The 132,973-nt window shown below is 39.8% G+C and overlaps 2 protein-coding genes across 5 annotated transcripts; both read right to left on the bottom strand.

Moving 5' to 3' along the window:
* Positions 1 to 1,593: 1,593 nt before the first annotated feature.
* Positions 1,594 to 9,752, bottom strand: tmem115 (transmembrane protein 115). Its single transcript, XM_067591645.1, has 4 exons — positions 8,171 to 9,752; positions 6,866 to 7,230; positions 4,571 to 4,919; positions 1,594 to 4,122 (listed from the first exon to the last, which is right to left on the bottom strand). Exons 1-3 carry the CDS (start codon positions 8,660 to 8,662, stop codon positions 4,613 to 4,615), a joined length of 1,164 nt encoding a protein of 387 aa, XP_067447746.1. The 5' UTR covers positions 8,663 to 9,752; the 3' UTR covers positions 1,594 to 4,122; positions 4,571 to 4,612.
* Positions 9,753 to 14,899: 5,147 nt separating this feature from the next.
* LOC137184195 (helicase ARIP4-like) lies at positions 14,900 to 91,975 on the bottom strand. Of its 4 annotated transcripts, XM_067591640.1 has the most exons (23): positions 91,820 to 91,975; positions 68,171 to 68,342; positions 34,103 to 34,346; positions 32,011 to 32,144; positions 31,530 to 31,703; positions 27,452 to 27,672; positions 26,940 to 27,122; positions 26,132 to 26,265; positions 25,222 to 25,418; positions 24,800 to 25,003; positions 24,511 to 24,649; positions 24,115 to 24,292; positions 23,634 to 23,852; positions 23,047 to 23,165; positions 22,599 to 22,723; positions 21,761 to 21,860; positions 21,449 to 21,654; positions 20,596 to 20,771; positions 19,899 to 20,095; positions 19,487 to 19,686; positions 19,234 to 19,323; positions 18,897 to 18,992; positions 14,900 to 18,690 (listed from the first exon to the last, which is right to left on the bottom strand). In XM_067591640.1, the coding sequence occupies exons 2-23, from the start codon at positions 68,292 to 68,294 to the stop codon at positions 17,594 to 17,596; spliced, it is 4,557 nt and encodes a 1,518-aa protein (XP_067447741.1). In that variant the 5' UTR covers positions 68,295 to 68,342; positions 91,820 to 91,975; the 3' UTR covers positions 14,900 to 17,593. The 4 variants fall into 4 exon arrangements, with proteins under 4 accessions (XP_067447741.1, XP_067447743.1, XP_067447745.1 ...); XM_067591642.1 differs by lacking the exons at positions 68,171 to 68,342; positions 91,820 to 91,975 and adding an exon at positions 58,762 to 58,816; XM_067591644.1 differs by lacking the exons at positions 68,171 to 68,342; positions 91,820 to 91,975 and adding an exon at positions 53,021 to 53,174.
* Positions 91,976 to 132,973: the final 40,998 nt, after the last annotated feature.

Genomic DNA, 132,973 nt, shown 5'->3' with positions numbered 1-132,973 from the left:
TCTGCCAATGTGGCTGAAAGAACTTTATCCACATCAAAAGCTCCCAAAGCTCCTGAATATATATATACCATATCGAGTGATTATTGATTATACGTCATGCTGATGTAGTCATGTTGCTAAATTCTTGACTTGGGCACCAGCATCTGTATAAAATACTCCTGTTTAAAGATAGAAAACGAGGCTTCTTAATGGAGGCACTGGTTCTGAAAACCAGTACAGAGATGTTTCCCGAATAAAAGTCCAGAGGCACTGGACGCTGCCACAAGGTAGCAAAATATGAAGCACTCCAATAATCATTAGTAAATCAATTTTGTACAGCATCTTTTTAGCAATTTTCTCATTTGTCACAAATACAAATGAAAACTGGCAAATGAACGATGTGAACATTTGTATTTTAAATTGTCACAGAGACTTTTTTTTTTATTGTCTAGTTACATTAAAAGCCTGTTAACTCCATTTCCAGATAAATTTGGGTATTTTGTCCTCTCTATCTGCCACTTTGGCAAGACACCAACCAAGGAAAAACAGAGAAAGCGCTTCCTAAAGTTTAAAGAAGAGTCTACCTGTCTGTGGTGTGTCTGTAATAATGACATGATACTGGTGTGCAGGAGAGAACACTTACAAACTGTGTATGCAGTCAAATTACAGTGATAGCGTTTATGTGCTTGCTCGTTGACTGACAGAGGCCGGCCACTGTAGACTGAAGCCGCTGCAATGTAGTAACAGCACTGACATCATTAATTATCCTTCGCCTGCAGCTTTTATGGTTTGTATACACCAACCGTACATTGCCATTATTCATAAAGACACTATGTAATTGCATTCCTTTCTTCTCTTAGAGGACGTTCAGAGCCAGAAAATAGAGAGATAAATCAGAGGGGAACAGGAGAACAGGGATGGCGAGTGGAAGTCAGACCGACCGAGCACAACCTGAAACCTCAGACCGGTAACGACGATGTTCCCGTGTCTTTTCACTGGTCAAATGACACAATTCCAGTTATATACCAGTGTCCTTGCTAGCTTTTCTTTTGCTGCTTGGCTGATTTTTATCGTGTGATGCAAGATGAGTTGGGTCAGCAGCTAAAGCTCAATGATGAATATTATTAAACTGGTTAAAAAAAAATATGAGAATAACACCATACAACTGTAACTGTACTATATGTAGTTATGTACTGGTTTACATCCTTTGCTACTGTGGATACATTTGGTGGTAAAATGCAGATGGAGATTTCAGATGTTCACTTTCAAGCTGGGTGTGACTCAGCTTGTGGACAAGGGATAGCGTCAAGCCCTTCCTCTCGTTCCTGCGTCCATTCATTCATGTAAATACTATCATTCATTCATATTTAATTAAATAATGGCCCCACACATCCGACGTAAACGACTACAGGCTAAATAAAGAGCACAGTGAAAAGAGCAGAATGAACAAGAGGAAACACAGGATAGAACACACAGAATTTCATCACTCCAGTCTAATATGGCTTATCGCTTCCCATCATACACGTTTCCATCAGGTAAAAAACAAAACATTAAAAAAAAAAAACTTAAATGTTTGGACTTCAGAGGCCAAACTCGAGCTCTACACACTTCATCTGAATTTGCAGTGCTTGATGATGCTTTAATTTGGAACATGCTCGAAGATTCAAGCATGAAGGAGAACAGTATAGAAATCAGGATCAGATGAGAACCATCATGTTTGAATATCAGGCTTTTTTTTTTTTTTTAATCTCAACATTTCAGGTACGATCAACGTTCTCTCAGGATCATGTTACTAAACCGGAGACGTTATAGAAGCTTGGACATCATTTCAGGTCCCTGTATATCTTTTGCTTATTCCATATTTGCACATCACATCATGTAGCACATTTTCTGCTTTTTATTTGTCAATGAAAAGCAAAAAGGCTCGATCCTGCAATGTTCTTCCTCAAAACAACACTATAAAATGTATCTGCCAAGTTCAACTCCGGACCCTCAGACTGAGTCTGTGGGCTGAATGTTCACACTATAACCTTTTTTCCAACTTTTTTTTCTCCTATTTGACAAATTCCACAAATTCCCCACACTTATGAATAAAAATGTTTTTACTTGGCATTTCTAGAGATTAAATAAGGACACTAATGAACTTCTTTGGGTGCTCAGATTTGGAATCCCCAAAATTAAATTAAAAGCTCTACTTTCACAGTCTTTTGGATGCAGGATATTTCTGTTGGCTGTCTACTATATGAACTCTGACTTTGTTTTTGCAAATCACACACTGCAGTCGCTAGGAGGAGGAGGAGGAGGAGGTTCGTTGATGAAGTCCTACTGTTTAATTATGGAGGGCGATAAAGGTCATAAATGACTCACTGTGTCTTTAGTTACATGTGATTGGATGATTTTGGTCTCTTTTCAATATGATGTTTGCTTAGTCAGTGGCTAATAAAATGATCATTAAGGCCACTGCAAGATTATTTCTCACAAAACAAACATGAGAATATTAAATAGGAACAAAAAAAGAACTCATATATTTGAATTAAATATGTAACAACATATTTCTATACTGGGATCATTTTGTTTAGTTCCCCAATTTCATTTTCTTCGTCTGCAATTCTCCTCTAAACTTTTCATATTCAATACCAAACAGCAGAGACCATCAATCACATTTTTTTTTTTTTTTTGTGTCTCCGAGATGTTTTGTGAAATTAAGGCATTGGCTACCATGACGACACGACAGCTGTCAGACCAGGAACAATGTGCAACTAATCTTACTGGGCTGGTGTTCCCGGATGACAGACTGAAGTGACTCCTACAGGGTGAGAGATCATGTGAACTTCACACGCTTCATCCTCCTTGTTAAATATGTGAAAATTCTCATTTTTATTTGGAAACATTTTCTACCTTGTGATCACAAGTTTAAAAATAAATTAGCGGTTTGTCGTCACTGTGATCGCGACGTCTGAAATAATTTATCAGCCGCGGCGGACTTGAATCATCGAGGACAGGTGGGAAATTGGACATTCAATAATGTGATTGTTATCCTAATAGACTGCGACATCTGCAGTGATGACTGTCTACAAAATGAATGACTCGCTGACCTTTTTGGGCTGCCGTGAATTCATGGAACTTTCTAGATGAAACAATTTATTTGCTAATCAACTTCACTAGCAAATTATTCACCAGTGGCCCCTGCTTGACACTGTGATTTTAGAAATGAGAGATGCTACACGTGCATGTGATGAAACCTCGGCCAGGATGACTACTGATCAGTGCGTCCTCCGCCTATGTCGTCATTCATGCTCACGGGTCAGTCTCTGAGATACAACTAATCAGAGCAGAGTTTGACACAGCACAGATACGACCTCTGAATCTACAACTCATGACTCATTGTGATTTTAACAAGGCCGTTCTCTACTTTTTCTGCATTTGATCACTTCTCCAGATTTGTGATTGTGCCAAATGACGAACGTAACCGTGACGGACGCTGACCACTTCTCTCTGTATAAGCACTCAGATGATTAAATAGCTATTGCTGATTCTCATATCGCTGCAGATCCTAGAAGGTGGAAGTGAAAAAGGGTACAAGATGATACTCCATGAATTAACGCAAAAATATCATCTTAACTCATAGAAGAAGAAGAAAGAATCATCATCATAATCCACAGATCTGTGTACGAGTGCAACACCATTAAAATTTCCTAATGTTAGTTGTTTTTGTTTACTGATGAACAGACCTAGAAGGAAAAAAACATTATCCATTGAACAACAACCCAGGGATTTAAAAAAAAAAGAAGAAAAAAAAAGGGTAGAAAGTCCATTTTTCTGCCTGCTGTTCCAAGAGAGACAACAGGCGGCAAATGAACCTGGTCCAGAATATTCTTTTTACCTGGCACTTCTTCAAATCTTGAAGTTTTATATCATAGTTCATCAGCAGGACTGACCTGCAGCAGCTTCTTTCCTCCGCTCCAGCAGTTGGTGCTGAATGCATGCTTTCACACTTCCTCTGTTACACACCAGTTTACATATGCAGAACACGTGAACCTAAAGCTAATCTCGCTTACAGTCACTTCTGGGAGATTATCGAACCGGTGCGCGTAGAGTCGGCCTTTCATCGGGAAACGAGAATTCGGAGCGAGTCTCTGTCATCTGCTCCGAAAAAAAAAAAAACAAACATTTACAAAAAAAAAAAAAAAAATATTGTACACCCATTTTTGTTATTTATTCAGAAAGCAAGAGAAAGAGACACATGAAGCAGTGGACAGAGCTCAGCAAGTTGGGATTGAGTCTGGATAAGACAGGATTTCTGGTTGACTTTCGGTCGTATGCAAGAAGGAAGAGAAGAATTAAGTGTCAAGTTTGCCCGACTACACTGAGCATTTACAACCAACATGTCTGAACTGAAAGCACTGTACAGTTACCGCCCGTTTGGGCTTCACAATGACATTGACAGAGTGTTTGTGAGCGCACGGTCGTGTGTATGAACTGGTCAAAGATGTCGTATGTGTTTGTGTGTGCGCGATATCGAGTGTATGCCTAATCGCCCTCACTGAATAAAGTCGTACACTAGTCAGAGACTCTGAATGCGCTAGTATACCTGCCAGTGACGCCGAACAGAGCGTGCGTATCTGTCTATTGGTTACGATCTGGAAGGTGCATCCTCGAAGCTGATAATGCTCGACTCTGGGTGTTGCGTTCCGCCCGTGGGTTGCGCTCCGCCGCTCTGTGACATGGAGGATGAGGAGGTGGAGGAGAGGGAGATGCCGATGGGTGCCCCCGCCGGTCTCGACGTGGAGGAGGAAGGGTCGCGCCCGCTCGGGAGGAGCGGCTGCGTGTCGGTTCTGACCTCGTCCTCGTCCTCGTCTTCCTCGTCGTCCATGCTGGGCCAGGCGGACTGGTCCTCCACACGCTTTAGACGCTCGTTCAGAGCCTTGAGGGCCAGTTGTCTGGGAGGAGGAGGAGGGAAAGAGAGATGTTCTTCATTAATATCAGAGGGAAGTACAGCTGTGCAACAGGACTAGCCTGCTTTTGATTGTTTCAGTGCAATTTGCAAAATTGCAAAACTCGTATTCCTTTAAGTAACTTAGTCAAATGTGAACTAACAGACATGATACATACTTTTAGAGTCGGTGTGACTTACACTTCCCAAGGATATGCCTATAGCTCTGAGAATCATCACATTTTGAAGTTTTCTTCAGTATCAAGGTTATCCAGTGATAGTTGTCTGTAGATTTATGCGTACACTGCAAACAGGAACTAATAACAGCTAATTCTGATGGCGGCAATTTGCCAAAATACAAACAAAGCAAAAACAAAACAAAGCTAAAGTTAACTAATTGAATTCACTGAAACATACTTCCTGTTTACATCCCCCACAGCACTATGGCAACTATAATTCCAAAAGTGAGGGGATGATTATCACCCAAATCAAACCAAGACAAGGAACAAAGATTAATAATAGAACAATTTATTAATATGAACCCTTTTCAACTTGCACTATCAATGTTTTTATTACATTACTAATTCTTAGAATCTTAAATTACTGGAGCACTGAGTCTCTTTGCAGCACTTTGAAAATCCCGGACATAGATTCATCCTCAAAGAGATAAACAATAGACTTATGTAGGACACTTACTTCTGATTAAGTGTCCTACTTAATTGGAATGGTCTAGTAAATGTATGAATTCACAATGTAGGTATCTATAACTAGTTATGTGATTGTAAAAAAATCCACTTTTATCCAACACTGTCCTTTTATACTAGCAATCACTTTGAATGAACAGATCATTTCTCAAATGGCTGATGTCATTTTTGGAATGAAACTCATCTTTTCTTAATTAAATCTCCCCACTTATCCAGTGGGGAAGTACCAGAGACTTTCAATCACGCTTCAGCAGAGGGCAAACCTCTCAATCACCAGCTCAACAAAATCAAGCATTTAACAGAGGCCTAAACTTCATTCACATGGCAGCTTTAGCTGATGTGTGTCATACTGGAAGAACCGACAAGACGAGTAGTGATGCAGACTGAAACATGAAGAAGCTCAACCAGCTGCTGGTAAAAATACAAGAACAACCAGTTATACTTATAAAAGCATTTTTACAAACTGAACATTTAGATATTAAAAATGGATTTCTATGTGTGTTGTCAAAATATGAAATGATCCTTGATAATTACAGGATACAGTTTGTATGTGTGTGTGTGTGTGTGTGTGTGTGTGTGTGTGTGTGTGTGTGTGTGCAAGTGTGCAATAACACCCATCTGTAACAGAAACCGTATGACAGCTTGGAAGTGTGTCTGCAAGACAATGGGACAATGAGGAAAAATAACCGCTGACAGCTTGGAAGCAGGTACTGTTTGTGAGTGTGTGTACGGGTTCGTGTGTTGTAGAGTTCACACATAGAACACGTGTGAACTGTTTGAAGAGCAGGACTGAAAAAGAGCACAGAGGCTCAGCAAACCTTCCCTGAGTAAATAAAACTAAACAGTTCCTGTGTCTCTTCTCTGACTGGCGTCTTTCATTAACTATGCAGCTGTGTGTGCATATTTTAGTTCTCTCTTCTGATACTTGGATGCGTTCTGGACTAACCAAGACAGGTTTCTGACGATGGTGGTTTCATATTATTACATATGAGGCTCACTCTGGCCTGATGGCAACTCTGACTCTTTCAATTGAATCACAATAATGACAAAATCAAATGTTACCAAATGCTTTTATGCAACAGGTCAGGGAGGAACCTCCATCCAACTAGACACTAATTGCCCAAGATCAGACGCTTAACGACGAGGTACACCAATATGAGACTAACTTCAGCATCACATCAGTGTATAAGCACATAATGCATGTCCGCAGATGTAAATGTATAACTCCTTCTTCTTTGCTCTGACTCACCTCCTCCTCTCTGCATCTTGTGGGTCCGTCCCTGGCAGGCTGATTGTGATGGAGGAGGGCGCCCCCACGTCGTATCTCTTCACCATCTTCCTGCACACCTTCAACTTGACCAGCACTGCGTGGACCAGCCCCGCCAGCAGCCCCACGGCAGGCTGCAGAGCCTCCGGGAAGAAACTTGCAAAAGCAAAGTGGTCCGACATGTCCCCGCGGCCCCGGCTGTGCCTCTGGTAGAAGCGTAGGTAAACCCAGCCAGACAGGGCACCGTAGCTGTATGCAGCCAGGGGGGCAGAGCTCTCAAGCAGCCCAGATAGGCGAAGTAAAGCCAGGAGGAGAAGGACTAAAGCTGGTGCTGCTTTGAGTCTTACCTAAGACGGGAGGGGGAGACAGGTTTTAGCTCTTGCGAACAAAAATGAGCAGGCAAAGTGGCAGCTATCATTTCGTCTACAGACCACCATGGCTTCCAGTTCCCACAATTCACTCAAATCAGCTAGATTCAGAAAATGAAACACATATTCAAGATTTACCAGCGTTTTGATGGGAGTACATAACCGAGTTTTATAATAACTCATAACAAGCAAAAATAATGGCAGCTTAAGTTGAGTGGCTTGGTAGTTTAAGAGACAAATTAGGAATGTGTAGCTAACATGTGCTTCAGAAAAAAAAAAACCAAAATAACAAACTAAACCTTTATCTGGAAACTGGAAATGCTGCTCTGCAAAAGAGCATCAGATTAAATCTGAAAATGTAAATTAACAGATCACACTGTAGACCAAATTTGGAAGAGAATCACATGCCTAAACCAGGCAACGCAGGCCAAGTAGAGCAAACATTCAACAGCTCAAACAAGGCGAGCCTGTAAACCCCTGGCTTATATGGCAGAGTATGATTGCATGATCACAGTGACTGAAAAGGGACTGTACAAACAAAATAACTGACAATCTTCTATACAATAGCCTTGCAGTAGATACCAGTTTGAGGCTAGTATGTTATTGAATTCTGACTGTTAGAGGTGTTGATTTAATTCAGTTGTCTATTTTACGGCTACATGTTAGGTAGCAGCAATGTCGGTGAGGAATGAAACACACATAACAGGATTTTCCACAGCAACACTACAAATTAGCCTCAAAGGTGACTATCAACTGGAAGAAATACCTCTGAAATCTCAATGTATTTGCTAGTGTACTTAATTATGATATCCCGTTCCTCACTGGTCTGGTATTTTTTACAAGCTCAATAGTGGAGCATACCCCTGCCAATATGCACCAATGCGGATCAGATATGACTTTTGTTGTGTGTTAGCCTCACCTGTGGCACTCTGAGCACTGTAGTATCCCCCATGGTCTGCTTCAGCGCCACCAAGACGCCCCCCAGGAACCCGGCTGCCCCGTGGACTCGCACAGCAAACAGGAAATCCAGGTCAAAGGTGGCCACATAGGTGAGGAGGTAGGAGAGACCTGCCAGGAGGCCTGCAGATACATTAACAACTGCGAAAAAGATCAGGAGCTCCAGAGCGCCCCACAAAGGCTCCAGCAGGCGTCCACAGGCCATAACTGTCCCCACATTGGCCGCCACGCCCCAGACATGCTGCTCCACCACCCCATGGGTCACCAGCGTCCACACCCAGAAGTTCGGAGGAAAGAGGTAGCCTGGGGTCACCCCCAGGGCGTACGGAGTGTCAACAGCCCATGCCAGCAGGTACAGGAGAACCACCACAGCACTTATTGATTTTACTACCACACTGGTGCTGGCTAGGGCAGCCAGGAAGTGCTGTCGTGCCACAGGCAGGTAGCGATTCATGGTGATCTGTTTTGGAGAGGATCCTTTTTGAGCAAATAAGCCCAAAAAACTGCAAACCAGTTGCTTCTGTTGCAGCAGAGATTAAATGTTGGTGTGAGATTAATAATGCCAAGCAGAACAGGCAACACCTGTGAGTCCTGACAGCATCACAATCCACACTTCTCTGTGAGTCTTCATCCGGGATACTGTCAGCTGGTTTAAGACAGCTTTAGTAAATAACTCAGTAAAGGTTTGCAGCCTCTGTTTAAATCAACGAGTGACTTCAACTCTTTACAAGATTTTCACCTATGTGTAGCATTGAAAGAGTTAAGGACAAGGAAAAAACAAACAACTGGGCTGATTCTTACAGTCCAACAAGGTAACAAACTTTGGGCTGCAGTAGATAAGACTGAAGAAGTGATAACCTTAGCTAGGACACCTTTTGATTTAACGTTAGCCTAGCTGGCGACCTTCAGTCGGTGTAAACAGAAGCTGAATAAGTTTACAAGTCACCACTAGCTAGCAGGCAGGTGGTAAAAGCCAAATATGTCAAATCGTAGCTGAAACAAATACACCCAAGAGCCAACTTCTTCAGAGGGTATCGGCTGAGCTTAGCTTGTAAACACAGGAGAGCTAACGTTAGCTAGCTGTCAAGCTGAAAGTGTCTTTGAGTTGACGCTGATTTATGTGCGCCACGGAGGAGCAGGAGAGGTTACGTCCTCGTTTGATTACAAGATAGGTACATTAAAACCAGATCGACCAACCAGCCCACGGAGATCCAGTCCTGGTCCTCTGCGCTCTCTCGGCCCGGTGTCTCCCGGGCTAGCCCGAGGATTTCCCGTAACTAGCAACAGGCCTTCAAAACAGTGTCAGAGGCGCTTCTGAACCAGCGTTAATTCGCGTATAGTTCAGAGGTTTGTCGCACTACCTCAGCTTCATTCGTCTATGTTATAGTTCTTCCGTCTTTGGACAGCAGGTTGCCGGAGAAAATGATATTATCCTGGCAGGCACTCCTCCTCCCGTGAACACCACTCAGCTACTGACTTGCGCTGTCTGCCACCGTCATCAACAATCGGTGAAAAAACGTCAAGTCACGTAATGTTTTCACACCAGTGCACGCTGGGAAACCGAGTTCTTCTTAGCGACTTCTAAATCACAGGCCTTTGCACAACTCCAGCCATCTCATAATTAGGGGTCTTATTATTATTATTATCATTATTATTATTATTATTATTATTATTATTATTATTATTATTATTACGAAAAAGCTGTTGTACGTCCTAATCCGTAAACGTTGCAATTGTAAAATTTCATGGGTAGGTAGTAGACTGTGCGAATCAGGTTCTGAAAAAAATACTTATGGCAACCATAGGGGTGTGCTATAATAAAGTCAAACACGCTTAGTCTCACAATGTGCACATTTTTACAAATTTAAAGACAAATGAAAGAGCTTTAGATCCATGTGGTCGGTATACTGAGATGCATGATGTGAAATGGGTCATGACTATTATAGCTCGAAATTTTGTTGCATACTTGCGAAAAATTGCGAAATCCACTTTTTCATATTAGCCCTTTTTACATGGTGTCAAAAGATTATCTGGAATGTAAACGTAAATAAGTATCACAAACATTTGTAATTTTGTACTTTGCGAGCCACGTGGCTTTGTTTTTTCTCCATATAGTGTCATTTTAAGGCATACAGATACAATCCTTGTATCTCATGAAAACAAGCTCGAATTTGCACAAAATTTGGTAGGCAAATGCAACATGAGTTGTTGTTTGATCATGCAGTATGTTGTGTAAATCCATAGACTGTAAAAAAAAAAAAAAAAAAAAGTCACCCATTGGTTTGTGGATTCTTGTTTTGAACATGGATGTATAAAGAGAACTGGATACAGGAAGAGTGCCAGGCTTTGAAGCCAATTTGACATAGCGGCTAAACCGTGTAATTACAATGTCACGTGACACTATTGGGCCCAAAAAGACTTTTTCCCATAGACTTACATTGTGAAAGAGACCGTCTGTAAATTAGTGGATACATTTGTTTGGGTGTCACAACTCCCATGAAATGACTCGTCTCACTATCAGAATTTGATCCGTTCGGTCCGATCACATTTCGAAAGTCTAGAAGAACTGTACGATTGAATTGTTTTATCCCCATTCAAATTAGCTAGAGGGCTAAACTGGAAGTAGCCAGCTTGGCTAGCGAAAGTCACTAGTGTGCTTGCTCATTGGCCCCCTCAGACGCAGAAGCAATGTGGAAGAAGTTGAATTTTTTGGCTTCATGCGCCATTGAACAACTTTCATAGGAATAAACGGGGCCCCACCTCCAACGCTGTATCTAGTTCTCTTTATACATCCATGGTTTTGAAGCCTTGAGTTTGCATATGAACATTTTGATCGTTGCCATCTTAGATTTTTGGAGCCAGAAGTGACCATATTTGGACAAAAGGTTGGAGCTAATGCTGCAATCCATTGAAAGTCAGAAGTTGATAGTTCCGAGTTGGTATTCCCGACTTCCAATCTAAATGCATCCCAGTGCATCAGCTCAGGAAAACATGGATGCCTGCAGTAAACCGATGTTTGGAGGGCCATGTACATGCAGGGTTTGATTCCAACCTAACACTACAGCAGCTAATTGAACAGATTAGCACACTTTAAAAGAGATGCATGACTTCTATCAACCACAAATCTGAACTGAATGGAGATGGAAATGCAAACCACAAAGTATAGCACGTTTCACAACAAAAACACCACATGAAGTAAAAATTGATGAAAAGGTAATTTTGTGTCAGGGTTGTTTTTTTCCTGAGTTACGATTACACTGGATCGCAGCAAAACCCCAATGCTAGCAGCTAGCTGCTAGTTGCTAGTTGCTAGCTTGGTTAGTGTGGTGCATTTACAGTCTATGATTAATTGTGATAATGCTAACGGTACTATTTGTTAGCAAAAAACAGGCTTAAACCTGCAGTGTGAAACTTTTGTCTCCCCCTTCTGGCAGTGAGAGTAATTACACAAACACTGTCAACACATGCTTTATGATGTATGCCGACCAGCTGGTCTCACACAGCCAGCGGCTCCTCCGAAAACTTAGAGCAAATTTCCAAATAGGCATTATTTGGGTAAACTGACCACATACTGGGAAGCTAAATGCCTACTTTCTCCAATGAAAAAAAAAAAAAAATCTTAATAAAGTGACATATTAAGAGTCCTACAAGCTGTTGTCCTACTTACAACAGCTTAATTTCTGCCATTGCTGGGTCGGTGCAAAATGCACTCTGGGATACTTAGCTTTGGCGGCCATTGGCACTACCGGTGCACCAGCGGATTTTCGAAAGATCCATACATTTGCTCTTGGTAGAGGACAGGTTTACAATTTTGGTCTGTCTTAAAACTACAGTCAGGTGTCCATGTGAACAGTGAAAGAGGTTTTCCTCACTGTAATCATTCCTCCTGTTCGTACTGGCTGTTAAAAGATCCCCTTCAAATGTGCTTTCAATGTAAGTGATGGGGCCAAAATCCAGTGTGTCCACACAGTCATTTTGCGCAAACGTTCATTTTAAAGTTGATGTGAAGCTTATATGAGGCTTCAACAGTCTGAGTTAGTCATATCAGGTGGATATCTGCCACATTTACTTTTACTTTTACATTTACTAGTCTTTTTTAGCATCAAATTCCCTCTTTGTGTTTCCCTGTTGAGCTGCAGTGGAAGTATAGTAACAAAGAGGGACTTTGGCGCTAAAAAGACTGTAACGATGAAAGATATCTACTTGATTTGACTCATTTGTTTCTTTCTGAAGCTTCATATTAGCTTCAGATAAACTTTTAAATAAATTTTTGCACAGAAGGAGGACTGTGGATTTTGGTCTCCATCACTTACATTGTAAGTGCATTATGAAATCAGTATGAACAGGAGGAATGATTACAGCAAGAAAATCCTATTTCAATGTTACTTTGGGCTCCTGACTATTGTTTTAGGACAGACTTGAAAATTTGCTGCACGCTGATGTCGTGAGAATGGAACCACCAATTAGATTTCACTTCTTAGAGCTAGTGCACCAGCGACTTCTGCTGGCCGAGTCAGATAACTTCCGGTTTAGCCCTCCGCTAACTTGAATGGGATAAAATAATTCAATCAATTTAGTGAAGAAGACACAAAAATAACAGACCTGTACATTTTATTCAGAAGTCACATCACATTTACAGAAAAAGACAAACTACATACAAATAGGCTGAAGCAAGGAAACATAGAACAGGGACATAGACTTAACACCAACCTTCACCCAAATTTTACAGGAAAAGAATTATAAAGAAGACCACACAGGCGTTATTGAACATATATATAAAACTATAGATGTATGTAATGATAGTCATTGTGCTTCATGATACATGCTGTGCAGATTCCAGAAATTAAGCAGTTACATATACAACACCTTTATACATAGCTTGGGAACCCATGCACTCTAAAAGTGAAGTCACATAGCGAGCTCTGCTGTCATGTTCAGGCTGGGAAACTGCCACCAGCGAAAAACTGATTTATTTCTGGCTGTGGCTGATAAATTTAAGTACTCTGGACAATAAATTTGATTAGTAGGCACCATTTAGTTCTAAAATCCTAGTTCTATGGGGAAAGGGTAAATTTTGCATTAAATGTATGTATCAAATGAGATATACTGAAAGTGCAGGTGTTAATATATAACATAAATAGGCAGTCAAGTTCTGCAATCAAATAATTGTCCACAGCTAGTGTGCAGGGTTAATTTAAATCATGGTTCTTTATGTACAGGACATTTATTGAATGAAACAACATTATTATCATTCAGACACCTTTCAGTGGGCATGAAAGTCGATACAATTGTTTCTTTAGCTCATTGTCCTCTTCTTGTGGGTGGAATTTATTATACAGGACGCCACCGACAAACAGAGACTTAACCCTGCATTAAGGTGGGAAATTTATCAGTAAGATATGATAAAGGAGCACCTTCCTGTGTTGATTATAATTATTGAATTACCTTCTTTGCTTGGCTGTTTAACAGCCAAGAATATAATATAAATAGTGTCCATCTAAAAAAAAAAGGATGTTGCTTTTGTTCATGTAGTATCCATATTCATCTTGTTGTCAAGGGAGCTTAATTAAAAGATCATTAAAATGACACTATAAGATTTTAGTAGAGGTGTTGTTTTAAATATCTGCAGTACATTCTTAAAAATGAATTGACAAAATTAAGTAATTAAGTTTAATTTCTGTCTGGGGCTGATTACAGAATCTGCATTGCAGTGATGACACCAAAATCTTTAGTTCATCATGATTTGATGATTATGTATCTGAAGGGAAAAAGAAAAAAAAGGACCCAGAACCCTAATTCAAATCAAACATACAGCAGTGGCTTTTTATTAATGTTTTGGGGCTTTTGGGTAATTTTTCTATTTTAAACTGAGCCCAAAGTGACTCTACCGCAAGTCTTAGATCTTATATTTGATTCCACCTGTGCTAACTGACAAAAGGCATGCAATGTTCAACAATTCAAATACAATATAGATTACTGTGTTGAAATTCTATATGTTATTTGTACTTGTTTATAATACATGTAGTGACTGTGGTTGGAAGCTAATTATTTTCTTGTGATGTGACTGTAAAAGTGTAACTTATCTTCTAGGAACAGTTAATCTCAACTTTATATATGTGCTTGGCTGCCTGCATGTGTGTGTGTGTGTGTGTGTGTGTGTGTGTGTGTGTGTGTGTTGGGGGGGTGGGGGGATACTACATCTGCTACTAATGTAAAGAAATTGTGAAAAGTACAATTTGGAACATGTTTCTTTTTATTTACAAACTTCAAAAAAAAAAAAAAAAAAAAAGTAATGCAAGGTCATACACATTGTCCATCGATAAACTACACAACAGGCTTTGACCAGAGCCAATCCTCAAAGACAGCAGCGTTCAATCTTCTCCTCAGCTAAAAATGGAATTCAGACGGTTGGCTCGGCTTGTCCGACCGAATCGATTTGTATAAATAAATATGTAAATTCAAGTAGAAAGCTGTGAAATAAAAGAGAAGTCAGTCGACGCAGCAAACGCCAAGCTGACAATTGAACAGTTCAACACTGAGCAAACTGAGCAAACTCGCTTGTTTGCCATCATAGGGACGACACACAGATGGACATTTCTGATGATATGGAAATGGGCAACACACAAAAAAAAAGGATAGCAAAGCACTTGATATTATTGTTTTCTTTCTTTTCAGCTGACGAGTGGTTGGACTGCCTCAGTTTCTGACCCATTACTTGTTATTTGAGCTTCATTTCAATGGACACAAATGGCTCAATTATTCAGATCAAGTATTTACGATTTGTATCCCAATTGTGAACAAATCGGCAGGATATTCTGATGAAGGACTCTGAGCTCAGTATCACCATTAATATCAACATATCCCTGGTGTCTTTTTCTGGGATTCTCATGATCAAAAGCTGATCAGAGCGATCGTAGACAGGATATGATATTTACTCAAGCCTTCTTAAAAATGCTATCCTGATTATTAACGTGCACCGCGATGCACTGATTGGTTGGTCCACATGCAAGTTCTGCACGGTGCACACATGCTGGGTCAGACCAGCAGATTATCACTTCTTTAAAGAAAAAAAAAAAAAATCTCCAAACACAAGAAATCAAAGCATTTTTTTCCAACTGTAGTAACAACAATAGTAATGTGACCATATTAATATTACAAACAAGAAAAGCGACAAAAGGAAGCCAAAAAAAAAAAAAAAAAAAAAACATTGTACAAAAATAAAAATACAAATGAATAAATATGCACCGTCATAAATAAATTAATTTGGTAAATTCAAACATTGTAAAAAGAGAAGAACAAAAATGAAACATAAGTAAACTAACAATTTCAGTATGAAGAACAGATACATGGAAGAGGAAGATGCTTAGTCTTTGCTTGGGTTTCGTTTTTCGACAAAAGAGCTGGTGGGTTTTAAAGCTCTTGCCGCAGCCATTTTGGAGGAGAAGATTTTCCGCATCAGTGCTGACCATCCCCGTTTATAAGTTTGGGTGAGGCAGTAGATCAGATTGTGTGATCAGAGGGCATCAATTGGAACAGCAGAATGATGGTTTACGGTCGATCTAAAGGGAACTTGGTCACGTACTGGAGCTTTCCACAGCTTTCAACCAGTCTACAGACGTATACAGATTTGTGTCTCTTTTACAGTGCAGTACAGTGTACAGTGTTATCTGAAAGGTCGTACAGAGAGATGGATATGTACTTCTTGACTGTGGCTGTGAGGAGGCTGTAGAGAGAGCGTATTGTGTTGCTGTGGTGGATTTTTCAATTCTACATTGTTGACGACATTATTTGGTCTCTAAAGACGCAATCCTCTTTGATGGAGGTCGTTTGATGTGCTTGTGCATTTCTCATTTTTTTTTGGCAAAGCGACACCATCTCTCCACAATCGGTTTGGTTTCACAATGACCTCTATTCACAAAAATGAGATGAGACAGGAAAAACAGCAGAGAAGAAGTGGAATCTGGGTTGTCGGTAAGAACGAATTACCAAACCGAGTTAGTTTTTTTGTCCAAGTTTTTTGTCCTTTTGTAACCCCCGAGAACACAACACACAGATACGAACACAGTAACGACACGAGCGTAACCAAAACTCAGGGTTTGCGAGCTTAATTCCTCTGGGGTTGTACGAATACATATAGGCTTGAGTGAGTGTTTTGCATCGTTTTTCGCTAGGCTACAGTAAGACTGTGGGTGAGATTCAGAGAGCCGCGGTGACCGTCTGTCTCTCTTTAACTCTCCTCTCTCACAGTTCACATTCAGAAAGATGGAGGCAAAAAGGCATTTTCTGTTTGTTGTTTCTCCGCTACAAGGAGGACACCTCGCTAGAACACAGTTTTTTTTCTCATTTTCACCTGGCTGTTTTTAGGCAATGATTTTCTTTTTTAAGTAAAAGAGATTACATAAATATAAAATACACAAAAAAGGAAAAATCAGATCTTCCCACGTCTGATGCCTAAATAGAAGGAGTCTTTTCAAAAAGGCCTGGTTTAAAGGCATTTGATTAAGCATACATTCTTTCATTAGCGTTTTAAGGTTTCAGTAATTGTCTTTAACCTCACCCTCAAGCCTAAACCGCTTCTTCAATAATTCAAGATGATCCTGTGTCTTTTTTTTTTTTCTAAAAACATACAATACTCCTGTCCTGGCAGTGAATTATTAAGTTCAATCAAAATGCTTTCTAAAGGTTCTGTTTGATCTTTTTTCCTTTTCTTTTACCATTTTAACAAATATTCAGTAGCAATATTTGACAAGTGACAAACAATACCATTTAAGTTACTGATGTTTAACAAACGTTACTACCAGCTAACTTACTTATCAAACCTTTTTTATAAGCAATTCCACCCTACCATCATTTTTTTTTAAAATTAGCTGAAAAAAAGCAAAAGAGTCTTGACAATTAACAAAGCTGCAGAACTAGAATCTCTAAAGTCAACAGTACAACTAGTGGCCATCTGTGGTCACTGCAGGCCCACACTCAGCAGTACTAAGTCCAGTGATTAGTATTTCAATGCCAGTATTGGACAAAAACCTGGAAGCTCAAAGTCCTCTTCAATTTTCATTTTCCTCTTCCCTCTGGATCTTCTTTCTCAGGTTTCATCTTCTTTCTCAGATATTCAGCATAAAGATTTGTCGCTCTGTGTCCAGTCTGTGTTCAATCTCCATTCAGACTGTTTCTCCAAGGCAGTGGAGACAAACAGAGGAAACACTTAAAGTATAGCAGGGGCTCAGTTGTCATCGCTTTATCTGTCTTTCAATTTTTGTCTATTTCCCTCACGGCCTCAGCCACAGGCCCTTTAAAGCCTGCATCCTGGCAAATAGGACGTCATCCTATTATGTTGATTATGAAATTGAATCAAGCTTGCTCAAACAACCACATCTTTCATCTGTCACTGTCCCCTCACCTCAATTACATCATCATTATCGTCGTCATCAGAGCTGCTGGCTCTGCTAACATTCCCACCGTTCACCAGCACTGGGGCTCGGTGGCCGTCAGACCGTGCTGAGGAGGAGAAGGAGGAAGGGGAAGATGAGGATGAGCTGGAGGCAGCAGTTGGAGGGTACTGTGAGAGAAAGCTGGCTCCAGCTGGACCAGGAGTGGCAGCTGGACCTGGCAGCCCACCAGGGAGCATCGACCCTGTGTAGAGGCTGGCCAGAGACTGACTGTAAGAGAGAGGGAAGCCTGGAGGAAGCATCCCAGCCATGCCCGCCATGCCCGCCATGCTGGGGCTCAGCATGAACGGTGGCAGGGCACCTGGAACTGAACTGGCAGCTTTATTTGATGTAGAGGATGACAGTGATGAGGAAGATGAGACGGCAGTAGCGGTTGATGACGTTGATGTGGAGGAGGAAGATGAGGGGGGGACTGCGCCGGCTCCGCCCAGGCCGAACAGATCGGGGTACATGAAGCCAGGGTCCCCCAGTTGAGTATGGAAATAAGGCGAGCCTGCACCCATGAAGAGTGGGTGACCCAGTGACCCAGCCAACATGGCGGGGTTGAGGCCCAGAGGAGGGAGGCCGTAGCCCCCGGTGAAGGGGAAGCCTTGTGAGCCCAGAGAGGCTGAGGAGTGTTTGCCAGCAGAGGGCTGCTTGCTGGGCCGCTCATCCAGGGACGGGGTAGAGGCTTGACGCTTGGAGCCTGTTCTAAGATCTTGGGCAGCAGTGGCATCCATGTTGGGCTGGATGACATTAGTCACAGAGGCATCGTGCTGACTCATATTCCCATTGCTGCCATTGGTCTGAACCAGTTTAGCAGATGGCAGGTTGTTCACGTTGCTCTCGGCCTCCCTCATTGGTTGATCTCCGGGGCCTGCGGTGGCGCTGGCTCCTGTGCCACCTGTGTAGCGCTGCAACTCGCTGATGATCTCTGGGCTGTCAGGTGAAAGAGGGCGGGGCAGAGTCTTGGAGGGTTCCTGCTGCTTCCTGTCAGGTGAGAGGCAACCGTTACTGCCATTGGTTGACACCTCCTCTGCTGGGGCCTGGGAGTCTTGAGAAGAAGAACAAATGGTTTGATATTAGCTTTTGGAAAAGAATTAAACCCTTTAAATGGGTTGGATTTACTTAAACAACAGCATAATGGCAATAATATTTTCTGTGTAGCAGTAGTAGTCGTATACTTTTACATTTCTGCTTGTCTAACCGAGGCTCATGTGTTTAAATTGGAGTTCAGTTTTGGTAAATGCATCATCCTACCTTTGGGTGGTGCTGTAGTACTCTCCTCTGTTGTCTTGATCTTGTTAGCTGCTCTGATGGCATAAATCCGTCCATCAGATGTCCTGATGTAAGTCCCTAAAACAGAGAAAGGTGAAATAAATGATAAGTCCACACAAAAAGCTAAATGAGACTGATAGTTTTGTCTAAACAACAGCCCCAAAACCCAAATATATTTATATTGTCAGAAAAAAGCCAAATCTCACATTTGAGAAGCCAGAGCAACCAAATGTTTTAACGATTGATTATTGTGGTCACCCACAAATGTTTTCTAGAGTATAATAAAGGGGTTTTGTAATAGCGTGCAGTGACTGGTTACCTTTGGTGCCCCTGATGACATGGATACTCTCCCCGGCGGTGATCCTGGCCTGGACATCTGTTGAGCTGTTGGTGCCTGGGATCACTATGTCTAAAAGAGACCAAGAAACACAATTTTACCAAGAGTAGTAAGAAACATCAATTACTCTTCATCTAATGTCAAGGAAAGAGGAAGATTTTGGTGGAAATATTTAAGAAATGTGAGGAGGAAATAAGAATAAACAAACAGGTTAAAGTATTGGAAGTTTGCCTACCAGTAGTGGTGACGATCTTCTGTACAAACACCCCGGCCTTCTGCAAGCAGTTGACAGGAAAGCCTCCGATGCTGGATCCTGATGAATCATTGCCTGGGGCAGAGCCTGCAGATGCCTGGCGGGGCATCATGGGAACTGGAGTAGACTGGACTGGCCGGACACTGGCCACAAGCTTCTCCTCAGTGCGAGGAGGTGGTCGCCTGAGTAGAAAGGTTATTTCTCTATTAGACCATGTCTTAAGTTCATTTTTTAAACCAGGTTTTACTACTAGATACACTTCCTAATCAGTTCGTTGTAAGGCCTTTACGTCTATTTGTACCCATAACTCAAGAGTCCTTTGAAAGGCAAAATGATATATGAACTAAAATAGACTTAGCAGCCATTGCAGCTGTGACCAAGTTGAGTCACTGACCAGTTTCTCTGGCTGAAGGCTGGGATGTTGGTGAGGCTCTGGTCACTGGCGGGGTAGTAGTGAGCGTAGGAAGGGCGGGTGTACGGCACAGACGCCCTTTTCTCCTCTTCATAACCCTTCCTCGCTGCTTTCTTCTCAACGTTGCTCAGCTTCAGCTCCCTGCGGTCCATCAGCAGGGATTCATGGGGGAACGGTTGCTGAAAGGAGGCGGGACAGAGAGGCGGTGAGTGTTTTGCTCTTGCCAGTAAATTTGCAGCAACAACATACATTAAACCCAAGAGGGAGATTCTTTGCCTCAAACAGCCAGATAACAATCTCGTGAGCCTAGTTTTTACTGTCGAAGTTTAACTTGGAAACTCTCCACCGAGAATCCAGCAGATTTAATTAGGTGACTCAATGAAACTGAAACTTATGAGCTGATAAAAACTGTTGAATGAATGTGAAACAAAACATAATAGCAACTGAATGGCCTAGTTCTTTCCTCAAATTTATTCAGAAAATGAATTCTGACACTTTTACATGTTCATTCAAAAAGCCACCATGACGGCAAGTGACTTATTAAATTAGAAGAGAACTGTCAATCAAGATGAGCGATGCAAAAATTGCACACTAGGGGACAGTGAAGCGGCCAAAAACATCCCCACATGTCCTACTTTTAAACACCTATAGAGGGCACAGGCCTCCACTGTTCAAATACCTTAGTAATCAGGCGAGGATAGAGGTACAGCGCCTTCCTGAGGATGCTCTCCAAGCTGTCGTGAGGCTGCAGCTGGACTTGGGAGGGGTCTGGCTCCTCCTCCACAAAATGAAGAAGAGAATCCACCTCCCTCCTGGTGAAGGTCAGCACAGGGTTCAGGTCATCCACCACCCGGTCTGATGGACAGAGGGAGAAAGGAAGAAAGAAAAGACGAAGGGTTGAGAGGAGCAGAGAGAAATGGAGGGAAAAGAAGAGCAAATTGTTAAAAAAAAATAGGTTAAAAGGCTGATTTCAAGCTCTCCAATGCAACAGCGACCTCAATGTGTCTGTCTCGCCAGTCAAAGCTTACAGCAAACACTTGAGACAGTTTACTCTGTCAGACAAGAGCCTCTTGGCAGAAGAGCTTGGGTTTCAACACAAAGCCGATTATTGAGTTTTGGGGGGTCTGTCTGTTGGAGAACAGCCTTGATTGGGGTTTTCAGAAAGTCTGTGTTTGACAAAGATATCAGCTAGAGGTAGTGATATTATACTGTACTGTATGTATATATGTAATAGCAAAGATTCATAAGAGAAATGTCAGAACATACAATATTTGTATATTTAGAAAGACATTTACACAGTTTGAGTGTGGTGTGTTTAATACATTTTATAGTCTTTTTCATATTTTTCTGTTTTATATGTGGTTCAATTTCTCTTCCTTCTTTTTTCTCACTTCATTCCTTCTTTAGTGTCTATATTGGTTCTTCTTCCACATCTTTCGTCTGAAAGACAGGAAATAAAAAACACCTGCACATTAGAACTCTCTCCTAAAGGTGATATCCAAACATAACAAGTCAATGTATTTTCAACTCACCTGACATGCCCTGTTTGGAGATCTGGCGGTCATAGATCTTCTTCTCCAGCGTGAAGTCGCACACCAGTCGGTAGATGTGACACAGCTTCTTCTGGCCGTAGCGGTAGACCCGGCACACGGCCTGGGCGTCGTGGCACGGGTTCCAGGAGGCATCAAACACCACCACGCGGTTCGCCCCGATCAGGTTCACACCCAGACATCCAGCCCTGAGGTGCACAATTGGATTATGTTTGTTATTGTTATATTACATCCTGATGTTAATAATTCACATCCATTTTCTGCCATTTATATTACTGCATGTGTGTGTGTTACCTGGTTGACAGCAAGAAGACCCATGCTGAGGTGTTGGTGGGATCATTGAACTGGTTTATGAGTCTCTCTCTCTCTGAGGCTGTTGTGCTTCCATCCAGTCCTTCAAAACATCACCAATGCAGAGTTAAAACAGGGTGGTTCAGTAGCTTAGCATGCTTTGATGCTTTGAGATATTCAGTTAATATACAATTAAAAGTTCTTATTCTGTGTTTTTCCATCTTCCTTTCCTCATTGTAATTCTTCTTTATTTATTTACTTGCTCTTTTTTTAGTACAGAATCAAGGACAGTGTTATGTAATACTGCCCAACTTGTCATCCCCCGTCTCTCTCCCCCCTTGTTTCCTGTCTAGTCTTTCTGCTGTCACTATAACAAAGGCTTAAAATGCCTAAAAATGTACAAGATAAAATAAACATGGATATAAAAACTTAAATGAAACTAAATTAACTTACTGTCTTGATAAAGCAACTTGTCTTTTAGTCACTTATACTCAAGAAATAATGGGTGACTGTTGTTATGAGCACCACCAGATGGCAGCACTTATTCTAAGTCAATGAGGGGAGTAACACCACTGCAAAACTAAATCACTGTAGTCAAAAAGAAAATTTACAGATTTATGAGTATGTAATTTAAGTGTGCTAAAAGCTATGTTCCTCTCGAACTGAAAAGCTTTTCAAACCATCTTCCTTTCTTCCAGCTTTTTGCACCATATGTGTCACCCGGTTATGTGCTTAAAATAACTTTAACCTGTCTACTCCTCTTGAAGTGAATCTCCTTGCCATGACAACAGTGAGTTCATGGTACAAATGACTGAAAACATCATAATATACGACCACTTACTGTAGTAGTTGAGGTTGCGGACCCAGTTCTGGTTGGGTCTGTCTCTGCTGGATGTGTTGGGCGAGGGAGGCACAGGTCTCTTAGCCAGGAAATCCTCGATCACAGTCAGCGTGGACAAACTCTGGCTGCAGGAGGCAGACGGAGGTAAATTTAGAGATTGGATCACATGCCGGAAAGCTTAAGAATGTGAATGTAATCCAAAGTTGAATTAAACCAAAACAAAGGATAAAAGCTGAGAAAAGCTGTGATGGGGGCAATTTTAGGTGAAACGCTTCAGTAATCACTTTATATTCCAACTTCTTCCCACAAATCTTTTTCTTTTCAGTCAGTTTTTGATTTGTTCAATATCATACAGGAAGTATGAAAATAACTTCAATAAAGAAAATAACAGAAATCTCAAAATGTTGTATTATCCAGATATGTGCATCCATGTTGTCTGGTCTTTTACCTGAAGACCAGGAGTTTGTCTCCCTTCCTGACGCTCTCCTCTATCAGGTGGAACAGCAGCACCATCTTAGCCGAGTTCTCCAGGACGCCGGGCTTGTAGTCATACATGATGTCCTTCGCCTGGTGATGTAGCAGAGACAGAATGATGAGACTCATTAGATGATGAAGTGAAGGTACAGTGACGTTCAACTTCTGTTCAACTAAAAAACACGTGAGCTTATTATCTCACGATGTCTTAAGCAAGCCCACCACATAGTACTGAGCATGCCCAGAGGCAACAATATTTTTGGAGTTATATCACTGAAAAGTTCCAGTGCTTTCTAGCAGAAAGTTTAATAAGTTGCAAAGACTTTACTTGTAATAAGTAAATCATGTAGTGTAAATTGATCATTCTAGCCGTCTTTGAACTGGGCCATTATGGATTAATGTAAAGTTAATCTGTTTGGATTCCTCTTCATCTCATCTCAATAAGGGAGAACACAATGTTCTGACTTTGTGGTCTAGGTCAAGAGGTTTGGTGTTACAGGGAGCAAAAACAAAAATACTTGAGTATTACATGTGCTCCAAAACTCGTTTCTTTCAACGTACCCATTCGTAAGTGATGACCTGATTGGCTTTCTCCTGCAACTGGTTGAGGCTCAGACCACCAATGGGGTTTGGATTTTCCAGGGGCTTGGACTTTTGATTGGGTGCGGTCGGACATCGGGCGGGTCCTGTGGAAGTGATGTCATCAAGGTCTAAGTCCTGGTCGCTGGCCAGGTTTTCCTTCTGTAAGGCCTCATACAGCACGTCTGGATGGTTCCAAATCTGAAGAATAAACAGGAGATCAAGGTGTGAAAACACTTGTCTCAAGGTGAGAATCACTGGCTTTGCCAACTATAATATACAGGAATTTACTGTGGTGACATTCGTGTTGAAACATGCTGACTTAGATAGTAACTTGGGTGCTACAAAGACAGCAGAAACTCCTACAGAAACCAGAGGACATTTATGGCAGTAATTTTAACGTTTATCCTCTAATTGTAGGTAAAATAACTGATTAATTGTACACACATGCCCTCCTTCTCACCTTGCAGCAGACGCAGAAAGCCTTCAGCGGGTTGAGGCTGAGCCAGCCGGTGTTTCCCGCCTCTCTGAAGCGGTTCATGAACTCTGTGTAGAGCGCCCTCTGCAGGGGGGACAGACGCACCAGGATCACATGCTCCTCCTTAGAGGGCAGCTGGTCCTTCAGGACATCGTGGCCTCGTCTGGATTAAAGACAAGTAACAGTAAATATTTGTCAGATGTTACTAAAAAAAAAAAAAATTCAACTTTACTCAAAAAAGAAATAAAATAAAATGGACTAGTACTACAATTTTTCAGCTGCTGTGATCTACTGTCAGATCTGACAGAGCCAAATATTAAATAGAGGTCAGGTTTTGTTTTCTGGGCAGTGATGGTGTGTTTCTAACAGCAGCTGTCTCACCTCTGTACGAAGCCCTCCAGCAGGCTGTGCAGGACATGGCTCCGGTACCTCATCAGCTGGATGTCCTGAGGAGTGCTGTCCACACACTGCCCGTTCAGAATGGGACGCTCAAACATGTTACTGAACTCCTGCCGCGTACCTGGAATGATGTAAAAACAGTTGTCAGAAAAAGAATTAGGTGTTTGATCTTTACAACAACCAACATGTTAATGCTAATCTCACTGTGTCATTTTGAAAAAGCATCCCTGACAATAAACAAATACTGTAAGACAAATATCTTGCCCCGTACCTAGGAAGTCAGGTCGGACAAAGTCGACCATGCACCAGTACTCAATCAGGTTGTTCTGGAGCGGATAGCCGGTCAGGACCACGCGGCGTCGGGTCCGGATGTTCTTCAGAGCCTGAGATGTGCTGGCGTGGCAGTTCTTGATGCGATGGCCCTCGTCGCAGATCACTACATCTGGACCAGGCCGGGCCAATGCTCGCTCGATACCTGGAGGAAGAGGACAGTTGATGATATGATATTTTACATTTGACATATTTCTAATGATATTTTACAATGGTGCTCCTAATTTTTTTTAAACATTTTCTAGATTTGTATCTGTTTCTCTCTTTTCTACGTCCTCCTCTTTATCCTTTGTTCCTCTCTCCGTATCCTCCCTGTTCCCTCCTTCCTTCCCTTTCTCTTCTCCTCCTCCTCATCTCTCTCACCTTTGAGCAGTTCCTGTTGTCTGTCCTCTTCGTCCAGGTCGATGACGACAGGTCCCGCTGTTTTCTTGCTCTTCTTCTTCCTCCCGGCCACGAAGCTCTTCTTCAGCGACAGGAGGCGGTACATCTCGTAGCCCATGAGCAGCACCCCTCCTTCCTGAGCCCAGTCCTCCACCACCTTGGCCCTGGTCGCTGTGTTCCTGGGTAACATAAGAAAGGATAAATTGAGTTACTGCTCATGTTCCACAAAACTGATTTCCTGTCATTCTCCAAGTAAATGTGTTAATGATTTATAAATGCTATAATTCAATTTGTGGCACCTTCAAGTGCACAAGAATTAAAAGAGATAATTTACTGCATTGTAGTCAATAATTAAAACGGTAATACATCAATTCTTTACAAAATGATTAACAATCATTTGTGAGTAGTGTCTGAACAATAGAAACAAATGCTTGGTAAAGTTAATTTTGAGCAGAGATGCCAGCGCGAGACAGAATGAGGTTACTGTGTCACTTTCAGACATGGCTGTTTCATGGAAATGCCCGCTCATCTTTTATCATTCCTTCCTTCCTTCCTCCCTCTCTCCCTCCCTAATCCCACTCACGCACACACAGGAATCGGAAAATCTTTCCAACAAAAGCAGCTGTCGATAAAGAGGATGATGGAGAGAAGGAAGAGAGGATGAGCCAGATGGGGATAAAGTGCAAAGAACATTTCCTCCTTCCCCTGATGAGATAGCTTTAAAATCAGGTTGTTTGTGTTTACTATTGGATTGATAACGTTGCTCTTTATCTACTCTGAAGGAAGATATCATAATATATGTTTCTCTTTAAGTGACTGTGTTCAAAGCAGGTGTTTGTGTGAAAGACTTCACACAGGAAGAGCTAAAAGCGCTCTTTTTCCTGTTACTCACTTGTGTTCGTCGTTGAGGATGTGAACCTTAAAGTTGCGAGGCTTCACCAGTCCGGGGTCGGCATCCGGGGGTAACGACTCTGTGGGCGGGACCCACATGTTGAACTCAGCCAGCCAGTTCTGCAGCGTGTTGACCTGGGATGAAATAAACAGATAAATAATCTGATTTAATCTACAGTCCTCGTTGCCTTCTAGTCTCCATGTTGATGCTGTTCTCGTCTAATCTTATTCTGAAATGATCAACTAAGCATTTCATTTACAGGAAATATTTGCAGTCATAACTTCATCACTCAATTTTGACATTTAAGTAAAAATACCAAACATGTTCATAACAGCTTCATAAATGCTTAAAAAATACATGATTTTCTTAGTTTTGTATCATTTTGAATTGAATACTTGGGATTTTTCACCACTAATAAGACTAAATAAGTGACGCTAATTGTGTGCTGAGGTAGTTTGTGATATTTCCATATCCTTCATCCAAAAATAATTGATAAATAAATCTATGATCAATGATAATCAATTGTGAATGGAGCCCATTTCAACACTTCTTTCCTTAATTCTTTTATTCACATGTTCATATTCACATTCATGGAATATTGTGTGTTTCCGTCAGAGCACTTGTTCTTTAATTCAGCCATTGATTCAATCAGTCGTTTCATTCATTTCTTCTTTTCCACATAAATCACAACGTGTGTCCAAATCACTCATCTGTTCATTCACCCGATTACACGATTAATTCACTTCCATCCAATCCTTCACACTTTTTATAATCTTTGTATTCCAACATTGAATCCGCAGGTGCTTACAGGTACGATGGCGAGCACGGTGTGCGCCTGGGTGTGTTTGAACAGGACGTCGATGAAGGAGATGACCTGCAGTGTTTTACCCAGGCCCATGCTGTGAGCGAGGATACAGCCGAATCCGCTGCTGCTGCCGAAACGCTCCACTGACTCCACCAGGTTGTCGTACAGGAAGCGGATTCCGCCGATCTGAGGAGGAGAAGATGGTGACGTAAGGAAAAATTAAATGAGAACGTAGGAGAGAGGGAGAGACAGCGAGAAAGGCAGAGTTGATATCTCATTAAAACTGAATAAAAAGATCACACTCGGCGAGCTGTCCCTGACTGATTTCTCACAGTATGACACAGTAGAAACCCAAATTAAAGGCACATTTGGACACAGCATTTGGGATTTTGCTGATATTAAGAAACTTGAGATATAACAATCTCAATTTCCTTTATATATACAAATCTGAAAATGGTGCACGACGACTAGACGAAAGGACCTGACGTTTGCTTTGAGTGCAGCAGTAATAATACCTGGTGAGGTTTGACTACTCGCGCCAGCTGTGGCGACAGGAAAATGTCCTTCTCTGTATCTGGATGGTTCAAGTTGACCAGCACCCTGCCCTGGGCATCCGGTCGGTTGAGGGCGTCGTTGGCGTGCGCCCCGCTCGGCTCGCTCTCTTCTTCCTCATTGGTGGACTCGCTGCTGACGTGAGCGACGGCGTCGTCCTCGCCCGAGCTCAGGTCGATCACGTCTGCACAGAGAGGGCGAAGGAGGAGGAGATGAGGAACAGGAGGGTAAAGGGGAAGTATTAGAGATATGCACGCACTTTGAACATTTTTTTTAAGATTAGTTTTTTGGCAACGTCGCCTTTATTTCAAAGTTGAAAGTGCAGAAAAGCAGGAAACCTGTGCTGCAGCTTTTCTTTTGTCAGTTATTACTGTATTATTATTTGGCCTTGACCCTCATCTCAAGTGACAAGGTGGCTCCGTCATGAGTGCAGCTTACATGAAACATGGACGTCACAGATTGTGTGTGTGTGTGTGTGTGTGTGTGTGTGTGTGTGTCTATGTGGTGAGCAAAATCCATATCTGATAAAAAAGGACGTCAACGGTATCAAGTGGTGAAAGTTACACAAGCTGGCAGCCTGCGAGGGCACAACGAGGAGAGATGTGTGTGTGTGTGTCAGTATGTTAGTGTGTGTGTGAGAGAGAGAGAGAGAGAGAGAGAGAGAGAGAGAGAGAGAGAGAGAGAGAGAGGAGAGAGAGAGAGAGAGAGAGAGAGAGAGAGAAGAGAGAAAGAGAGAAGAAGAAGAGAGAGAAGAGAGAGACGAGAGAAGAGAGAGAGAGAGAAGAGAGAGAGAGGAGAGAGAGAGAGAGAGAGAGAGAGAGAGAGAGAGAGAGAGAGAGAGAGAGAGAGTGCGCTTATATAACTGCAGTGAATGGCTGGGTTATACAAGTAGGATTAGAGCGGAGGGGGAGACTGGTTATGCAACCCCAACTAGAAATGTCACTGTGCCACTGTGGTGTGAGTGTGTGTGTGTGTGTGTGTGTGTGTGTGTGTTCCAGCGTGTGTGTGTGTGTGTGTGTGTGTGATTATACGTGTGTGTTCTGGCTCATAACCAGGATTAGCCAGCTTTATTGCTCCACAGACCCGCTCTGATCCGGCCCACAGACACTCTCTCCTTTCATCCGCTCCTCCCTTCATTAGCTTTCTTCTCTCCTTCGCTTTTTGTCTTTCTCATCTCCTAAATCTACATATTATCTGTCTTTGTTTAGTCACTCATCCCGTCTCTCTCTCTCTCTCTCTCTCTTCTCATTTGTGTCGCATGTGTATGTGTTGTCCTCCGTCTCTTCTTTCGGTGCAGACGTGTGTTTATCCCTAACTGAGTGTGTGTTGAAGTCTGTGTTTATCCTTGACTGTTTCAGTTGCTTTGTGCGTGAGTGTGTGTGTGTGTGTGTGTCTCTGCGTTTGTGTGTGTCTGTGCGCTCGGGCAATAAGAGAACGGTACATGATGTACCCTGTGGAGGTTTTAAATATTCTGATGCACATGGAAGCTAATCTACTAAAACTCCCTCCACTTTTAAAAACAGCCCAACACACAAACACACACACGCACGCACTTAACGGGAACTGAGGAGATTTTTGACCTCGGTTGTTTAAATTTGTGCAGGGAGAGTTACTGTAATTGGGTTTAAATTTTTCCAATAAGACTGAAGAGTCTGTTCACCCTTGAAAGAATTTCTGTTTTATAAACTTGAAAGAAATCTGCTGCTACTTGAACATCAAGTGTTTGCAAAGTTTCCGTGTGAAACAACTTCCTTTATATTGTCTTTAGAGACAACAGGGAGGCTGAAATACGTGTAAAGTCATTAAAGAGAAGCAGTTTTTTTTAACACTCAACTATTAACCTTGTATGAAATATTCTCTGCTGTGTTTCTGAGTAAAAACATAATTCAAATTGGAGTTGTTTTTCAATACAGTTTTTTTTTTTTACCCTGCAAATTCAAGCTGATGCGGCCGTTTAATGCGCCGACTTTCCAGACCCCTGGGCTCAGAAAGCAATTTGCAACAGCGTGTGTAATTTAATAAACCCATGGCTGTCATGAGGCTATCAAGACTGCTTTACTTAAACTCAGAGAGACTGATGTTTTAGAGATGTGAGGTTTTCACTAGAAAACTGGCAAATTACTGAAACTGTTGAAGCGATATTTGCCTTTGATGGATCATTTCCTCAGTGACTGCCAGGTGGGCAAAGTGTTGGACCTCAAATGGCGCCAGTGGATTAGCTTTACGGCCTGTGGTTGAACTGGGCAGCTGAAAGGTCTGAATGTGTGCAGCTGCAATAAATGTTCATCAGGATAAAAAAAATGCAAATATCAAGATTTATTTTGGTGTCAGTTGGGATTTAAGGTCAGGAGTTGCACACTGGAGCTTCACTGTTTCTAAACTCAGACTTTAATAAAACAGTGTTTCATCATTTCATAATTATGCATTGTAAAACCTCAATGATAGCTTCAGTTCTGAGAAACTTGGCAGCAGCAGCTTTAAACACAGTCCAAAGGGACAATCAATAACACTTACAAAACCAAAATGCTTTCAAAACACACTCTTCACTCCATAAGTGTTCAATTCAAAATTATCAAGGAGATTCTTCTCACATCAAGTGATGTTTGAAAGGTTTAATTGCCATTCTTTTCCCCCTCGCTGTGCAGATCCCCCTTCCTAAATTTTCAACTTTTTTACTGTTAACTAAACAGATTAAGAGCAAAATACCGAAGATACAGCAACACCTCTCATTTGTCAAATATCATGCGTCATCATTGCAGCTCTATCCATGATAATTCTGTAACAGAAACCTATGAACGAAAAGTAGAAACAGATCGATGAAGCAAGCTTCTTCTTATCAGTACAACATATAAATATTTATGTAATTATGCTGGGAACTTTGTGTTTTTGAGGAAACAATCAAGTTGTGTTTTGCACAACTTCCTCTTTCTGGCTTGGTCAGAAGTCAGTCAAACCTGATAAAAAAAAAACATAGTTTGTGATGCAATTTTTATTAGTGGAATATATATATAGTTTCTGTTTCTTTTTAACTGTTACTTATGGTTTTTGAAGCTCTTAACATTTCCCTATTGGACCGTTTAAGCTGCCAAAGAACTAAGAAAACTGAAGCTACCAACAAAACTGTCTGAGGCACAATGATAAATGATGGGAAACAATGTTTCAGCGAACTTATCCTTTAATTACTAAACCTTTGGCTAGAAGTAGGTGTAACTTTTTCCAAACATCTGTAACAAAACTCCTCACACATTGTACTGAACCTCACACTGTGCTCTTTAGGCATTTTAAGAATTAGCATGTGGTTTATTTATGGCTTTGCCCAGCTATGCGAACAGCTCAGAATATACAACTGCATGATGGGTAATAAATAAACCTCACAGCTCCGTGTCTGTAGCTGCTGTCATGACCTTCCACAGGAATCTGACCCACTAGCCCACTTACACAATCACTGGCCCAGATTACGTCATAACCTGCGACGTGTGGTGCACCATTGAGGCTACTGAACGTCTCTGTCATTATTCACTGGTATAAATTCTGCCTGTTAATATGAAAAAAGGGGCTGGACTTCATTGGATATCATATATCTCCAAGAGGGTGAGTTTTTTTGGTCTCTTTTTCTAATCTGTAAAGTTTTGTTTTCTATTTGTTTTGCTATTTTTTAATATTTCTTTTGTAATTACACTAAACCTGAGCCACGGCCTCCTCTGCCTGATGGCTGAATGATAACATTTTAACACCTGTCTTCCAAATTGTCATGAAGTCACACAGGATAGGATTTAGTTGTTTTCACTTTTGAAGAATTCTTATAAACGGTGGTGAAAAAATACGGCACTTGCTGACAGTAATGTGATCAAAGATTCACTTAAAATATTAAACATCAATGTAAAATACTGTAACCTATCTATTGTAACTCTAACCCTAAGCACATTCATTTCAAGGTAATGACGCTATACAGAAAACAGGGCCAACATCTTTCACTCTGATTGCTGTTTTGTACTTGTTTTAACATCTTTGAAAACGATTTCAAGCGTTAGCGTTGCTCACCTGTTTTGTGTGTGTGCTCTATAGTAGCGGAGGTGTGTAAGTCGGTCTTGCTGTCGTCCTCGCTGATGCCAGTACTGCTGGAGTCCAGGCAGATCACTTCCTGTCTGGCTGACTTCACCTCTTGCTGTGATACCGTTGATGCCGCCGATGACGACACATGCTTTGTCATGTCATCTGGACAGAGGGAGAGGTAAGAAGCAGCAGATCAAAGGAGTGAAGAATGGAAGAGGACAGATGGACGACAGGGACAGAAGATTGGGAGGAAATGAGGGGCAGAAAGGGAAGAATAGAAAGACAGGTAAGGAAATCATGTTGGCTTCGTGGGACATTGTTGCTGGCAGCTGAAAGCCTCAAAATATCTGCAGCAACGTAGCTCGTACAAACCTAGTTGTACCAAACATGTATAACTAGTTATTCAGAGATCTGGATAAAACATACTTAGTATGGAGGCATTTTTGTATATTTGGATACACGCTCTCACCAGTTTCATATTCAGGCAGCAGCGGTACAGGGAAATCCTGCTTTCTCCCTTGCTCCAGACGTCGCCTCCTTTCCAGCTCTTCCTGCTGGGCGGCTTTGGTCACTGCCTCCAACTGGTGCTCCCTCAGTAACTTCCTACGCAGACACAAAGAAGAATAACATTGATATAAGCAAATCAAGCAAAATCAGTCAATGACAGGAATAACAAACATTGCTTTCTTTAAAGCTGCATTAATCAGTATTTTGTGAATATTAAAGGAATGGTTTGGATTTTTTGAAATGGGGTTGTATGAGATAGTTATCCTTAGTCAGTGTATTACTTGTAGTACATTTGGGTCGGCACACCCTCACTTTGGAGATGCAGATGAAGCACAGCACAGAAGTTAAGCAATGTACTGCTTTGGATGGAGCCAGCAGCAAAATGTATATTAGCTACCAAAAAAAAGCCCACCTAAAAAATTAAATATCAGTTTAAGTGCAGGCTATATTTAGAATATTTCACTGCTTTACCTTGCCGTCAGACAACCCTTTCCTTTAGCACTACATTCTGTGGAACCTCTGTATTCCTACGCATGCCACGCACTGTATTACGCCGTAGATCAGCTGTTTGGGTTCAGAAAGTGCTGTTGCGGCATAAAACAGTGCGCGGCATGTGTAGGAATACGAAGCAAATCTACTGCAGGTAATAAATACACTGACTATGGATAACTTCTTCATACAACCCCACTTCAAAAAAATACAAACTATCCCTTTAACATGGAATCAAATGACTGTATATTGTAGCTCCTTGTTTTAGTTTTTATCTGTATAGTTCAGCTCTCTCATTAACCTGTTTCCAGCAGAAGTGCGTCGCTTCAGTTCACAAGCTCTAATAAAACCTACTGTATGCTACCTGCCCGGCACAAAGTTAGGAAGTATGTAGTGAAAACAGCTAAACGTCTAGCAGCTGAGGTCGGATATTTTTCTCAGGAATTGGTGGAAACCAAACCACAGCTAAAAGGAGAGGTGAATATTTGACTTATATTTACTGATAGGTAGAAAATATTAATGCTAATGTTGGTAAATAACGTGTTCGCTAACACACCGTGTTAGCTTGTTTTTGAGTTCTTCTGCCCTCTAGTGGTCAAAAATCGATGAATGTAGGTATAACCTACATTATCAGATGTCATTAAAACTTCCATGAATTTCATTTGGCAACAGGAATAACTGACCCATAATTCGCTATATTGATCATTAATGTTGTTTTTGTTATTACCATGACTTTCATTCCGCCACTACCTCTGACTGGCGCTCATTTCCTAGCTAATTTTCAGCTGGAAAATTTCATTACTTTAGGGAGACAGAGATATTAGAGAGATGACAAATAGTTGAAATTATGGGGAAATGTATTTTGTTCTACTCATTCTGATTAGAAAAACGGTCGTTAGTCAGTCATGCCATGTAATTAGACAAGCACCAAACTCGAAAGGAAATTACTCCACTGCTTAATTACTCTACATACACAAATACTGACTTAACAACAAGGAACTAAAGGCTGAGATCTGAGCCATGAATTTGCATCTCAGACATATGTTTGATATTATTGTAAAGATGCTGTTATGTAAAAGAAACTGCATACTTGAGGCTGAGCTGTATCCTGATTACTGGCAAGAGGAGGAAACCTGCAGACTGAGCATGTTTAACTATATAATCATGGACAGATTTCATCAGTATTTGACCCACGCTTCAGTTATTTAAAATGAGAGTGAAATCATGGATGAGGGAAGAGAAGAAGGAAAAAAAAGACATGGTGGGAATAAGGAATCCCATTATTCAGTAAATGTTATACTGTAAGTGTTAAATAAGTGAGTGTTAGTTTACTCTGCATCTCAGCAGCAACATACTCTGGGAATCGTCCAGTAATCCCTTTCATATCGAGGTTGACTGGTTTCAAAGCAATGAGTCAGACTCATTTTTGAACATGAAGCTCAAAAATGACTGAAAGAAACTCAGTCAGATCTTGTGATGTTTGAGAAATGATGGCAGGTTAACGTTACAGTTTCTTAAGGATTTCATGATCTTCGGAGTTACAGTTAGAGTGTCGAGTTCAGTACCTGATGTTGCGTCTCATGTGTGCCGGTTTGGAGCTCCTCTTCTTGGTTCCTGTCAGAGCAGAGGGAGGGGAGGGGCTTTGGCTGGCCGGTCTGGAGCGGGGTCTGGACGCCCGCTGGGAGGGGGGAGGGTGGGCCGGCGTCTCCCCTGATGGTGAGGTAGATGGGGGAGTGGTGCACTGCCACGCAGCGGGGTCGCCTCCCTGAGCCTCATTCTCGGAGCTGAAGGGGGCACTGTGGGACTGGTCTGTGAGAGGAGACAAGATGAGGACGGGTGATGGTTATTGATAATGTCATAAAAAAAGGAAATATTGTTCATGTGGTCTGTTGCTACTTAAGATTCTTATCCTCTACTATTCTGAATCATTTTACAAACTCGTTTCAGTTTCGGCACAAAATCGACCTAATTGGGGTTAAGAAAGAGTTGAAAAACTACTTTTTTTAATGGTAGGGGACCTTTGTTGCTATGGTTGCAATAACAATCAGTTTTTGTGACTTTTTGTTGATTGTTATAGCTTCATGATTCAAAAAACTAAAATCACCAAAAATATTAGGATGCGCAATGTCAAGGACCTCCCTCCCTCTTCAGGGCTCAGCTGGAGAGACCGGTTGTGTCATTAGATTAAGTAAGTGGGCTCCTCTGGCCGTCAAACGCCAGCTCAACTTGTAACTAATTACACCTGCAGTCACACATCTACTAATCATAACTGCCAATTAAAAAAAAAGAGTGAAATAAATCATATAAATGAATCATGGGGTGATGTGAACGATCCCAAGTCGACTCTGCAGATCCTTTCAGCCGAGCATGTGGCTCGTTTTATTGGATAGGCACTATACAATTTTCCCATTATGGTTTGTTCCTTGTTCAGTTCTGTGCTTGTAAACAATGTTTGGAGGCGTAGATGCAACACTCCATCCACATGTAACCACATACAACCAAATATTTAGGCTTATATTCTGTTTTGGTGAATGTAAAGTAAAGTTTGCTTTGCAGTTTCAGAATCTTGATGAAAAACCCAAATCCTTTCTAAAAAGAGCTTGAGAGACATCATAGAGCAACCTCTGGCCACCTTTATTTAAGAAAATATTTGATTTTGGCACAATATTAAGGGATAAACTCAATTTTGTGATCACGCTCCTTTCCCACTTTAACAAGTCCAGTATTATACTCGTTTATATAAGATCAAATATTGAATGTATTCACAAATCTTTGTAGTGTTTCTTATATTTACTAGGAACTGAGTTGTTGACGTCTCTCCAGTCAGGCCTGTTTACTGTGTGATGTGAAATGGAAATTTCCATCAAAGTGGTTTGACTCATTTGAATCACAGGAGCTGCTGTTGTCAGCCAGAGCCTCCGACAACTTAAGCTTTCAAATGAATTTAAATTAACTTTTAACAAAACTGCATTTGCAAATCACCATGAAGAAGGTTCCTCTCATCCTGAGCCAAAACATAAGTCAATATAAAAGTATGAAAACTGCACAGTATGGCACCTTTAACTCTCATCCGACTGTATTATTTCTCTCTAAATAATTTCTGGTTCTCTCTCTGTTTCTCCTGCCCTCAATCTGCCTCTTTCACTTTTAACCTTTCTTCTTCCTCTTTGTCCTTTTCTCCCACTCTTCTTTCTCTCTCTCTCACTCTTTCTGTCTCAGTTGTTCTGTCAGAGACACACTGAACTAGATCTGAGGCTTATGTAAGAGCTGGATCATAAATATGGACGGCTTACGAAACACAAGACAGGACACAAACACGGACACACACACACAAACCCACACGTTAACACACATAAACACACACACACACAGGACAAATGTTCATAAAAGAATATAAACCAACACACACACACACACACACACACACACACACACACACAAATGAGTAGGACAGTTCTGCCAAGAAATCTGCCTGGGATGACTGGACAAACAAGAACACACTGCCACAAGATTTTTCTGTATCAACACACACACACACCAAGAAATACAAGACATGTTCACTGAATGACACTTGATAAACTGAGTTTCAGTTTCCCACATTGTAAGAATGAGAGAAATGTTCACAGAAATGTGCACTGAAACACAAGTCGGAGGAAAACACACACACACACACACGCAACACAAACACAAACGGGGGAGAGACGGGATGCAAGATTGGATAAAGACAGATAATGTGCAGATTTGGGAGATGAGAAAGACAAAAGCGAAGGAAAGAAACAAAGCTAATGGAGGGAGGAGAAGATGAAAGGAGAGAGTGTCTGTGGGGCACATCAGAGCAGGTCTGTGGAGCAATAAAGCTAGCTAATCCTGGTTATGAGCCAGAACACACATATACACACACACACAGAGCATGGAGGCTGGTGATGAGCTCACTGCCAGTTGAAAAACAACTTACATAAAACGCCCCTTCAGTCCATCTACGTGATAACAAACTTCTTGATCTGGCTGCTAATGACACCAGCCTGTCTCGGTGGTGATCGTGTGTATGTGTGTGTGTGTGGCGTACTTATGTATCTAAGTGCATGTGGACACTAGCATTTCAGAGTGAATTAAGATCAGTTACATCACAAACATACTAAAAACATACAGTCATACAACATTTAGTGTCAGAGGCTGCACAATTCTCTAATTTTGACACGCTGATGATAAAAATACTTATAAATGTTCAATCTGCAAATAGATCGGCATCAAAACACATTCATACATACTCGTCATCAGCTGGTCATGTGACGCGTCATATCCATCACGGGAGAAATATGTGTTTTTTGAGGTGAGACGAAGGATGTGAACTTTGAAGTGGAGGAAAAAAATGATATTTTAAAGTGCTCTCTCTGACGGCGACTGCTCATTTACTGGTGTAGGATCAAGCTGCTGCCAGTGTTGGTGTTCTCTCTGGGTCTGATTGGGTCAACCCCAATTTCGATCAGGTCTAAGGAGCATTAAGCTCAAAAGCACCGCTGTGCCAAAGTACATAACAGCCTAACAGAGCTGCTGGCATGGATGTAGACTCTTAGTCTTGCTTTATCATTGAAGTGAGTGCAATCATTCAGGAGAATGTAGCTCAAAGCTAAAAAAAAACGCTCTGCACCAAAATCTATCACTTAACCACCAGGTTTAAAGATCCATTGTGTGGAGGTTTTACTATAAAAACAATGAGACAGAACTGATGAGGTTTGCTTTCAGCCACTTCATCAGTGTCCATGAGTTGGATTTACACATATGATCCTGCTGACAAACAAACAAGGACAAAACAATGTCATTAATGGAGTTAGACAGAAAGACATTCTTCTGGCTACAGGTGCCTGGAAGGACACAAATGATCTTTAATGTGTATAAAGTTGCTGTTTTATTAGCTTTACATGTGAAATGAGTTTCAAATGATAAACAATCAAAATCAAAAATAGGCCGGACGTTCTTGTAAATCAAAAAGTGACATCTTCCTCTTGTTTAGCCTTCAATGCTAATGCTAACTGCTCTGTTCTTCCATTTATTTCAACCAAAAACAAATAGGAAACAAAAAAAACACATCATCTTTTCCAGGAATTAGCCACCATACATTGCATGTTTTGAACAGCAATCGGAAAAGCTTTCATGAAACTGCAGTTTTGATGATAACTGTATCCGTTAGAGATAAGAGTGGAAAAATAAATGTGTGTGTTTACATGACGATGACATGGATTTGAATTAAACATTCACTCAAAGACCCCATCTTCCATTTTCTTTTCCCTTTCTCCAACTCTACCTTACAGAGCAGTTATATAACGATTCCCGAAATGCACAGAGCCTCAACATCACCGCACACACACACACACACACACACACACACACACACACACACAAGCACTCAAAGAGACATTGAGGGGGCAGACAGGAAGGGAAAGAGGAGAGAGGAGAGAGATGAAAGCGAGGTCATCATTCAAAGAGAAAAAGAGAGATGTACTTCAGAGTGAGAGAGGGGGCGGACACACACACACACACACACACACACACACAAACATTAAAAAAACATAGTAGTGACACTCACAAACAAGCACACACAGATGTAGATTCTAGGAAGCAGGTCTGTTTCCTCTGCTCAGGTCAAGAGGACAAAAAGTCCAGGAATTATTCACCACCGAGGGAGACAGACGGGGGAGGGAAGACAGATACTAGGAGCAGATTTATGAAATATTTTACGAACTATGATTTTATTAGCTGTTGGACACACACTGTCTCCACATATGGTGTCCCCACACAGGTGCAACACTTGATCTCAAGATGATTTAGTGTATATTTGAGTGTCTTGATCATTTTATTATTTTATTTATAACTAATAAGCCGACAAGTGCTGCGGCCAGTTTAGTTTTCTATTTAAAAAATGCATTATGCAATATGAAATATACTAACTAAAATAAATAAGATGATAATTTAGTGCATCAGAGGCGCAGCTGTTTCCTCTTATGAACTGATAATTCTGTGAAGGATTTCTGTGGGATGCGGTGGAACAGTCCGTTAGCATATTGGCAATAGTTTCTGACAGAGGCAAAACATTTTAACAACCACTTTAATGTGTTTTTTACCAGAGAAATGTATCTGTTTTAGAACAGATAAGAGTCTCCAGTTGGCTGTTAGAGCAGCTGGAAGAGGAGAGAAAACCCATCACTATCACACTGGCAGTGATTTTATGTCGTTGGCTTGTGCTGATGTATCTTTCTATGAACGGGATCATTCACATATGGTGTACATTATTCCTAAAATGACGGGTTGAGTTATAGATATTGTATTAAATAGGGATTTCTCTGCTGTATTCAGGTGTTTATGCTTAAAGTAACGTCAATCCAAAAACAAGATATTATTAATGATATATTTGTGTAAATTATCATGGTATCACGGAGGAAGTATCACTTTTTAATAATTTAATAAGAAAAAATAATACTAAAAATTGTGATTGGATTTGGGTATTTTTCCACTATTTCCTCTTGTTACAAGACTAGCCAATTAATCGAAAAATAATCAATAGACTAACTGATAATGGAAACAATCCTTATATACTGTATGTGTACAATTACAGCAGACTGCTAAACTGATCAGGATGGAACTTCTTTACATTTGAGTTTGGATTTTTATATAACAGTGTCACTCTGGCATCAGTCTTCTGCAGCTTACGTAACATTTGTCACTTTGAATCCAAACTGGCATTCAGCCAAACACTTGGTGCTATAAATACTGTTCCACTGTATTTAAAACTAATTTTAAAAAGGAACTACAGAGAGGTCACGCAGAAGAGCATGCAGGAAAAAAATCAAGTTTCATAACCTCTGAATTACATACGTACTGAATATTTATCCATCCAGCCATCGATTTTCTATAAAATCCTGTCACTGTTATATTAATGTTTTGTACTTCCAGGTGCTCAGAGGATTAAACTCAACTTTGAAAAAATTACAAGAGATGTCAACATGAAGATGGAGCAGGGATTTGAGCTTGAACAGAAACTGTTGGATTCAAAATGGAGCAGCTGTGGCTTTGTGTTTCATGGAGCAGTTTAGAAGCTGTCAAGGTGAAGTAACACACACACACACACACACACACACACACACACACCAAACAACAATACAAATTCACAACATGTTATATAACTAATGAAATGTTCCATCCTCCCCACTGACTGAGTTTTTTTTTGGCTCTAACTTGCGCCCACAATTGAGTATGAGCTAATGAAAGCTTTGCAACTCCAATTTCTGTCAAACCTTTGTTTTCACAAACGGGTCAGTAGAAGAATCCTTGGCCTGATCAGAATTTCCAAAACTCAATTATGAGTTCACAATGACTTGTTGCTGAACAGTCAAGACGCAGCTATTCACACTTCCAACTGAAATAACCACATGTTGTTTTGAATTCTGGTCTAAATTCAGCCTCTGATGCCTGCCCACCTCATTAAGAAACACTCTCCTGTGCGTGAGTCCAATGGAGGTGTTATCTTAAGGTGACAATTGGAGTTTGGAGCGCCGATTGTTGCTAGGCGACTGAGCCAAATATTCTGCTGCGATGCGTGATGAGGAGAGGACGCAGGCACGAAGAAGAGAGAACAAAACAATCGTGACAACACGTAGGCAAAGTGAGTTAGGGTAGTGTATTAGTGCAGGTGAAACCTCGACCTCTGGCAGCACAGACACTGAGCAAAGGAAGCGAGCAACCAAGGATGTCGTGGTGAAATGCTGAATCATCAGCAGTCAGAAAGTGTCAGAGAGTAAACAACACCTGCAGCACTTTTTCCTAAGCCATTAATTTGTTCTGCTGGACACTCCCGGCGGGTTAAAGACGTGCTGCTCCTCAGGAAAACAACACAACGGTTCTTTACTTGAGAGATATGTGGCTCTAAAGAATGCGCGGCCATCGGCAACAAAATCATGATTAGTGGGTATTTTGTGTGTGTGTGTGTGTGTGTATCAGAAGGGGGGGGTTGCAGTGGGGGAATGTCTTCTGCAACCACAAGGTTATATAACCACATTGACGTTTATGTTAAGTGTTTATATAACTCCTCTGTACTGCGCTGACGAACATAACACCGCAACCATGCGACGACGCTGTGTGTGTGTGTGTCTGTGTCTGTGTGTCTGTGTGTGTGTGTGTGTGTGTGTGTTTCGAATAAGTGGAATTCCCTCAAGTGTGTCACTTTTATACAGAGAGGAAGGAGAAGAGGGAGAAAGAGAGACAACAGGAAAGATTAAAAACACAAAAATATACAGGATGAAAAAGAGAAACCAAACATTCTTCCCCTCTTTAATGAGCTTTATCTTTATATAATATAAAAACATAACATATAAAAACCTCACAATATGTTTTCCCATCAACTCAAGGACTGCTGTATCCTTTGTGGTCTGACTAATTTCTGGTACTTTTAGGTGTGAAAACCCTTTCAATACGTCCCTGGATAAGTTCTAAACTGCACATCCTGTTTCTCTTGGCTCTGGGAAAACTGATAAGTTTGTGAGTTTTCACCCGGACGGCAATGAAAACTGCGTCACACTGCACTGAACAAGGGTTTCTTGAAAACAATCAGTGGTTGAAAAAAAAAAAAAACAGATTGGTGTGTTTGAAAAAACGTCTGCCCTCGAGCTTGAAACTCGAGTGAAGATTGTAATCTGTAAAGTCGTCCAATAACAATTTCCTTATCTGCTCCATTAATAATAAATACAGACTGTGACTGTGACAGAGCAGACTCCCCCCTGCAGTCTGGTTTCATACAAAACTTATGAGCCAAAATGCAGCAATTTTATCCCAATTTGTGGAGTGATTGAATGTTTTAAGACATGATTTGAAGTTTTGAAGACATTTTACTTTAATGTTTAAATATTACAACAAACATTTCCAACTTTTTCAGAGTTTTTATTCATTTAATTTTGGGGCACTTGTCTTGCTAAAGTGATAATTCACCTAATAACTACCTTTTGAGTGTCAAGCACCCAGTATGTAAAGGTTTGATACAAGCTGACATCACACACAAAGAAAAGAAGTGGGATGTTTGACACTCAAAAGATTTGGTAAACATTAAAAACATTACTTTAAGGGTTGTCGAGCTTTTTGAAACCACTGATACAAACTCAAATGGATGTTTTTTTTTTCTCCTGAAACACAAAATAGTAGTTATCATGTAAAATCCCATCAAGAAAACATCAGAAATCTGTTTTTGGGTCATGACTTGCAGCTTGACAAGCGCTGGTTTTAAATGATCAGACGCTGATGGAAACTTTGGAGAGATATTCGATGCCTTTATGAGATTTATTTGCATCCGTATCATGAAGTCAGACAGCTGAGGGCACGCAGGGACAGACGCACATAAACACAAATACAGGAAATACGAGGTCCTCAGCACTTGACCTACACATCAGGTTCCGTTTTCTTACTTACCCATACTGCAACACAAACACACAGAGGTGACCTGTGTGCTTACCTTCAAAAATAAACCCATCTTATAAATGTCTGAACTTTTCTGCCCTTCCTGCCTCAACCTGCTTCCCTGTGAGTCACTGACCTACACGCTGAAAAAAAATCAAATTAATAAATAAAATGACATGGACCGTCTGTCTGCATCTCGCCCTCCGACCCACCACCTGCTGTCTACGTAAGCAGATTACAGATGACGGCAGATATTTACTACGAAGTGGCGGAGAATCCTCTACGTCACACAAACACACACACACACAGAGGACAAAATCTCCTTATCCAACATACAGGGGATTCCAGGAAATAGACAGGAAACAGAGGGACACAGGATTCACTGTAACAGAGAATCAAAAGGATTCATCTAATCATTTCATCCGAAAAACCGTCCTGAGACTTTCAGCCGGAAATTTATCAATTTTGATCCCTGGCTACTGGGAACCATAAATGTTGTTGTGGTCTAGTTATCCAACATGTTTTGGAAAACCTAAATGGGAACTGTGTAGCCTCTGACCTTTGAGATGCTGGTGAGAGAACAGGTTGATTTATTTTTTCTAAAACATCTGGGTATATTGGGGTGAAATTGGTGTAAATGGGACAGCCAAAACATACCATATGTGCTACTATAGAGCTAATATAGAGCTATTCATGTGCATGTCCAGTTCTATCACTGTGCTCCAAATGACACTAAAATCCGTGGTTGATGGTCACATCTGATCCTCTCTCTATCACATCCTTCGTGCTTTCTTCTCATCTTGCCATCTATTCCTTCTTCCACTTCACCTCATCTCTCAGCTGTTTTCTTCCCTCTTCAACTTCCTGTCTTCCCTCATCATCCGACTCTCCAACCTTCTCCTCTCTCCTCTTCAATTACCTGGCTCTATTTTTCCTCCCACCTCTCCATCTACCACCTCTCCACAAACCTTGATAAACCTTCTCGCTCACCCACCTTTCTTCTCCTCTACTTGTATTTCTCCTTCACACCTCTCCTCTTGATTTATCTGCTTCATCCTCTCCTAACTTCTACCTCCCTTCCTGCCATGTTACGTGTTAATTCTCCTCATCTTTCTTCCTTTGTTATCTCCCACCTTACCTATTTATACTCTTTCCTGTCGTCCAGGTACATGTCTGAACGTGCTCACTGGGCCGTTCTATCCTCCTTGTTACATAATCCGCTGATGTACGGTTATAAAACACAGAGTAATGCCTCTCAGGGCAGGAAGACATCCTTGAGACATTCAGCATACTGCTGTCATTAAGGTGTAAAAGTGTAATTACACCTGTGTGACTGACTGACAAAGCTGGCGTTTTGACAGGCTGACGTCACATCTGTTCTGTTACAGAGGCTGACTGATTATGAGGTTTTGCAATTGGAAATCATATCGGAATCATAAGGGAAAATAGAGAGCGCTCAAAGCGCACAATCCCATTTTTAATGGTAGAAATGTGTGTTTGTATATTGATGAGGATCAAAACACTTAAGATAAGATGATTCAGGTAAGTAGTTAAGGAGGAAACAGAGAGAATGTTCAAAGTTTTTTTTAATCTTGAAACAAGGCAAGTAAGTGATAAATGATTCATCAAGCCGCACAAATAAAATAATCACTGATTTTCTGGTCCATCGCCTCATTTTCTACCAAACTTCATTGAAATTCAGTAAGATTATCCTGCTGTGATACAAACAAACAGGATGGAAAACAAATAGGAGGTAATGAGTGGTAATATACATACAAATGGAACTGCTGCAGATGATGGTGCATCATACTGACAATAAAATGCAAGTCTCTCTTCCCATTTCCAATGAGAGAAAAATGGAGAATGGAGACGGGTCACAGACGAATGTCAAAGTGTTAATGAGGTCAGTAGCTTGTGTTAAAAGTCGAGGTCAACATGCAACACAACTTTAATTCTCTCTTTTATTTCTGCCTCCAGGCGCCTCAAGAGGCTGCTGCACACAATGAGATGACCCGTTTTATTAAGAGTCCCATTAGTCTGCTTGTTGGCACACACACACACGCACGCACGCACACACACACACACACACACACACACACATATGAGCGCGCAGTCTCAGTCTTACTCAGAAAGTTGCTCTCTAACAGACAGACAGGCCACCGACGCTGAGGCTGGTCAGACGAGAGGGGACGCTTATGTAACTGCTGCCTCTGGCTGTTACACAACCAGCATGTTCACAAGAACCTCACGTCCTGTACGCACGCACGCACACACACACACACACAGATGTACCACGTCACAGACACGCAGAACACGCTTGCAAAAGCTGGCAGACCCAAACGAATTCACTCAAAAGTAGAGAAAAACAGAACATCTACACACACGAGTATCGTGCACACAGTCACACACACACACACACAGCTGCACATACGTGGAGTGTGTCTGCCCTGTGTGTGTACAAGCATGTGTATCCGTGAGTGTGTGACAGTGTGTGGTCTATCGGTGTCGGGATTTTCCGCCTCATTCCTGCTGTTAAGCAGAGTTCATACAGTTCTGTTACTTTTATGACTGTTTTCCAAATTGTGACGACAATAAAACTGACAGAGATGATTTAAGGTGGACGGATCAGACAGACGGGTGGAAGGAGACACAGGCAGACACAGTGATGCAGGTAGACAGACTGTCAGACTGATGAACAGATAAATAAGAAGACACGGTTTGAATGAATTCCTTTAAATTAACACATTGCTGTCCTTGGTGGGTGTAACACTAAGTACTCCCTGAATGTTTCCTCAGGTTGTGAGAACGGTTGTGAGGGGCTACAATGTCTCTGTGGGTTATGATGCAAAGTTTAAGATGTGATAAAAATCAAAAACACACAAAACACAACTGCCAAAATTGTCTTAACTGAAGCAAAAATGAAAAAAAAAAACAGGTAGGATTAAAAGCAAAATTACAAAACATTTGGTGTTTTATCTGCAGACCGCTAATTGACACTTCCGCATCTTTTTTGTTTGAACTTTCAGTCAGTCGATCACAACGTCTGCAGGAGTGAACTGAGGAAAAATATTATAAAGATCTAACAGAAAGACAAACTGCTGGAAAAGCAGTTGTGGTTTTCTTTCTGAAGACAGACCAAGATTTAACTGGGTTATATAACTTGCCTTGAGAAAGATAAAAAAAAATGTATCTAAAGCTCTCAGCATGACAACACACACACACACAAACTGACACACACACACACACACGTTATGTAACAGACTGCCCTGAATGAGTTATTAAGGCTGCTTTATTAGAGCGAGGCAGGTGAGTTATGAAACCCTCCTGCTGGCTGCACACATGTGTGTGTGTCAGAGAAACGATAAGGCGGTGAAAGAAAAAAAACACGACAAAAGGACGAAGAGAGAAACAGAAAGACAGCAGAGAGACAACCAACGTGTGATGGAGAGAGAGAGAGAGCAGCAGAGGGGTGAGGCGAGGTAGAATGGCTGTTTGTAGGCCAGTGTGTCACTGCTGCTGAAGAGGAGGAAGAGGAGGGAGGAGGAGGAGGAGGAGTGAGAGGAGAGGACCTAATACACAGATTGGGAAGCTGCCACGCATTATCACTGTGCTGGTCATAATATAGCCGGTTACATATACCCCTTTTTTTTGGCAGCGTTCAGGATCATGTGGGTACTTTCAGCCTCTGAACAAATGCCACAAAAACCAAACCACCAAAACCTTTATGCCTTCATCATTCTCCAAACTGCCATTTCTGTCTGGGTCTATCGGTTCAGACTCTCAGTTTGTCAAACTGCATTCTGACTTCAAATAACAACAATGTAAAGCTAAAATACAAAACTTTTTTTACTTTCTACAGTGGTCAAGTGTCATGGCAGCTTGCTACTACAGGAGTACAAACGGTACATGTATGAACAAAACTTCAACAATGCATCTTCAGACTGAACTGAATCAGTAGCTTTTTGCTCTTCAGCTCTCCACAATAGTGACTGAAAGAGCAACTGTCAGCTCAGTTGTGATATATAGTGTGTTATTTCACAGCTGAATGCTTATTGAAAGACTGTGAAGGCCACAGTGATGATACCGATGTGTTAACTGTCGCAGGTAGATGGCTGCCGAGCTGTCAAACTTATTCACAGTGTTTATATAGGTCAGGTTTTGTACTGGATTGAACCAGTAACCGACTGAACTAAATGTCAGGAGCAGCACCGCAACGTCACGGCGTTATGGACAGTGATGTGATCGCTCACTAATGCACATATAATGCACATATAATGCGCATACACACTGATGTGATCAGATAACTTAGAAAAAAAACACATCATCATCAGTGACTACATGCATTTACACCAGTGAAACGATTCAAATCGGCAAAGTGGTTTGTAACTTCCATCTTGTGTGTTGTTGCTTCAAACCAACTGTCAATCACCAAGGCTCAAGGCTGAAGTACCTTAAAATCAGCCATTAGATGCTGGCTCCAAAAAGTCCCAGTCTCCACTTGACTCCCATTCAAAAAGTGTCAACTTCTGTCAAGAAATACTCAATCATTTCTTTAAACGAATCCTTATGGTCACAATTGCTATATTCAGGCTGGAGGTCATTTTGGAATTTATTGTTAATAAGATTTGAAGACTTTTAGTAAGCTTTTTCTGCGGTGTGGGCGTTGACTGATTGACAGTTTGCTCACCTGCTGCTCTCCCCGGCTCTGGGACTCGCACTAAGTCGGACTATTGTTGCTATATTTCTGTATAATGTTACTTGACAATTTCTATACACATTAAAAGTGTAAATCATTCTATTCCCTCATTCACAATATCTCTTACTAAAAGGCAGGAAAAGGGAATATTCTATAAAGGCTCTATATACCTACTTACCAACACAATTTAGCTAAAGTAGCTAACATTAGCCAAAGTGTGCACCGCGCGGTGTTCCAAATAAGCTAGCTTTCCCTTTGTTCTGGGGTCGCGGGCCGTGTTTCCAGAGTGTGAAAGGCAACAACCCAGCACACCTTACTTAGAAGGTCCCTGGCTCCAAACGGAGAAGATGGCTCCGACCATGAGAGACAACTCTGGGCTTCAAACCAGCTTCAATGCTAACCAACGAGTGACGTCACACCTCGCTACATCCATCCTTATATACAGTCTAGTACAAATATTGACAGTGCAACATGAGCAGTAGATACAACATGCTGGTAGCATTTCAGCTGTCATGATGGCTGATTCAAATCTTCTGCATCACATGAAGAAGCATTTCTCTGAAGCAGCAAGACAATCTGCCACTGATTATTCAGCTTTTACACAAAAAAGGCTCTTCAGGATTTAATAAGACAGTATTTGGATGCGGAGTGAAATAATGTGACTGATTCTGGCTTAGCACGGGCACTGCCCTCATGATGTTCACTCTCTGATCACAAGACTGCAGTAATGTAACACTATACAGTACTGCAGACATTAACTGAGAGGGAGAGACTGATGGTGAAAGACAGAGAGAGAGAGAGAGAGAGGCTTTTATAAGGTAAGACAGAGACAACAGGTTTTTATTCAAGTGGAGGAGCAAGAGTGCAGCATGAAGGGTGAAAGCTGCACTTATGGGGAATATATTTTTAAAACAAAATAGCACATGGAAAGAGAGAGAACACAGTGAGAGCACTGTGCAGCGGTGAAATAAAAAAGAGAACTTCAAAAAAGGAGAAAAATTTACCTTGAAGGAGAACAAAGAAAGCAGCTTTATGATCTGACAGGGATTGACGACATTAAGGAAGTGGCAATAAAAGCCATGTGGCTAGCCCGGCGAAGCCTACATCCTCAGCGCTGTGGTGTTATGAAAGCAGCCAGACTACACGTGCTCCCGGCGTTTGGCTTGGACCCTGGCGCTGGTCTGAACAGGACAGGTTGTTCCTGCCCGGCATGCTGAGGCCAATTACAACTGAACAGAGCGTGCCGCGCAGCATGGATAAAAAAAGATTCAGCACAACAGTCTCCTTCCTGTTACATTGTACCACTGAGGTGTCACTGCTCTTCAAATGTCTCACTTTTTTTTTTTCCTTTTCACAATAAGCGGTTTGTCCCTGATCGACAGATAATACCCACAGGAAGATGTGCAAAAAAAAAAACCACACACACACAACCTCCACAATGGATTTGAGGGAGAACAGTGTGTTCTTTTAGCCTTTATCATTATTCAACATGCATTGTTCACAGCGATGATAAGGCATATAGTGTCTCCTTTCACAGTGAGCCAAACACCCAGAGCAATCCCAAGAATTACGAGCATGTAGACATTAGTTAATTCTCAATAATGGATCCCAGTGAATGCCTTTCTAAACAAATGCCAACACAGTGAAAACACAGACAGAGCGGGACACTGTAAACCACCAGCGACATTGAAACAAACAATTTTTTACAGGATAAAAAGTGTAAATCCTTGACTGATCCATTCAGAAATCCTGAATACCTGATGACCTTTTCAGACAAATGTTTTTTTGAATTCTTCAATAGCAGCTTTTATCTTGTTACATCTATAGCCCGGGGAAAAATGAACTCCAACAGCTTTTGCAACCTTTAGGTCAACGTTCACACTAACACAGTATCTCCTTGTCTGATGTCCAATACAGGCAGATACAGTGCAGACTGTCTACAGTCAAAACAGTGATATGTTTTTCACTGTTGTGTCTCTGTAGTACAGAACACCGAAGCTGAAATAAAATAATGATTATGAGTTTTAAGTGTTGACTTGCAGCTTTTATTTCTGAGTGTTCACATCTATACTGGGTGAACGATACAGGAAACTTCGAACAATGCACCAGGACAACGATCATAAACATTCAGATATGGTAACCAAGGAGATTTCTGGAACATTCTCTGCTGGCAAAGTCAACCATGTCCTCAGTCCACTTGACCTTTTACCCTACTTTCAGTATTTATGTACAAAAGGTAGGGTAAATTAAAGCTACAAGCCTGCACTTTACCTCACACTAATGGTTTCATTTCAAATCCAATGTGCAGACACACACTTCCAAATGAGATGAGATCAGGAGACAAAACTTGCAGAGTCACAAATAGATACACAACTCATGGTACCATTTGAACGCAGCTTTCTGAATACATGCCTGTGAATGTGGTCTATTAACTACACATAAGACACATTGTTTTAGACCGTTAAAAAGCGTACAGGTCTTTAGAAGTTGGAAAATAATTAATTTGAGTCTTATTATTGATTTGAGCTTTTTTAAGATAAATTAGTTCCTGAGTGCCTTTGAGTGAATACATGAGGAAATGAAGCATGTTGTTTAAAACAAAACAAAATAAAACAAAAAAACCTTCCTCACAGATTATACTTTCATTCATCCAGACACACTGCAGAGGCGCTCTGTCCCTGCCTGCCTCCTCACGCGTTTAACCCCCTAACCCACTGGTCTGATGAACCATATGTTTTCCTGCCTCCACATGCTCACATTTCCAGCATGGCCCAATCCTACCCACATCCACCAATCATGCACCGGCATTGGTTTAGGTAACCGTAGAAACAGCCAATGGGCAGCGGGCCTGGGATGACAACACGAGAGAACACGAGAGAGAGGCGGCCGGGCACGCGTGGGAGAGACCGGCTGAAAGATGGTGGGAGGGCGACCGAAAAGATTTAAAATGGAAGGAATCGAGTTGAGGGAGCGGGGACGGATGAGTGTGAGTGACAGGAGAGAAAATAAGGAGAGAGAGAAGTGTAGAGAGAGAAAACAGAGAGAAGAAGAACAGAGATAGACACTGCATGCTTAAGTAGGTATGGATCCAGTGTTACACAACAAGGTTAAGTAACTTAACGAGCATCAGTCAACTACTGCTGCACATTCTGGACACTTCTATGACGGTTTCTAATGTTTACGATCCCTTCTTCTAGCCATCTTGTCTTTTTCAGTCCTATTTTTTCTCCCCATTCACCTCATTTCTGGCTTTCATTCATGCTGTCTTTCTTTGAACAGGATGCAGCTGGGAAGCACCTCTGCAGCTGAGGAGCAGTTTCTTCCTGTTCTCAAAGCATCAACCAAATTTCAAAGCGTTATAGTCTTCCTCTCTTCTCTGCCACTTAAAAAAAACCACAACTCTCAATCACTTTTGCACCATTTCCCCACATTTTTCTTGGAAACTTTCTATCCCTTTCCTCGAGCTCAGGGATGCATCCCTTCGCCAACCCTCCCTCAAAAAGGTCAGAGTGATGATGTCACTTACCTGCAAATGACTCGGACTCGTCCAGGAGCAGCATGGTTATTGAGTAAAGAGAAGAACTGGTCTCCTCTGCTTTTCCTTTTTTCCTCTCCTCTCGGATCTCTTGCTCTCTAACTCCCTGTCAAACTCTCTGAACCAACTGCCTCCTCTTTTCAGGGGAAAAACTCTTTAAAAAAAAAAGCAAACAGGAGGTGTATTTCTCCTCCTCTCAACCTTGTTTTACACTCGGCTGCTCTTTAATCTACTGCCTCAGTGACTGACTGACTCACTGACTACTGGCTGGATGCTCTGTGCGCTCCTCTCTAGTCAATAACAATGTGAATGTGAGGCAGAGGCAGGCAGGAGGGCTGGCAGCTGAAAAACTTACATAACCCTTCATGCTGGAGCTGGGGCCCCACTGAGGGGGGACTCATACGGCCGACTATCCCTCATTCCCCTTCACCCCCACCCTTCCCAAACAAAAAAAAACAAAAAAACAATTAAAAAAAAAAGAAACACTCCTCCATAACACACCCAGGAATACAGAGCATGTACGGAAGCAGCCACCCACACAGTCATGCTGTCAGTTTTTGTGTTTATTAGTCAGTAAAAAAAAAAAAAAACAGAAAAGTGATTGGATAGTCAGCTGAAAAAAAGAAACTGAAAATGATTGTCATTTGTAGGTGTAAAGGCCACTTATACTGACAACTGCTTTGAGAAACAGCGCACACACACACACACACAACCACACTCTAAAGTACTGACATGTGTTTGTATAGGCTGGACGTCATGTATAGATGGTAGTTTACACGCAAACATACTATTGATTCATGTGTAACTTCTAGCTGAATAGAATCTGACACGGTTTAAAGTGCTTCATCAAGATATTTGACTTCATACACACGAACTCTCTTATGACAGAACCGGATCTGTGTTGATTGTAGGTCTGATCAGAAAAAGAACCATAAACAACTTTCTTCATTTATTAGAAAGATTTTTCTTTCCATGATCTGTTATTTCCCCCATTAACTTTTATCATGGATAAATTTAAAGAGAGTCTGTCTGTCAGCAAGAAATACATTTTAAACACATTTATATTTCATTTATCGTTATTTCCATCCAGTCACATTTGAGGCTGAAAATTCCTGAGTGTCGGGTTCGATATGACTTACATAATTTACATTTTCCCTGAAACATTTAGCCTAATAAATAAATTCTGGTGCCCTAATCGTATTCTGGGTTATTAAAAAAATTATTCACAATCACAATATTAATACAGATGCAAATAATTAATTAATAATCTAAATGCATTCTGCCAGTAGAAATGGTTCCTGTGCCTCTGAGCAGGACACAGTACACAGTATAAATACAGAATGCAGGTGTTTGTTAAACAGGTAACAGACTGCACAGAGGAAACAGCTGCTTCGGCAGTAATAACTGTGCACCTTTGTGCAGGCACACACTCCGTCAAAAGTCCCTACAGCTGTTAAAGCCAACTTACAGCTGATCCAGCTGTGATGAGCTGCTGCCGTCATCAGAAATTCAGAAACGTCATTGCTTCATGTTACGCTTCAGAGGAAAGAACATCTCATTTCTCTAAAAACATATTTCCTTGTTTCCTCTCTGCTCGCATGGCTTCCTTGTGTCTCTCCGTGCATCCTCAGTGGGAGCAACTAAGACACAAGTGAAGGAAACATGGATGCACCTGAAGTCTCTGAGACACCTGCACACCAACTTCTAAAAAAACCCCTCAAGTCTCAAAAGTCACATGATCAATGATCCACATATAATCCTTCTGTCTTGAACACAGTAATTCATATGTTATGTATACACACAATTACAAGACAAATGGTGCATTTTAAAGGTCATTTACACTAAAGTTTGTATTGAAACCAGGAAATGTGTCAAACAATAGTTGTTAAAAACTACAAAAAAACCAAAAGAGAAGAAAAAGACTCAAATCTTACTTACAAAACCAGATCAACCCCCACTTACATATACTACCAACATGTACAACTAGCATATCAAACCTCTCATACTACTGTTACAGCAGGAGGCAGTTAAGCAACAAACTACACTCACAAAATGTTTAAAATGACGTCAGTAAAATCAGGTTTTTCGACACAACCTCGCCTGTGGAAAGGCACATTTGTCCAACAGCTCAGTTGTGTTTTATGTGTGGTTGTTAACATAAACGCTGTGTAAAACACACTGGCAACAAAACAGCCATTAGTGAGCGTCATGTGTCCAGAAGCAAATTCATCTGATTTCTATAACAATTTGTTACAGTTTGTCACAGACCTGAGGAAACACTTACAGGGAACACTTTAGACCTTGGGTTAAATGGCTCATTATACCATGACTGGAAGCTACTTTTATATCCAAAAAACTGATTTAGAATGAAAACTATATTAAGGCATCATCTTGTAACGGCAACTGAAGCTTTTCTGCTTGACTGGAGGGAAATTTACCCTCAGAAATGAAAGTTTAATCCACATAATATGATATGAAACTCCTTGTGAATAGAGACAAGGATACACTTTTTTTGGGAACAAGGACAACTCCTGCATCTATTTCATAACATGCCTTATGAAACCTCTGAGCTCTGCTCTGTTCTGCCTGAGTGGCCCGGCCACAGACTTGGCACTGCACTACATATAGGTCAGTATGATAGAAAACCCCCTTTGGCAGCATACATACATACACTGATAAGACATACAACAGCAGAGATATCACGACTAACAGAGAGATGAGAAGAAACAGACACACAGCTGGGTGGGGAAAAAAAAAACAAAAACGGTCAACCAACCAGAAAAGCAGTTACACAGTCAAATTTCAACTACTCACCCATGTCATGTGGTCGAAAGTTTTTTGGGTTTTTTTTGTCTCCTACTCTGCTGAGAGATCCATGCCTCCTTCTTCCACTCTTAGAAACTTACTCCATCTGGTGTGTGTCCTCCCTTCATGCTGCTAACACACTTCCTCACTGTCCAGTCTGAACCGAGCGTGTCAAAGCGTGTGTGTGTGTGTGTGTGAGGCTCTCAACCTCTAGCTCTAGCCTCGTCTGGCAGCTTTACCGGCACTCCAGTGAGGACAGAAGGCCATTGGGACAATTACAAAACAATGAGTCGCTGAAAGCTGCCTTGGCCTACCGTGTGTAGGAAACCCCCCCTTCTGTCCTGCTTTCCTGCCTTCCTCCTCCCTCTCTTTCTCCCCTCCCCCAGGCCAACTGACACAGGAGTGCGTGTGATGTCAATAAGCCACGCCCACTCCGGAGAGGCTGCCTTAGGTAACAGGGGTAATGGGGTTCAACCAGGAAAAGACGGGCAGAGGAGGAGACAGAAAAAAGAAAATAGGGTGAGAGAATGGAGAGGAGAAAGAGGACGAGTGCAAGGATTTACAATTATAATTGTGTTTGTTTACTGCTATGAAAGGTCTTGCTGATTTGCGATTATTTAACTGAAATCTTGTTAAGTCATGACATCTTTGAACAATAACTGGCATTCAAAATGAAATTAAATCCCTCAAAGTGATGACAAGATTGAAAAATGTAAGTATGAAGATAAACTGTAAGGGAAGACGAAGATTTTGACCAGCCAAAATCACAATTATTTTACACAATTATATCATTTATCTGTGTAATGAATCCCAATATTAAACACCATCAGAGTGAGGCATGAAATTACTTACTTAGTGATGTCTAATTGCTAATATGCAACAGTTACTTTGCAACTACAGATCTGAGAAACTAAAATGTTAACATGTGATTATGAACCATGCAGGCCTTTCTGTGATCCTGTTAATCAGAACAAGGCAATAAATTGGACAAAGAGGGAGGTGATGGAGGAGAAATGTGGAAAAAAAAAAAGGCAGAGGAAATCAAGAAAATGAAATGAAGAAAGTGTAGGAGGATGATAAAAAAGAGGGGGGGAAAAAAAAGAGCGGAGATGAATTAAGTCATGTGCTACTTTCTGGTCAGCGCACACATCGGAAAATTCTAGTTTGGCTTTACAGGACAGTATCGCACATCGTTAACACCAATAAGTGCACCATAAACACTACAACTACTACCGGCAGTAAACTTAAGCAACACATGAACGTGAAAAACCATCAATGTTGAGGAGATTTACAGACAATTATGGAGTAAATACAAAAGAAAAGAGAAAAATATTGAGAGGAAAGTGAAGAGAGAAGAGGAGTGACATTATGAAAACAAGAAAGGAATAAAGGATGGATTAAAAAAAGTGGGAAAAAGAAAGAGTGAGCTAAGGATAGAAAGAAGTGGAACAGATGAAAAGATGAAATCAATGAAAGTAAAAAGCAGGAGAAAGAAAATGATTGACAACGAGGGGAGGGGGCTGTTTCAAAACACTCCTGTGAACTTCAGGACCCTTTTAAACCCACGGTGGTGGTCTGGGATTATCCTTCACAGATCACCCCCCCCACACACACACACACACACACAAGGCGGAAGGCGAGAGCCCAATCTCACATGGCCAGACACACTAACCCACATTGCGACTGTGCTTGGGGGAGGGACAGAAGAGTGAGAAATAGTGAGGCGGGGGAGGAGAGAGGAGGAGGAGGAGGCGGTGACAGCAGCAATGTGAAGCAGAGGACTGCCTGGCAACGTATGAAAATGCTCACATTCACACACACATACATACACTCACACAAACACACACACATACATACACACACACACACATATTCACCTTTGCCACACTACCACAGTTATGGTTTCCAGCCACGCCTCCTGTGAGGAAGGAAAGCTCACATTTCACTGTTTATATAACCTTGATTGACCAATGGACAGAGAGAGAGAGAAAGAGAGAGAGACAGAAAGAAAGAGATAAAGAGATAGAGAGAGAGAGAGAGAGAGAGAGAGAGATAGAGAAAATTCTCGAAGTCAAGTAACGAAAAAAAAAACCCACAGTATAAAAATAATGAAAGTATCAAATGCACAACGGCCCCTACAGAGTGTTACATGATTGGATTATTATTACTGAAGCATCGACATGAAAGCAGCATTTTAATGATGTAGCTGGTTAACATGGAGCGATTTTAATTTCTTTATATCCTGTTGGGTATTTCAAATCAATAAAAAGAATCAGATTGTATAAGATGATCATGTGTTTTGCATGTTAACTCTAAATCTACAAAGTAACTGGTAACAATAGTGGTCAGTAAATACAGCTGGGCAGCAAAAAAAAAAGTGCTCAATGTGCTTAAAACTAAAGAGCACGTCCACACTAAGCCACTGGATGTGTAATCTTTCTCTCTCCTTCCAGGCCTCCGTCCAGACTAAAAATCCATATCTTAAAGTGCTGAGGTTTTGTAAAACAATGACTTAAACCTGCACAAGTTTAGAGCAACTTTATGTCGCCTCAAACCTTCTGTGATCACTTATTTAAATCAATATGGCCGAATACACAGCAGAGCTGCTGTCAGACTGCAGTGAAGCATCTTGGGAATGATTGTTGGTTAACAAGTACTATTTATGAGATGCAACTATTTCCAACGTCTTGACAACAGAAACAGAAACAACTACTTCTGACACTTTTTATGTGTGTAACCGAATGCGAGTGAAAAGTCTTATATGTCTGTTTAAACATGATCCCCATTTGTACTGAGCCTCCTGCGCTGGCAGCCGCGCTGAGCTGGCAGACTGTCATCATTCAAATCAGACTTAGACGTGGTCAGACGATTCGTCATACGACAGACAGAAGTTTGTTTTTACTGAAGCTTTAGTGCAGTAATTACAGGTGTACTCCAGGACCCTGTGACATTCCTGTTGGGCTTAAAACTTTGAACCAGAGCAGGCAGCAAAACACTGCTTCACAGCCTGGTGTTAAGTTACTGTTTGTAGGTTAGAGGAGGGGTCTTATGACCTGAGGGGAAAGAGATAGAGCGGTGCATGCCCCTCCCTCATTACCACTGCTGAGGTATCTTTGAGCAAAGACCTGAACCCCCATTCACACCCCAGGATGCTGTTTACTGTGAGCTCAAGCTTAATACACATGCTAATGATGATCACCGAAACAAAAGGTGCCCAGCAGCTCAAAAATGGGATCAGATAGTGGTTGTACTGGTCAGCTGTTGCGTGTGAATGTGTGTACAGGTGTTCCTGAATAAAACTTCACAACTGTATTTAAACACACTACTTGTCGAGTCACAACGAAGTAACTGAGTGAAAAGCGATTATGTAGCGTATTGTTGACGTTAATGGTTTGAGTTGTGATCCCAGGAATCCACTCACAGAACAAATTTGTGTTTATAGTTACAGAAAGTATAATCCAGGCTTGTAACAAGAGGCGGGGCTCACATGACCGAGGTGGACAGCGCTGGCGGAGGCTGACGGTGTGAGGTTTAGTCTTCAGAGTGAAGAGGGACAAGAGGGTGGATGACAGGAAGTTTTCATTTTTAGCTTAAGTTGTTAAACCAGTTTAACTATGACTAAAATCCCTGACCTGACCTCAGTGGCTGCTATTTCTGTTGACTTAACAAAACCAACATAGTTTTAGAGCAGTGAGAAGACACACAGGAGCTCTGCTTCTCCTTTATCAATGATGTCTTAATGAGCGAGACAACAGAAATCCTACAAGGTTAATTCATTTAGAGTTATATGTTTAGTTGCTGTTCTGGAGCTATTAAAAGGACTTATACAAGTGAGTGGACAAGACAGACAACGCATGGAGAAACCTTATCAACAACCTGAGCAGCAAACGCTACAGAGCAGACGGCTGTTTATGTGCAACGAACTGACGTTAGGTAGAAAAAAAAATTTGCAAGTGAAGCGTTCATATGTTAATTTCTACATATGTTGACCTTAAGTTTTGGAACTAGGTTTAACATAGATATCCAACATCATAACAGTATATGAATAACATATAATATAATATGTCCCCTTTAAGAATTTCACCTGGATTTCATGATAATTAGCAGAAAATATCAAAAAATTTACATAATTTCTCAAAAGAAGACCTTGAATGTAACTAGAAAGAGTCGCCTTAAATTAGTAAAGACTGGAGAACAAAGATGACTTCATCATATAAAAAGTTAGTAGTAGTTCAATAACATTCACTGTGCTCCCAGATGCTAATTCTTATGTGACTGTTATTTTGTTTCATTCATATAATCTCAGGGTAAACTATTATTCTATTCTATTTATTTATTTTGGGCAAATTAAATAATCTCATGTCTGTTCATCCTATTGACTGTATATTAATATGGACGACGCGTCTCCACTTCCTGCTGCTATGCAAAGGTGAAGCCAAAATATCTCCTTTCCAGGAGCTGCCATCTTGCTTGTGTGACGTCATTTTGAACCAGAGTCTGTGCAGTAGAGTCAGACGGCAAGATGACGGCCCACAGACACGCCCCCTCAGCTGCCCCGCCGCCTGACGGAGGTTTGAGAGTGGCTGTCACAGCTGTCAATCACACCCCCTTTTTATATAATCAAATAACTAATTAAAAACAAACTTATCAGAAAAATTAGCACTTGGACAAACGTTAGCGTGATTAGAACAACCTAACTTTTTAGTTTGGCTCATGTCACATCCGCTAACATGGAGGAGGTGGGACTTATTACCTACACTCAGCCAGCCACCAGGGGGCCATCAAGATGTTCTGGCTTCACTTTTGGGAGGCTGTCATGACGTCCATCTTTGTTTACACTGGGGATGTGCAGAGAGCCCAGTATTTGTATTTCTATCTGTACTTGTTGAGGCAGCAAAATTATTTGTATTTATATTTGAATAAAAGTGGAAAAAGGCTTAAAAATCCTGTTTTTGTATTTATTACACTTTTAATTTTAGAAAATTAAAGTGTTACAATAAGTGTTGATGAATAAACTACCTTACGAAGGAGGTCCTCACACCGGGTCTCGAACTGGAGTCTCCCAGATCATAGACGACTGCGCTGACTACTGAACTAAAACTTTATTCATCGCCTCATTGCAGACAGACCTCTACCTATTAATACACCCATAACACAGAGACAGCACAGCGTGTAATATGTAGAAGAACTTCAAAGGTGATTCTTGCTTTGCACTTTTCATTTACTGCCTTTTTTTTACAACCCAGCTTTGTGGAAAGGAGAAGAGGAACAACAGGTTATGGAGAGTCCCTTGGGACTTACCCCTGATAGATGTAACAGTGGAGCAGAGGAGACAGACTGAGATAACGATGTAACCGACCTGCGAACTGGTATTTGCCATGTTTTTTTTTTCTTTCCAAAAACAAATATTTTTAAAAATATTTGTCTGAAACAAATATTTGTATAAAACCCACTATTTGTGCTTTGCCGAATAATATATTTGTATTCGGGCACACCCCTAGTATACAGTCTATGGTTCATCCCGCTCCCAGAGGAAAAACTATCCAATAAAAATTTGGTCCAAAAATAAACAAAACAAAAAAAACTCCCTTTAAACTCACTCAAGTCATTTACTATTGGTGATCTCCAGTCTTGGATTGAAGCTGTTCAGTAGAAGAAATATAAAATATGTTCATGATCAGATCAGTTGTTGGCTTGATGAGTGCAGCTCAGACTGAATCTGTTAACTTTTCACACCAAAAGAGACTCACAGATTCTCTCCAGACGATGCTCCAAGGGGCCGATCACCATCTGAGTATAAATGAGTATAAATAAACCAATGTCAGTGAGATTAGTCTGACTCTACAGTACGATGAAAAACGTGAAAATGATGAATTCAGAGAGGAGCTCCGAGCCCACAGCTCACATATGACTGAAACAATGATGGCAGATGGTTTTGCTGATGACTTATTATTACTCATAACCAGTTTGAGCCAGAGTGTCACCTGATCCTTAGTCTGCTTCCACACAAAACTGCATCTCATTGTCACACACACACACAGACACACACACAAACACACACACACAAAAACACGGCGTGATCTGCAGTCTGGTGTGCCAGTATGTAGACCAGCTGGTGTTACTGTTTCACCTCCTACACTTCACTCTGTGCAGCTCTTGATCAGTTCACACACACATGCACATGCACACACGCACACACACACAAAACAAAACATGATGTTATGAAATGTGAAGTGGTGTTTTGATCAGTTTTTATCAATCTATCAATATCAGCACCGTCAGATATTACTATCACAATCAAAAGGTCTATAGGATCATTTACTGTATGCAGAATAAAATGTACTTTCATTTATTGTGGTTCATACAGAAGTTCATGTAACCAGCAGTGAATTTACAGTATTGTAATCTCAATTTGCAGCATAAGAAAAGAAATATGTAACATCTTTACATATAATAAAGTAAAAGGTTTGTTGTTTCCTCTAAATTAACTGATCCACAGTTCCTTTCAATCAATCACAGCTTGGCAACAATGTGGACAATGTTGAACAACTTTCTTGCAGCATTAACTAGGACTGCAACTAACAATTATTTTCATTATCGATTAATCTGCCAATTATTTTCTCGATTAATCAATTAATCACTTAGTCTATAAAATATCAGATAATAGTGAAAAATGCCTGTTGTAATTTTCTGCAGCTCAAGACGACGTCTTCTTGTTTTGACCAACAGTCCAAAACTCAAAGATATTCAGTTTACAATGATTTAAAACAGAAAAATGCAACAAATCTTTGCATTTGAGAGGCTAGAACAAGCAAACGTTTAGCATTTTTGCTGAAAAAATGACTAAAGGGATAAGTCGATTATTAAAATAGTTTAATTTTTGATCGACTAATCGACTGAGCGTTGCAGCTCTAGCATGAACAAGCCTATCATTCGTTTGCAACACCTTGAATAGAGTCAACAGATGTACACAAATTGAAGATTTATTAACATCATGCTGTATCCCAATCATGTAGATGGCCTGTTAAGTTCATTTCAACAATATAAAGAGTATTTCACCCCATTCATTCGTTCCTTGTAAGAGTTACGGCTTATGTGATAGCAAAAAGTTGCCTATTCACACATCCAGTTGACACAGAGTGACATTATTATTCATTTGGAGTCGTGTTTCCTTTTTCTTGATGAATAATAATAAAATATCATGTTCTGAGAGGCCAATGATGCTCCTCCATATTGTTTTTACACAATTTGTTTCCAACTTCATGTTCTTTATTCATTTGGATGTTGGAAAGAAAGTGAAAAATGCAATTTGAGCAATGACCCTAAAAGGGACTACCTGGTGTTCTTCTGGTCCAATTTTGTTAGAAGTTGGAGAGTTGATGGATTTTGTCACTGATTAAAGCACCAGGTGTCTGTAACATTCGTGGGAGGAAACATGTTTACTTGTTTTTCTTCAGTTTGAAGTCGAGAGAGAGAGAGAGAGAGCACTCTGCTTACCTACGCCTACACACAGGCAGGGGAGCAACAGGCTAATTAACAGACTATTACTCCCCTGCTCTCTGGAGTCAGTGTGTTGGTGTGTGTGTGTGTGTTGGTGTGTGTGTGTGTGTGTGTGTGTGTGTGTCTTATGAAAGATGTGACTAAACCTCATGACAGCTTCATCTGAGCTGCGAAGAGCCAATAACACGAAGCGCACACCCTTCAATCTGTTCACACACGGAGTCACACACACCTACCCCCTTAGATGCACAGTGAGAAGGTGGACACACACACACATATACACACACACACACACACACACACACACACACACACACACACACACACACACCTGACCCAGAACAGGCATCCCAGCAGCGTTGTGTTGCTGAACAGGAGGATTCTATTTTGGGGGACTGGTCTCACCTCCCAGAGTCATTTCTCAATGTCACTTTTTGACAAATGGCCTCTCTACTTCTTGCATGCGCGTGCACACACACACACACACACAAACTTCCTGTTTTTTCTGGGATGAGTGTGTGCGCGCGTGTTCTCAGTATTTTTCTGGGTCTGTTTGTGTTTTCCGTTGAAGGTGCTTCCCAAAAGCTTGAAGTTCATCATTTTTATCACTTTTTTAATCACATGTCTACGTATGATGTGATAAATCCCTGTGAAGCCCAATAACTCTGATCTGTCCTGTCTTGTTAGATTAGAGATTGGTGCAGAAATCTTGCACACATCAAACCATAACTTGGTTCTGTCAAAATGAACATTTTGCTGCTGATTAATTTTTTGTTCTTTATGATCCCTGTGGCGCCACCACCTAAATTTATCACAGAAATGAATTACAGATCTGGGGTGGAAAGGATGCACGAATCAAACTTACAACCTTATTAGGAAGCAAACTCACTGGAGGCCGAATTTTAGTTCTTATTATTATGCTTTTCAAATTAGACCACTGCATGTTTGAATGAATCAGAGGTCATTTTGAGGGCTATAGAGGCAACATGAAGCCACACCGACTAGAAGACTTCCTATATACAGGCAGGGAGCACAGAAACATCAATCTAAGATATGGGAGCATCGTAACCAGTTCTATAGCTGTATGGAAAAAAGTAGAACTGATGATGGGCAAAATAGGTTTATTTCATCAAACGTCTCCGTTATGGAATAATTATCACCTCCTATCAGCTGGGCAGCCTTTTACATTTCAACCCCATGGCTAAATAAAGCCGTTTCTATTCTCAGCGATATTTTTAACAATGCTGGACCCCTGTCCTACAATCCTCCACACACAGTAATATTAGACCCGGAGCGGGCCGGCTTTAGAAGTCAGTAGAAACGGATGGTTGTGTTTTACTGTTTATTTTTCTTTTCGTTTCAGTCTACTGTTATTTGCTTTTTGCTTGAGAATGTCTGTCTCTTATTCTGGATTATTACTGTCATGGTTTCTTACTCTGCAAAATTGTTGATCACTAAAAAGTGGTACATTTTTTCATTGCATCATCTAATTTGTGTGAATTATACAACAATAATGCAATTTTTCACTTTCAAATGACGGGAGAAAAATGAGCGTAGACGGGAACACGACTGTAATTAAAAACCAGCATTTTACACTGTTGGAAATACTTTTTTTAAAAAAATCTTCAAATACCTCATTCATGTGCTCTTTCATGTATGTGTGTGTGTGTGTGTGTTTTGCATGTAAGGGTATTGAATGTGGTGCCAGTGATCACCATGACAACCCCAAACCTCTGCAGAGAGAAAACTGTGATGCTGACGAACATACTAGTTATTCAGCTTTTTAGACATTTACCTGACCTTCTGCAAAAAAACAAACCAAACAAACAACAGACTGGAAAAAACAGAAATATAAAAAGCATCACTTCCTGTGCGTCAGAGAGGAGAGCTGCTACATGACAACGAGTGGTTAAAAGATTCAGGAAACAGATGTTGAATTAAGCACTTTTGTAAACAATCAACAACAATATGACAGAATATCATGATGCTGGTACTATCAATCCTGTTAAAAACTCGTATTTTTCACAAAAATCTATAATGATGTTTATAGAATTTGTTTTTTCATAATCAACAAAACAGTCATTTTCTTTTCCATTCCTATATTTTCTGTTTGGGCTAATGCTGTCACATGAATATTAAACTCTCTCTCACTTTATCATTACTTTCTTTGTTCCTATATTCTACTTTTTCCCCCTAAACTCTCTCAAGTTTTTATCGATTGGTCAAACTAAAAGTTGTCATTTAAAAAGCAGTGAAGAACGTAAATGAGAAAGAACATGTAGATGTTTTAAAAGACTGAAACTGAGGGAAAGAAGAGCAAGAAGAAGCAGTAATCACTGGAAACCATTAAAATACAGACAACTGACATACGTAAGGACATAAAAATGAAGACAAAGGACTTCGAAGAAGAATAAATTAGAATGAAAGAGTGCATGACATGGAGAGGGATGAAAGTAAATGAACGAAGATGAGGGGAGAAAATAAAGAAGAAGGATGAAAAGAAGAAGAAGAAGAAGAAGAAGGGGAAAATGGAGAATGAAAGACGGAGGACTAAAGTAAAGGGGATGCTGAACCAAGAGGAGGAAACGGTCACAACTCTGAGGGGACCAGCGTCCTAGTGACGGTTGTTACGGCAACCGTGGGACAGACGCAGGAGACAGCGGGGGTGATGATGTCACAAGAGAAAAATGGATTTGCAAAGTGAAGAAGATAAACACGTAAATGTAATTTTTCCCCCCCATCACACTTTTCACTCCTTCCGCCACCTGCCAAGACGACAAACTGTGAGAGCTTCAGCTCTTTGTGCTCCTCTTGATCTGTGCCGTAAATCAATACAGCAAACCAGCTTTCCCTTAACATAACAAAGTGGCTCGAAAAGGAAAATAACCAAAGTCCAAAGTAGAATTTGAACCGACCTCTGCTTACAAATATAAAACGAAACTGTAAGTAGTAGCTGGACAATTCTGTTTAATGTCACAGATACAAGCAACGCAATTACAACGACTACAGTTAAAATGACTAAATAAAGAAGATTTATGGTAACATGTTACTTTCTGTTTTATGGAAAGAAGAAATATCAAAAAGGGAAGAAATGTACTTAAATAAATGTTTCTGTTATGCATCTGCTGGGTTCACTCACCTCAGGACTGATAAACTTTACATAACTAACACGCCACCAATACTAAAAGGCAGATCAGAGGTCTTGAGATTTATTTCCTACTTCAGTACTGCATGAAAATAAAGATGTGAAGTCAGTGAAGGTGGGCGCATCAGGAGCTGAATTTAGACCAGACTTTAAAACAACATGTAGTTACTGCAGTTGAAGTGTGAATAGCTGCCTCTTGGCTACAAAAGGTCACTGTGAACTCATAAGTGGAGCTTTGAAATTCTACCAAACTCTTAGTTTCAGTATTTAGTGTGCAACGATTAGTCTATTAATCGATTAGTTGATCAACAGAAAATAAATCGGCAACTATTTTGACAATTGAATAATGTTTCAGTCACTTTTTTAAGCAAAAATGCCAAAAAATATCTGGTTTCAGCTTCATATAAGACAATAAACTGAATATTTCTGTGTTTTGGACTGTTAGACGAAACAAGACGTTTGAAGATGTCATCTTTGACTCTGGAGAACTATAATGGTAATTTTTCATTATTTATGGACATTTTATAGACCAAACGGTTGATCGATTGATTGATCAAATAATCGGCAGATTAACTGGTAATGAAAATAACTGTTAGTTGCAGCCCTAGTTCCAAACAAAAGGGGCCTGTTTGATGTATTTGTTGGGAAACTCCAGTGTTTGACACCAGATCTTAGATGTTAAAACTTCCTGAACACACCAACAAGGAAGAGTTTTCACAACATTACCTGCAGAACTGCAATACAACAACACCATAACATAATTCAATATAATTATCACTGTATTCATTTCTTAGTGCTCATTTATTAATGTCAAAATAAGACACAGGGATTTTTCCGGCCTTCTGAGGGATGACGTCAAAACCCCAAACCCCCTCGTGTAGCCTTTAGGCTTCTGCCACCTCCGCTGCTCCACTGGGTCAGTTATACAAAGTGTTGCACAACTGTGAAAATGTTTTATAAGCCCGAGCACGGAAGCAGAAACAACATGAACCCCTTTTTGTTGATGATTAATGGTTCATCATCATCTCTCCGGTTCTCTCTCTCTCTGTCTCGCTCTCACACAAACACACACACACAAGCACGCACCCTGTGAAGGGCTACATAACTGCACAGACAGCATTACAAATATGGCATCAAACAAGGTACTACTGCTGTAATTAGGACAACATGTACAATCTGTGTGTGAGAGAGAGAGGAGAACGAGAAGAAAGAGGTGTGCATGGTTGACAAGTGGAAACAGAAAGCAAGTGTGTGTGTTAAGAGTTCTTCACAGGTTCACAGGTCTCTGCTGTCTCGGCCTAAACATAACAAGCAATCTGTCACATTAAAGGGTTATCCAACACTGACTCACAGTAATGAGGAGCCTGCAGCTCTCTAGAGGCTGGAAACTTCAATCTGTGATGTCACAGAAAGCATTTGGCTAATCCATGGATTTATTAAAGGGCTATTCCGTACATTTAAAAGTTGTCGTCCATTAACGGTTTTTACCCGTTAAAAGGGGAGTTTTTCCTTACTTAAGTGCTTGCTCATGGGGGAATTGTTGGGTCTCTGTAAATTAAAGAGTACGATCTTGACCTGCTCTATGTGAAAAGTGCCCTGAGATGACTTTTGTTGTGATTTGGCGCTATATAAATAAAAATTGATTGATTGATTGATTGATTGATTGATTTAGTGTTGCACCTCCAAAACCTCAGAGGTTTGCAAGAGATATATTTTAAAAAAAGAATAGTCAAAATCAAAGAAACCCAGGTTGAGGTATCTTTGACTTTTCATTATACTAAATAACATCTTTCAGTAGACTTCCCCTTCCCGGTAAATGCCTACATCTTTTAAACTCCACGCCCCAGTTTGGATTTCTGTCCTCTAAGTTAAAACTGACATAATCAGGGTCATTTTTCCAGACGTTTAAATGCTGCTCCAGAGCCTACAGAGGACATTATACAACTGTTTTAACAGGATGAGTAATACTCCTCATGACAAACTTCATGTGCCAAAAGAGCTAAACGGGATTCAGTGAGTCAGCCTTGGCAAAACTGAAAAAATCCTCAGGGCCCAGAAAGCATTTTCACCATAGACTGCCAAAACTACAAATTGTCATTTTCAAATTTTTGTATGTGTACGGATTAAACGAAGAAGATACAGTGTTCATTATTGAGCTTTAAAGGGGTGGGGGGGTGGATATTCTTGAACTCTGCCTCCAGGATCAGGGTTAGGTTTGTCTTTTTTCTCTTTTTTTTTCTTTAAGTAACATTTCAGTGCTGTAGTTTTTGAAATTCCTTGCCTCCAGCCTTTGTGCTAAACTAGACGTCACCGTTTAGCATAAAGACCGGAAGCACTGTTAGAAATGCTAAAGAGAGTGTGCAGAGAGATTACATTTAAAAATCACTCCTCTTCTGTGAGTCTTGGTAAGAGCAAAGTATTTTCCCCAAATACTTGTATTATTCCTTTTTATTTTAAAGTGATATGATCACTGTTTTTAACATGTTCTAGTTATTTTTCTGTGTTGCTCTGTTTGCCAGCATTTTAGGGCTTCAGAAACTCTTATCTTTCAAAGAAAATAGGTGACATGAAATGATAAAGACAGAAAAATAAACAGTAAAGACATCCAGGAAAAGATGAGGAAATAAACGCAGCGTTTGTGTACACAGGGTGGGATGGTTTATCTTCATAATTTGCTTGTGTAACCTCTCAAAGGCAGACTGATAGACCAAAAACCAGACTGGGACAGGATGAACCACACAAAATTTGTAATTCTATACTTGTGAGGACCCTCATTTACATAATCCATTACCTGCCAAACCTTAACTTTAACCTAATTCTAACCGTAACCTAAAACCAAGTGTTAACCCTCAAACAGCCCTTTAAAAAAAGTGAGAACCACACATAATGTGTTCCCTTTCAAGGTCTAAAACTCAAGTTTTACAAGAACACAAAGTACAAGAACACACGTGCACATAAACATGACAATGAACGGGGGAAGTTATTATTATTCCTGCAGTAAATCTCACTCTTTGTCTCTCTCATTAAGATGACTCAAAATACTTAAGAGCCTGAGATATTTATTCTCCTGCAAATCAACTGAAAAAGCACTCAGAGTGTGTGAGAAACATCACTATGCTATGTGAAGTTTATGAAATGCGAGACGATAAGTTAACAGGGCGCTTTCTGATAGAACTGTAAATTTCTCTCTCCGTAATAAGGTCAAAGACATCCAAAGACTGACGCTATTTAAGTTATCTAACCAAAGTTTAAATCTTACCTCCTACACAAAAAACACACTAGAGACACATCTCCCCCCCACACACACAGACGATTCAGCATCTAATAGAACTAATAGATGATTCATTGGGTTATGTAACGCGTACTGGCAAGAGAAGAAATGAGAGGAGAGGGGGAGACGAGGTCGTTTAGAAGAGTTTGTTCTTGAGGGAGGACAGAAGGTAAAAAGGCAAAAGGTTGATGTAGAGAGCTGCTCCGGTCACAAATGAGGACAGTAATGCCACTGCTTCAGTTTAATCTAACAGCAATGTTGACAAAAAGTGTCTATAAATGCAGTTTCAACATGTTAAAAGCTGTAAATTTTGTTGATGTAGACAAAGAGAAAAGAAAACTGAGTCAAACTACAGCTGGTTTGGTTTATTTCTTGTTAAATCAATCTGTCAGGTGTCAACATCTGTCTCCTTACCCATAAACCTTTGTGTTTAGACTGTTTTCTTGTGTGATTATGTTCCCTCTCTTGATCAGTTCTTCAGCTTTCGTAGAAGACGACGCAATTCTTACATTAAGTGTGTAGATGGTGATTTGGAGCCACCGGATTTCTGATGAGATTGTCCGCAATTGCCCCAAAGAATTTTAACCAAAGCAGCTGACATTAAGCGCTCCAAACATGCCGTGAATGCAACCGAACTTAAAGAAGTTGCTGAAATACAGCACAACATGCACTGTTGCTGCTGTTTGAGTGTGAAAATTGCATCAATTTTTGTTTTAAATATTATAAATTATATCATGTCACTGCATATATTTATCAATAAATTACCCTCTCCAAGATGTTTTTTTTTCTTCGGTCCCATTTGTTGATTGGCAGGATATCTTGAAAACTAATTAAGAGATTTCTATAAAATTTAATTAAAGGTTTACAGCTGTAATAATAATAATATACACTTATATAATAGATTTGTCTTGTGTCTCTCAAACGGTGAGGTACAAAAAAAAGATTTTTTTCCCTCTGAATTCCTCAGTTCAAAATTATTCTTGGTACCACTTTCTGACTAAAGATTGTTTAAAGGTTGTTAAAATATACCGTTATCCTACATTCTTGTAGGAGTAGCCTTTTTGACATAAAATGCAATGATGCATCAATGTGTAGAGCGTTATGTAACCTCATTTCGACGACACATGAGGATTTCAACAGTAGGTTTGCATGTAGGCGGCACTTTTTAACAGCTAATATTATGTGAACGTTGTGAAATGATGATCAGTAGTGTTTTAGGTCTCAATCCACTGTTTTGACTCACCAGGTATCCCCTCATCTTCATCATCTCCATCGTTCTCTTCCTCTTCTTCTTCTTCTTCATCAGTGACGTAGCAGATCTCTCGCTCCCTCTTCCTCTCATTCAGCTGCTGCTCCTCTTCAGACATCCTGACCTCCAGGCTGCTGCTACCTCAGCATGGCTGTACTACACACAACTGAAACAAAGAGTAGAGATATAAGAACATAAAGACTTTGTTCCTCTGCCATTTCTTTGTCAGCACAAACAGTTTGAAGCTTTTCTCGTAAGAAGGAAGAAGGAAACTGATACGGAGTGATATCGGTCAAAGTCCTTATAAGTGTTGAATAGTTTACAAATGATCTGAACACAACTGAGTGAGAGTCTGTAGAGGGACAGATGAGATCTAATCATATATATAAAATACATAGATCTGAAAAAGAAGATAGTATAACAGCTAATTCTTCTTCTTACTGCTACATACTCTTTACGACATGTGGACCAAACATCAGAAACCATATTACCAAAGTGACAGTGCTGAAAAATACAGTTCAGTTAATTATTTTCAAGTGGACAAGGAGAACAGCACTTGTGATTTTGTCATTTGCAGACATTTTGGAGTTAATTTCACCAAGTCTATTCTCATATGGTTTGTGTATTCTCCTGACAGAAGACAATACATCAAATGTTTTTGTTCTTGCTGCTCAAAGTTTAACTTCAAGGTTTTGAATAAACTAAAAAAAAAAAAATGACAGGAGTATTTTAAAGGCAGCCTATGAAAGATGATGTTCTGCGGATGAAAGACGGATCTGCAGAGCAGATGGACAGAAGGAAATGTACCAGAGAGAGACACAATGAAGAAGGTGAAGCCCTTTCAAGAGTTTCTAGGGTGCTTTTAAAGCTCCGTCTCTCAGCAGCGGGAAAATTACCCTCACATTAGTCACAGGCCTTCATCTGTGCCAGAGTGAAACAATCATAAACTAAAATCACAGACTACAGTCGCGCCTTTCATTATCAGCTGTGGCTTGGTAAAAGCAAAGTTTTCTTCCTCCTTTTTTTTACAGAACTATACCTTTGTTACATACAAGAGTCATCATTTAAATGATGCTTTTCAAAGCAGAAAATGAGTAAAAAAACCTCACATTACTGCTATCGTCATCAACAGTAACAAAGAAACCTTCAGAAATTCTGAGCAATGTGGAGAAAAGAAAAACATAAATTTACCACTGAGTATTAATAAAACATTTCCTTGGGCATACATCTACCACCATGAACAAGAATTATCGCCTTAGTTATCTCGCTTGGGTAAAACCAGAGGCTTTAAATAATATGCACTCCCACTCAGATGAGCCCAGACGCAGAGTCGTATCTCAGCAAGGTTTACTCTTGATCACCTGCCAGCTCACCTTGCATAACGTTACACAGCAGATTACACAACAGGTAGCACCGGCCAAGTTGACTTACTGGCCCGACAGTGGGGTTTTTACAAGCCTCATAAATTCAACCAAGCTAGACGTCACGGACTGATTGCTGGATTGAAAACCAGTAACCAAAGACCTGGTGAACTACCAAATAAAACACACACAGGATATATATTGATTAGGGATGTTTTCCTATGTATCAGATGGTAGAGTTGCAACCTTATAAAAGTTTTGTTGGAGATGACTGACTGTATAACTGTGAAATACTGCAGGATAGCAGGAAGGTAGAGAGCTAAATAATCATCATGCTCTCATTAAATCTCATTTTATTCCACTCAAACGTTCAAGGGAGTGAAATACCACTGCTGCCCATTTTCCTCTGAAACCTCCTCAAATCAGCTCAAGGACTTTGTGGCGCTTCCCCCTGACCACACTTTGGAAGTCATTGCTGCTGCGCTGATCCTCAACAAGTAGTTGTTTCCTGCCACTACTGAGGAAAAGATCACCTTTATGGTTAAATTAAACCAGTGGTTACGGTTGGGAGACAGAGCGGCTTCAGATGCTTTGTACGACCCAAAAATCCACCATGACCTCTTCCCTAGACTTTCTGTGGCAATACAAACAGCACACTATGGTCCACCTTTGCCTCTGACATTATGCTTCTTTGATAAATGACCAAAGCTGTTGTTTTCTGGAGAGCACAGTCATTTCTCACATGATCGCCAGAGGTCGACAGGTAAATACTGTTGTTGACAGAACATTAACTGTTCACTGCTGTCTCCCATTAAAGGTACCCTGTGGGGTTTCTGACCTATAGTAGCGCTATGGAGCAGTTTCTTTATCAATGGGTCCCATTTTGTTTGTTTCGTGAACACGAGTGATGCGATACATAGTCCTGCCAATGATAGCACATTATTCCACTGATCTGCAGACCGTTATAATGCATGAACAAAGGCAGAGAAGAAGATTGCAAGCTAGTAAATAGGGCTGCAACTAATGATTTTCATTACAGATTGATCTGTTGATTATTTTTTCGACTGATTGATTAGTTGATTGATTAGTATGGTCTATAAAATGTCAGAAAATGGTGAAAAATGTTCAATAACAGTCTACAACTTGAAGATATTCAGTTTACTGTCATAGAAGACAAAAACCCCCAGAATATATTCACATTTAGAGCATTTTAGTAGTTTTTCTTTAAAAAATTTACTAAAAATGAACAATCGATTATCAAAATAGTCGGCGGTTAATTTTCTGATGATCGACTTATCTATTAATTAACTACTTGTTGCAGCTGTCGCTGACAAAAATACTTTGTTTTCAAAAACAGACAAATAATTTTACTCTATTTTTTCCCTTTAAGAACCCTCATATATGTTCCCTCACATTATTTCCTTTGGAAAAGTTTATGTGAGCATAAAAAAAGAGAGTCAATGAAAATAAAAAGAAGGTAAACTAACTTCTGAAAGGAAGATTTATGCTGCGCTGGAATTCTGGTCAGCCAGAAACCGACCTTGATCTCTCACTCTGATCTAAAAACCGGCCTTGCTTGCTTGGTTTGTTCCTCAAAAAAAAGCTAAAGAGCATTTGAAACTACGACCCTGTCATCAACCACAGACTAACTACTGTTGGGAGCTCGTAGTGCTGTAAATTGGCAACAAGCACATACAGTACTGGGATCAGTGACATCTTTATGTGTCCTTACATAACATGTGCATGCCAGAGAAGTGGTTTCTACAGATTATGGTGGCAACGTCTTTGGTCTTCATGTGAGCTGATGACTGTGTGTTTGAGCATATTGTTTGTACATCTACAGTATGTCTTGTGCTGCCATTCAAAGCTGAACAGAGTAACTATCTTAGCACTGGTTGGAAAAACCTGCCTTCAAAAGCTCACACAGGCTAAAGAATTACTGGTACATACTGTAAGTAACAGTCATTTCAGTTTATTATGAAATCTAAAACTCTGCTTACAACAATTACAAATAATTAAAGTTTATCCACCTTTAAAATGCACAGAAAACTCCTATTTTTATGGTGGCCAACAAGGTCAAACGTGCTGCAACTTAAGAAAACACATGCAAACAGACAAAACACAAGCAAATTAAGAAATATCATCAATTTGACAACATATGTGCAGCATTTAGAAAACGCGCCACAAATACCACAACACAACACATTACAGAAACGACAACGGGCATGTTTCCAGAGGAATATTCTTTGAAGTATCTTTTTTTGGTGTTGCAATTTTTAGACGGTCCCTGCGCCCTCGTCTCACAGCCAGCTGTACATAGAGACCAATGTTAGTAGTCCAGCCCACAGGACGACTCCTTTTGGTGAAAATAAGGTCGTAACTCGTTGTCTACCTTGCTATGGTAGAAAAGAGGCCTCATTTGTGTTTTAATATTTCGCTTATGAGTTATTGACGTGTTCATCACTCTTTAGTGTCCTCTGGAAACACTTCCTTTGTTATTTCGGTAATGTGTTGTAGTATTTGCAGCACGTTTTCTAAATGTTGTGCATGTGTTGCCATATTGATGAAGATGTTTTCTTAATTTGCTTGTGTTTTGTCTATTTGCATGTGTTTTCTTAAGTTGCAGTGTGTTTGCCCTTGCTGGCCACCGTATGTTTTAGCTGTTGTAATGCAGAGTGTATGATCGCACAAAATGAGAAGAAAATTAGGTTTCTTACTACAAAAAAACTCAACAAAAAGCAGGTTAACTTTAAGCAGATTGTAAAGAATCTTTTTTGTTAAAAACATTTTCTAACTCTGACTTGACTTACACATATTTAAAAGTAGGTCATGTGACACTCCTGCAGACACATTGTACAGCTTGTTATTACCCTACATTACTTGGAAGTCACATCCAGCCAAAAACCACTTGATTCATTGCCATCATGCTTTATGTAACTTTATACATCATAGAAAAGCAGGCCAAACTGTTCTGTTCATGTGGAGCCTTCAGGCTGTAAAATAACAGTTATGTAACACTACAGTATATGTTTGCTACTCCGAGTGGCTCCATGTAGGTTAGACACCAACTTCTATTCCCTCTTACCTGACACAACCTTATTAAATACCTGGAGGTGGACATATTAACACCTGTACAATAAACGCAATCCAATGCAACCGCCCTGTGAAGCTTGTGTTTAACGTTCCTCTAAATTGTGTATCGATTCAGTTCTGTGAAGTATGTCCACAGGGAGTACAAACAAATAGGAACACATTAAATACTTCCCTTCCTTCAATTTAAACTCAAAAATGAACACAGAGGTGAGTAAATATTTTTGACACAGTATTAAAAAACACTTCAGAGAGGTAGAATTTATTGCTGGGCCGTTGCACTGGATTGCATTATACTGTGCAGGTGTTCGTGCTGTTGTGCCCACCCCTTGTAAAAGCTGAACCTTAAAGGAAACACAAAATTTCACAAGGTGTTTCCATCAGCTTCGCACTGATGAGTGGCCCTGTTTTGACTTTGAACAAGACAGTTAACACAGTGAAAAGTGAAATGAGACGAGAGGAGCGTTTAGGTGGCTCCAGACAAAAAGAGCTGAAACTTGATACAGCAGAACACTATTATCTATGTTTAGACCTGTTTGTAGAGTTGATGTTCTCTACATTTAGATCAAAATGTCAGATTATAGAACCCAATTGATGTTATTTCTGTGTAAAAAAAAAACCCTACTAGACCATGGGAATTGAGCACTTTTTGAATGTAAATACAACAATTGTTCACAGTGCAACACTTAACACAGGCAGCGTAGCACCTTAAAGCGTTCTTTAACACAGCATTCATTAAATCTTTGACTGACGGCAGATATTGGTTTTGAAGCAGATATTTAGTAAAGAGATACTGTCATAATGTCCATGTTATTTACAAACTAGCTTGCACTAAACTAGCTTGCTTTGTCAAACACATTTTAATATGACTCACAACTTATGATCCAGAAGGTTTTCATTGTACCAAATACCAATAAATTAAATGCTATTAATGGTCTGTGTTTTTTCAGCAACAGTTAATCTACTGTATGTGTATGCATTTTGTAAGCTCCTCAAGTCGTTTTTATTTTTACTGGCAGAGTCCGCACATCCTGAGTGGGATTCAAATTGTCTAGACACGCATACAAAGGATTCATAGGAAAAACTGCATGCACATACTGGATATAATGTGGAAAAGAAAAGCCAGCGTGCATAGGCACATTTCATGTACTGTGGAAGACCACATGGGCAGCGTCCAGTTCTCTTTAATACATCCATGAACAGAACTCTGTGACCTGTGTTACTGAAACACAGTTGTAATTACCACCAGTAACCACAGGTGTCACCAGATCAACCAAGACTGAAATCTTAAGAATTACAACTTCAACTTCATACACTTCATAACCACAGACCAGTTGAATGTTTCATTTAACTTAAATGAACACAGCCTCTTTCCAAATTTTTTCCATTTTGATAACATTTTGATTGTTGAGATCAGGATTGTTAAGATATTTTTTTGTTTTGTTAAGTTCAGAAAAACTGAACTAAATCCTGCAACAGTGAGAGAAGACAGACTTCCTGATGTCATATGCACGACTCTCATGACCTCACAAATACATTCAAACTGTCCAAACTCCAACGCCTTGAAAATACTCACATACAGAAAGTTGAAATTTTGATAAAAAAGAAAAAAACGTTCCTGTTTTACCCTCTACACCAAGTCTGACACTGTGGGCCTCCCAAACAAAGCTTGGAAAAAGACGCCCCCTCACCCCTCTTAGTTTACTTGCTTAGTTTCACTCAATTCCTGAATGCCTATTGGCTCATGATTATGTTATTTGATCCTATAGACACTCAACAACTGAGCCAAGATAGCGTAATATTGCTGTTTGACATAACTTCAGACTACACCCAATACATAAAAAAGGCTTTTATTAGTTTCTGACTCTGTGAAAGTGGGAAAAACAGTAAAATTCCCCTAAACTACTACATCTCTAAACTATCTATTTAACCAAATCACACACATTGAGGCTATTCTACTTGATCTCCTTTTGATAACTAATGTTATATTTGTTCACTTCCATTCACTGAGCCTCCCCTGAAACTGTTTGGAGCCCCCCTGGGGAGGCCCGCCTCCCACTTTGAAAACCTCTGCTCTACGCCATCTTACCTTACATAACATCACACAGCGGGCCAAGGAGGTGTTCCAAGGACGTCTGATTCAGCCAACATTTCATTACTGGAGTACAGCATTACTTTTGGTTGAGCCAGACAAAGTGAGAAGCTATTTAAATTCAGCGAATATGGAAACAAGATGCTGATGAGGGCAAAATAGAAAAAGCACAAGAGCGGGACATAAAAATAAAAGGGGAGGAGATGAAGGATGATGGGGGAGGTGGACAAAGACAGAAGGAGATGTGGGAGAGGGGGGTTGATAGAGAGGCAAGGGGGAGGGGAGCAGTCTGGTCTGTCTGGTGTCCTAAAAACACCCCTGTGACCAAGAGGGGGGAGGGGGTGAGATAACCTAAATATCTCCAGGAAAAAATAGAACACTGTGGCCTGAACCAGCATTAGATCACTGCATACATGTGGGTTTTCCTCCCAAAGTAAGTAATGCATCACTTGGTGAATATCTTAAGGCACATGGACACAACAGCAACAGCAACAACAGCAACAACAGCAGATGTTGCTGTAAAAGGTACTGAAGACTGGTAAACTAAGTCCTTAAAACTGTCAAAAAGTAGTATAGACAAGTACAGTATAGACAAATGCTGTACATTTATCATCACTTTCTTTGGTTGTTTCTAAAATAACATGATGCCTCTTAACTTTTCCAGATTATCAATCTCTCTTTGTCGATTCATTGATTAATCGTTTAGTCTAAATGTCTGAAAAATAGTGTAAACTACCCATAACGAGTTCTGAGAGCTCAAGATGATGTTTTCAAATGTCTTGCTTGAACCAGCAGCAGTCAAAAACCCAAATATATTCTATTTAAAAATCACATAAAACACAGAAAAAGCAGCAAATCACTACATCAGATAATCTGGAACCAGATGGTCTCTGGGTCTGTTGGCCAGGTAGCCTCATGAATGATAACCCCACAAGACACAGACCGCCCCCTACATTCCACTGTTACTGTGATTGTTACTATTGTTCATATTATTATTATTGTTACTATTATTATTTATTGTTGTACTTTCTAATTATTCTCCCTCTCTCCTCGCTCTTTCTCTCTTTATAAATAGAGACGAGTGACACATGAAAGAAAAAACCTGAATAAATGAGTGTAGGAACATAATAAATGCAGATGCTTCCACTCAGGTGCACTGCATTGTACAACTAAGCAATTAACATCTAGTCATCTTCTGTGTCATGCATAAAAAATGCTGAGCAGGCCCAGTTGACTCTGATTTTGTATCAAGATGGCAAGAAGAAAAGATCTAAGGGACTTTGAAAGACAGTTCATTGCTGGGGCACCGATGGCAGGAGATTCAGTCACAAAAACTGTTCAACTGACTGGTGTTTCAACAGGAACAGTGACTAAAGTGACATCTGCATTTAGATCTGTGGGAAACACTTCAGTAAATAAGGTCGGAAATTGTGGTCGACACACATTTGATGACCCCGATGCTTGTGCATTAGTGTGATATGTGATGAAAAACAGAAACTCTTCCTCGGGTGACTGAGAATGTCAATGCAGGTCGTGATCAGACTGTCTCAGCAAGAATAGTCCGTCGACAATTACACAGAGAGGGATGTTATAGTAGTGTTGCAGTGCATAAACCCCTCATTATAAAGATGAAGCACATTTGAGAGTTCAGTGGTGCATGAACCTATAGGTACTGGTCTACAGAGAGGTGGAAAAACGTGATATTGTCAGATGAGTCATCCTTCAACATACTCTCGACGAGTGGGCGAGTGCATATGTGGCGTACACCAAGAGAACGGTACAAGCCTGAATGCTTGACTCCTACTGTGAGGGGATCTGGTGGCTCTGTTACGCTGTAGGGGGCATTTTGCTGGCATGGTTTGGGTCCACATGTCCCCTTAGAGGGAAGGGTCACTGCAAATCAATACAAAGTTGTTCTGATTGATCACCTTTATCCTATGATGAAACATTTCTATCCTGATGGGAGTGGTCTCTTCCAGGATGACAATGCCCAAATTCACAGGGCACGAGGGGTCACTGAATGGTTTGATGAGTATGAAAATGATGTGAATCATATGTTATGACCTTCACAGTCACCAGATCTCAACCCAACCAAACACCTATGCGAGATTTTGGACTGACGCTCTTCACCACCATCATCAAAACACCAAATGAGGGAATATCTTTTGGAAGAATGGTGTTCATCCCTCCAGTAGAGTTCAGAGACTTGTAGAATCAATTCCAAGGTGCATTGAAGCTGTTCTGGCAACACATGGTGGCCCAACACTTTACTAAGACACACACACACATATATATATATATATATATATATATATATATATATATATATATATATATATATATATATATATATATATATATATATATATATATATATATATTTATATTTATATTTATATTTATATATGTGTGTGTGTGTCTCTTTTGTTTTATTGACTTGTTTGCACTTTTGGTAATCAGTCATCTATGCTAATTTGTGCAGTCTATTAGTTTTTTCCTGCTAGGGTTTCCTTTGAGGTCCCTTTGTGAGAAGGTGGCTCCAGTGTGGAGTTTTCATTGCGTCCTGCAGGTAAACAGGTCGCAGCACATTCTGAGCTCTTTAATCTACAATCAGGGTCTTGCAACTGATACTAGTAGCCACAGGGAGCCTGTGGAGGAACACAGACTATAATGATAATAATTATCTTCTATAGGGTTAGACTGATGTGTGATTTTGTGCTTTTAATATTTATTTGGGCTGCACACAGATCAGATCTTCCCCCAAGTGTATCTGTACTGTATATTGCATTTATCTTTTTCTTTTTGGTTTCTATACCAGATGAAAAATAAATGTGTGAAAGTGTGAAAATGAAACTGAGTATGCAGACTGATTAAACATTTGGCCAGAATAATGCTGATTGTACAGACTGGAAAAACAACTTTGCTCATCAGAAATGTACTTGTGAATATATTGTTATTTTACAGCACATTTCCACCTCCAAACAACAACAAATACATTCTTTGACTTTTGGGGAAACTCTCTGCTGTCAATGAGTAGAAGTTCTTCCCAGAAAACAGCAACCAACAACCTGCAGCAACCTAAAAGTCTATAAAATCTGCAATTCTTGTTTTCAGTATTGAATATAAACCCAATGAACCGAGTGTATCTGATGTTCTTTTTTATTTTATTTTGTTCTTCATGTCTCAGAAATGATGTAATATGGCATTTTAACACATGCCTTAGACCTTATCTTCTGGCACACTTGTGTTCTTGTTGAACACAGTGAACGTACAGGCTCTGTACTTTTCTTTATGTCGCAGCCCCGGCTTGTGATTTAGATAAACAACATAGATGCATTCTTGCACAGAAATGTTACCTCCTGAGGGTTTAATGGACAAAATATAGTAGACCTTCAACTTTACACATGTATCCACGTAAACCATGTAATTACATCTTGAAAGCCCCTGACAGAGAGAGAGAGAGAATGAGAGAGAGAGAGAGAGAGAGGGAGAGACTGAGAAGTACAGAAAGAGGGAGGCAAAAAAAAAAAAAAGAGCGAAATAAAACGAATGATAAGGAGGGGGGGCAGTGCAAAGACAGCTGCTTGCATAAGCTGCCTTACATAAGATCTGGCTAATAATGCCACCGTTCAGCTTACTAGAAAAAAAAAAAAAAAAGTTATACAAGATGTATGCCAAGATGCAAGGACATTGTACACACACACACACACACACACACACACACACACACACAGTACCTCTAATTTAACCATTCCTGCCTCCCTCTCGTTCACAAAGCATCAAAGTCAGCTTGAAAAATCACCACAGTCTTACTCCTCAGCAGGTCACACACATACAATTGCACCTCTACACTTGTAGGGACCCGTGCTGACATAGTGCATTGTCGAGACCCATATCACAATGGCCTCGCACACACATACACACAATGGCCTCGTACCCTAAGTTCACACGTCAGTAGTGTTGAACACTGTGTACCGGGGCCTCATTATAAACCCTGCAGGAGCTCAAGGCAGATTTAAACTGAGGTAGGAGACCGACAGAAAGTGAGACAACGGGGGGTAGGGGTGGGAATTAAGAACATGAACTGCATCAAAGTCAAATTTTCCTAAAAAGTCAGATGTGGGAAGATGTGTTCCTTTTAAACTCTGAGTTCAAATCTGGGTCGAATTTGTTCAAAACACAGAATCTTTGGAGTATTTTTAAAAACGAGTCGTGATGAAACATCAGAATGAAGACGGAACGGCAGCTTCGGTTTATAATTTAAATTAAGAGATGACTGATCACAGCTCTTATGTTCCCTTGTACCTCTCCTTCACCCTCTCAAGTGATGGAAGTAATTTTTTTATTAAAACAGATGTGGTTGGGAAAATACACAAAAGCTAAAAATAAAATAAAAAATTCTGTTTATGAGAAAAAAAAACATAGTTCCAGAAAATGAGATGGAAAAAAACCCTCAAAACTATAAATAAATAGAATAAACTTTTCCTTTCATTTACAGTCTCCTTTGATAGACCCACTAACAGCCAGACTGACTGATGGCGCACTGCACCAGTGTCAGCTGACCGAGCGCCGCCCCTTTATTCAAACGCACAAACGACTATTTGCGAGAATAATAAAACCACTGACGCTTCAATTTATGGCTGTGAAAATGGGTATTGTATAACACCTTCCTTTTATATTGGACTGGCTTACAGACTTAGAAGATCTGCATCACATCCTCTCGCTTGTGTAACAGAATTACACAATAGTGAAGCCTGGTGGTGGTGAGGGAGGGGGGCTAACCAATCAAGTTAGGTTGCTTTGGTTCAAAGCCAAAATAACACACATACAGTACTGTTCAAATACACACTGCATTACCAAATCCTCGATCTTTACATAGTGTGTGTGTCAGAGCAGTATAGTTTCTAAAAGGTTTAAGTCTTGACTCCAGTATCCCATGCAAATACTTAAATAATGCTGTGATGTTATTTAATTGTGAGTGATACATATATTTTTAATTCCAGCATTGTTGAGGGTTTATGGCTCTAAAAGCATGTTTCCTTTGTGGGTTTGACTCTGTACTCCTTACATGTCAGGAGAGAGATCTGACCGCCACTTTATAGCTGTTTAATCTAAATAATGTCAAAATAGGACATTATATTATTTTCATTTGGCTAAATACTAAGTGCTATCACAGGATGTTTCCATGTTGTCTGAAAAGGTGGGTTTACAGGAGAACCACTCTGCTGTCCTGACTTAAGTGGGAGTTTATCCCACTGCTCTGGGGCCACAACAGAGAAGAGAGGTTGTAGCAATGTGTGGAGGATAAAAATATCAATATCTCTTGCTCCTGGAGCCTAAGGTGACATTGTCAAATTGCTTCTTTTGTCTTAAAAATAGTCCAAATCCCCAAAACATTCAATTTACAATTATATAAAACAGAACAGTCTAATTTACATTTTGAGAAAGAGGAATTACCAATTGTTTGGCATATTTCCTTGATAAATGACTTTAAAATCAACTTGTAGTGATCAATCCACCATCATTTCAGCTCTTTGTTTTGGTTTTCCACAACCTTACTGTTGTAGTTCACTCTCACTGTTCTCATACTGCCATTTTTCACTGTTTTCAGAAAAAAATACTAGCTGCACAGCACCAGGGCTGCAACTAATGATTATTTACATTATTAATTATTAATTAATCTGTTAATGATTAATCTATTGATTTTCTAAATTAATTGATTGGTTGTTTGGTCTACAAAATGTCAGAAAATGGTGAAAAATGTCCATCACTGTTTTCCAAAACCCAAGATGACGTCCTCAAATGTTTTTTGCCAAATTGTTTATTGTCATAGAGGACTTTAAAAAAAAAGCAGAAAATGTTCACATTTAAGATGCTTGAATCAGAGAATTTGGACACATTTTCTTAAAAAAAACGACTCAAAACGATCAATCGATTACGAAATAGTTGCCGATTAATTTAATAGTTGGCAGCTAATCGATTAATCATTGCAGCTTTACATGGCACCAAACGCAGACAGTGAAAGTCAGTGACTAGCTGGTCAATACAGTGGAGCATTTAGCAACTTAAGAGACAAATATTTCCCTCAAGATTTGGTAGAGACCAAACTAGAGTTAACAGGACAATCAATACTAAACAAACAAACAAACATTTGGACACAAACAAGACAAAATTAATGCTAACGTTGCTTCTTATCTGCTGGATGTTTTAAGGGCCAACTTATGCTAACAAGTTCACCACATCAGCTTAAAATGTTGTGCCTCTGAGGCCCCAAAGTGGCCAAAAAGAAATCAGTTATTGCATGTTTAATAAGCTGATTACTGCTGTAAACTAATTTTCTGCACATGAAACTGATCAATTAATAAACTGTTTAATTGTTTCACAGCTAACTGACATTTCAAAAATAGACTTAAAATTTTTCTAACACACATTCGAATAACCACGACCCCTAGTTCATCTAAATTTGGCCAAAGCCAAGCTAAAAGTACCTGACCTGTAAAATATTCTTGCAACATCTGCAGCCTGTTGATTCTAATTTGGCCCTGAAGCTGCTCAGACACACGTTTTCTAATTCTGTCTTTGAACCTGTAAATACCTATAACACCTACGAGTTTACCCAGGATTAGCCTGCATTTAATGCTAAGAGGTCACACACACACACACACACACACACACACACACAGACACAAATTACTGACCTGGATCAGTGAACAATGCTGACCTGCACCGACTCGCTCCAGAGGATATTTTTAAACAGATAAACCCTCGGGACAACCCCACCTGGGTGTCATATCTAATCCCCGCCCACCTCCTTTTGACCTGCAGCATCTGAGCTCAATTTCACAAAAAAAAAAAACCCAATGAGAGAGAAGAAAGAAGCCCCACCCACCACTGATCATAGTCTTTATTCCAAGATGTTAGAAACCTAGAAATTCTTCTAATTTATTCATGTTACTGATAAATGTAGGTCAAAACACTGCGCTCATTTTGTTCTGAAATCTGCATTGCATCATAAGAGGAGAATGACCATCTAAGGAACGCAGGCGCTCACACACTTGATCAATACTCTGTGAGTCCATTCGGTTGAATGAGGAGGGGTCGAGAAGCAGCGGGGGAGGGATCTGAGATCAGTGAGCCAAGATGATCTCTGACTGGATGCTACTGGATGCTCTTCAGCCAATCAGAGAGGGTTTACTGGGTTCACTGGGGTTGTTTAGGGTTCACACGGGAACACTGGAGGGGAAGGGTCCTCTTGTGCTCAACCTATGTATGCTACCTCAAAGCTCGGCCACAACAGGAAGCGGCTTTAAAAAAAAAACACAAACCACTAGTGACGGCCTCAGCGTGAAGAGGAGATGATTGGACTGAAACGGAAGAGTTCAGGTGAAACGTGAAATGTAAGTCTCTATTTGAAGAAAACGCTCTATAAAAGATGACCTCAATAGTTATCAATGAATTATGTGCTTTAGTCATTTTTCTCGACAGGTACAATTTCATTCCACTATCAAGATCCTAGACAGATTCTTTTTTTTACAACCACAAAAAGCTCCAACAAATGTTTATTAAAAGAAATCCAATCTTCCGTTTTCCCATCTGTCTCTGCCAACTTCCATCTCCCCTCTCAGGTCTATCAGACATATTAAAAACATTAAGACCGACCGCCAAAGAAAGAAAAAAAAAAGGAGATCCATCAGGGAAAACCAAGCACAATGTGGAAGACAGATTATGTCAATAGCACTGCTGCTGAACCAAAAGAAGCTAATTGGGATCATTCAACAGTTAATATGTTGATGGTGTGTTAATTTGTGCCTGAGCTCAATCTTTCATTAACCAATGTGTCATTTTTGGGTATCTAATGTTCCCCGTCTACGGCCTCGTTCGCTGTGTCCAGCTTCTCAAATTTAGGGATTTGCAGCTTTTCTCTTGCGTATCATTGTAAACTGAATCTCTTTGCGTTTTGGACTTCTGGTTGGACAAAACAAACAATGAGTCACCTTGGTGAACTCAGAGAAACTATGATGGCATTTTTCACTATTTTATGACATTTTATAGAAGAAATCATTATCGAAAAAATAATCAACAGATTAACTGAATAATTAAAATATCATCAAATGCACTCGTACGTGTATATTGACAGTTATATTTTGCAATTAAAAGATTTAAGTATTAAGTCTTCATTCATTAATATTTTAAGTATTAGCTTCCTCATTACTGAAACCGTGTTTTGTGTATTCACACTGACCCTTTCTGACCCCTGAGCTTAATCATTAATAGGACAAAAACAAAGTCTGCAGAGCTAAATAGCAGATTAGTAAGACTCAGCAGTTATCTGAGCTACTCATGAGGATGCAAGTAAGAAGTAAAAAGCTTTGGAGCCATCACACGGTAAGTACACAAATATGTCAACACATGCAGAGGCGGCAGGTGTTTGCTGTGACATTAAAGCCACCTGCAATGACTCCAGTGCTGCGCTGCAACTGAAGCTCACGTGAAAAAAAACATTCTGGGATCAAACACGTCTTCTGACACCTATTTCATACTTTTGTCATGAGGACAGATTTCATATTTACCTGCTGCTCAACCTTGTGTCCAGTCGGTTCGGCTGCTGTTACAAAATAATCACCATAACAACTCGATCGTGTCGGTTTCCACATGAATCAATGACCAGACAAATACTTTTTTGTTTTTGATCTATACAGCATACAGGTTGGTTTCACACATCATAGATAAAAGCTTGTCATGCTGATTAGTCAATTAATTGATTAGTCGATCGAAAGGAAATGAATCAGCAACTATTTTGATAATCTATTCATCGTTTTAGTCATTTTTCAAGCTAAAATGCTACAATTTGCTGCTTTTCTCTGTCGTATATGATAGTAAACTGCATATCTTTGAGTTTTGGACAACTGGAAATTGGAGAAAACTAAAACATCTGGATACATCTCCTTTGGCTGTGGTAAGTTATAGTGGACATTTTCACTTTTATCTAACAATTCAAAGACTAATTCAGTGATTAATGGATAAAATAATCACCATGATAATGAAATAACCGTTAGTTGCAGTACTACTTGTTGAGGCTACTGAGTCATCCTCAAAAACTACACATCCTGTTATTTAGACAGGGACAAACATGATAGACACTCACTCTGACTGGACATTACTGTCAGCCCGACAAATGAGTTCAGACAAGAATAACAACATGGGGTCGGGCGTGTGCACACACACACAGACACACACAGACACACACACACACACACACACACACACACACACAGTGCTATAATTTAGATGAGACACAGAGATGAAGATAAACAGTTGAGCACAAGGTCAGCCATGGATACTGATCAACAAATGACTAATGATAATATACAATAACAGGTGTACACACGGACACACACACACACACACACACACACACGAGAGGGAGCCCAGCTTATCTGAGTTTACTGGTCAACAAATGAGAAACATCAAGACTAACAACTGTAACTGTAATCCAGACACACACACACACACACACACTAGAATCGAGAATATTCAGTTTACAGTTGTGACACACATTCAAGAAATCAATTCACATGACTTGAAAACACACACACGCACACACACACACACACACACACATACTCACACAGACCAGTTATGCAACTTTCAGAGACAGAGCTGCTAAACAGTAACGCACACTCCTAAAGAGCTATTAGGTTAAGCAAATAACACACACACACACACACACACACACACACACACACACACACATAACAACGCAATCATCCCTCTATATTTGAGTGGACCCCCACTAACATAACACAGTACCTTGCCGCTGATCTTAACTAAGTAAAAAGGGCAGAAAAAAATAGTCAATCAACTAATTCATTGGCAACTATTTTGATAATCAATCTTTTCAATCATTTTTCAAGCAAAAATGCCAAACATTCTCCTGGTTCACCAGCTTCACAAATATGTGGTTTCACTGCTTTTCGTTGTCATATATGATAGTAAATTGAATATTTTAGGGTTTTACAAAACAGACATTTGAAGATGTCACCTTGGGCCCTGAGAAATTGTCATGGGTGTTTTTTGACATTTCACAATATATCAAGAAAATCCTCAGCAGACTGATCAATAATGGGTATCGTAATATATAGAGTCATTTTTCATACCAAGCTGATGGGAGAAAAAAAAACTGATTTCTCAAAAATGAAACACACACACACACATAAAGAGAGAGAGAGACACTCCCTCTTCTCAGAGACGTAGCACTAAAAACCTGACAAATCCAAACAGGCTTGCGCTCATCAATAATAGTCTCGACTCTGGGGGGAGAACTTACGAGCGAGCACAGACTGAGAGAGACAACGTTAAATCATTAAAAGTTTAGATATTCCCTGCAGGATGAAGCATGAAGGGAGTGTATCAGCAGTATGAGGGATTTTTTCACAGCACTGACTCAGTAGAGGTTTTCTATGAAAGGCAAAACAGTTGTGAGGCAAAAAAAAAAAAAAGGCAACCATACGCTCAGTCTTTTACCTTACTGCAGCTATCAGCCCACACACGGCCTTGAGCTATAACACTCATCTCTGCATACGTGCTTTCAGAGATAAATGATAAATTTTACTGTTGCTGATTGAACAGTACACACATGTTATCTGATAACTTCACAATACTTGTGCTATTAATTGCTTCTACTTCTTTGTAAAAAAGGCGGGTTGATCAGCCTTCACCCTGACTTCCATCGTGTTTGCAGAAAACAAATGCATTCATTGAATCAATGACAGAAAAACTGAAGCTCCATTGAGTGATACTAATGACTTTAACATCAAATCAAATTAAATGTTACCTGTAATGTGAGAGGACCGTTAGTGCTGCCGAACCCACTGAAAATCAGCTCTTTGCATCTTTTAGCAGCACTTTTAGCTGTACTTTGCCTTTTGTGCTAATTAGCATGTTAGCATGCAAGCACACTAAACTAAGACCAGGGTCAACATTAGCTGCTAAACATCAGCATGTTAGCATTGTAATTGTGAGCAGGCTAGCATTAGCATTTAGCTCAAAGGATCACTTTGCCTACGTTTTGACCTTTTTCCCAGAAAAAAATAAGCAAAGTCTTCACTTTGTGTTCTGGTAACTTGAAAAATATAATCTATACGTTACTCAGTAATGAAAATAATCAATAGTTAAAGCCCTATTTTCAACTTTACAACTACTTTTCTAATAGATGTGATTATAAAATCACCTGTCATTTAAAAAGTGCAGAAGATAAACTGAGTTACCAGTTCATGAGGTGCACCTGTACATGATGTTTCTAATATTACATCCTCAAAGTGTACAGAAAATATTATTTACTGTAATTCGCTCCAATACAACAAACCAAATGTCACACTTACAGACACTGTGTCAGGGACGTGAACCGTCTGTGAGTCTGCGACCTTTCACTTGTGAGACCGTTCCTGTGACGACTGAGACACCCTGCTGCTGTTATCGCTTCCATCCTTTCATCCAACTTTGCTTTCATTGCTGACTGTTTCATGGTCATCAAACATGAACAGAAGAGAGAGCCGAACAGCCAGAGATCTATCCTTCCACCTACAGTTTTAGACAATTATACCATACAGCAGTTCAATGCTGAAAGCCAGATAGCATCCATCCATCCCTTTATCCTTGTAGCTTCATGACTATAACAAGATGAATCACAGAGACGGAGATTCAATCTTTTCCCAAATTCTGTATCTCCTGTCTCTTGACGAGACCGGCGTCACGCCATGAGACAAAAAAACTAGACACTCCTGACCAGATCCCTCCTCATTCCTCTCCTTGTTAAATATTTAAAAGATTAAAGAAGTTACAGTAAGTTGACAAACGAGGTATGGCAAGTCAGACACACAGCAGTCCATCCGCTCCCTACATGTTGTTTAAAAGAATTACTAAAACATGAGAAGCAGTGGAGGTCAGAGTCTCAGTTGCCCTACATTCTTTCACTCATTCTGCTTCGGTGATTTAAACTCTCTGGCAGTAAGGAAGAGAGAGTAACTGTCACTAAATCTCTTCTTGAATCTTAACTCCCTGCTGTGATGTTTCACTCATCTCTGAGTATGAGCGGTGGATGTCAGTAAGATCACTCTGCCCAGCATCCATTACTCTCCCCCTTGCTGTTTTCAAGTAGTGTAGGTCAAAAAGACGACAACGCTTCCATCCTTCACCTGCTGTTTTGGTTTTCAATGAGCTTTGAGAAGCAGCGTGGGTCAGCGAGACCTGGTCTTCCAATCCCTTTTTTCATCATCTACCAGTGAAAGGGAGTCATTATCTTCTTCTTCCCTGACACTCTAGATTAAGACTCACAATTTACAGCTCAATCTAAATGTTTTATTTAATGATATGAGGACAAATATTAATTAAGTTCATCTACTTTGTCTTTGACAGACATCATATCCTGCACAAAAATGTTCAGAATGTAATTCGCTGTTACATAATTCTTATTCTGAGACACATCTACAACCCCAAGGCAAATATTTTACATGCAGTAATTTGCACTGGCTTGTTGTTTCACAATCTTTTTTTTTTTTCCCCAGAGCTGACCCATCAGCTCTTTCCCCACTCTACCCGAGGCTTCCTTCAAATCAAATCTTCCTTTGTTAAGATTTTCTCTGTTTACAGCTTTCATTTTAATACAAGGTGCATGTTGCATATTTAATATTATCTTGCAAACCCCATCAGGACTTTAAAATGAACACACAAATCACCAAATGGCATTAGTGTTACTCAAGTATTACTAAAAACTTTTATATATCCCTAGATAGAGTATATGCACATCAAACATAATCACTTCATTTTGGATCAAGTTGCACCGACATTAGACATCATTTGAGTCAATCAAGTTTGTTTCACACAGACTATTTTCCATTCTTTATTCACTTTCTTCTTGATTTTAACTTAATATAATTGTTAAATAACCTTTTCGTGTGTCTGAAAACCAAACCATTGACACTGTGTTTTCTTTTGTATACTACATGGCTAGAGCTATTTGAAAGTAACGGGATGTGTAGGCTCGCAGGCTAACTGTTGCATGACTTGTTAACGCCAACAAAAGCTTAAGTAGAGCATTTTCCTCCATTACTGTGTTTGCTGTAATGTCCATTTTCCATTCAACGTCAGACTAGAGATAAAAATCTTAGAAACAGCTTTCTTTACTCAAGTGTGAGAACTAAATATTGTCATCATTTACTTACTAGTAGTTTCAACTTATGCCCGTCACACAGCGTGTCTGATTGACATCGCCACCCATGCTGCACACATGCTGTTCCTCCCCTCTCATAGACAAACAGATGAAATCTCATCTGATGTACGACTGCTGTTAATGTGCATAAATGTCAAGCAGACCAGCAGTAGACATCCTCCTCCCTCCCTCCCTCCCTCCCTCCATCCTTCCATCACTCCTGTGCTGTTTTGAGCGCTCTGTTCCTGTACTCAGCCACCCGCTGAGCTCGTTAGTAGGAACAGATCGAAGGAGTGATGTAAGGGTGAAGGGAGTGATGAAAAGGAGAGCGCCATAGAAGCGCCCACAGATCATCTTTCCGAAATTACAGAGATAATCTGGTCTAAACGGGTCTAAAATTCAAACAAAACTAACCTTGGCCGGTGTTCAAAACCAGCTACCTATCAAGTTAAAGCAAATCTTTAAACATTGTAATTTTCCTCAGCGTTCTTTAACTGAATTATCATTTTTGGAAAATGCATAGATAACCAAATGAGAAACAACAGAACATCAACATAATCAGGAATGACAACTTTGCTTTTGATTTGAGAGTTTGCACCAGATAAATGTAATTAAATGTGACACTAGAATGTAAATCCTTAAACTAGACACACATGTACTCTGAAAAATGTTTTCAATGAGCAAACATATTGTAACCTTCACAACAGCACATATACTCTACCTCCACCACGACAACGAGTCTGGAAAAAAACAAAAAAAAAAAACAACCTTTGACATTCAGTTATGGTTTAAGATTCTTAAAGACAGACTGACCTTCACTCAAGAAGACACAGATGCAAACAAGCACAAACAAACCTCTCACAAAAGGCAAAAGTAAACTAATTCTACACTTTATGCATGCAAGATCTTTTCTTCCGCTGTTCTGTTGGAGGTCGCCTGAAAAAATGAAAGTTCAAGAAAAAAAGAAAGAAAGAAAGAAGAAAAAGGAAAGACAGCGAGAGGGTTTCATCGGCTCAGGTTGCGTCTGGCTGAAGTGGTTCACTGGATATCTGATCCAAGGTCAGATTAAAAGAACAAAGTCTCTGAATCAACACTGACAGCAGGAGCACACAGAAACGCCTGAGACTATTAGAACATAATCTTCCTGCCGCAGGTCGTTCAACCTGATACAGTATGTGATTTGGAACAAAAATGGCTGTTCAGCGTTACAAAAACCCCCAAAAAAGACCGACAGCAACAAAGAAAGCTACATTATTTGATACAGCTTCACCAAATCACAGCCAGTAATTCAAGGAGAGCACAGCCTGAAGTTAAAAAGTTTTACATATATTATGGACATTTAGGAAATAGCAGCTTTTATTTAGTTATTTTGTTGTGTATGTTTCATTCTCTCATAGATAACTGGCCAGAGATTACAGATGACGTGTTTCCTTTGCAGCTTCAGGAAAAAAAAAAAAAAAAAAATTACCTAAAATTTCTACACTAAATGTCAGCATTTTTTTGCAGATCCCTTGATATCGAACTGCAATGTTTTCTGTCTGAGCTGCCGTTTTACACACATACATTCATACAGACAGAAATCCACAGTACAAGAGGCAACCCCCGCAGCAACCTCAACTGACCAGAATGCACTGCAGCTACAAATGTTGCTTTTTTTCCCCTTTTGCTCAACCTGAACACCTTTCTCTCTTCAGCCCTTTACCTCTCAGTATTTCTCTCCTAAGGCTTGTGACTAGCTCTCGACCTTCTTCAAACCTTGTAAAAAGAGCAGTGTGGGAAATGAGGTAATCACTAGTCAAGATACAGTACATGGGGGAAAGTGGGTACAGAAGAAAAAGCCTGAGCAGTTCAAGTGTCAATCAACCAGACAGGAGCTATACTTGTGATCTTGCAAGCATGATGTAACACATCTTACAGTAGGTGGTGGCATGCACCTTTAACATTGATTTGTGTCCGCCAGTAAAACCAAAACAATTTTGAATTTGGGACAAGAGTTGAAAAAAAAAAAAAAAGGTACAAAGTGCGCAAAAACCAAATAAGTCCAACTCTGGACAGCATTCTGAGCCGGTTAGCATGTTAGCCTGTGTGTGTGTGTGTGTGTGTGTGTGTGTGTGTGTGTGTGTGTGTGTGTGTGTGTGTCCCAACCTAGTTCTGTGGGAATCACTGAATTCTCAGCTAACACACCCTTTTTCACTACAGCTATTCTATTAAAACCAGAAACTAATGACATCAACGATGGCTCAGTCACATTTAAGTGTTCTTGTAATGTCTCTTTTACACAGTTATACTTCTGGACTGTGTGAGACAAAAGTTGACAATCGTGAGAGAAACGTGGTGAAATTTTTCAAACCAGGTGGTCCTAGATCGCACTGTGAGACACGTCCAACGATGACTGATGTGGAGCTTTGGAGATCAAAAGACAGCCTGAGGCAAAATTCTGACAACAACAGAAATTTAGGAGCAATTTCTCACAACGCGACTGCGGCTACGACCCACATCTACAAAACAACCAATCAGAGTACGACATGAAATGATGCAGAATGCAGTGTGACATTTTGTGACATTTTTTTAATAAGGTTTTGCGGAAAAGACCTTAATACATCCATGGCACACACAAAACAATGGAGGCTAAATGAAAATGAGATTTGTGTGACTTTGCATTTTCAAAGCATAAGAGCGGCACACTGACCTTAACATACCTCAAATTGATATCGTTCAGTCTGAAAACAGAATGCGACCAAGTTTTTATTCCTTCAATCTCACAAACAAATAAACATGAGCTTGTTCTGGTAGCCTGAATGCAAAATGTTACCCGAATTCAACTTCTTCATCAGACTACAAAGTAATACTGCATGGCGAAGACGTTATGCCACCAGGTGTTAAGTCCCAAGTCTACAGCTCTGGTGTGTTATTTGTTGTCAAGCATTAGGAAAAGTACACACACACACACACACACACACACACACACACACACACACACACACACACCTGTCACCTTTTCAGTACCATTTTCTCTGTCACATATGATCACCTCTGTCAAAACCTGCAACAGTGAACATTTTCTCCTGAAAGTGAGTGTACACAGGAAACAGAATCTACTAGCAGGGCTTCAAGTTATTAACCCTCCCACCTCCTGCGGTTACCAGCTTGAAATCTCTGATGTTTGCGATTACAGCTGATTCTACAGCTGCACTCACTGCAAATCATGCCAGATTTTTATTTTCAGCTGGATGCCTGGAAATACAAAAGTGCCATACAGAGCTGTGAGTCACCCTGAGGCTCCCTGGCTGTTCTTTAACCTCTGAGCTCCTCTACTGCAAAACATGGACTGTATCTGACTCTGTCCCCCTGCACAAAAAGTTCACTGACAACTGAAAACAACTTTACGGGGTTCAGCCACAAACATATCACTGGTCATATCCTGTAAGTGTTTATGGAAAGGCAAAGTTGACATTTAAGCATCAATTTGCATAACTCTTTATATAAGCCACTTCCTTTTTTGGCGTGCCCTTATAGCCTAACTGCCTGTTAGGTAACACAGCCACAAATGAGTGGCTCCGCGAGGCTATTTAACCGCAGATGTGTCAACCCTCTCTGCTCATGTGTCCCGCTGGTTTCATCTCTGGCGCGGATACGGCTTGTTCCGAGGGATTGTTATGGAGGAAAAAAAAGAGAAAGAAAGCAGCGTGCTTTGCTTGTTTCATAACACGGAAGGAGGCTGCAACAGCAATGCAGACAGAGCTGCACGAGTGCAGCATGCTCCTCTATTGTCTGGACCCAAACTGACGCTCCGCACTCTCGCACCAAGAGATGCGAACAGAGGAAAAAAAAAAAGGTTTCACTGAAAGAAAACATTTTGCAAGCGGATATAAAACCCGGAACATTTTTCTCACCTTCCGTCCCGATTCTGCTGTGGGTCCCTCCAAAGCAAAAAGCTTTTATTTCTGAAGTGGTAATGAGATGCAGGGCAGGCTTGGCCGCTTTCACTCATTCATCAGTTTTTTTTTTTTGCTAAAAAGAGGAGGGTCGGTCCTGTTGGTCCCTGCGCTCTGCACAAAAAAAAGCCATTACGAAAGTTCCGGAAGTGCACGAGCATCCAAAGTGTTGTGGGTCACTGGAGGCACGAGAGCTGCGGAACTACACAAGTGAAGCAGATCTGAGTATTTATGTTAGATAACGTACACTGCTGTTTTACCTGTTATTTTTGTTTCTATTTCATATCATTGAAAAAAAAAATTAAATAAAAAAAATATATGTTTAATATATTATAAAGTAATAGAGCACGTGCAGGTATATATGATCATGTTCACAAACTGCTGACTTAAGTTTTCAGGTTGAGTCTTCAAAAAAAGATACAAATATGCAATTTTCATCACGTTTGCGAGATGCTGTTTTAAAGTAGGCTTGAAAAAAATCAAATTAATTCAATAAGTAGTGATATAAATATATTACCTCTTTAGTGAAGTAAAATATACAGTTGAAATGTCTGCAGGGTGTCTGATTTAAAGACCCTGTACACCCACTCAAGTGTTTCCAGTTAATCTGACCATCCTCAGGGTGAAGTTGGGTGGAGTTATGCTGGAAATTACATCATGGCACCGATCTCTATATGCAAAAAGTATGTACGTTGCAGGAAAGTGAGACAGATGTTACACAAGCACAGTCTGTACACGCTCACACTGTCCTGAGAAGTAAATGGTGTACTGTGTGGGTGTGTGTTGGGGCTTTAAACATAGAATGTCCTCAAATCTTTAACATGGACTGATGTTGTAAAAAGACCCATTTGCATTTACACTCAGACATATTATCCAAATATGCTCTTGGAATAGAGCACTGATATTCATTCATTCATTCATTCATTCATTCATTCAATCTTTATTTAGACTCGGAAATATATTGATGTAGAGACCTCATTCACAATATTGCCAAGCAAAAACGCAAATAACACATCCTAAGCACCAAGAAACACAGATAAGTTACTTAGATAAAAATGTTGATTAAAAAAAGTAAAAGTAATAAAAAAACTAAACTAGTAAAAATACTAACATTAAAACTTTAAAAATAAATAAAGCAATTAAATATATATCTGTGTGAGCCTCAGTACAGCTGGTCCACTCACACAGGTGTTAGACTTCTACTCTACACAGTTCACTGTCTGGGTGTGTACAGACTGTCACTGACATCTCTTCAGCTCACCCATATTTTCATTACACCCGTATTGGGTGGGACAACTTTTATCGCTGTTTACATTTAGCTGCTATCTGATGTCAGACCAGATTTCATTGTCACATTATGACTTATCAAACACGGGTATGACTAATAATAAATAATGGAGTTTCGTTAGCGTGCCAGTTCCAGGAAAATGGTATTGTGCATACTGGCCCAGTAACTGGCATAACTACACTAAACTGAAGCCATCATCATTGTTATTAGTTATACCTGTGCTCAGTCAGGGTGAACACTGTGACGTGAGCAAGGTGGGATCAGTTCCTGACAGAAAGCAAATTGACCTCTTTCTTACTAAAAGTGAAATTCTGTATGACTACAACATAAGATGAGGTATATCAGGCAAAATGTATTCATGACCAAATTGGACTACACTATTGTAATTAATTATTAGAATCCAAATTGCTTTTGTTGCTGCAAAAGTATTAAATAGTGACTCCTCTCCACTAAAAAGACTGTTTTCCCATCAATGAACACCATGAGAATGTCCCAAGAAGAAACAGGAAAAAGCGTCTATGTTATTGTCAATTCACATTTTTGTTTTATAATGTGTTTTTGAGGGTTTTTGTTGTGTGTGTGTTTGTGTTCATTATTTCTGGATTAAAGATCAAAGATACATCTGAGGATTTTACTTCACTTTAGATGAAATTGACTCAAGTTTTCACTATACAGTCTTATTTAGATCTATTATTTGACCAAAAGCAGGGGCAACAACTTATCATACCTGTGTGATGCTCTTGCTGTAGTCCAGAGATACATACAGTGATTTGTTTCGCCACTTAACTAAATAATAAGTAAAGTGGGGATTTACATAGATACGATAACAGACTGTTATCTGAAAACAGTACTACAAACTGATCATAACACTAACTCAACTACAGATATGAACACTGTCCATCAATCTGCACATCTGCCACAATATTTTTTATTCTATTTTTGTTTTTATGACAACTTTTCACTTTGCTTGTTTTCTCAACTGACCAACTCTACCTTATAAAACACAAATTGATCAGCAGGTGGATTACTGCGCACCTTTGCCTGATGAGTAGTGCTGTAACATCCTCCTTGTACTGCACTGTACCATCTCTTTCTCTCATTCATACACTGCCCTCTACTGGCCGACGGTGTGCAGTGCTTTGCATAACACTGGATTATGCAACTTTCAGCAGTGGGATGAGCCAAAAGGATGAGATGGACAAGTGTTTAGGATTGCACCTTTAATTTATTGACAGACTTTAGTTTAGAGTGAGAGTAACTTTTAATGAAATCAAGTATCTATACTGAGAGAATAACACACAGAGAAGTATGACAAAATCTCTGTGGGTGACAAACAATGCTGATAAATGATCGGTACATAAAATCCAATTATTTAAAAAAAAATGTATTGCATATTTTCATTTCCTACCTACCTACCACATACCTACAAAACCTTTTTACCGTGTCTCCGGCTAACAGCTGTTTGTTGCCGTAAAGATCAGAGATAACAAGATTGGTGGGATGAGGAGTACCACGAGCAACAACCACAATTATGTTATCGGCAGCTTTTCATCCCAGATGCATCGATCAGTTACTCTGAAAGGCCAAAGATAGTCTAGGTAACACTGCACAGCACTCACTTGGAAATTTCCATAAACAACACAAAGCAACCAGGGCTTTCACTTTCTTTTTTACTCTTATTCCCCTTCCTTTCAGTCCTTTCATTCATTTATGCTTTCTCCATCTTCTCCACACTATCCTTCTCCCTCTCCACTTTTCCCTTCTCCAATAACGATCCATTTCCTTCCTTTCTTGCTTCCTTCTTTCTCTCTCTCCGATTTCCTCTTCTTTGTTTTCTGCCTCAATTACTGTGGCAAGTTGCTCCATCCTCTACTATGTGCAATATTTGCGTGGTTTTCTTCTCTCTATGCCTTTTTGCCACCATCTCTCTTTGATTACATTTCTATCAACTCCTCCTCTTCCATTCATTGATGTCCATCATTCTCCAACCATTCTGGATTTGTGAGACAAGAGGTGTCTGTCTGTGTAGCAAGGTTGCCAGAAATGGAAAAGTTGAAAAAAGTAGAAAATACATGTGTGTGTGATTGATGTTAGATATCTCTGGAGTGACAGAAGAGATGGACGCCACTGGCTGCTCAGGAAATTGGAACAAGCATTGAGGCTTGGCCATCTTTCTTTTTCTTTTATTCTCTTTCTCACTTTCTTCCTGTCTCATTTCAGTTTCATCGTTATTCCCCCGTGATGGCTTTGAGACCTTTGAAATTGAATTTAACCACCCACACACACACAGATACACACACACACACACACACACACACACACACACACACACACACACACAGAAGTTTGCATAGCTATCCTTGGTAGGACATTGCATTGACTTTCATTCATTGTGGACAGCCAAACCCTAACCTTAACCAGGACCTCAGAAATAACATTTTGCCTCATTAGGACGGTGCTTTGGTGCCCATGAGGACTACTGGTCCCAACAAGGACGGTGTTTATATTGGAAACAGTCACCAAGAGGTAACAAAAATGCACACACAGACACACACACACGTTCACACCTCTCTTGGAAAGAAAACAGAATACACACTGAGTAAACAGACATCAGCACTGCACAGCAATGATTTAATTTTCATACAGCCAAATACATTTGTTTCTGTGATATCAATGCAGCTTCGTTTATTTTCGACAGATGGACAATTATGATAACTTAATAATAAATCACATTTAAAATGCAAAGGCATTTATCAACAGATTGCCTACATTTACATTAATTTTATGCTGCTTGAATAAAATTAATGAATGATGCTGCTTTATTCTGTGCAAATTAATCAAACACCTAATTTAATTTACAATTGTGATCACTTTAGTGGAGATCGCTCATCAGCTTTAGTGAGAAATTTAATTAGCACACATTTTCTGAAAACGTAAACACTGATGTAGAGGCATAGGTTGATTTATTTTGCGATCCAAAAATATATCTCCACTCCCCCAATGACTTTATCCCTGTTTGGAACCCATGTAAAAAAGCATACATTCATATTGTTTTGTCTGGCACCAAATAGACAAACAGGATACAAAGATCAATGGTTAGCTCTTGGGTTGCTACAGTTTTAAGATGGCAACAGCAGGGACATAAAAACATGGAAGCAAGAAGGTGATCAAGTGAAGAGAAACCAAGATATGCACACAAAGGGGAAAAGAAGAGAGTTGGAGAGAGGGTTTTAGATAGGATTACAGTCACAAGCATTCTTGGCAAACCCCCTTCAAAAAGGACCCGTTTGGGCCTTAAGTCTGGCTGACATGCACTGCTTCTCAGGAACAGTATTGTGGGACCATCATGACATGTCCGAATCATGTTGTACAAAAGGTGATGATGGGAAAGATTCCAGATGATTACAATTTCATGTCATTGGACAGCTCAAGATGGTTGACTGCAATCAAATGCAATCAGAGAGACTGAAAGGCAATCTGACAGAAAAACAGTCTGAATGTTCATTCGTGTAAACCTCTTATGTACACTAGATGGAGCCACTCATCCTGTAAAACTGCACAGATGACAGGAACTCTGGAAGTGTAAAACATAGATACATGAAAACATGAACAGAGTCAACAAGAAGAAAGTTTTCATGCCATTAATATAAATACACCTGTAATACAAACAATACAAATTATCCATTAATTAAAATACATAGGAAATATGAAACCTTCCAGATCACATGATTTCACAAAGTGCTGTGCCATTCACACAGCGTTTGGAGCCCTCACACCCTCCTGCACTGAAGCACTAATTGCTTTGCCCTTTTTTATTTGTTGCCTATTTTTTACAACTTAACTTTGTGGAAAGGAGAAGGGGAACAACAGGTTATGGAGAGTCCATTGGGAGCACTTCACATGTGTCAGAAGCTTTATCTTTGGGGAACACCCACAACTCTGGGAGTGATTTCCAAATTAGGAAATGTGCGTCATGTAGCAGGTGGATGAGACTCCCCTCGTTGAGACCTGCTGATAGACGTAACAGCAGAGCAGAGAAGAGAGACTGAGATAGCAATGTAACCGACCTGCACGCTGGTGTTTGACGTGGTTTTTTTCTTCCCAAAAATAGATAATTTTTAAAAATATTTGTATGAAACACATATTCATAAAAAACACTATTTGTACTTTGCTGAATAATGTATTTGTATACGGGCACACCCCTAGCACACATGCATTGAAAACATGCACATACACACTAAAAATGTGCACATACAGTACACACTGCAAAATTGTCACAACCCACCATCTTCACACACAGCAGGGCTACACAAGTAGCCTATCTACTTGTGTGTGTGTGGATCTGGGTGTATGCATGTAAAATAATTTCAGTGCACCTGCAAGTTGTTGTAGTGTAAGAGGAAGGCAGGTTGAGTTTTAAATCTAGACCTTCCTGTTGCAATGAACTAACTTCTGGATACACTGAAAATGGTCTGGCATGGAGCCCCCTGCGCATGTGTGTGTGTGTGTCTGAGTGTGTGCGCATAAATATTTTTCAGTGGCCTGGAAGTTGTTTCAGTGTAAGAGGAAGGCTTAGATCCAGAGCACAATCTGTACCTACATAGCCCTATGGTGTTGTCCTTTCAAAGATGAAGATGCAGTTATTACTATTAATTGTAGTTGGCCTTTTAGCCTGTGATCAACCATGGGTTACTACCAATATTGACGAAATTTATGATTTTTTCATCTGTGTTGTGCACTGCATCCAATCTATGCAAGATAACATAAGGTCTAGATTTAAAACTCAACCTGCCTTCCTGTTACACTACAACCTCCAGATGCACTGAAATTATTTTACAGGCTAACACTCAGATCCACACACACACAAGTAGTCTTTATCCCGCTGTGTGTGAAGGTGGTGGGGTGTGAAAATGTTCAGTGTGTATGCTTTCAGTGTGCATGTTTTCAATGCGTATATGCATGTATTTCAATGTTTTCACCCTAATTGGCTTCCCATATAACACCTGGTTCACTACTGGTATTACACATGTACACATCCTCTGCCCTAAACCTCTTACACATACAGTTTTTCAAACACATCTAAACACACATACACAACCATGCAGAAACACACACAGCTGCTACCACACACACACACACTAGTTTTTTCCATACACACACATATATCACCCTTGGATATCCATATCAATACAAACAAACCATTTTCAGATGAATAAATTTGCTACAATGTCCTGCAAAACTTGATAATGCATGAAATGCCCCTGGCATAGCCCCTAGTGGAGAGAATTTCTAAAGGTACGTATTTGTTCTTCAGGGCAAACAGGAGAAAATTGCTCAATCAGCTGGAAAATAGTAAGAACTACCATTTTGAAGCCACACTGTAAAAAAATATCGTAAAAAATGGTAAAAAAGTCTGCCTGCAAAAAATGCCAAACACTTACCTTCAAATAACAGTAAAAAAAACCTTTAGTTATTCTAAAGAGATTTATTTTAAAAATACAGATATTTACTTTGGACATTGTCTACATTTTTACAGTCAAACCATTGTAAGATAAAAAGAAAATCTCATTATAAAACATCGCTAGAGTGTTCAACTATGGTTGTTTAAAAAAATAGAACCATCATAATTATATTCTTTTTTGGAAATTACATTAGTCGAACTGTTACACTGTTTTGTGCTTGATGTTTGTGTGACGTATAATTATTTGTGTAATAATTATTACTTTTTCATTTTCAGTCTAGGAACAAAATGTTCATGAACATGAGATGCACTCTGGCCCTTCGTAGTCTTCCGGTGTATCAGCGCGAGGGGTCTCTGAGTTCTTCAAGACCAGCAGTGTAACTTCTCAGTACACCCACAGAAATGTCAATATCTCTCAGTACAGTGTTGACATAACATATTGTATTGTGGGAAACAAACTTGAACGCCTCCTGTAGCATTCTTAAAATTTAAGTAGATTCAAGGATAGGTTTGGACTTTTTCAAGTCTATCTCAATACAATATTCAAATGTCAAATGTATATCGACAAAGTTATTAGTGGGCGGAAATTATTCGTCCTATCTCGACCGTAAAACAGTCCCTTCCTATCAGGTGGGATGAATCTCTAACCGGTCTGCAGAATTACACTGAGTGTGTTTTGCCAAGTGGCTCCACATGATCACAGCTGATGGAGGCCACTGTCCACTGAGAGCTTGATCCTAACTGAAGCTACCTGGATAAGATGTCCCAAACTGATTTACTGCACAATAGTTGACGCTTCATATGTATACATATATACACTGTCTGTGTAGATTAGTCACTGCATAAATGCCTGTCTATAGATGCCTGTTTTTTGTCTAGCTGTGCACATATCCACATTTCTATTTATTTTTGAGACATTGAGTGTACAAACCTATTGATGAGGAGGTTAACACAGTGAAACATTTGCTGGTCATTTTTTGTAACTACTTTTGGTGCGCTTGCTGTTGGTTCTATGCCATTGATCTCTGCAATTATTGAGAGCTCATAGTACCCTATTACCCCATCAGAAACTGCGCTCCCAGAATGCAGGCTTACTGGTGGTTCCTACAGTCTCCAAAAGTAGAATGGGAGGCAGAGCCTTCAGCTATCAGGCTCCTCTCTTGCGGAACCATCTTCCAGATTCAGTCCAGGGGGGCAGACACCCTCTCTACGTTTAAGAGTAGGCTTAAAACTTTCCTTTTTGATAAAGCTTATAGTTAGGGCCGACCAAGCTCGCCTTGGTCCAGCCCTTAGTTATGCTGCTATAGGCCTCTCTCCTCCTCCACCTCTCCTCCTCTCCATCTGTATGTATTCATGTACCATTAATGCATGTTACTAACTTGACTTCTTCCCCGGAGTTCTTTGTGCTTTCTCATCCACAGGAAACCCCATGGACCATGCTGACATGGGGATGTCCTTCTCCTGCTGTTCCTGCTGTTTGTTGTTGCTAGTCATGTATCTATTGTTATTGTTGTTGCTGTTGTTGTTCTGCTTCTCTGTCCCACTGTGTACAGTATTGTAAATAACTTTGTAAATATATTTAACAGCCCAGTTTCTGTAGGGGTGGATGGCATTTTAGTTTAATATCTTTCCTCCTGTTTCTGTTAAGTTAGGAGTTATGTCAGTGATTTGTATTTTTGTTTCTTTATGTTTAAATAGGTAATTTGAGGTTGATTAGCTTTAGTTTCCTTTTGTTTGTTGTTTTACTGTTAACTCACCCTGAAACCACAACTATGAAATAAACATTTAAAGGCTGCAAAATCCTTTGTTGCTGCTGTTTCTTGGGAGCTGGGGAGAGGGAGTGTCATTTTCATGTTGCGCCAGGGTTTCTCCTAGGCCGGGTCATAACAATATATTTTTAAATTCTTCTGCTTCTCCCAGTTTAAAGGCCCCTAATGATAGACCCACAGAGATGTTTTTGCCTATTTTGCTTGATTAGACCTCTACTTAGCAGTGTGTGGGCCTGTATGGACTGTCTTTGATTGACATCTCCCCTAAAGAAGTAAAACACATTTCCAATCCACTGGAGATAGAAATATGAACGTATATTCAGACTATACAATATATATCTAAAAAACACAGCAGTAGAGTGTACAGACTGGTGGAGCAGGCATCATATTGATATGAAAACAGCTGGATCAGGATGTGTCTTCACCCATTGATGGCTCATTGTGGGAGTGGAAACGAGGCTCATGTGCATGTGCCCAGTTCCACAATCACTGAGATGTATAAAACAGAACCATGCATACGCACAGCTTTATATATCTGATAAAAAGAATACGACTGCATATTTCTGGCTTTGTGTGTACATACAGTTAAAATCATGAATAGACAGAGTTTTATGCATCTGGCCCCTGGGTATTAATGAAGTTGCTGCTGCTGTACCATGTGCATAAATACGCACATCACTCTCAATTTAAAGATGCACTTATCGCTATGAATACTGACAGCTTCAGAAACCGCTCCACTCACTCTAAAAATAACTTTACTGATCTTGTCTTATGATACATCCGTGGCCATACACTTGTTATGTGCAGCACCATATTTCTCCCCCTCCCTCCGACACTCCACATTAAGTTATGCTCTGTTACATTAAAGTACCAGTTTTGAGGAGCAGAAACTGCCCAACTGCATGCATCCATTACATGAAATTACAAAGATCAAAACCATGTATAACTGTCAAAAAGAATTTTAAACACTTTTCTGAACAAGTATTTTTGTTTTTGTTCTATAGTTATATTGGGTTTACCATGGCAATTCCTGATCCACACTTGGCCTTAGATTATTTTATAAAAACATTTAATTCCATTGTAGAAAAACATGCATCTTTTAAGAAATTCAGGGTCAAAAACAGGAACAATCCTTGGGTTTGTTTGGAAATTACTGAAATGTTACATGAAAGAGATGCTGCATGGTGCAAAGAACGAACAACATTATCCTCTGACTGACAAAATTTTTCGTCAACAGTGTAATAAGTGTCTCACTCCTATTCCAAATGCTAAATCTTCATTGTATGTCTCTGCACTATCTGAAAGTAAAGGAAACCCAGCATATTTTTGGAAAATGTTTAAATCATTATCACATAATACTACTTGATCCTAACCCAATGAAATAGTTCAAGGTTCCACCACTGTGTCAGTTGGGAAGAAAATATATGATGCATGAATATTTTATTGCATCAGGTTAGTCATTTGAAATTGCTGGATTTCCTCCCTCTATCTCTGATCATAGTGCACATTACTGGACAAACAATTTGGGCACTCAGACCTTTTCATTGAAGCCTTTTATGCATCTTGAAATATTTAATGCTCTTTGTTCTGTTAATCCAAAGACGTGCCCTGAGGCTGAACATTTAGAGCCAAGGCTTTTATTATTAGCATCTCCATGTTTAGTTGATTGAACTTATCTATTTAATCTGACTATGGTAACAGGAGGCACCCCTGACATTTGAAAGACAGCCTATGTTCCCCCTTTACATAAAGGGGATCAGTAAAATTAGCTACATAACTATCGACCAATTTCTAAACTATCATGTCTAGCTAAAGAGTTAGAGAAACTGGTAAATGATCAGGTAAGAACCTTCTTAGCTCAACACTCGATTTTAAAATCTTATCAATCAGGATTTAGAGCTGAGCATAGTACTGTGATGGCAGCATGAAAAGTCTTGAATGATGTTGATAGTGCATTAGATGACAGGCGGGACTGTGTTACCCTTTTTACTGATTTATCTAAGGCTTTCAATGCTGTTGACCATCAAATTCTTTTGAAACGCTTTATGAGTGTTAACAAAGGTGTGCCACAGGGTTCCATTTTAGGCCCACTTTTATTCACAATTTTCTTAAATTAATTAGGTGATAAAGTGACACACAGCACAATTCATCTACAATAGTTCCCTCTGTTGCCTAGGTGGTTCAAAATTTGTGTTTTGATTTCTGTGTGGTACAGCAAACATTGATTGATCTTTAATTGCTGATAAACTCAGATATAACAGAATGTATACTGTTTTCTAGAAAACTGACTAATGGTACCATGAAAGTACATCTGCCAACCAAATTTTGTATGTCTAGTTGAAATGAACCTCGAGGGCTTAGGGTATGGCTCTGTGTCCTTTGGGAAAAGGGAGGTCTGTTATGCTTATGGCTTCAGAGACCTAGGTGCTGATTTATAGATTGTGTACATATGGCCTAATACTTTGAGTTTTCCCCTATTAGGTCTCAAATTACCACCACTGAAGTTTGCATTCTATGTATTCTATTTTCACTTTATTTTATCTTATTTTTATTTTTATCAAGTGGGTTTTATTTTCCGTCAGTTGTACATTTACATGTTTTTATGCTCATTTTATTTCTTTTTCCAGTGAAGCATCTGGTGCATGTAATGTCTTTTGTTGTAAAGCACTTTGAACTGCATTTTATGTATGAAAGGTGCTATGCAAATAAAGTCATTATAGTATATCACATAAGCCCAAGACCTACACAAGATATCAATTTTCATGACTTCTGATGCATGTGCAAAGTTTTGTGAGTTTTCGAGCATATGCATGCCTGACGTGCATATGCATTTTCATATTTTATTAACCATTTGAGTTAGTAAGTTAAAGCTGCAAGCAGCAATGAACAGGCCGCACATGATGGAGGGAGCCATGGTATCGCTACATGTAGTCAAGGTCGTCTGACATACAGCATTTTCATGAATATTGGACATTGCACAAAGGAGTTAAATGTCACCTTGTGTGTCCACTATGTGGCACTAGAGAACATCTACTAATTATGTCATGTTACTGTATATTGTGTGTAGAACACACCATGTAAATTTCATGTAAATCGGATGACGTTTGCCACATAAGGATGACTTCCTGTTGTAAGTAGGTGGCGCTATGACTATGAATCAATATTGACATGTAGAGGTGTTCAGGCCTTGACTCTTATCAAGCACGAGAAATTTGGGGTGGATTGGATGATGTAAAGTTGAATTACAACAACTTCCTGTTTCATATTTTGGGCAAAATTGACTGGCGCACCACGCTAAGGATGTTCCATGAAAATTCTGAAGCTTTGCAATTTAGCATCGCAAAGATGCTACATAGATGTCACCTAAGACTGGAGATGTTACATCTGCCTAACAAATTTCATATATATATGGTACTGTGCAAAAGTTTTAGGCATCCTAGATATTTAGATTCTTATCCATTATGCAATACAATCAAGGAGGTGTCTGATTGGTCCCAAATTTATTTTTGACATGACAATGACCCCAAGCATACAGCTAGAATCATAAAGAACTATTTTCAGCAACAAGAAGAATGATGAGTCCTGCAACAGATGGTATGGTTTGGCCCCAACAGAGCCCTGATCTCAACATCATGGAGTCAATCTGGGATCACGTGAGGAAGCACCTGAGATGGCCTAAATAATAAATCCACAAAAGAACATCTCTCTCCAAGATGGTCACAACAACCTACCTGCAAGTTACCATGAAAAACTGTGTTAAAGTGTACCGAGGAGTACTGCTGCTGTTTTAAAGGCAAAGCTGCTCACAGCAAATATCGATTTCATTTAGGTTTCCGCTGTTTACTCAACTTTGTAAGAAGTTAATAACTTTGTAAGAAGTTAATATTTTTTTAAGCATTCTCACTTTACTTTTAGTGCCTGAAACTTTTGCACAGTACTGTAAGTCAGATCTAAAGGTGGTGGCTTTGATTTAGATATTTTCTGGGGGGCACCCGGAAACCACCCATTTTGCCACACCCAAACCCAAGACCCATATCAAAGTAATTAGGAGGCACTATAATCAAAATACTCACTAGTTTGAACATAGGTGCAAAGTTTCATGTATTTTCGTACTGTTCATGTTTGTAAAATGAAAATTTATGTATGAAATCCAAAATGTCTGACTTCCTGTCCGGTGGAAAAATATGTGTTATGTCCAGAATGATGAAAGCAATGATCACATCAAATTTCATGAACATCCAAGCAACTTTATCCCAACATGGCCCTGTGTTTAGGGGTGCTATGGAGCCTGCTGGCCATACCCGAGCCCAATCACTACAGAACTTTGCAATTTTTGCCAGATCTGATGTGTCAGCCAATTTTTGTGAGTTTTCAAGCATTGCAAGTCCCTAAAAAATGTGATGGCAACAGAGAATAATAATAATCTCTACAAAAACAAAAGATTTCCTCACACTTCATGCCAGGGACAATTGGACCCCTGGCACTTTTGTGCTTGGGCACAATAGGGCCTTCGCACCACTCGATGCTCACGCCCTAATAATGAATTACAGGCAGAGGGCAGGGTCTCTGCAGATAAATACACTGACACAGACTTCTAGTGCGTCATAAATGATGATTGAGAGCAATTACTTTTGTATGAATCTATACGTTGTCTTTTAGGAAAATCCTGCATAGTATACCTTTAATAAAAAAATTAATCACTTCAAGTTTTTCAACTTAAATCAGATACAAAAACATTTTATAACTAATGTTCCTGTCTACAACATGCAAGAGAAAATATTCAAGTCCTTTGTAAATTAAATTTAAGACTTTGATAAGGCCTAGGCGTTTTTGATTAAACTGCATTCAATACTTTTAAAGACTTTAATACTTGCAGATACTCAGTTTTCATCTATAGTTCAAACACAATAATTCTACTAACTGCCACAGAGATATTTTAATAACTTCTAAAAGCTCTAAATATAAGAGTAGTTTAAGGTTTTAGTTTAAGGATTGAGTAAAAAAAGGTTAGTAGTAGTTAGTAATGAGACAGTTCTGTAAAATCTGTTCTGTTTTCAGACAGACTGCCATAACGGATGACCTCATTTTTTAAAAACAGATATCCATATCTGATATTTTCTCACTATACGTTTGGCGAATACTTATACCTCAAAAAATGTCTAATCTACAATCGGTCAAATGTTGTCAGCACTGGACAGATAATGATGTTAGTTTTCAAAGCTGATACTGAATGAAACTTATTATTAACTTATTTCAACATGTTTGCCTTACTCACCAGAAAAATATCATGTGATTCTGATGAAGTTCAGTTCGTTTTCAATTTCAGTTTTCTCTCTCTCTCTCTCTCTCTCTCTCTCTCTCTCTCTCTGTCTCTCTCTCTCTCTCTGTGTGTGTGTGTGTGTGTGTGTGTACTGCAGCAAAGAGGAAATCACGTGTCAGCTTGGTTGCTCACTTATCTGCTCTGCCATATGCTGCTTTATGTAAAAACAGAGTCTTGTTGAGAGGCCTTATGTCAAATCCAATACCAGTGATAAACAGTGAATCAGTATTTCCCAAAAGAGTACAGATTCACTAACTTCAGCCTTAAGTTCACACAGTATTTTACTCATACATAAATTCCATATTTATTGCCAACATCAATGCAAGAAATCAAAGCATCATGTCCTCATGTGCTCTACGTACAGGGATGTGCAGAGAGCCCAGTATTTGTATTTGTATCTGTATTTGTTGAGGCAGCAAAATTATTTGTATTTGTATTCAAATAAAAATGAAAAGAGGCTTAAAAATCCTGGTTTTTTTATTACGCTTTTAATTTTAGAAAATTAAAGTGTTACAATAAGTGTTCATGAATAAACTATCCTACTTCTTGAACTGGAGACTCCCAGATCATAGATGACTGCGCTAACTACTGAACTAAAACTTTACTCATTACCTCTTTACAGACAGACCTCTACCTATTAATGCACCCATAACACAACTATTTGTACTTTCCCGAAAAATGTATTTGTGTTCGGGCACACCCCTGCTATGTATATATTCTTCCAATATTTATACCTCTTTGCTTCAACCTTGCTACACCAAAACTACATTTCTGTACCCCAGCATGGGTGAGTACCCCCATCGTGATTTTGGTTACACTACCGAACCCTCTGCTTGCCAACATTTCTTTATTGCTTCCATTAGGAAACTGTGGGAACCACTGACACCTCAGTGATTTTTGAGAAGCAGCCTTCTTAAGAGATGATTGCTCTGGCACAGATACTGTCATCATATCAAACTTTCAAGGGTGAGTGGATAGTTTCCTGGGGAGCTGTCCAAGTAAGTGATCAAGAACAAATTTGTTCACTTCCATCAACTGTGGAAAATAAATATATGACAAACCGTTGTTCGACTAAAAACCAGCTGCTTTGTGTCAAAGTGTTATCGTGTTGTCCTAATGACCTAATTTACCTTCACTACTATCCTTTCTCTTCTGCCAAGGTATTTCACACTCTGCACCAGACTTACAAACTGCATTAGGTAAGAAGTATACAAATACAAAAAGAAGAAAACAGCAGTGACTTGGATGCAAAATAATCTGATAGTAAAACTGGTTATAGTGCAGTTTTAAACCAATATCAAATAATCCCTGACATGTTCTATTTTTAAAACAAGTCTAATATCAACCTTTCACCTTCACTATCACCATTACAGATTCCACTTTGTCTGCTCTGCCGCAGGATACGCTGGGATGCTGCCCAAACAGAATGCTGACAAGGACCAAATCTTTCCCATCACACACATTACAGTAATTAACTCTCCATTCAGGGGATGAAAAGAAGAGAAAAGGGTGGTGTAACTCTTTTGTGAGGCATAGCTGTTTGAGAAAAATTAAGGCAAGAGTTGATGACTGCTTCAAATTCTGTGGGGTTCAGAAATATAAACTAAATTCTTTATCTCTAAGTTAAATCATTTATGATTATGTTCACGTTTACATTCAAATGAGTAGAGAAGGCTGACTTTCACTGAGGGAGAAGAAAGAGAATTGATAAAAGGAGGAAGAGAAGCAAGAACAGCATCTCTTTATGCTTCCTGTAGTGTAGTATTATAAATTATTGCCATAAATATTTGCATTATGCAGTGCATTTATAAAAAGTCACATTATAGAGGAGAAATCGCCTGTGGTTTCGGAAATATTTAACAGTCCACATATGTCTGTTTCCCTCTAAATGTATTTGATTTGGGATAAAAGTTTCTGCAAAGAAGGATAACAACCAGAAGCCTTTTCCGTTATTCCTTTCAACTCAGACTTTCTCCAAAGCCCTCTGAAGTACCGACAAACTAAAACCCAGACTTTAACATCTTCATTTTAAAACCAAACATGTATTGAGTGAAATGTAGACAACCAATGATGCGGCTTGTCCAGTTGGCCATGATCTCTATTTGGCAACCTTGCAACATCACAGGGAAATAAATATATTAGTTTGTTTTCTAACAGAATCACAAGGTGGCTCTGTGGATTTCTTGCTTTTACGATGTCTCAAAGCAAATTTTTGGATGGCGTATTTTGAAATGGATTGACATTGATTTTCAATTTGCAATTTGACCTTTTGGAATGAAAGACTTCTGCTTCATCATACTGAGAGAAACAGAAAAATACAAGTGACAGATTTGTTGCTGTATGTTCATCTTGTGTGAATGTGACCTACAAAAATTAATGTCACATACAAAGGAAAGAAACTGTGGTCTGTGTGGACTATGATGGCAAAACATCAAATCCATAACTGTTTTCATCTGCTATTTCAATTAAATTAACACTACATGAAAATAACTCTTTGAAGCTCACCATCTTTCTTTGTGTACTGGTTAACTTTGGCTGTCATAACGTTAGCATTAAGGAAAAATAATTGTCAGTAACATTTAGCTGCTAACTTAGGCCATTAAGCTCTTACAGTGCGGTGTTTTTGCATTTATTAGTCTATTGATTGCAAATGATGGGTATTTTAAACTACCAACCATTTTCTAAAGCATAGGCCTACCATAGTGTTTCAGATTGTTTTGTGTGGGCGTATCCTACCTTCTAGGCAGCCACTGGTTTCCATGCCTTCCACTGTATGATATTGTGAGGAAGCTTAGCCAGAGTGTCGAGGAAGGTGATAGGAGGCAGACTCAGACTTATTCTGTGACTAAAAAAAGTGACTTATTCAGACAAATGTGACCAAAAAACAAGTCCCCCCCCCCAAAAAAAATGAAATGAAAACAAAGAAATTAGACTTATGTTAATTAGTTTTTCAGACAAAACCTAAGAAAAATTAAGTCAATTCATTGAAAAACAGAATGTTTGACTAATTTAACTATAATGAAAGGTCCATATTTAAGAACGAACTGCAACAAAAGTCAGCACACTGTTCATTAGTGAGACTCCATTCTTTTAATTTTCAATACTCCTGCCTCTACTTCTGATGACAGCTTCGATCCTCCTGGACATTGATGATACCAGTCCAGAACAAATCTGTGGAGAGATGTTCTGTCATTCATTGTTTTCAGCTGCTCTTTGCTGGAGGGGTTTTGCTCTGCCTTCCTTTTTAAAATACTCTAAAGGTGTTCTGTTAGATTCAGGTCAGGGCACATACTTGGTCACGTCATAGATTCCCCTTTTTTCCTCTTTAAAAGCTCTTGTGTGATTTTTTGTGTGTTTGGGATCATTGTCATGTTGGAAAATCCCTCTCCTGCCAACCGTCTTGAGACTGGGAGTAATCTTTTCATTAAGTATTTATGTACACAAACTTGCATTCATAGTGCCATCTTTAAATGTCATCTCTCCTAAACCTTTGGAACTCATGCAGCCCCATATCAGCACACTCCCACCTCCATGTTTCACGATCAGCACTATGCAGTCACCGTGGTAGTCCTGGCCAGGTCCACGCCAAACATATTGGACCCCATCTGATCCAAACTAACTTATTTTGGCTTCATTTGACCAAAGAATGTGCTGCCAGTATTCATCAGTTTTCTTTTCATGGTCTTTGGCAAATTTTAATCTTGCTGTTTTGTGAGCAATGGTTTTCTTTTTGGACATCGTGTGTAGCTGTGTGAGCACTGAAACATCAATTTCCACAGATAATCCTTGTGCCAAGTCAGAAGCACTTGCCCGTCTGTTTTTCGATTCAAGGTTGCATAATTAGTGAATTCTGCATGCTGCCATTTTTCGAGGATGGCCACTGCACCTTCTGTTATTGGTAGTAGGGGTCCTCTTTTACCTCCTAACCACTGTTGCAACTGTGTTTTGGCTTCTGTTCAGTAGCCTACTGATGATCTTGCACCCTCTTCCATCTTTTTGAAGTCTCACAATCTGGTTTCTTACTTGTTCAGGCAATTCCTCACCATGTGGAGCCATGTTTCATTAGACACAACCCAGGCCACAGGTTCACAGGTTCTTTTATAACCTTGTTCAGGCAATTAGTCTTAATTGAAAGTCACAGGTGTAATCATTTTAATTTCAGTGGTCACAGTTGTACTCACTTTTGTTGCATTGAGGTTGTACTTTGAAGCCTGTATTATCAATTTACTTTATCTAACCTGTTTGTTTTTAATTACAAATAAGATCAAATACCTGGCATTTCACCCTAAAATACTACAATTATTGTAAGATGATACAATTTTGAATAATTTAACATTTTACTGATATTGATATTGATATATCGCACAGGGGTGTACTCAGTTTTGTTATATACTGTTTAACTCAAAACTTAAATCAGTGAGCAATAAGTGAACTTAAATACTTGTCTGTCTTGATCAAACCAGAAATGCCGATGTAAATATAACAAAACAAAGTTAAACACAAGCAAAACTTGGGATAGCATGTGAAAGCAATGCTACAGAAAAAGGTTCTACTGACTAAACAAACAAATGACAAGTATGGCAATACAACGGGGACAAATGGTGTGGTACCACCCACTTTGTCACAGATATGAAAATCAACTGGTTTAGACTTAAGACTTGCTTGAGATAATCCGTCACAATGAAAATCATACCTACACATCAATACACTGCAGACTTCCTGCATTTAAACTCATCACAAGTTGATTTTGAATTTAATGGCTGCCTGGAATGTAGGAAAACCCATGTAAATGTCAAAAACACAACAGCATTCTTTGGAAAATGGTCAGAAAGTACTGTAATATGCAGGAAAAGGACCAAAACAGCATTATGGACCTTTAACTAGTCAAGGAGAGGAGTAAGAGGTGCAATTAGTGCCTCTTTACCGCCTTATTTGTGGAGAAGAGGTGAAGTCAAAAGAAGAGCAGGAACTCTGGAAGGAGATAAATGACATGAGCAGTCTTGTCTGTTGCTACCTCTGGACTTAGGCAGGGAAAGTGCTGATTGAGGCCCCGCCTATCAATCATTCAATCAACCATTCATGGCTGACCAATAGGGTTTCCCTGCCTTGGCCATTTTGCTCAGAGTGAAGTGGAGGGCTGGCACGTTGCTCATTTTAATCTCCTTAAGTATTTGCCCCCACAGAAGCATCAATGAGTCAGTCTGTCAAAGTGATTGATTCTGGTGTTGCAGGTTTCCTGAGCAGCCAGGAGTCTCTACAGGAAAGTGTATGCTGGATGAGAAACTGGGTGTTGGAATCCACAATTCATCAGCCACTTCATGATAGCAGATTGAAAAGAGAACACTTGGACTCCTGCCATTGCGGTCTGGTACTATAGAAATGACAAATGTTGGGTGGTGGTTATTTCATAGCTTCCCAAAGATGGTTCTTAAGTTCACTTTGCGTCACTGTGGTGAGCCAAGACTCAACAGGCGTTTGATTTGTTTAAAACTAGCGGGCGTTGACCAAAGATATTATGGCAGGTGATCAGAGTCTTTGACCAATCAGAGTGAGACCACACACGTGTATCATTCACAGACTTTTTATTACTCTCCCACACTTGCTCGATCTTTATCTTTTTTTTTTATTTTAAAGGGTCAGTTCCCCCAAATTACACATATACAAAAAGTCCACTCACCCTTTGAGGTATCTAATAATCTGCTGGTTTTTAGATATCAAATATCATGATCTATGTTCAGTCATTTAAGGTGAGGAGAATCTCCAGAAGCTCAAAGATCGACTTACTATATCATATAGTATAAAGCAGCTATAAATGAATGTTTTATATTAACAATGGATCACATGAGTACTTCTATGTGAGAGTGGTCACGCTTTGTGACAAACCACAGAGAATCATCACCTGACTCTGTTGTTAACATCTGTTCTATGGAACATTTCAGCTTCTTTTAGTTCATCGTTTTGGTTTTACGACCCACGTTTTTTACTTGCACCGCTCTCATCAACGTTATGTTTTCGGCTAAATAGCTCCAAAAACCCACTGTACACCACCCGATAAAGTTAGCAACTAGCTAGTGAACATAATGGAGCGTTTAACAGCTTAAGAGTCAGATATTTTTCTTAAAAATTGGTGACCAAAACCAAGCTAAAAGGAGCAACTCTGTGTGTGAATAAGCATATACATATCTTTAACTTTAAAAGTTGATGATATGTCAATGTTATGTTCACAGCTTGTGTCCGCTGCCCTCTAGTGGCCAAAAAATCTGTTAAAGCAGGCTCTGCACTGAATGTGAATGAGAGTCAGTGCTGAATGAAGACTTTGAGATGTGATTCTCTTCAGACTATCATGTTCCCAAAGGACAATATTGACACAATCTGGCTCTATGCTCCTTCCTCCAGCTGCATTCCCACCTCCCCAGGTCCCTTAGCTGCAATTCTCCAACAGTTCACCAGATGTCCTCAGACTTTTCTTTCACAGAAATCTAGCACAAGAGTTAAGAAGTTGAGTTTCCACAAGATTTAAATCAAAATACACATTGCTCATCTTTTTCTGCTTAACTAATGATTGCTTGTTTGAGGTTTACACAGGTGGTCCTAGTTGTGTACTGACAGTTGCAGGTTACTATACACATTAGTGCTGTTCCTTGTGTAATTTGGCTTTAATCATTTTGTTTGTTTTGTGTTGTTTTGAGAGGGATCATGTGTTTATTTAAAGGTATAGTTTATAGAAAGTCATGTCAGCTGAAACTGCATTGAATTTTTTCTGTGTTTTTTCTGTGTTTTGGTTTTCTGTTTGCTCTGTGTTTCCCTTCTGTGTTCCTGCACTCCTCCTGTCTGTTTATCCCTCCACACCTGCCCTGCATCAGCCTCGTGAGTCCTGCTCTGTTCCCAGTGTTTTCCTCAGCCAACCAGCTCCTTTCTTGTTCTCCTGTTTCATCACCTCATTCCCCTCACCTGAACCTCTCCGCCCATCTCTCCACCTGCACCTTTATCCTCTCGTCAGATTAGTTTGTATTCCTGCTGTTCTGTTCAGTCCTTATTTGATCATTTGTTCTGTTCAGTTTTATTTTGTCTGCATGCCTGAACCTTGCATAAAGAGTTTTTCTTTAGTTCCTTCTTCGTCCTGCGTTTGAGTCCACCTGCTCCAATCCACCGTGACAAATACTGAATATACTGTAAAAGCTCAAATGTCCAAGTCACTGTCCACAGATCTGTCAAACATCGACAGACTGAGAATGAACAAATGGCCTTGGACTTTGGAGTCAGATCTGCCATATCTGCATGACTCATTTTGTGATTTATCTTTATTAATGCTGAAAACTTTTATTACAAGAAGGGTGTATCATATATTACATGCCAGTGTCTGTATTGGCCCTGTTGTGTATAATCAGTGCCGTTTCTGCTCTGTTATACTGTACTTAAGCACTGTATGCTGTTGCTTCTTCTTGACTTGGATGTGCTGTTTATCTGGGAATCCCTGTATTTCACAGTTTCAACAACACATACAAGGGTATTCATAAGTTTGTGAGTAGAAATGTTCTAAGTTGTGACATGCTGGTGTTTTAAAAAATGTTCAGCCCACAGAAGTTGCTTTTTAATTTGTTTAGTTACTTTTGTCTGATCTTTTTTTTCTTCTGGTGCACCCTGTTAAAAGGCAGAAAACACAATCATTTGAAATTTGATTAAGGCCCGTTTTTTTATTATCAGTCTTGCAAACGTATTCTAACAAAACCGAACTGAATCAACACCAAGAAAATCAAAAATATGACCTTACAAGTTCCATTTGAAGGCAGCATTGTTGTTTTGTTCTGTTATTATCAAAAGTTCAATAGGTACAGTTGGTCCTCGGTGTAAAATGCATAGCAGTACCAAGACTTTTAATATGGTACAACATTAAATATGTCAAAATGATGGAGGCTGAATTGAGTATCAGCCCTGGACAAACACAAAAGTGTGACCAAAAGAAAACTAGGCTAAAACTAAAAGTAACAGTATTGATTGGAAAATGTGACAGCTGAAATAAGCTTAGAGGAGCATTGTTGTTCTCTAGCTGCAGCAGCACTTTATCTTTTTTACTCTATGCTGAGAGATGCTGTACAGTATATACAGTATGTGGTGCTGAAGTTTGCGGGCAGAGTTTATTCATCTCAATAAAGTCTGGCCTCAGAGGGAGACACTTGGCATTAGAACAGAGAGTTGACTTTTCCCAGTGGCTGAGGGTGTGAGACGCTGCTTGGAGGCTGATTGACCTTGTTATTATTGTTGTAAAGAGGAGATTTAATATCCTTTTTTCCTCATTTAGTGTTTTTTTCAAGCCCCCTCTTTCACATGAATATGTTTTTGTCACTGTTAAATATTTGCTGCTGTCTCTGTTCATGTAGTTTTGTCCTTGCTGCTGCTGCTCCAACAGATATTAATGTTTGGCAGTTTTAATATATTATATAAAATGACAAAGGCCACATAGTGTTTGAATATCTAAAGGTCTGTTGAAAACATTTCAGCTGCTCTCAGTGAGCACAAAATGAAGGAAACTCAGCTATAAAAGGAACATACAGGTACAATATATACAATGATGAACATAGAGACAGACAATCATGATACATATGCTGTTCTTTCCATTAGTGCAAGTGCAGCAGTTTATGAGAAAATGTAAAAAAAAAAAAAAACAACAAAAAAACAAAAACAAAACAAAAAAAGAAAAGAAAACTAAAAACTAAAAGAAAAAAAATCCAGAGTCTTAATTTTAATTTGGGTTAATTTCATTTTGCAACAGTGATGAATGTACAACAGTATTGGTCATTAAGACTTTGTATGTCATGGACAAATGTGCTGATAAACGTTTTATTTATTTATTTATTTTTAAAATAAAAGTTTTAGGCCAATGCATTGATTTGTTGCTGAACTCCACTTTCTCCTTGGTGTCTCCTATTTACTCTTTTGCAATGCACACAAACCTAAAGTAGCCTGTGCAGATGTAAACAACCTCCAATATGTCGAAAATAAATAGATGAACGTGTTCAATTCTGACCTGAATTCATCCAGGATAAACAGTGAGTACCCAGCAGGTGTGTAACACCACGGAGTGTTTTTAGACACGTGATGATCCAGTGCAGTCGGTCCTGACGCCTCTGCGCGTTCACGTCACTCTTTATGCCCTTCTTCAAAATGAGAAAGTGCCACGTGAGCGCGCACGTATACTCTAGCTCCCTCCCTCCTTTTCTCCCTCCACTCTTCACTTCTCTCAGCATCAGCAGAGAAAGCGCGCCCTCATATTTGTGGTTGCGCACTTCTGCGCTTCAAATAGCTATCTGTAAAAAAAAATCAATCATGGGGAAATAGTTTTTGGATAAATGCAGACATAAAAATACTTAGTTTATCAGCCTCTTCATAGACAGTGATGCTCATTTCCACATTTTTGGGCCACTTTAAAACGAAAATGCACATTTTCACACCACGCTTACGTACTGAACGCTGAAAATTCAAACACTGCAACAACCCAATACTGTAAAGTCTCATTTTTATTGTTATTTTTCCCTCAACATCTGTTTGTCTACTGGCTGAATTAGTTGAGCTTAACTGCTACATTCAGGGATAAGGATCTTAAAATTAGTTTAGCCTCTCTTATGATGACATAAACCTAAATGTGGTAGTAGACCTTAGAGCATCCTCTTTATTTTCAGGACAAAACAACCTGAATGAATACCTCGCTGAGAAATATGAATATATGATATGATATATTTGTGTCTATTTGCCTTAAGATAATCGCCATAGGAGGTCAGAGTGTGGCTTCTCTCCTTTCCATTAATCACCGCAGTGCTCCTTGTATTCTAATCTTGCTGCTGCTGCGACCCACTTTTCTACACGGGGCCCATTTAACTTTGATCTAATCTAATCTAATCTCGCTTTCTCGCGCCTCTTACGCTTTTATTTCCCTTCACTGTGGCCGTGGCCGCGCAGCGCGCTCCCGTCATCACGTGAGGAGGCAGCCTACTGGTGCTGAAGCTGAGGATGATGATGATGATGATGATGATGATGATGGCGGTGATGGAGGAGCAACGCTGAGTTCGCTCTCCCAGTGTTCTGTCCCTTTTTTTCCATTCATTCTTTTAGATTACATAAAAAAGACAACATAGCGACATAGAAGCAACACCGCCGATTTGACCTGATACCTCTCTTCACCTCCCTCCCGTCTCCTGAGCCGAGACCGAGATGGGGAACGAAGCGAGCATGGAGGGCGGTGAGCCGGGAGCCGCCGGGATGATGGGGTCGGTGATGCCCGGAGGACCCGCAACAGGACCGGGGGCAGGACAGCACATGAAACCGGTCAACGGAACCGCTGCCGGGGGAGGGATGGGAGTCGGAGGCCCCGGGATGGGAATGACGAGGTAGGAGCAGCAGTGTGTTTCGGGTGAAGGGGGCTGGGTGAAGTGTTTTGGGCAGCGCTAGCCTACAACCCAGTGTGTGTATTTTAACACGGAAACGGTTGACAGATAGCAGGAGACCAGATGTCGTTTGGTTCACATTTTCAGGAGTAACGGGATGTTGCAAAGTGTTTCCCTCTCCCGCGCACGATTTTAAGGAAGACATTCGTGCATCTGATGGTGTGTTACAAGCTGGAGAGGAGTGATATCAATCTGGATGCTGAAATGAAAAACCAGAGAGCTGTCCACGGTGCTGAAACGCTACAAGCTGCACCGCTGAGCCTGAATGGCATTAAAAAAAAAAGAACACACACACATATCTTGGTTTCCCAAACTAGGTTTGACATTGTACGTTAAGGTGGTTTACAACCAGCATTTACAACCTGTGCTCTCTGCTACGGTTGTAATCACTGAGCCTCTCCGGCTGCTGTTCTGATCTCAGATATGATTTTATTCCGCGGTGTCATGTGCTGTTGTAATAGTATTTCCTCCTTCCTTCAGCTCGGGTTGTGCTTTGGCGTAGTGTGTTGCATGGGACACGTCTTTGACAGCCGCTGCTGCAAAAAAACGCACAACCGAGCCCTCGTTTTTCTCGATCCACGTTTGAAAGCTGCAGCGTTTAAACGTGTCGATTACGAAATGTGACACCGGGACGTTTTTGTCATTTATGTTGGAGATGTGATGCAGTTTGGATGCTTGAAGCGTCTTCATACTCTCGCTTGTTTCCGCATGAGCGAGGGGAGGATAGTGAATGTGTGCGTTTGTGCATGTGTGCGTGAGTGTGTGTGTGTGTGTGTGTGTGTGTGTGTGTCCGTACGGTAAGGGGCTTGCCTGGATATGTAGGCGTGTGTTTGATGATGGGTGTGTAGAACTGGTACTATCAGCAATGCCACTGTTTCACGTTAATGACGTAGAAACGTCTGACAGACAGCTTGCCGACCATACCGTAGCATACCATACCATACCATATCATAGCCTATTGCATCCCCTTAGCATTACAAAACATATCATGCAATGGAAGACACATTTAGACCTCAGCAATAATAGAATCAAACATCACTAATCAATAATGCAGCCTTTAAGAGGAGGAAAATACAATATTAAAGCTGCTGTAGCCTTTATTATAGTTCCATATATAATCTCATTGCACAATACTGATAGTAAACTCAGTCAGAACCCTGAAATATATAAATATATTTATATAAATATCCATACCATGCTATAACGAATAACAAGCCACAGCATATGAAACCGCATTGTAACATACATCGTAGTATGTGGTACTATCCCGCCATTCTTATGTACCACTCTTTTGTACAACAAAAAAAGGCACTTTATGGACACTATATGTATGAAAAATCATGGACCAACATGGGCTGTTTTTCTTTTTTATACATAAATATATTTTTTGTGTATTTATGTAGTCACTCCATAGTCGACAGTAGAGAGATGACAGAAAATGAGGGGAGAGACATAGAGATGATGAATGATATGTAATAAAGTCCACAGCTGGACACAAACTGGAGATGTTGAGCATAACATAAATGTGTCTTAACATGACATGACCTGACGAAACATCTGTACAGTTGCTGTGGAGTAGACAAACATCCTACAACCTCACCATTACAGACCGAATGCCTACACAGGAAAGAAGTAGCTTTTCTAAAAATTTCGGATCACTTTCCCCCATACAGCACATAAACTGCTGCTCCAGTCTCCCCTTTAGCTTGGCTCAGCTAATACAGATGCAACCCTCTCTTGGCTTTTCCACTATCCCAACTTGCTGTGCCATCTCCTCCATAAAAACCTCTCTACAGACAGGCTGCTGTACAGAGACCTAATCAGGTTGACGTTTTGTGGAAATAATGCAGGAGTAGGGCTACTGCTAGCCTATACACACCAGGGTCTGTCGGCAGGTTATATTTAGGGCACATCCTGGGTTTGATTCATGCTTCTGTAGGAGAGCAGAGCAGCACAGGCACATCCATCATTATATAACACAGAGAGCAGATGACAGCTTCGGCTCGCTCCCTATGAACGACAACAGAGCCGAACGTGCTTGATGCATTATTTGTGCATTACTCTATTTATGGATGCAGTCGTCTTTGTGGCTTTTATAAAACAGTGGGTGTTTCTGCAGGTTTCTGCACTCCTGGTTTCAGACCTCTAAATCGCCGCCCACCTTTCAAATTCATTCTGAATAAAAGGCGAGGGGTTTTGCAGTACGCAGCGCCTCACATTAAGTATTTATAAAGGCGTAATACAAGGCCATGTGAACAGATTGAATCACGTGCAGAGCGTGTTTGCTCTCCCCCTGCCCCTCTCACTCTCTCACACACCCCCTCCTTCTTTTGCACTGCTCTGCCTGACTGCCTATCGCTCTCTCCTCTGCACACTCGCATGCTTTGCTTCTCTCTTTTTCCTCTCTCTCTCTCCCTTTTTTCTCTCTGTATCTCCCTATATCCTATACATGCTTTAAGAAAGAGGGCATCATTCTGTCTCTCTCACCCGCTATTACACTAGTCTTTTATCTCTGCACATTCCCATGCTTTCATTTCTTTACCATTTTTGCTCTCTCTCTCTCCCTTCCCATGTGTCTCAGTTATTATTTAATATTCTTTACAATGAGAATGTAAAGCAACAAGGCAAATACAATCAAAAGACCAAAACCAACAATGTAGTTTGTCTCTCAGTATTTTCTGACTTTCCCATCAGCCTCAAGCCATGGTTCCAACTGAAAATGTAAATCTTTAACCATGCACCACAAATATGTAGTTTGATATATAAATATATAGTTTCAAAAGGCTTAGCAATTTCTAACAACAATTTCTGTCCAATGAGTTCTCCAAATTAAGCAATGAAATATGTTGTTGGTTCAAGTATTCCACAGCAACACATAGATGAGTTTTTCCTGATCTTACGCCATATTGGCAGTTATAGGCGGGATGAAATCATTTGTTTTCCAAAAGTATTACAAAATGTTGAAAAATAAATGTCTTACGCTATGGTTAGAGAGTGGTTGGAGTTGATTAGATTTAAGGAAAGATCATAGTTTGGGTTAAAAAAGTACTTTCTTAATGTTTTGTTGCTATATAATAACGTCACCTTATTTCCTTCTTTGCTCCCTTCATAAATACTACAACCTAAATATTACCAGGGCTTCTGTCACTTGAACATAAAACATGTTTCATAACATAAAAAACATAAAAATATGTCTCATAATTTACTAAGACAGCAGGGGACTGTTTTAAGCTGCAGATTAATACATATTTCATACTTCTTAGTGCATTTACGGCAGCAGGAAAGTGTATTTGGGATTGACTCAAAAAAAAGCTACAGAGGTGTAATGAAGTCACTCAGTACAACGGTGAGGCTCATTGATGTTTTTTTGGACAACCATTTAGCTTTGTGGCACAGAGGAGCTATATCAGGATTTGGATTCATACTGACAATACTTGTTTGTAGGGTCAATTGATTACTGGTTTTGGCCTTTTGATGGAATTCCTCGACAGAAAGAAAATATAGAATATCTCCAGGATTACCCTTTAACATACAGAACATGTCATAAAAACATAAGGAACAGGTGTTTGCTTAACTATAAAATGCAGTTATGTCAATGTGCACCTGTAAATATACTGTACATTTCCCTCCGTTTCCCATCATCCCTCCCCCCTACTGTAGCTGCCTCTCTCCATCCCCGCCCCCCATCTCACCCAATAACCAGCAGCCTATAAATGGCCCTGCCTTTACAGTGATATACAACCGTAGAGCTACACAGAGTATGGGAGTATAGATAAGGAGAGAGATACTGAGAGTGAGAAAGAGAGCTGAAGGAGGTGAAATGGGCGAGAATAATGAGTAGAAAAGGAGGGAATAGAAGCGTAGCCGGCTATACAATGTGATAAAACCTAAAGGGATCAGAAGTACAGGAAGGGGGGAAGGGACTGATGGTGTAGTGATAAATCAAAGGGTGGATAAAACTGTTACCTCCAGTCAGGGCTCATCCAGGAGCAACCAGCAATATAAACTAAAATCCATTATAATGTCAGGAGAATACTTAAATCAGATTCATAAAAATCTGTTTAAATATAACTTATATCAGCCAGATCCTACTTACTGTGAAATGACAAAACAGACTCAGGTGATAGGATGGTAAACTGATTCATTCAGGATTTTCTCATTTATGAGTTTTTGGTCCTGCTCATATTGGATGAATCTTTAATCCAATGCCAACATTCAGTGCAAATACAGGAAGTAGCTAGCCCTTCATGTAGCACTTTCATGTAAGAGACTGGACTTTGCCTTCTGACACAGTCTTGCAAGTAATGTTTGTGTTTTTATTCATGGTAACCATGATTTTCTTTCCCCATAACAACCATGTGTTTTAGCTGCCTAACCATAAATATATACCAATACCAAAATGTTTTGAACAGATGAACAGATACTGTACAAAGCAGATATTACAAGATGTTGGTATTTTATAAAAAAATATAAAAATAAAAAGTTGTCAGAGACAGAAGGAAAAAAGAAGAAAAACAAACAACCTAAAAGACAAAACAGGCAGTTTGTCAATGTCTTCCAAAAGGATCCATATGAGTGTTTTCTGAGAACTTCTTGGTTAAGATCCAGAGTTCTTGGAACAAATCATGATGTGGACAGCAGACAGTAGTTTCAAAGTCAGGCTTTTTTGACACATCCACCCACTCCAACCTCCTCTTTAAGAGGTTCTGCAGTTTTAACAACGTCACACTGCGTCTGTCTTTGTTCTTGACTGACAACAATCATTACTCATACAGTCACAAGAGGTCCTTGTGAAAAATCTAAAGGAATGAAAGCTGTAACATGCTCATATATTATATATATATATATTTAAATTGCATTGTATTTTTTTTCTTCTCATACTTACATTGTAGATGTTTTACAACATGCTTTGGTAATACAGTAGTGTATTTAATTATGGCCATGCAAACAAAAAAAAAGGAGAGTTCATACAAAATATACACCAGGAACACACTTAAAATACAGATAAAGCCTAAATTACAGCAACAGAGAGAGAGAGTGTGATGATGAAGGAATGCACTGATGTATAAGGGATGAAAAAACACAAAAGGAGAGAAAAGAAGGAAAGATGAGAGGTGAAAAAGGGGACAGAGAAAAAGAAGAGGGGAATGGAGGTTATGGAAGTCCAGATGGCTCAAGGAAAATGAGGAAGAAATGAGTGAGCGAGCATAGCAAAGACATAGGGAGAGAGAAGCTAGGTCTACAGCACATATGGACGCAGACCATTCGCTCGCTGTGGCATCACGTGTTCACATTACATCCGACTCAACTCACACTCATTTTGCAGGCCTGTTAGACACATATTGGCAAGGCTGTGTGTACATTTGTGTGTGTACTTGTGTAAATGTGTGTATTATGCTTGACTACCTCACTGTTTTGTGTATATGATCAGTAACTGTGAAGAGAAGCTCAATGATTTGCGACCATCCGTAGTCGTTGCAATTTATTCCCCATACACACTTATCAAGCCGTGCGTAATAAGTGAGAGAGAGACTACTTGTATAGGAGAGTGTGAGTATGTGTGTCAGTTGGAGAGAGAAAAAGAGAGTGTGAACAGTGTGTTGTATTTTTGTTTTTCTTTCTCTGTCATGCCACACACTTGGGACCAATTTTCACTTTCCAGAAGGACATGTGTGTGTTTGTACATGAGTGTGTGTGTGCAAGTTTAATCGTGACTTTCACGTCTTGCAGAACAGCAGCAGCCTGTCAGTGCTGCGTTCAGTGTGAATGTACAGAACAGCTCAACATGGTATCGAAGCTCTTTGCTGACAGTCCTGCACAGAGACAGTGACATGATTTTTAATTTTTTTTACTCACATCAGCAGATGAACGAATGCTGATACAATTCAGGTTCTGATCTGCTGAGTGAGTTGATTATAGGCTGTCCTTTTTAGCGTTTTGTTGTGGAAATCAATGGCAAGGTTGAAAATTATTGGTTGTGATGCTGAGTAGATGTACGTAGGCCAATATTTAAATTTGAATGTCAGGCTAGCTAGAACAGAGGCAACGTAGGTGACATATATACTATAGCTGTGGATTTCTGGATTTATTGGTCTGTTTAGTTCATCAGTTGGCAGAGAGGATTTTTTACATCAAATCCTGGTCAGCAACATAATTAGGATGAAAACAGAAGGGCTACCACCAAAAGTCAAAATACAGGACATGAACCGACCAGTGCTCTCACACTTTTTGGTAGATTGTTTAATACATGGATGATATCAGAGAATAGCTAAATTATAAATGTTAAAGCTACATTTGTTTATATTTTGGGCCATTTGGAGGCTGATAAACCTTTAAAGCAACTTGAGAGACTATGCCTAATATTGATCAGTCAATAAAAATTATATATACATATAAAAGATATATAGACAGTCCAAAATTCACTCATTTCTGTGCTGGTTTTGTTGCCACCAACACCTGCTGTTTGTTGTAGTGTACAGTGGGTTTATCAGAACTTGTTTGCTGAAAACAGGACTGGTGAGACTGTTCTGTTCTGAACCATACAATAAATATATTGTAAAACCAAACAAAAATGAGCTAAAAGAGGATAAAAAAAACTCCTTATTGAGCTGTGAAGTTGGATAACAATTTTCAGGAATTTTCACACAGCAGAAAAACTTCCCTATGAAAGATAAGTTTTTCACTCGTTAAAATAAACTCTGAAATTATATATGTGAATTTAGCCAGAATTGGTATGATTTAAAAAGGACTGGGCCTTTAAACATAAAAACCTTGTTGGGGAGGGTTTCATGAGCTCAGAGATTTCTCTCAACCCACAGTGACTCTAAAGATGAGACGAAACTCAACAAAACTGGAGGTAAAATGTTATCACATGACAACAAAAAAATAAATGCAAATTAGATCTGAATATGTATTTTAATACAAATCTTGGTTGCTTTCTATGGCTTAAGCCAAAACAAAATTTGAATATTCTATTCAGTTCTTGGGGAAGGATCTGTGACTGGCGGTAAACAGTTGGATTCCACTGACGACTATATTTTGTACCTAAAGTAGCTTCATATTTCACTCTGTAGCTTTTCACTACCAATCACAAGAAACTCGTTCTATAAAGGTCTTTGATTTTTATCCAGACATACTTAGTCACTAATCACAATTTCCCATTGGGATTAACGTATATCTATAACACAATTATGAACTTTGACATCAGAAAAACCCAAGCAGTATGCAAACATGGACGTAAGGAAAGTCTAGAATAAATTGGTTGTGTCATGTTTTCAAAATGTCCCTCTTGTGTGATCCTGTCACTGTTGTCACGTATTGAGGAGCAGGTGGACCCAAATGCAGAGAGCGGAAAGCAGGGCTAAAGAAAACCTTCTTTATTTCAGGATTTGCAGGCAAAAACAAAAGCAGGCTGAGCCGAATAGAACAGAATACAAAATTTGACTGAGCAGGCGGCACGGAAACTGAGCAAACATGACAGGACAGAACTGACTTAACTGAACAGACGACTCGACAAAGACTGAACTTAAATACAAACCAACAAACACAAGTGCAGGCTGGGAGCTGATAGGCCGGGGAAGACACTCGGAGCAGGGCAGGGCTAGCGAGGGTAACGCAGAGCAGGTGAGAGGAGGAGCACATGAACACAGGAGGAGTGAAGGAACACACAAGGGAAACACAGAGCAAACCAAAACCCGGGAAACACAACACCACTCAATACCAACCCAGCATAAATCAAACTGTCTCCGAATAAATAAACCTAGGTACACAGCACTACAAGCTAACCAATAATCTAATACAGTCTTTCAAAGATACAACTCAAATAACATGAATGAGCAAACCCAACAGACCAAAAAGACTGGACACAAAGAGTCCAACTGAACTGTGAAATCTTTTCCCTCCTCTCATGTTGGATCTCAAACCAGATGGTTGAAAAACACTGTCTGGGCTGAGATTGTCGGTGAACTTGCTGGTTTTTACTCAGAAAGGCAGTGAGCAGCTTGTTAGTCACCATCTTTAATCACCTGACTGTTCACAGACTGACCTCGCATTAGTCATCCACCAAATGACCTCCAAAAGTTAATGTGGACGTGTTAGAGACAGAGTGTGTTTCCGTGTGTGGGCGTGTTGAGTGTGTGAGCTTGAGAAAGTGAGATTTTTAAAAACTGTGTGTTTGTGAATGTGTGAGAGAGTGGGTGAGAGACAGACAGAGGCTCTCTATATATTTACCCGCCCTGTTATCGGGAGGCCATGTTTGTGGGAGCCTCCAAATACTAAATGTGTTTGGGTGGCTGCATCGGGAGATAAGATGGCAATAAGCACAATATCACAGCACAAGACAGTATTAGTTTTCAGCAAATAGATGCTGTCACTGGAGCTTATGAGTGAAACCTAGAAATAAATTGAACAGAAACGATGCGGCTATCTCAGCAAGACGAAGGGTGAAATCTGTGGAATCACAGGGAAGACACTGGTGGCTAATGGATTATCTGTTGGATTCTTGAACCAGGAGATTCAAAACAGACAAAATCAAAACTACTGCAGTTGTCAAGTGAACATGTAGGAATTTCTCTCGGTAGACACGCTTTATATTTACACACTGAGAATTAATATTGTCACACAAGCCTGAAAAATGTAATTTCAGCCCCATTTTTATAGTTTAATAAATAATAAAACATCTACCAAGTTTTTTCTAACCTCACTGAGACCAAGTTTGGTCAAATTCAGACCTATTAAAGAGTTTTACTGCATATTATTATTTGAAAATGTGATGGGAGAACAGGAAGCATTTGCTAGTGATGATGACAGATTCATGCATGAGAACTAAAACTGAAGCAGTTTTTTTACCCATTGACGGCTGTTTGGATGTCGGGAGAAACAATCATCCAGTCGGAGCTTTGTAAGTTAAGAATTTCAGCGTCATCTTACAGAGCTCGCTAGTTTCCCTAATTATCTACCTATCTGTGACAAATAGTGACAGAAAAATGGCAACAAGTGTAAATGAGATTGACAAATATGCTGTAAAAGTTGTTGGCCAAACAATAACGCTTAAACTCTAAAATTTCTTCAATTCTTGTGAAAAACGTCAAGTTAACTTGCTTTTAAAAACTGCTACATCAACTTCCATATAGACTAAAAATGTGACATTAGCAGGACAGTGACTCGACAGTTACACAGTGGTGCAATAATTAATAATAATGATAATAATGATAATAATAATAATGGTTATAATTATAAATTTGTTATGTATGTATTTGTATGTATGTCTGCCTTTTTACATTAGCTCATATCACAGATCTCGCCACACCTTTTAAGCATCAGTGAATGGAGGATCAAAAGTCCAGATTATGGAGGCTTCCTGGTTTTGGCTGTCAGTCCTGGAGTGATGCGTCCTGTTCCAGGGCTCAGCAGGGATTTGTAACAGACACCAGCACGGTCGGTCCTGACCTCATGTAGTGAGCAGAGTGAACCACCTCAGCCAGCACTGCAAGTTTCCACAATGATGGTGGAGTATTCAGAGTCTGGCGTCTACCCGAGGGTCAAACAGGGCTTAAAAACTGTTAATCTGGTCTCCACTACAAAGTCAAAGAGAGCTTGCAAAACCTTACTGTGGTTAAATTTGAGGAAATAGTTCACTTAGCACCTGTTTTTCACTTCAAGACCACAAAGGTCTCAGGTCTCTCAGGTACTCAGTGCCAAAACTTTTTTACGCAGCAGAGAAAATCACTGCGATCCATAGTTTACTGATTAGCCCCTTCAAAGCTGAAAAAGGGATTTTTAGAACTTTATCATTATTCTTGTTCCTCAATAACCCTTCAAACCACATTATAAGGATCCTATCTCACCATAAGAGGTCATTTGTATGCAGAGCTGTTGGCTAAAACACTCAAATAATACTTTTGATATGTTTGAAATATTTTCAGTTAGACTTTTGAGATTAATGGTTTATGTTTGATCAATAACACCCTTTCCTGATGATAAATAAGTAATAACTTTTACGTCCTTTATATTTTTTAAATCAAGAAACTCAAACAGCAAAACATTTTAATTAACTGGTCAAAATACATACAGGCCTTTAGGTTAAAGGATAATTCAGGTTTATTTCAACCTGAAATGGCTGCTACAGGCTGCTTGTTTCTGTGTTTACTTTCATTCAGACTCAGAAACAAATGAAATGATTCATGTGAATTTCATATTTATTTGAAAAGCTATGGGAGGCTCAGCAGCTGAATCTACATAAAGGAGCTAGCGAGTGCAAAGCTAGCATGACACATTGAACCACAGGTTGACGCCAGGTTGAAATACAACGGACTTATCCTTTAAATCTTGGTTGAAAAGTGACGTTTTGACATGTAGACTAGTGACATCTAGTCTACATGTATAACAGCATTTAAACAACTGTATTTGATTGTGAAACTGACTGTTTGAAATAAAGAAATGCTACAGACTACAACCCGGAAGTCTAAAGAACTTACTTTTTTAACAAGTTTAGTCCAGTTTATACTAGATGTCAAAGTGTCTTTTGACCTGCAAATCACCAAATCATTGCCTGCCGGGCTCAATCACATCAGCATTATATCCATTTTAAATAGTGCACAGACAGCAGTGTGAATACAGGAAATTATCAGGAAAAAGCAAGTTTCCTTTTTCATTTCTTCAGGCAGAGGATAGAAGGAAGGAAACAGTAGATGTTTGAGATATCAGAAATCTTTTTCATTGTATGCTAATTTGGTTCTACTGGGACTAGAATGAAGGGCTTTCCTCTACTCAAAGTAAAAATACAGAGTAAATGCACAGAGGGACACTTTTGGCAGGCAGTTACAGTAAATACTCGAGTTGAAATGAATTTTCATCCTCCCTGTTGACCCATATAGCACTAAACTGTGTATGTGACTACATTTCCCCTGCCAGTGATAGACAGGATGGTGGGTCGCATGTAGAGTAGGAGCATTATACTGGTAATGTTGGAGGAATTGGTTTCACATGGGGCATTTTAGTGTCATGTGATCTAACTGCGGGTTGAGAGGTCAGCTCACCCTGCCAAGATATCCTTTCTGGGCAAAGCTCTGGTATTAACAAACTGGTCGTCTCTGAAGCTTAGTTGACCCAGCGCACTGTGAACATCTGCAGGGTCAACAAGCGGACTGCACAGCTCCTCTGTCTCTGCCAGAAACCGACACAACAGGGACGATTAATAAGCCAGCTCTGGTTAGAACGAACTCCCCGAAGACAGAGACTGACATACAGCAGTCTGCCCTGACATTTACCTGGATACAGGTGCTCATTCTCACCTTTCCTTGTGTTTCTTTACCATGGGACATTTTCAATCCAACATAGCTGGCATGGATTGAGGCTTAATTCATGTAAACCTGTAAACCTAGCATGGAAAACAATGAACAAATAAGCCACTACTGGTAATAAGCTGTTCAGCCCATTTTACAGAAACTGCACAGAAACAAAGGCTGTGCAATAAGCAGAAATGAATGATAGTAATTTGAAAAATACATTTCAGTACGTAATGACGTACAAATAACCAACTGCACTCAATATATCTGGTTGTGGCTGTAGTTTAATTCAGCTACTACGTCTGCTGTTGGAATCCTGCCAACACTCTGTATATGCGTATACAATACTTTCTCATTTCTGGCAGAAAAAAATCAGTGATAATGAAAACTAGCATAAAACATTTGCTAAAAAATATCCATATGATAGACTTCAAAAACCCATATCTATTTATCCCCCTATTGACACCGATACAGAGTGTTGAAATGTATTTTAGTCATTCCAGTTTAATTCTGTAAATTGTAAAATAAAAGTCTGTAAAGTCATTAATTATTTTATTCACTCACGATTAGCCTATCTGTCTCCTAGTGGCCATTATAAGGCAAAGAGGTGTCATCAGGTGACTGAATAAATGTTATGATGAGATCAAGATTGTGTCCCAATTCTGCATATACTAATACTATCAAGTATACCACACTTGAACTAATGGTGACAATTTAGCACTGCATAAACAGCTAGTAATTGCACTGCTCGGTACCATTTTATATTTACAATTTTAAACAAAATTTTATATAATGAAAAAAAAAGAATAACATTATATGTCCATAATAAATAATGGATTTAGCCACCATGACGTCACCCATTGGTTTGTGGACACTCATTCCGAAGCTAATGCTAATTTTCGCTAGAACTAAAAACAGGCTTAAAACCATTAAAACAAAAATATACTCACCCCAAAAACCTGACCATCCGACTCCATAGAGGGTCTTGTAGTACAACCAAACTCTGAACAAGACATTTCTAGGTGACCAAAATGTTAACATTAACTTTCATGAACTGAAAACACTAAAATAGTGACAGTGACAGCTATGGCTCCTATACTCTGTGAATCTGGGGTTACGCCACGGTTACATTACCTAACCAACATTGTTGCCATGGTAGTGACTTGTCTGTGACAGCACACACCTGTCACTCAAAGCAGCAACTCCCTTAATTATGCATAACTTTAAGCCTTAATAAAATTTAAACAGGTGAGTTATATAAAAATTCACCCCCGCACAGTTGTCAAGAAGTTAGCTATAGAGACCAAAATTGTTTTTTGTACCAAGTTGTAACGTATTTATTTCTGCCGTAAAGTTGGGCATTTCATCGTGGGGGTTGACTCGCTCTTGGAGCCAGCCTCAAGTGGCCATTTGCGGAACTGCAGTTTTTGGCACTTCCACGTTGGCTTCATTTTTCAGCCCCGGAGGTTGCTGCTTGGCTGACACTTGCTAGTCTTTTCTTCAGTGTAAACATTAAAAATAGTAAACCAGACACATATGTGGAACAGATTAAATTTTACAGCAAAACAAACTCACTTTTTTTAAAAGGTTTTTTCAGGTTGTTTTTACTCAACACTGTTGAAGTGTGCATTTCGATTTTTCAGTCCACACTCTGATGATGCCTGTGTGTAAATGGCACCCTACACTCACTGTTTGTTCCGTTCAGAGGGGGATACGTTTCCTCTGACTTTCATTTGTTTGTCAGAGAATATTATGCTGCGCTCTGCCATTTTTCTCCAGCTGCAATAGTGAAGGTCACGCTGTGTTTTCTCATTACACTGTTGCCACCTGACAGAAAATGTTACTTGTATTGATGTTGGGGCTGAATATAGTGTATGTGTATGTACTGTATGTATGTGTGTGTGTGTTTGTTAAAGCTGAGAAGTACAGACACAGCACCACCTGGAACAAATTAGAGTAGCACATTGTTTTTGTGTGTGTGTGCATATGTGTGTCAACTAACATTAGCCTTTCCCTCCTGTATTGTGACGCCTATTGATGAATGAGTGTTTTTTCATAGTCAATAAGTTTCAACCTTTTCTACTTGTTTGTTACGGAGCATTAAATTGATTTACTGCATCGTCCTTTATCCTTCATTGTGGTTTATTCAAACATGCCGGATGAGGGAGAAAAGGTAAAAAGTCTTGTTTTTTTCCTAGCTGAAAGCCAAAAACTCCTCAAACTTTTACAACAGTCTTTCTCATAAACACAAACCCATCATTCTAAATTCATAATTGTATGCGAGTAAAAGATGGTGACAACATGCAGATTTTGTAGTGCACCTACTGTATAGTGTAAATCATGAGATTTAAATTCAAAGTTGCTAATTTCTCCATTTTAAAATCAGCAGTTTTAAATACTTTGCTCTTTGACAAAGCCGAGTAGAGCGGCGGTTTCTTCTGGATGAAACAGTTTGATTTTCAGCACAGCTCTGCTCCTGCAGTCATTTGGACTTGGTGGGAGGTTTGGCACAGCAAAAGACACTCAAATGGGATGTTTTTGTTATCAGCATGAAATTAGGAAAAAATGGGATTTTTGAATTTAGGTCACTTTGGTTGATGTGTTCAAAGGTTTGTGAGTAATTTTTCCGCAGCTTCAAAAGGAGCTGCAGCTTCTGTTCCTGTTATCACGCCGACTTGTCTGATTTTGCTCATGAATCCAATAACGAGCCAATTCTGTTCCAGCATGGGTAAGCTAAAACATTCACACTCCCAAACGCCGACATTTAAATATGCCACTTGAAGATAAACCCAGAGTCAACAGTTCATTTTGTCATTGTTGAGCAAGTTTGATCTTGATTCACAATGAAGTAACTAAATTGAGCTGAACTCAAAATATAGAGAGTCGGAAGAAGAGAGAGACAAGAAAAGAACAGAAGGAAGATGAGAAAGGAGGATGTCAGGGAGACTGTATCAGTTGGGCGCTGGTCCAATGCAAAGTTTATTGTCTGTCACAAAAAGACAAAGATGTTTCAGGCTCTTGAGTTCAAGCAGTAAGTGCATATTTCTCCTCCTTAACGCAGCTTTTACCTTCAGAATTTTACAGCTTCCATAAGGTTGAAACTCAATTAATGGTCTTTTCCTATAGTCTCTGTCAGCTACTGAGTTACTCACTAAATTACAATTTTTTCTCAAAAGTACTCAGACTTTCCTCAGTGACTTCATCCTGCTGAAAACCTTTTAAAGGCTGCCAGTAACATAGAGCTGTACTTTAAGAATATTACTTAAATAACTCAGCTGTGCATGAGTTGAGAATAGATTACAGTAATCAGAGGTCAGCAGTGTTATGCCACTATTAACAGTAGTGAAGCGTGTGCAGGGCTCCAGAAGTGAATGTTAGGTTTATTTTCTGCACACAGTGTTCAGTGACTTTTGTTCAGAGCTCTTCCACAGCTTGAATGCACATGAAACTCTTTTGGTTGAATCATCAGTACAAAAGATAACTAACTGTGTCACAAAATGTCTGCTTTTTTAAATTAAAAAGTCAAAGGTACAAGACTGTGGACATAAAAAGTTCCTGCAGAGCATTTGGGCAACAATCTTTTAATCACTGAGCTTAAAACTCTGTTACATGCGTTGATAACGAAGAAGCAAAAACAGAATTATTCAGCAACTATAATGCAGTGTTTTATAAATGTAATGACATCATGCTCTGATGTTGGCTAGTGTCTGCACCATAACAACAGTTGCTAAGGGTATGATTGGCACTGTAGTATTTAGAGTCATTCCTTATGCTGGTGGAGGAAATGGGATTTCTCAGGAATAAAACTTAAATATTATATTTATAGTATTTATAGCTGATGGCCATAACATCGACCTGTAGTACCAAACATACTTCTGGAACCAGTGCTTCCTTGTACTGCGCATAGTTATTAAAAGTGAATCAACAATGATTATTTCACATGCTAGCTGCATTGCTCTGGATGGTAATGCCAGCCGATCAGTCCGTCCACCACTTTTGTCCAGACTGAAATATCTCAGCAACTCCTTGGAGGATTGCCATGTAACATTGTAGAAACATTCATGGTCCCCAGAAGATGAATCCACTTTGTGACTAATGGCCCAGAATAGTTTTTTTTGTCAACTATAAAACTGCCATGGACTTTGGTAGCCCACAGACAGTCCCCTCAGGGAAATCTTTAAAATAACATTGGCTAGTCTTGATTTAGATCTCAGATATCACTCCTTAAGTATATCATGCGGATCCACATTCCTTCAATCATCAATGTTTTAAGTATAGACTCGAGAGAAAAGAGAAACAGCTCGAGTAAAGGCTGTGAATGACACTAACATAAAAATAAAAAATACAAGTGACAAATGTGAGTCATGTTTCTGCTGTGAAGTGAGCAGCTGTGTTCGAGCCCTGCAGCTCCACTTAAAGTTTGGTACAACACCTCCATGTTTCTGAAGGCCTCGCTGAGCAGTCTGCCTGCTTGTCTCTGATTCTGTTTGACAGTCCTGTGTGACAATTAATGAGCAGAATAAAGGAGGGAGAGACAAAGAGAAAGAAGGAGGGCGAGAGAGATGGAAATGAGAGTGGGAAAAACAGAGAGAGGAAGAGGGGCGTACATCCAGCAGGACATATTGTGGTTCAGCAGTTCTGTCGTGTCGTGGCTCTGCCAAGGACAGGCTGCGTATCCTCACCGTCACACAGCAACCTCATAACATCAGTCTCACCCTTATTGATTTTATTCTCCCTGTATTGAGAAGTGACAGAGTCCTCTGAGTGCTCACTGAGATTCATGACCTTCAGGCCGCCGCAGCCCAATTAAAACCTGGGATCTCATTTCAGACCGGGTCACCAGGCATTCTGGGATTTAAGTTGATGCATTAACACAACACATCAATGTTACACCAAAGCCTCGAACCAACTAGTTTGATTACAAGTGAAATTAGCTTAGTGCTAATTTGTGCTTGCCAGCTGTGAGCCTTTTGGCTAACGATGTGATAAAATCAAACCAGAAGTAAATACTTCACGACTACATCCTAAAGCCTAATGGCATCATTTTCAGCCTGGCAACAATTTTTCCCATCTGTTTCTGTGTAGAACAACTTTTTTTAAAAATCAATTTAATCCAGCAGCCTGTTCGGACTGTACTGCAGATATCCAGGAAACTAACCCCAGAAAAGCAATTTGTCAGATTTTAATCAGGATCAGAAGGAAAATGATAAAAAACAGCGCCATGACAGATAGTTACTGAGTTACTGAAGCTACAAACAGCACTTATGTTACATGATCAAATAAAGGAAGATGTCCACTTAAAATAAATACATCGTGCATTAAAAATGGACGGCAAAGTCTAAACTGAAAAATGTTTATACACCCATAACACAGAACACTGTGTAACGTGTAGGGAAGAACTTCAAAGGCGATTCTTGTGTTGCACTTTCATTATTGCCTATTCTTTACAACTTATGTATATTTGTTGAGGCAGCAAAATTATTTATATTTGTATTTGTATTCGAATAAAAGTGGAAATAGGCTTAGAAATCCAGTTTTTGTTTTTATTAT

Source organism: Thunnus thynnus, chromosome 6 (assembly GCF_963924715.1).
Source record: "Thunnus thynnus chromosome 6, fThuThy2.1, whole genome shotgun sequence".
Lineage (NCBI taxonomy): Eukaryota > Metazoa > Chordata > Actinopteri > Scombriformes > Scombridae > Thunnus > Thunnus thynnus.
Note: the sequence above shows the minus strand (reverse complement) of the source record. Positions and strands in the feature narration are given on the sequence as shown.

Coding starts and splice junctions, on each gene's coding strand:
- tmem115 (XM_067591645.1), bottom strand. CDS start 8,662: ATGAATCGCTACCTGCCTGTGGCACGACAGCACTTCCTGGCTGCCCTA. Junction 7,231..8,170: donor CAGTGCTCAGAGTGCCACAG/GTGAGGCTAACA, acceptor CTCCCGTCTTAG/GTAAGACTCAAAGCAGCACC. Junction 4,920..6,865: donor CAAGATGCAGAGAGGAGGAG/GTGAGTCAGAGC, acceptor TCCTCCTCCCAG/ACAACTGGCCCTCAAGGCTC.
- LOC137184195 (XM_067591640.1), bottom strand. CDS start 68,294: ATGTCTGAAGAGGAGCAGCAGCTGAATGAGAGGAAGAGGGAGCGAGAG. Junction 24,650..24,799: donor TGTCCGACCTGACTTCCTAG/GTACGGGGCAAG, acceptor ACATCATTCCAG/GTACGCGGCAGGAGTTCAGT. Junction 23,853..24,114: donor CTTTCTGCGTCTGCTGCAAG/GTGAGAAGGAGG, acceptor TTTATTCTTCAG/ATTTGGAACCATCCAGACGT.